Source organism: Hesperophylax consimilis, chromosome 9 (assembly GCF_061612785.1).
Source record: "Hesperophylax consimilis isolate HC1 chromosome 9, BYU_Hcon_1.0, whole genome shotgun sequence".
NCBI lineage: Eukaryota > Metazoa > Arthropoda > Insecta > Trichoptera > Limnephilidae > Hesperophylax > Hesperophylax consimilis.
In genome coordinates this window covers 27,464,591-27,589,899 of record NC_142844.1, presented here as the reverse complement: position 1 = coordinate 27,589,899, position 125,309 = coordinate 27,464,591, and the positions used below count along the sequence as shown (strand labels likewise).

At 33.8% G+C, this 125,309-nt stretch overlaps 3 protein-coding genes and 3 non-coding genes across 6 annotated transcripts; 3 read left to right on the top strand and 3 right to left on the bottom strand.

Annotated features, from left to right (window-relative positions):
* Nucleotides 1-18,132: 18,132 nt before the first annotated feature.
* On the bottom strand, nucleotides 18,133-25,620 carry LOC149421185 (trypsin-like). Its single transcript, XM_089635172.1, has 5 exons — nucleotides 25,539-25,620; nucleotides 24,509-24,689; nucleotides 21,088-21,334; nucleotides 19,594-19,893; nucleotides 18,133-18,258 (listed from the first exon to the last, which is right to left on the bottom strand). Exons 1-5 carry the CDS (start codon nucleotides 25,585-25,587, stop codon nucleotides 18,133-18,135), a joined length of 903 nt encoding a protein of 300 aa, XP_089491298.1. The 5' UTR covers nucleotides 25,588-25,620.
* On the bottom strand, nucleotides 23,722-23,883 carry LOC149421186 (U1 spliceosomal RNA). Its single transcript, XR_016302673.1, has one exon. It is a non-coding gene; the product is annotated as a U1 spliceosomal RNA (small nuclear RNA).
* Nucleotides 25,621-30,515: 4,895 nt separating the features above from the next.
* Nucleotides 30,516-37,668, bottom strand: LOC149421183 (trypsin 5G1-like). The gene is made up of 4 exons (XM_089635171.1): nucleotides 37,647-37,668; nucleotides 35,504-35,684; nucleotides 33,458-33,647; nucleotides 30,516-30,824 (listed from the first exon to the last, which is right to left on the bottom strand). The coding sequence occupies exons 1-4, from the start codon at nucleotides 37,666-37,668 to the stop codon at nucleotides 30,516-30,518; spliced, it is 702 nt and encodes a 233-aa protein (XP_089491297.1).
* Nucleotides 31,709-31,870, top strand: LOC149421184 (U1 spliceosomal RNA). The gene has a single exon (XR_016302662.1). It is a non-coding gene; the product is annotated as a U1 spliceosomal RNA (small nuclear RNA).
* A 15,300-nt stretch (nucleotides 37,669-52,968) lies between the features above and the next one.
* On the top strand, nucleotides 52,969-88,304 carry LOC149421181 (trypsin-like). The gene is made up of 4 exons (XM_089635396.1): nucleotides 52,969-53,054; nucleotides 53,902-54,082; nucleotides 86,919-87,165; nucleotides 87,738-88,304. The coding sequence occupies exons 1-4, from the start codon at nucleotides 53,006-53,008 to the stop codon at nucleotides 88,044-88,046; spliced, it is 786 nt and encodes a 261-aa protein (XP_089491522.1). The 5' UTR covers nucleotides 52,969-53,005; the 3' UTR covers nucleotides 88,047-88,304.
* On the top strand, nucleotides 61,652-61,813 carry LOC149421182 (U1 spliceosomal RNA). Its single transcript, XR_016302644.1, has one exon. It is a non-coding gene; the product is annotated as a U1 spliceosomal RNA (small nuclear RNA).
* Nucleotides 88,305-125,309: the final 37,005 nt, after the last annotated feature.

Sequence of the window (125,309 nt, the reverse complement as noted above, 5' to 3'; positions counted from 1 at the left end):
GGACGTTTGGATTCAAATTGCCTCCGCTTTAGCCTCTTAAGGGTTGTAGAAGTAGCAATAGGCTGTTGAGTAGAGTTGAGTGTGGAGCGAGGCGGTGTTCTCTCCTCCCTCTGCTTTCACTTCCCCAATAACCAAACATCGGAAATGATAAATTAATCATGGGCTTTATTCTAAAGCCTCGGGCCACGAAGCTTTCGCGACGATGACAATAAAGCTTATATTTTTCTCTTCATTTGCCGCCTAAGGGTTTTGCATATTTTCTTACGTCTCGGATTTAAAGTATGCTAATGTTTCAAGTTAGCATTATGGAATGCTAACCGAAATCCTCTTAATTATAAGATTGGATATTATTAATACATTACCGACTAATAAATTTGGTTAAATTAATATGATTACAGTTGGGATTATAAAGCGACGCGCGACGACTGCCAAATTTATTATTTGTTATTAATGGAGATGTATTTTTTTAAATAGATTCATTAACGAGACGTTTTAAAGCGCAAATCTAAATATATTTTTTTTCATTTATGCTTATGTATTTTTTGAAGTACATTAAACGCGACGTTTTAAAGCCTATAAATTTGATAGAAAACGTATCATTCTTTTAAAGCGTCAAAACATTGTTGTTTTAATAATAAAACGCTTAAGCTAGAGTCTAAATATGATAGTTAAAAAAATTTAAACAGTGTTCTAACTTATTTGGTGACTTAGCGGAGATGCCTGGGTTTATGGGGTGAGGTTTGTCTAGGTCTTACGGGCAGAGACCTGGGACTGGCCTTTTTTCTTTCCAGCTGGACCCATCGCCTTGCACTGCAGTAGGAGAATTTGATTAATATGTCCGTCATAATCCCAGATTCTTACTCACCCCTCACACATTTTTCCTTTCGTGAACTACCTCTCCTTTCTTTCCTTAACAGGACCCTCCACACAGCATCCCGGAAGATGATATAGGCCCTTAGGCAAATTATTTTGAAGTACCTGTGTGAAGTAAATGTAAAAACAGGGTTGGGTTTACAAATTACCTGATAAAAATTATAATGGAAAGGCAACCGATTTTTTAGCTGAATAAATTAAATGAACTTAAAGCGATGCACTACGTCGTGTAATATTTTGAATCGAGCCGATATCAATAACACACCTTACTTAGATGGCGATAAGGCTTAAATTCCCGCTTAACACCATCCACCTGTTTTGATTTATGCAAGAAAAGAACATGGCCAAAAAGTGCCTTTTATTTTATTTTGGGCATGTTCACGTTCAGGCACAAATATTTAAATGTTTTTCGATCATTTTATAAATAACTTAATTTTCCACATTATACACTAAAACCATTACCGAAAATGGGTTCGTAAGTAGGAGATTTTGAACTTTAAAGCATGTTTCATAAGCCTTATACATTTTTTTTCTGGGCTTATAAAAAGACTCGATTGTTTCAAAAGCCAAGATATATTCTACTCGTAGTATTTAATTAAAGCATCTGAAACATTTGTAGGCGACCAAATTTTCAAACCAAAAACACATGATTTTGCATTACTACATACTGTTTTTTTATTTGTTCATAATCTTTTGTTTTTGGTTCATCCATACGAATGCACGCTAAACATGTTAGTATATATTTTTCAACTTTTGATATAGCTAACCAATAATGTGTCTGTTCCTACAATCAATTATCATTAGTATGAATGGGAGCGCGTCTTTCTCCTATATTCTCTTTCAAAATGTATTCTTTAAATAACCCGCAATGAGAGTGGATTATTATTAATCATTCTTTGTAGCCAAGATAGCTAGCAAGATAGCAGTATAGCAGGATAACAGGAGAGCAGAATAACGGAGAGGATCCAAATAGGGTGAGACAGTAGCAGACACGGAGAACGTGCATATTTATGTGAAGTGACTCCTTATCAAAGGTTTCCGTGAAGCAACTCTCAGGAGATAAAGGCTTAATAATTTGTGGTTTATTGTCTGCCGTTTATAAGTGGAATATTCTGAGTTTTGTGTTGAAAGATTTAGATGGTTCCTGATTCCCATTTATACCAAACACATAACAAAGCTACGAAGAGAGAAAACTCAATCCAAATGTAGCCGATTTCAATAATTCTAAGGTAATTTAAATATATTTATTAAAGGACTGCTAGTTCACAGCTTTATACTGCTTTTATTTTCATCCAACATATTCACGTAAGCCTCGATTTTTCAATTTAAAACAACAAACTTACCCGGACGCCAGAAGAGTAAAGTGGACAGTGAAAAACACAGAGGGTTTTCTGAGACGGGGCTACAAAAATATTAGGCAAATTTTAAACAAATAGACGAGAGGCCGAACCGTAGCCTATCCGGTAATCCGACATACATTTGTGTGTCAAATGTTTCAAATCCTTTTCGGACCTTTTTATATTCGGAAACATGTGCGAAATTCTCACAGAGTTATCGCGAGACCCTTCGTCTCTTCATCTCGCCAAATCTGATAAATCGCGTCATGTCTACAGAATGACGGCTGAGGCTTTTTATTTTGGAAAATAAAATATTTCGGCTTAGGTCTGACTATTGGTCTAGCTCACCGCGTGAAACGTTACCCGTCAATAGAAATCAAGGTATCACGAATATGGATTTACACGATTTGATAGTTGTTGTGTGATCAATTGATTCAATCTGAACGCAATATTCCGAGTGTTTTCTTTTTGCCAGTTTTACAAACATTGCTTTCGTCACTTAAGATTTTGATTTATTTTACATATAACAAGCGCAGACCCGTACAAATTGACGGGACGTAAAATAAAAAAATAAAAAAATTGATTAAAAATTATTCTTAGAAAAAAATTCGAAAGGCCAGAATCGAACCCCGACCAACTGCTTGGAAAGCAACGATTTATTTATTCAACTAACTAACTAACTAACCATCACGCCGTTTCCCCGCAGGGGTAGAGAGAGAGGACGGACCGCCAAATAACTCGGTCTTGATACACACTTCTTGCCTCATTCACTTTCATCATACATACTCTTCTATTATTCTGACTCTTGACATGGCCCAACTCAATTATCTGATTCACTTGGTCGTGCCATGTCTTCCTCGGGCGTCCCCGACTTCGGTTACCATTTGGTATATTGCAATAAAAACTTTAGCCGCTCATCTCACTAAGGAATTTCTATGTGAAAATGTGCAGCCTCGCACTTAACTCAATATAATATAAAGAACACACCTATGAAATTATCACATAATTAAACACTACATTTACTAAATTCTTAGAAATTCTCAGAATTCTTGCCTGAACAGACTATGCAATAATTACAATAGCGTATTATCCAAGGTTGATATTTTCAGTTGCGAACTTACCAAATACAAGAGGTCCATAAAAAAATATTTATTTATCTCTATTACGATTTCATGTGTATCTACAACCTCTCTCCATAGCTATAAATGTATTTTTTTGTAAATTTTCGTATATAATTTACAAAAAACATCTTTTGTTTTGTATAAATTTTTTAATTCATATTTCTTTATCACAAATTTAATTTACGTCACAAGGAGGAAATCCGTAATTGGTTTTATTTTACAATATAATGCTTATGTACAAACTGATTAAATGTAAACTGTCGATTTCACGAAAATGAATAAATAAATAAACAAAGATAATAACAGCTGAATTAATGAATTCATTGATAGGTATCCTGATAAACTTTAAGTAAAATACCAACGTCTTTTCATGATGTCCGAACACGTGTTTATACTTAGCATACATAGAGCTGCAATTAGAGGGGCTACTGCGTACCATTCGGTAGTTTTAATAAGAACGTTGGAAGAGTTGTAGGTAAAAAAAGCGAAACCTATTTTTTCGCTTCATGTCTCATTTAAATATAATAAATACATCAATGGTGTCATAACAATTTTTGCATTTCTTCATGATATAAAGGTCGGTCCATCGGGTACACCGGATTTAAATTTCCCTTCATTGACTTGACTTGATGCGATTTATACCTGTGCGGTTTTTTAAGTCAAGGGTCTATGCTATAAAACCACAAACAATTCCTGAACTGAAAACAGAGATCCAACGCCTTATTTCTAAAATTGTATTTCTTTCTCGCTAAAACTCTTCGCAAACTTTATCAAGAGGGCCAAGGTATGCCATCACAGCCGTGGCGGCCATTTGGCCAACATCGTATTTCATAATTAATGTGAACATGTCTACGTTTTAAATCAATAAAAATTCCCAGTTAAATAATAATTAACGGTGTTTAATTTAAAAATTAAATGTGACGTAACCCATGGACCACCCTTTATTATTAAGTCAAACTCATGTGGATGAACACGTGTTCCGATATTATTATGAATCTAACACTTTATCAGGAAGCTGCTTGCAGTCCCGTTTTCAACAGGATTACCAATTGTAATGTATGGGTATTTATTGTGGCGTGTGAGGGTAGTAACTCAGTAAAGTAATACGTGATCTAATACTGGTATTTATTGGGGAGCTGTTTGTGACAAAAGAGACACTATCCTTACATGCATCGCCTTTTATAGAATCTCACAAGCATACTGTCGCTTGTACCTATGCAAATTAACACAAACACCACACCAATAATAAAGAGAGGTTTTGTAATATATTAGCACTAAATGTATATAGGAGAAAATTAAATCAAATTATTAATTAAGTACCTTTTTCCTGCTGTGTGTAAGATATCTAAGATATCTCAGTTATTTTGATTCAGTTTTTTTAGGTTTTTCTGTTAATTTATGTTTTTTTATTTCATGAATTTTATGTGGAAACTTAACATGTTAATGGAAACATGTAAAATGTAATTATTTATATAAAATTTTAAAACTTTTTGTTTACACAATAAACTTTATAAAAAAATAATTATTTTCTCCGTTTATTACAAGTAAAAATAACAATAAATAAATGATTATTACTCCACCAACTATTGTAAGAACGGCGGCATAAATTCATCGTATGTGCAGAAAATATAAAAATCATGTATTTTTAACTTCTACAGGGTTTTCCAATAAGAGGTGTTATTTTGAATAGCCCGCTATTTCGGTAGATGTTACTTTTGAAACTGTCATTTTTTGACATTTGACAAGTAAAAACTACGTCATTAATAAAAATGGAACGATACGCGCTTCAACAACGCATTGAAATTATTAAAATTCACTTGAGTGAATCAAATGCAAATCATCTTGAGTGATGAGGCCCATTTCCACCTCGGTGGCTTCGTCAACAAGCAAAATTGTCGCATCTGGGGCTCGGAAAACCCAAAATGTATTGTTGAAAAGCATCTCTATCCTCAACGTGTGACTATTTGGTGCGGTTTATGGTCGGCGGAGTCATTGGACCTTACTTTTTCAATAATGAGGCTGGAGCAACAGTTACGGTGAATGGATTGCGCTATTGAGAGATGATTAATGATTTTTTTATGGCCGGAATTGGATGGTATTAATTTGGACAACGTTTACTTTCAATAAAACGGCGCTACATGCCACACAAGCAACGAAACCATTGATCTTTTACGATTGAATATCAAAATAACACCTCTTATTGGAAAATCATGTATAAGTACATCCGGTATTATTGTTTAACTACCGAAATTCCGTGAAATATCAATAAATATTATATTTTCAACTACTTAAATAATAAAATAATTTTCTTTTTAAGTATTATATTAGAAGCAGGTACCTACTTGTTAGAATTATATATTTCACACAAGCAGTTTTAATTTTTAAAATTATATTTAAATTCACAGCTAATTTGAGTTAATTAAACTTGAATAATTTCACGCACCGACAATCGAAATTAGTATGTATAATTAATTAATGTGAATTTCAGAATGTTAAATAACTTCTGAAATTATATTGTTTAACTTGCGCAGTAATAGAGGCGCTATTGCGTACTAATATATCGTCGAAACATGTTCCACTATTATCAAGCGAATAGTAGTGCGCGGGAACTAACGTTTTCGGTCATTCAGCGTTACAACGTTGAGGGTCAGATTGGACTAATTGGAGGTTAAAAATAGTGGAACCAATTTTTTCGCTTCGTGTCTCATCTAAATATATCAATGGGAATAGTCTGAATTCTCGACAAATCTCTTGGGTTTTAAATGCTTTGTGATACAGTCCTGCTACTGAGGGATCAGTTTTTTTTTTTATGTGACACCTCACAAGAGTGTCCCTACCTGTGATTACAGACAGGGGAACTATGTCACCATCCGGTTGGGCGGCGTTGTGAGGCGGAATAAGGTAGGGGTTGTAGGAAGGGATTTGTTAATGCGGGCCTTGAAGAGACTCGAATTATAGGAGGGAGGAAAAACAGATGCCGGTAGCTCGTTCCACATACGAGCCGACTTACACAAAAACGAGTCGTAAAAACGGCCCGTTCTCATGAAACCAACGTCAACCGTTGTAACTGTTTTTCAACGGATCTCTCAGCGGTAAGTATGTAAAAAGGGTTATTTTCTAAAGCAGTCAAAATACTCAAAGGGTGATTTCTGATGAAATGAAATTTGCTGTTTTTTTGCCTGGAATGTCTACGCTTTAAAGCTTGACACGTATTTTTCATCCTGAGCTACTGACCTTTATGATAAGGTAAATTCTTACATCTGTTTCTAAGGAAAAACAATTTTAGAAGCGTGACCTAACCTCATATTTAAAACAAATAAAATAACATTAATACAAAGTGTTTTAAAAAAATAAAATTTCCCAAGGGATCATATGGGTAAATAATTTAATTTTCTTCTTGATAATATACATAGTGTCAATTTTTGACAAATTTGAAAAAAAACGCATTTCAAATACAGAATTATGAATTCATAAAATAATTTTTTACCTACTTTATCGCTTGTCTGATATGATGAAAAGTAATTCCATTTTTGTTTATATTGCGCAACACGCAAGAATATTTCAATGGGAAAAGGAATGTTTAATAACACGTGATGCTGTAGAAATAGTAAACCTCGTAATTGTACAACTGCACACGTGCAGGAAAACTTAACTTTTTAAAACAACCTGCAAATATTGTATCTTTTTGAGATTTTAATGTGAAGTTCCCAAAGCTTTGATAATTATTATTTATCATATCTCCGTACGTTTTTAAGATGTACAAAAATATTCCAATTTTTGTTCTATGCAGCAATAAGCGAGGCTTGCCTATATTTAAAGAACAATACAGGTAAATTGGATAAAGTAAAATTAAAAACTGTCTTTTTTTCCTTAAACCAATCACTACTTTCTTACAACATATGTAGAGCCACTAAATATTGCGCATAAATTAATTCTTAATGTTAAAGTTCAAAAAAATTCCGTTATTCTTCCAACCTACTTTATAAGGATTTTTTTAATTGAATATACAAACACATTACAATAATTTACAAATGAAGATATTTCGAGGCTGATGGCGAAAAACTTATAATTTTTTAATGAAACTGCCCAACTCAATTGAGAAATTATCTCAATTGAGTTGGGCAGGAATGTATAGTTATGTGAATAAAATAATAGGCGTATGTACAATAATAATCATAATATCTTTATTTAGGAAAGTTTACACATTACAACTATAAATACATATTATGGTGTACATTGATTTGTAAATTTTATTTTTAAGGTTATAAAATTAACAGAAAAATAAAAAACATAATTTGATGAAGGTAAAAAGAAAATAAAAGTACAGTTGATGTTTCTCAAATACCGCCTCACTAGGCTAGCCTGTGTTGAGGCAGAATTTTTCGTGTTAGTTAGTTTTGTATCTGTTGTGAAATGGCTTTGGCCGTGTTTGGTGACCATATCTGAATAGCCAGATACTTGCCAACCTTCCTCTTCTGCATCTTCTCCCCACTACCTTCAGCCTCACAACATACCTCAATTGAGGATGCCATAGTTTCACTGGCTCTATACGGTTGGAAGCAGTTGGGACACTTGTGCGATTTATCACATAAAATAAACTTTAAGGCTATCAATAACAACCTTTACGTAGATGGCAATAAGGTTTAAATTCCGATTTTTTTTCTTGCATAAATCCAGATTTATGCAAGAAAAAAACATGGCCAAAAAGTGCCTTTTATTTTATTTTGTGGATGTTCAGGCATAAATATTTAATTTTTATAAATAACTTCATTTTCCACATTACACAATAAAATCATAACCGAAAATGGGTTCGTAAGTAGGAGATTTTGAACTTTAAAGCAGTTTTCATAGGCCTTTACATTATTTTTTTCTGGCCTTATAAAAAGACTTATCTAAAAAATACTAGAATGTTTCAAATGCCAAGATGTATTCTACTCGCAGTATTTAATTAAAGCATCTGAAACATTTCTAGGCGACCAAATTTTCAAACCAAAAACACATGATTTTGCATTACTACGTATGGGATCGCCTTAATTGATTATTTTTATCTTTTTTTGGATTTTCTTGTATCTCGTTCATTGTATTAACATAATTGCTGTCTATTTTTATCTCTTGTATTTCTTAAAAATTGATTTATTTAAATAATCATTTTTTATTTTAATTAATTTACAGATTTAATTGTATTCCAAAAAAAATAAGAATGGTTATATTCACATATCTATTTTGCAAACAATGTGTATATTTTTATTTTTACTTACAGATTTTTTATCAACATTAAATTTGCAGAAAGAACACAACAAATCCATACCACTAGAATTGGCTCTACATTGAACTTTGTGACGGTACATACTAAAACATATTTTGTTCAAAAAAAATATTTGTATCAGACGCGACTTATATTTAATATTGTTTCAGATTATATTAAGCCTTCCACTTCCTTAGTTAAATTTTAAAAGATTGTTAAGATTTTGTGTTGACGGAAGGTTTCCAAAATATTTCTTATCCTTGTCCTTCTTTAAATAACAAAATTTTGTTCAAGTTTTATGTGCTAAACACTAATGTCACCCTATTTGTGTTTATTTTTTTGACCGGTCGGTGGCTGAGTTGATATGGCGTTTGGTAGTAGGCGTAGTGTATTCAATTCCTTTGGATTTCCAGTTGGATCACAACACAAGCAACATTTTCCCCTTACTGTGGTGGTAGTAGGAGAATTTCAAATATTGTCAGGTTTTTCGTAACCCGGGAATGTTAATCTTTATTTTTTATTAAAAAAAGGGTAACTAGCTGACGTGTACCCGGCGTTGCTGGGGTTATCCTTAGGAGATAGACATATACCATCGCGGACTTTTCTGTAGGCTTAGGAGATAGACATATACCATCGCGGACTTTTCTGTAGGCTTAGGAGATAGACATATACCATCGCGGACTTTTCTGTAGGCTTAGGAGATAGACATATACCATCGTGGACTTTTCTGTGGGCTTAGGAGATAGACATATACCATCGCGGACTTTTCTGTAGGCTTAGGAGATAGACATATACCATCGCGGACTTTTCTGTGGGCTTAGGAGATAGACATATACCATCGCGGACTTTTCTGTAGGCTTAGGAGATAGACATATGCCATCGCGGACTTTTCTGTAGGCTTAGGAGATAGACATATACCATCGCGGACTTTTCTGTAGGCTTAGGAGATAGACATATACCATCGCGGACTTTTCTGTAGGCTTAGGAGATAGACATATACCATCGCGGACTTTTCTGTAGGCTTAGGAGATAGACATATACCATCGCGGACTTTTCTGTGGGCTTAGGAGATAGACATATACCATCGCGGACTTTTCTGTAGGCTTAGGAGATAGACATATACCATCGCGGACTTTTCTGTAGGCTTAGGAGATAGACATATACCATCGCGGACTTTTCTGTAGGCTTAGGAGATAGACATATACCATCGCGGACTTTTCTGTAGGCTTAGGAGATAGACATATACCATCGCGGACTTTTCTGTAGGCTTAGGAGATAGACATATACCATCGCGGACTTTTCTGTAGGCTTAGGAGATAGACATATACCATCGCGGACTTTTCTGTAGGCTTAGGAGATAGACATATACCATCGCGGACTTTTCTGTAGGCTTAGGAGATAGACATATACCATCGCGGACTTTTCTGTAGGCTTAGGAGATAGACATATACCATCGCGGACTTTTCTGTAGGCTTAGGAGATAGACATATACCATCGCGGACTTTTCTGTGGGCTTAGGAGATAGACATATACCATCGCGGACTTTTCTGTGGGCTTAGGAGATAGACATATACCATCGCGGACTTTTCTGTAGGCTTAGGAGATAGACATTTACCATCGCGGACTTTTCTGTGGGCTTAGGAGATAGACATATACCATCGTGGACTTTTCTGTGGGCTTAGGAGATAGACATATACCATCGCGGACTTTTCTGTTGGCTTAGGAGATAGACATATACCATCGCGGACTTTTCTGTAGGCTTAGGAGATAGACATATACCATCGCGGACTTTTCTGTAGGCTTAGGAGATAGACATATACCATCGCGGACTTTTCTGTAGGCTTAGGAGATAGACATATACCATCGCGGACTTTTCTGTGGGCTTAGGAGATAGACATATACCATCGCTGACTTTTCTGTGGGCTTAGGAGATAGACATATACCATCGCGGACTTTTCTGTAGGCTTAGGAGAGAGACATATACCATCGCGGACTTTTCTGTAGGCTTAGGAGATAGACATATACCATCGCGGACTTTTCTGTAGGCTTAGGAGATAGACATATACCATCGCGGACTTTTCTGTAGGCTTAGGAGATAGACATATACCATCGCGGACTTTTCTGTAGGCTTAGGAGATAGACATATACCATCGCGGACTTTTCTGTAGGCTTAGGAGATAGACATATACCATCGCGGACTTTTCTGTAGGCTTAGGAGATAGACATATACCATCGCGGACTTTTCTGTGGGCTTAGGAGATAGACATATACCATCGCTGACTTTTCTGTGGGCTAAGGAGATAGACATATACCATCGCGGACTTTTCTGTGGGCTTAGGAGATAGACATATACCATCGCGGACTTTTCTGTGGGCTTAGGAGATAGACATATACCATCGCGGACTTTTCTGTGGGCTTAGGAGATAGACATATACCATCGTGGACTTTTCTGTGGGCTTAGGAGATAGACATATACCATCGCGGACTTTTCTGTAGGCATTTTTAAGATAGTAAAATTCCGTGGTACATTATTTTGATGTTTCTCGTGTGGTTTAGCCAGAGTTGTTGCCCGAAAATATATTTTTACGACTTGATTATAAAACATCGACTTTTCTCTACTTTCTGTAAATATAATATGTGTCTATCATACTTGTAAACCTTTCGGATAAAAAATCTCTAAAAGATAATAAAATCTCTATCAAAATCCGTTGCGTAATTTAGAAGAACTAAGCTCACAAACAGACAGACGCTGATAGCGACTTTATTTTATACTATTTGAAGATTTGTTTTCTTCTTAGAATAATGATTTATTTATGGTTCAAATATTATTACATTTCATTCTCAAAGTACCCAACTGCACTCATGAAACATGTTCTCTTTTCTTCTTTACTCTTTTAATATTTTGTGTTTATGTATGAAGTGATTTGTATATATTGCTTACCTCAAATGTTTAAAGTTTTAACTCCAATATAGTCTATTAGTCCTAGTGAGGTAAATTATAGTATGAAAAATTTGGTTTCGTATTCTGTGAGAAGCAATAAATAAATAAACAAAATGAACAATTTTACAGTCACTATTCCCTTAATTACTACGAAAAAAAACTAACCCTTGTACGGGCTGAATTATACAAATTGTAATACTTTTCCTCGCCAAGAGTTTAACTCGTAAAGCAGGTCACCCCGAAATCTTTTGTTCACACATGTATAAAGTATTAAATGAAAAAAAATCATATTCCGGGTGTAATTTAGCACTTCTAACAACCCCCGACCGGATGGAATATGCGCAGATGTAAAATGTTCTGCTCAGTGAAATGTTCTGTTGGGCGAAATGTTATTTTCTGAGTAAAATCAACCCTTACAGAAATAGAGGATAATCACGCGGACCTAACCTTTTCAGTCGAGGCTTAAATCAGAAAGAGAGACAAAGGGAATTCCACCAGAGAATGTTATTGAGTTTGTAAAATATTTATTCTTATTAGAAACTGTGGCATTAGAATTTTTTTACTTCATTATTGTAATGTTTAGTTTTGTTTTGTTGATTACTGATAAAATAATAAAACTCCGGTACAAAGTATAATATATTCAAGGTTAAACTTCAATAGCAGTTCAAACGGTAGAAAAATTTTTAAAAAAAAGAAGAATATAGTTTGACAGGGAGATATTTAAATACGAATGATAGAGGGAGCGCGCTAATATTAAAAAAAACGACAATAATTAAGTGAAAATTATTATTTATTTTTCGGAATAACTTTATTGAGTAAAACCTCAAATTGTAATATTTAAATATTGAAGACAATATTAGTGATTTCTAAACGAAAATCTGAAACAGAAAAATCAGAAAAGGAAACGGTCACATCTGGGACTCGAACCCAGGACCCTTGTCTTTCCGGGACAGTGCTCTACCGACTGAGCTAATGGGACCCTATTCCCCTCGGTCACTTTTAACTGTATCATACTTCCAATAAGAACCACTAACATTGTCTTCATTTTTTCACCGCACATTTTTATTGGCAACTATCTTTATGTATGATCACAAATAAATATTCATTCTAGACTTGCAGAAAAGTCAACAGATGTCGCACATTAAAAATAAAAAAAATAAGATAGGTTTATCTAAAAAGACGGTGTCTGGATTGCATTTAGTTCGGGTTGAATCTTGCGATCATACATAAAGATAGTTGCCAATAAAAATGTGCGGTGAAAAATGAAGACAATGTTAGTGGTTCTTATTCGAAGTATGATACAGTTAAAAGTGACCGAGGGGAATAGGGTCCCATTAGCTCAGTCGGTAGAGCACCGTCCCGGAAAGACAAGGGTCCTGGGTTCGAGTCCCAGATGTGACCGTTTCCTTTTCTGATTTTTCTGTTTCAGATTTTCGTTTAGAAATCACTAATATTGTCTTCAATATTTGAAAATTATTAATAAAACACGACTCGTTTGAAATAGAGCAAAAATTTTGGACAAATTTTTTAGTTGCATTTAAAGATACACCGTGATTTTTCATGCCTATAACATATTATGTAACAGAAAAAAACGTGTTTTTAATGAATTTCATATACTTAACGTTCCGGTATAACAAATGTACAGATATATTATCATCAAAAATAAATAAAAACTTAAAAACTTAAAGAATTACCGAGAAACTTGCTATAAATCGGTTAACATTCGGTATGCGCGGCATAAAGTGCGTAAGCGAAAATATTTAATGAAGCATGACTTATTTAAAATAGCTGTCTAAAATAGCGTTTAAAGAAACACTCTTGTAACATATGAAATAACAGAACAAAACGTGTTTATAATAATTTTTAGAGCATACTTTGTGATTTTTTCCATCGAGGAATCTCTAACAATCTCTGAAAAATTAACTATTAATAAGAGCTTACAAACTTGAGGTTTTCAAGCGAAATACGTTATTTATAATTTGGTAGATATTCAGAATGCGGGGGCTCAATCAGTGATCAGAGACTTACGTTCACGTTCATTATACACTCTCCGACTTACTTTCACTACAAATAAAATTTCAGAATAAGAAATAATCTTCATTTAACCATCGAAAACAATATTAACCACTCTCAAGCTAAAAATGTGAAACAGAAAAAAAAGATGAAAAAAATCGGTCGCATCTGGGAATTGAACCCTGGACCAGACCAGAGTGAATAATTAAATATCACAATTTGAGGTTTTACTCAGTAAGATATCTTACTTAGGTACTCAGCAAGTCAATCAGGAACTTTTACCTTTCAGAAATTAATATTTTTCGCTTATTAAATTCCATAGAGAGACCTTATAGTGAAATAAAATATTATTTGGCTTCAAAATAACTCTGAAGAAATTATATAATAAATAGCTGTACCCCGCAACGCATTTCTGTGGCTCAGTCTGTCTGTTCAGATAGAGAAACAATCGCGCGTGTTGCTTTTACGTCCAAAAAATGGCGATGTTTTAAAAAAATCGTGTTTTTACCTGTCACAGGTGACATGTACATAATGCATTGTTGTGTCAAAATTACAAAGCAATCGGTTTTGAAATTTCAAAGTAATCTGTAAACATTTGGAGATTTAAGATTTTTACATGTATAGTACATACAATAATAGAATAAATGAAAATAGTGAAGGACAGAATAATGCATGAGGAAAGTCTTATAAATATTATTAAATATCTCGTGGGAAATGCAGTAAAATTGACACTCGATCTTTTAATAAATCACCACCAAAATAAAGTTTTTTAAAAGCTTATAAAAGCCTTCTCGTTAAGTTAATGGAATGGAATTTAAGTAATAAATTATTAAACACTGTGTTTTCAAGGCAGAAAAGTGTGTAGGCAGTATCACAGTGAGTATTTGGTAATAGGTTGGTACTTCGGTATCATATACCAATTTCAGTAAGTTTTTTCATCAAGTTTTCAGTAGACAGTTCATAGAGCGCTTAAAATATAAATTTATGAGCGAAAATACCTCCTCAAAGTTACAGCTTCCAATACCTATAGCCATTGATATTGGCTTGTGAGATAGGACCATGCAGCACCAAAGTTAAACTAAATAAAAAATCAAAACTGCCTTGATATTACAAATAATCACATTAAGCCCAAAGAATCAAAAAAATTGTAAATTTTAGACTTTAACGACACCGTTACAACATAGCATAATTATATTTTTTTAAATAGTTAGGATAAAATATCTTTATTCGGACACAACTTTATTGAGTACTTATAAAAATATATATTATCCAACCGTTTTCGGTCCAGCCTGAACATTCCTCAGGGTTTCGTAAAAAACATAAATTAAACTAAAATGATTATAGAATTACAGTGCATAGATTATATCAATGTATCCATAGAAATATTACGTTTTAGTGTATCTCGTAAAAACGTGTTCCACTATTAGAATGCAATAAGCGGTGCGTGTAGACCGGATTCGGTAGTTTTAGTTAGAGCGTTGAAGGTAAAAATTGACTGGTTTGGGGAGACCCTTTGACCTCTTCAACTGGTCTCTCGCCCTAACGCCTTGCGCAGCAGTGGGAGGGATATATTCACATTTCCATCGCTCCTGGATACACCGATCCCTAGATTCCTAAGCAACTCTCATACTTCTCGGCACTGACTCCATCCTACGGTTAAGGTTGTTGGTCGATGGCAGATCTAACCCTTACAACTACCCTGAAAATGTCCATGTCCATGGTGTGTACAATCAGGATAGATAATAATAAAAACAGAGAAATATTTGATATAATTATACACATATGTAGTAAGTTGTTTTGATATTTTAATTTAGCAAAATACACCCTTCACTACCGCAAGTTACACAGGTTAAATAATTCCCATATTTTTTTCCAATAAGTGACGTATAATAAAGAATGACAAACGTTTTCGATCTGACAAGTACGTGGAAGAAAGTCAAATAATTATCAAGCATTACTTATTAGAGGTAGGTACCAACATATGTCACTGATTGCTATTGAAGTTGGTCCCACAAGCACTACCTAAACATTAACGAGAAAGCTAACAAAACGCGTCATCACTTGAATGCACACACAGCTCACTCTAGTTCATGCTTATGCCGCGTTTTAGTAGGGCGGTCGGTGGGGCGCGCCTGTAGTTGCAATTCGCAGCGGAACTTCGCGCGTATTTTTGAAAGCATATATTTTTTGCATTATTTTCCGGGATTAATTTAATGAATTTGAAGATTATTTATATTTTTCTGCTACTCCAATACGGTGGAGTACGCAGTAAGCACTGGGCATAAGCATGTGCTTGCATGAAATTCACGCCCCTGGTTTTATCATAAAACTAACCCAGACGTGTGAAATCACGTGATATTATAATTCCAATAATTTAAATTACTCTCTAATAAAATTTTATATTACAGATAATTTAGCACTTGTCTGTATTTGTTCAAAAAAAAAGTTGAATACAAAATTTCAAAATGACAAAAAAAAAAAAAAAACCGAGTCCTAAACCTAATTGAATAGTTACAGACACAAAACAAAAATATATATTTTTTATTTTTAGTGGCGTACAATTTGTCTCCTTTTGATTCTCTAATACTTGGCCATGCATGCTCGTCAGCAGTCTTCTGAGCTTGTCAGTTTCTATTCGTTCCAAGAAATATATTTGTTTTTGTCTTTGTGTTGATAGTTTTCCAGGAAGCCATAATGCTTAAGGCAAAGATTTCAATTAACATACATTATTAGTCGGAAGAAGCCTTTGGACCCTGACAAAGTAGATCAAGACTGACACTCACAGAAAGGAGTAAGGCAGGCCTTCAAGTGGGAAGCTATTATTATCATTATATTTACATGAGTTTATTTCTGTTATTAACAAGTAATTATCAAGATTTAACAATAAGGTTATTTTGAGAATGACACTTAAATTCAAGACAAATCCGAGTTTTAGAATTCATTGAACCAGAGTTACAGACAGACACTTTTTATACACTAGTATCTTAATGATTGTATTTTCGTTTGTGTCAATGAACTCGGAAAATTATTACAATAATGCAGACAAGCGATAAATTAGGTAATTATCTACGTATAATATAATATTTGAAGACACAATTATTTTAATCCTATATTGAAACGTTTAATTCTTATAAATAATTGTTTAGCGTTAATCTTGACAATTACAGTCAGAATTTGTAATTTCTGAATTTCAATATCTCTTCAGTGGTTCGTTGGTCAATTTTTGTTTTGGCAGCCTGCACAGTTAATAATAATAATGTTTATTTCAGCTGAACAGAGCGGTGTGTGCAACGCTCTGCCTGCCATAAAAGTTTACATTTAAGTTAATACATAAAAAATCAATTTAGAAATAAATAAATAAAAAATTAATAAATTGATGAACACATCAGGACTTTATGGTAGCTTGAGTGAACTTCTTCATCTCTGGTGCTACTGGGCAACGGCCTGGACAAGAGTGTTGTCCGATCTCTGGTAGCGCTGACTCGTCCCGGAATTAAGAATTTCAATTTGTAAGAACGACTGTCTCACAACATCACAAGTGGGGGTATCTCTAGTGTAACCATATATCGGTGGCTACACCATATACCTGTTCGCTTCACCGTGAAGCCCTTGTGAAGCCTCAGCCCGGTTTCCACAAAAATTTCCAGTAGTGTGACGGCGTGCCATAAATTCAGGCTATTGCCACTTCTCCGCGCCGGTTGTCGGCCTTAAACACAAATAAATTCTCGCAGCTCCAATTTTCCACACACTGTTAGCGATGATACCTTTTTCATAACGCCATTAGAGCCCGAACCATTTATCATACCAATATGCTAAAAGAAACGTTCCAAATATGCATATCAGGAAAGGGAGAAAAAAACTGCCCCAGTTTAGCGAAAGAAAATCGCGCGCTGGGACATTTTTGTGTGCCCTAAAGCTGTGAGAATGGAGGTTTATTAGAGGACTTGAGGTTTGAATTAAATTAATAATTAATGAATTTCATTTCTTACTAATGATTACTACCCGTCTATGACCTAGATTCAACCCTCTCTTTAACTCACTAATAGAGTTACAGTTAAATAATTTATTATATATTTTCAATCATCTGCAGAGCCAATCACGGAAATGCTTTTACTAATTGAAAATAATTACGTTGAACAAGAAATTCGAATACAAAAATCATACACTGAGTACAAATATTGGGCTTATCTGGATTTGCAATGGCGTACTGCAATTACACAAGTACCATGTCTTTGGCTAGAACGGTTATCGTTTTATGTGAAATTGTATGTATGCTTTAAAATGCATCACTTCCAAATAAATTTTAATACATTTTGTCTTAAAAACGTCAATATCTTGTGAAATTTTTTCTTTCAAATTTTCTTTGAGTTGGTATGTACCATAACATTGATTATTCCCGTTTAACAGCTCGTGGAAGGATCCACACTCATGCGAACTCTGGCGGGATTAAAAGACAGTATACAACACGGCCACCATCCTAAAATGGAAACGTAATAGTTTTACAGACAATCGAAATGCAAAACGTTCGAGTTAAAACAGGACTTCTTGCTTAATACATAATTTAGTGCACATCTTAATGTAGCACAATAACCGTCCACAAGTTTAGAAATATCCAAACGTTGAGAAGTGTGACAACCTGGAGACTCTAGAATGGATGACATGCCTCTTGTTTCTTCCAGACCACGACATGAGCTGGGTCACATCAAGTCTCAAGGAGCTGAAGATCTCCTGCGGAATCAAGTTTCCGCTTATTTAACATAAATCTTCATCATCCAAAAGAAAACTCCGAATCTACTAGAATACCTGTTCCATATTATTCCATTAGGTACAAATTGTAATTTCGTCTGTCTATGATGTACATTAAAATGAACGGTTTCGTGGCTTTTTATCAAAATACCCTACCAAATTGAAATACTCGTATTATCGTTTAATTCCAAAAGGATAGCAAATACCTAGTACGGATTAGTACAACTATATTTGTGTGTTTTAAATTATAAAACACTGGCAATGAAAAAATAATTTCATGATTTTAGAAGCAACCTGGCATTATTTGAGTTAATAATGATTACTTTAAAAAAATAATTTTACTCTATTTACTACCAAATATGATAAAATATATAATAATAAAAAAATAAGTATTTTGAAGTGAAATGTCGTTAATAAATTTAAATTTCCACCCAAAAACACGCCTTTTTGGAATTTATATTTTTATGTTCCATTAAATGAACACATTAGGCCGGGTAAGCATTTTTGTTTTAATTACATTTCAATTATAACAATTTTGTAATTACAACTCACCAAAAACGCAAAATTGCCTCAAAAATCATGCATAATTGAATTCTTTGACGGCTTATATAAGAAAAATACATATAAATAAAATATCCCACATCCTTACTAGATATTTGCTGTACCTTGTGATTATAACAAATCCCAATTTAGTTTTGTATGCAAAGGTCCGCGCCAACCGTTTCCAATACTAATTAATTAATAATTCTTATTTCATTTAATTAGTTAATAATGCTTTAATCAAGTAGATCGTATTAACGAAACATTTGAAACAGGCAAGATTCAGTCGCATCTACGAATTGAACCCAAGACCTCTTCCTTGGCGGGGAAATGCTCTGACCACTGAGCTAATCCTTCCATATCGACTAATATAATTTTTAACTGTATTTCTTCTGTTTTTTTTTTTGTGTAACTGAATATATGTGTTTACCGGTTCACATTTCTTTATTGTATCAATAATTAATGACTAGAATTTGAGTTTAAAAAAATAATGTATCATTTATTTTAAATGTGTGTGTTATTTAAAAAAAAAATCTAACGTTATTTATTAGAAAGGCAATTTTCTGATCGTCTCTCTAATTTTTCTACAGCAAACATAATTATATTACGTTAAAAAAATTACAATATTTGATCGCAATGAAAATATTTTATAAATACATTCATATGCACATCTCCTGCAACATTATAATTTTCCTTGATTTTTCACGGGTAGACGCTAGGGTTTATAAAAAATACAAGCATTGCTTCAATTAATAAATCATTAATAATTTACTGCACATTATCAATTTTATCTTGCAACCAATCTCTGAAAGCTGCGATGTCCACGTAGATAGTTGGATCTCCGCTTAGACCACAATTCCAGTGGTTGCTGAATAGTCCAACCAGCTCTTGGTTGATCACGAGTGGTCCACCTCCGTCCAGGTAGCAAGGAGTATCGTAAGGGTTGTTCAAGTCACCAGCACAAAGTTCTCTGTCGTTTACGGTGATGTTGTATTTGAGGTAGGCTTCGATACAAAGATCGTGGTTGACTAACGGAATTGCAACCTTTTTTAGCCACCATATTGGGTTCCCAGGAAGCTGAAAGTAGAAAAAAATATGTTTAGGTCCACTGAAACAGGTTTTGTGTTTAATGACAAATGATTTGTGCCATTTACAAGACTGTTGAAGCAACAACAAATTTGCAAACAATCTATTATTTCGCCCGCTCAGCTTATGATATATCTATTTATTATCCACACGGAGAAAATACGATTTATGCCTTCACGATAAATTAACAGGCCTTATTAATAAAAAATCGTTTGATAATATATATGAAATTTTTTTCAGAAAGTTGACAGCAAATCATTAAAATTAACCTACACATAATAATAAGAATATAAACTATGCCAATTATGAACTTTCTGCTGATATTTAAGGACGGGTTGTTTCGGAGAATTTGACCAATTCTTCAAATTTCAAAGTTAATTTTCAATTTCTGTGAAAGATTTTTTCAAGTTCTTTTATTGTTTCAGTTTTGTCAAGCAACTAGCCTATAGTGACATAATAACAAAACTTTAATAGGACTTTCACAGAACCCGAAAATGAACCTTGAAATTTGATGATTTTTTTCAAATTCTCCGAAAAAACCCGTCCTGAGTTTTATAAGTGTGACAATATGTTATTTTATCACAAGATATGTTGAGGGGGGTAACCGGATAAATCATCACAATGATAATTCATCACATCTTTAAAAAGTTATATAAAGTCATGGAAAGTGATGAAACAAAAACTTTATTAACCGCGTTATGTAGGTTAGGTTAGGTTAGGTAAGGTTAGGTTAGGTTAGAATTAATAGTTTCTAATGACTTTATATCACTTTTTAAAAGTGTGTTGAATTGTCACTGTGTTGAGTTATCATGGAACCGTTGAGGGGGTGGGAGGGTTGGGGGAATTTAGGTTAAGGATAAGTAGACGAAGAACGGGAGATAGATTGGGTGGTCTAGTATGGCGCGATTGTGTGATTAATTTTCGTCTTAAGTCCCGTAGATTCTAGTTAAAAATGTCTAAGTAATTTAAGTTAATTGAATGAATAGATCTGTAGATAAAGGAATTCTGTTTAGAGTTTAACAAAGAGGAACATTAAAGGTACAAGTAATAGCGATATTTGCAAAAAATTAATCGTTCCGACAGTCAGTTCTAAAATTAAAGCACATACCAGATCTAAAGGTTATTGAACAGTTTTTACACAGAGACACCACCGAAATTATTATTTTGAATTATAATTAGACTTACGGATTGAGTTCCATAACCGGTAATGGTAGCCCAGGTTGCTTCTGGGTAGTTGACACCATTGCTTATGAGCGGAATTGGTGCAATGAGCTCCGTCAGCTTGTAAGGCGCTTGGAGCAACACCACTGCGATGTTATAGTCCTTTCCATCAAACTGTTCGTGGAAGATGATCTGTTTGATGTCAGCAATCTCTCCTAGTACCAATGCTCCGTTGCTTCCAGCCCTTACTTTTCTAAATCTGTTCTCCTGGCTATATGTGATTAAAATACAGCATAAATGAATCAATTATTCAAGTACAAGAATTAACAAAAAAAGAACTATAAAATATTATGAATTATGAAAATAGAAGTGTGGCATTGCCTTTAATTTTCTATCGTATTTAACCTTCAAGACGCCTGAATCATATATTATTTTATTTTTTAGGAACGGTTAATTTTTCCTACCCCATATTCGACGTCTGTCTCCCGTAACTAGAACCTCAGTGACAACCCATTTATTTTTTCAGATATTAACCATCTTTATTCTTTACCCCATACGCGGTTCTCACAGAGCCGGTCTTGTGCAGGTGCAATTAGAGCAGTCCACTCCAGGCTATTCTAACACATTGCCCTCGAGATTTTTTACTAGCGCCATGTGCTTTTTGACTTAGATCTGGCCACGGGAGATAGGCATGAGGTTTCGTAATCCAAATTGAATGTTGAATATTGAAGAAGAGATGATACTATAAGATTCGATACTTGTATCCTGGTACTTTCGTAATTTGAAAAGTTTGCTGACTCTGAAACATTCGATTGTATCGTTTCAAGTTGTTGATGGGATATTGGTTAAACAAGAAAATAAGTATCACGTATTGGTTAGAGGAGAGGCGTATTTATTGTACGTAGTAAAAGTACCAGGTATTTTCATGCCGTACTTTGTACTTGCGACAAATTTCAAAATACCTGGTTCCTAAGTATTTGTAAATATCACAGGCCTTGAAGTACTTCGTACATGAAAATACGACTGATTTCTCTCTCTGGTCTGTTAGAAAGTTGTATTGGAACGGAAGTATTCTGACACTCCGGATTTACTCTTCACTCCACGAAAGAGGTAAAGAGATAGGTATATTTTTTCGGTTTCTGTGATACGCCGCGATGTAAAATACTGATGCCTTTTCGCTCGGTCCTATTAGAAAGGTGTACGAAGAAAAAGGACAGTAATGAGTATTCAGCCTACGGTAGTACGCGTAATTTACGATGAAGTTTCAGTTGCGATTGCATATCTGTTGAATACGTTTAACTAGCTACAGGCTGTTTCGAAAACTTTATTAATTATTTTTTCCAACTAAAAATAAATGACACTTTTTTTTTAAATATCTGCGAGAAAAACTAGTCCCGTATTCCCCAATTGTACCATACATTTATGTACAATATAAATTTCCAACACCCTTGATGTGATTTCTCACGAAAACGGCGCTGTATAAATTAGCAAAATGTTATTATTTTATTTTATGTATTTACTTAAAATTCTCGCAAAAGTGGTGTCTATTACCTACTTTATTATATTACATTATGTAACTGTAGTATTTGGTGATTAAAAGGTTCGGGTAAGTTCGGGTTCTACCGAACTTAACCGAACGCGACCAACCGTCTTCTGTTACATTTTCGGGTTCGCGAAGAGAGCTCCATTCTTTCGCTAGACGGCAGACGGCCTTTGGGCAACTTCTTACTCGTATTGTCATATAATTATATTCCGAATAAAACAGCGTCCGTGTATTAAGAATCTACGTGTATTCAATATTCGTACCAGATCCTTTCATCATAGAATACTGGAGATAAAGGGCCCAGTATTCTATCCGAATAAGATATCAACAACAACGATAAGTTACAGTAACCTACCTTACACTACAATAGTACAAAAAAATAAATCGTGGAAACGTTATTTATTTTGAACACCTCTAAGTAATGATACTCCTACTTTTTACTCCCATTCCTCAACTTCCCCGCTCAGTGCTCAGAACTTCTCAGGTCCCCGTCCCCCGTCCCCAGATACTCAAACTAGGTATAAAATACTTGGAAAGTATTTTGTCCCCAGTATTTTTTTGTACCTGTACTCACTGTACCCAGTAACGGAAACTACTGTCAGGACCCATCTCTAGTAGAGGTGAGGCGTATTTATCGTACCCAGTAAAAGTACCGGGTATTTTCATGCGATACTTTGTACTTGTGACAAAATCTCCAAAATACCTGGTTCCGAAATACTCACAAGTATTTTATACTGGGACTAAATATTTTTAATAGGTACTGTTACTAGGTATTTTTGTGTGGAATGTTGAACTGGCATTTTGAGTAGGAAAAGTAAAGGGATTTTTCGACAGGAAATTTCGTAGCCACCGTCCCCCCCCCATGGATTTCGAATAATTATTGGGGGAATCAATTTTTTGTAGAAAATTTGTGGGGAATCTGTGGGTTGAAATTATGTGAGATTGTGAGTACAGTTTACAATTACTTATTTGTGATCAATCCTAAGGTCGGTATAAAATACTTTTGAGTATTTTGTCACCGGTTCGGTATTTTTACCAGGTATTTCTTTGTACCTGTACTCATTGTCCCCAGTAATGAAAAATACTCATAGGACCCACCTTCTATATATTTAAGGACGGGACAGCGCGTACGCAGTCCCGACTACCAAAAATTACGCGCCCGAGTTATCCGCATAAGGGATAATCGCAAGGGTCAGCCCAACCGAAGTGCAATGGAAGAGCCTCGCCCTGGGGGTACCGCCTTAGTGATCACGGTGTCCCCTACGCCAGGTAAGTATACTGAAATGGGGGGACCCTGTCAATCTATACAACTGCGGGTAGCATAAGTTTACGAACTGTGTGCTAAAGTGGTGACATCTCTGTACATTCACACTAACGAAGGTCATACTTAAATGCCCTAGCCACAAAACATATCTGGAGCCGTGTTCAGCATTATTTTGATTCTGAATGATTATCTCTCAACGCTAATGAGAACACTGAATAGATGATAAATACCAAAAATAATAGCTTCCATGTGAAATCAATATTGCTACTGACTTAGTTTCACATGGATCTAGCCCATTTGCACGCGCATATAACACACTCTTTCACTTAAATTCGTATTTCGCCATCCTATTTGAATTTCATAATTGTTGAATTTATTTCACGTTGCATTTCTTGTGTTATTCTGTATTCTATGATTGAAAGTAACCACTCTTAAACGAGATTATATTATAATATCAAAATATACATTATATTATTGAGTTAAAACTGCATTAAAATCTACACATATGAATTAAATTAAGCTTAACTGATCGCGAAACTTCTTGGGTCTTATTCGCAACAGCTTCGACCTCCTGTATCATATATGAGACAGCTGCATCCGGCAGATTAATATGAAAACATTATATAACTTCATTTTACCTAATATACCAGGCGGGGACTGCTACGAGATCGTCCCTTATAAGTGCTCCAGAAGTCTCATAGTAATAATTTTTTACGTCATCCCCTCCGACATCATTGTACAGAATAATTGCATGCCATGGAGCTTCGTCTATGGTCGCGAAATCTCCTCCCAATATCTTCTGCGTACGTCCTTCTGCGCCTTCAAAATCATTGATAAAAACTAAAATAATTAATCGGTACATCATTTTCATACTTGCGGGAAACATTCACTGGAAATGAGACATTAACCTTTTAACCATTTCTGAACACACCATACCATAAATTTTTTAATCTTTCTTTCACATTTCACTTGAGAATATAACTGCAGAATTTGTGAAGCTGGAAGTATTTATAAAAATCAACATTTTTACAGTGGAATAATTTGTAAAACCTCAAATTATTATATAATTTTTCAGTCTTCAATGACTAAAAAATATGTCGATAATTTACCGTACAGTTATAAATGACCGAAAGGGATAGAGTTGGATTAAACGAAAACCCCGGCAACGCTAAGGTTCAGGGTTCAATTCCAAGATGCGAACGAATTTTACATTTCAAATTAACACGAAAAAACATGTAATCTGTCAATAATTTAAACAAAATATGACCATACACACATATATAATACATATCAGTTCAATAAATATTAGTCGATTTAAAAACATAATACATACACATATCAGTTATGGAGAGGTTTTAAATATATCGAAAAGTCTGTATATGTATTGGCAGTTCGTTGAAATCGCGAATTGAATAGTTAATTAATAAATTATTTTCTGCTACATAACCGGTAGGTACCTACTTTATCGCTTGCCTGAATTATTCTTCAACAATCAGTTCCAATTTTGAAAATTATTTGAATAATTCACGCAGAAATAACTAACTCACATCATCGCAGACAACCGAAATTAGAATGATTGATGATTGATAGCAGAAAAAACTATAATATAAAGAAATCGACGGAGACCTACACCATTTTAATGACAGTGTATTTATAAAGTCAACTTACCCAAGCCAGAAATGGCAACACAGACACAAAATATTAATTTGAAAATCATTTTTAAATGATTTATTGTTCAGGTCGAACTGTAAATCTCACTGAATTATAAAATAGTATGACAAGTATTATATTGTCTCTAAATCAGAAAATGTGTTAGATAGCTTATCTGTAACCTTTATGCAATATTTTTCATTTAAATCAATTAATCCGTACTGTTATCAATTAATTAAAATTAATCCTGGTGATTAGAGATGTTACTATAGACTCGTAAAAAATTACTGGATATTATGATATCAACTTTTAAAAACATAATTAAACTAATTTTTATGTTAAAATATTACGTTATAGTAGGTACCTTCTTTATCGTTAATTATTCTTCGCACAAGCAGTTCCAATTTTTAAAATAACTCTTAAATTCAAAGCAAATTCGGGTTCATTCAAAGGAAAAATTTCACGCAGGCATAATTTCCAATTTTTTTAATAATAAAATATTATTTCATAATTAGGTATTTTATCGCTGGTCTGAATTCTTCACGGTGACCGGATCAATCATCACAATGATAATTCATCACATCTTTAAAAAATTATATAAAGTCATGGAAAGTGATGAAACTAAAACTTTATTAACTGGGTTAATTAAGTTAGGTTAACAATTATTTTACAAGCAATAATTATTAGCCTGAAACACTCATCCACATTTAAAAATTTACTGATAAAAGATACATGACGCTAACGGGACTTGAACCCGTGTCCTTTCGATTTCCGGTCGACAGCTCTGACCACTGAGCTATGGCGGCTTATCTCTTATCCGCGAAATAATTCAATATATACTATTGTTTCATTCAACAATTACTGCTTGTTACATTTTTTCACCTGAAAACAACCAACTTTATTTTATATGGAGAAAGGCATTGTAAGTGCCAACTCTCTCACTAGATGGCGTCGAGACAAATTGTCTACATTTTTTGGTGAAGATACTAGAACTTGTCAAATATTAATTATTATTTTTTTAGTAAACTTATGTTTAAGACAAGATTTTTTTATGCATAGTTACCCTTTGTGCAACAATTATTGTTACCCTTTGTGCTATGCAAAAAAAAAATTGTGTTGAACATTAGTTTACCAAAAAAATAATACGTTAGGTTAGGTTAGGATTAAAAAAATTTTCATCGTTTCCAATGACTTTATATCACTTTTTAAAAGTGTGTTGAATTGTCACTGTGTTGAGTAATCATTTTTTTTTTTTTTTTTTTTTTTTATATTTACTCCACACAGGAGGCCCAGAAGAAAATAATTTCCCTCGGGGCCTATGTCATCTTTGGGGATGCTGTGTGGAGGGTTTTTTTTTGGAGAGGAAGGAGTGAACATGGGTCTTGAAGAGTCCCATGTTATAGGAGGGAGGAAACACAGAGGCCGGCAGTTCGTTCCACAGCCGAGCTGTTGAACTTAAGAACGAATCGTAGAAGCGACCCGTTCTCATGTGACAAGTGTCAACTGTGTACAAATGTTGGGCGCGCGTTTGGCGTGTATCCCGACTACGCACCGGTGCCGAAGGGATCAATGACGCTAGTTCCTCAGAGCATCTTCCATTGTAATACCGATAGAACAAGGACAGCATACCTACCTGACGCCTGTGCTCTAAAGATTGCAGTCCGTTTGTTAAGATTGGGGAATCTATCAAACGGACCGCCCGTTTCTGCACAGAGTCAAGGGTTTTTTTCAGGTATTTTGGGGCTCCAGACCAGAGATGGCTGCCAAATTCGACAGTAGGGCGCACTTGCGATTTGTACAGGGTGAGCAGTTGTGTACTATTAAAGTATCTGCGGGCCCTGTACAGTACGCCCAGCTTCTGAGAGGCCAACTTTACTCTGGCTTCGATGGAGCCCCCGTACCTGAGCTGGTCACTTATAGTTACACCAAGCATATCAATGGAAGGCCTGTTCGGAAGATTGCTTCCGTTGAAGGAGACTAGATTATCATTTGGATCCCTTTTAGACGTAATCAGACAGGATTGGGTCTTTGAAACATTAAATTCGACGAGATTATTTTTACCCCAAGAGGAAATACTCTCGAGATAACCGTCCATTCTCTGTTTCAAAGCCCTCCGAGCCGTTGGAGTTTGTGTGCCCTTTGGGGGCTTGTCAAACAAAAAACTATCATGAACTGTACTGTCATCCGCGTAACAATGAATCGGTGCACATGTCAAAAGGTCATTGATGTGCAACAAAAACAAAGTCGGAGACAGAACCGATCCCTGTGGGACGCCAGCATTTATGGAGTGCGAGGAAGAGGTGAAACCGTCAGCAACCGCCTGAATCGACCTATCCCTTAAAAAGTCAGCAATCCACGTACACAGGGATGCGGGAAGTCCGTAAGAATGCAATTTGTTGACAAGTCCTCGGTGCCAGACCCGGTCAAAGGCCTTGGATATGTCTAGTGCGACCGTTTGGGTCTCACCGTGACGTTCCAGGCACCGCCCCCAAATACGCGAGAAGATCACCGCACGAGCGGTTCCGCCGGAATCCGTATTGACGGTCGTTGATAATTTTGTTCTTCTCGAGGTATGTGAGCAGTTTGTCGTTGATCACACGTTCCATCACTTTGGACAGAACTGATGTGATCGCTATGGGGCGGTAGTTGGCCGGGTTGGAGCGGTCACCTTTCTTGGGAATAGGGTGAATTACCGCTTTTTTCCAACCAGAGGGCACAGTGCCACACTTCAGGGACATTTTGAAGAGCTTTGTCAAAACTGGAACTATTTCCGCAGCACACCTCTGCAATACCAGGGCAGGTATTCCATCAGGTCCACTAGCTTTGTTAACATCGAGCCCCCGTACGACGTGGAGTACATCCCGATGCCGGATCCTCAGCTTTTTCATATAGAAGCCGCAGTGAGGAACCGACGGCGGAACAGCACCCCCGTCGTCGAGGGTCGAGTTTTCCGCAAACATTTTCCCTAATAAGTTAGCCTTTTCGGTGGCGGTGTTTGCTAGTGAGCCGTCAGGTCTGGTAAGAGGTGGCAAACTGGGTTTGCAAAAATTTCGACCTATTGAGCCCGCAAGCGACCAGAATGCTCTGCTGCCATGCGGGCAGGCAGCCAGCTTTTTGCTGATCTGCAGGTCGTGTTCGAATTTTGACCTATTGATGATTCTCTTGCATTCCTTTGCCGATTTGTTGTATGCTGATCTGCTTTCGGGCGTTCGAGATGTGTTGTAGGCTCGGTAAGCCGCGTTTTTTCGTCGGACTGCTTCGGAGCATTGTCGACTGAACCACGGCTTTGAGCCCACACCAGTTTCTTTAGTAGTCGATTGTATGAAGCCATCCATCGCCGATTTGATGACTTCACCAATCTCCTGGGCACATCTTGAAGGGTCCGAAGTCCGAAAACAAACAGCTGACCACGGAAAAGCGTTGAAATGGGCCCGCATACCGAACCAATCTGCTGACCTATAGTGCCACACTTTTCTCCTCAGCCTCTCATTGGTTGGTCTGAGGCTAACGGGGATTGATGTCGTCACTAGGCAGTGGTCAGATGATCCCAGAGGCGCTGTGACGTCAATCTTATAACCGTGTGGCACAGTAGTTAAGAATAGGTCTAACAGATTGGAGCGGTGAGTCTGGACATCAGGAACCCTTGTAGGCTCCTGAACCAATTGCTCTAATCCGTAGCAAATGGCAAAGGATTCCGCCTGTCGGCCAGCCAAGTCCGTTGGGCCTGAGAACTTCAACCATGGTTCGTTATGAACGTTGAAGTCCCCCAGAACAACAAACTCGGCCGAAGGGTAGCGGGGCAAGAGATCATCAATAGTATCGCTCAAATGTTTGAAGAGCTCGGAAGTGTCTGATTCGCTATGGTTCGGTGAGCGGTATAGACATGCGTAGAATCTTGCCGTACTGGCAAGATTGACGCGCACCCACATTACGTCAAATCTGGAGTTTTCCAGACTCAATAGTCGCACACAGTTGACGTCAGCTCGACTATAGAGGCAGACTCCTCCTTTGAGTCGGAATTTGCTTGCGAGGGTAAAGCCCGGGCAGTCCAGATAGGAGGAGTCTGGCGGCTCGGCTATCTGAGTTTCGGATAGGAAAAGAAGGTTGGGACGTTGGGACAAAAGATGGTGATGGACGGAATTTAAATTTGTGTGCAGGCCGCGAATGTTGGCAAAATTTACCAACAGTTTTGGCCCGCACCGGGGACGCCTGCTACTCGCCGCTGTAACGATGTTAAAATTGTTGTGTTGTATGTTCATGAATTTTTTTTTTTTTTTTTTTTATAAGGGTAGGAGGTGAAAGGAAAGGTCTGGAAAGGAAAGGTATGAGGGGTGGGTAGGAATCTGGGGTTCAGGCTGTCCAGGAGTGATGAGCGTTTGGTTCCAGCCCACCCACTGCGGTGCTAGGCGATAGGCTGGGAGAGTCCGGCTGGAGAGGGCATCCAATGCGCCCCAAACGCTGCTGCTGGGTCCCCTCCGGTCACGAACCGGCACAACAGCAGTGGCGGGGTTTTTTCACTCGCTGATGGGGCAGCCCACCCTTAGTCGTGAGCCTGAGGGTCGGGCCCCTGTACTATCGAGCGGCCCGGACAGCGGTAACCGGTTGTAAAGGGTCTCCCTCAACCAGCATCTCCCAACCGGCCCGCCACGCAGAAGGTGGGCCGACGCACCCGCCACCAAGGCCTGGGCAAACCTTAACCCATGAACCCGGGCACCCCTGCTAAGTCACCAAACGTAGCGAACCACTTGGGGTGACCTGTGGCAGAGGTGTTGGTAATCCAATAAATGGTTCCCAGGGCAATCATGGAACCGAATCAAGGCTTCCTTAGGTTTTCCCCACTTTTTCTACTATTCAAACTACTCTAAACACTCATAAGAACAAACTTTCACAAACAAATGGTAAAAACAAAGAAACATAAATTTGGATGATGATACATAATGTTTTTATTTTTTTAATTACGTTTTTTATGAATTGAGATAGTTAATTATAATCAATTTAATGCACATTATAAATTTTATCTTGCAACCAATCTCTGAGCACCGAGATATCCACATAGACAGTGGGATCTCCGTTCAGCCCGCAATTCCAGTGCATGTGAAATAGTCCAACCAGTTCTTTATTGATGACCATAGGTCCCCCTCCATCCGAATTGCAAGGACTATTCCCCGGTGCTGCCAAGTTACCGGCACATAGGTCCCTGTCAGTGATGTTCTGATTATATCCTTGGAAGATCTGATGACATAGATCGTGGTTGACCAGTGGAACTGATACCATTTTCAGCCACCATTTAGGGTTCCCGGGTACCTGAAATTTAAAGAAATTTACAGCTATTGACTGACCTTTGATTTGAGATAAATGGCAAAAATGGGTGCTTGTATCCTAGATCATCTACAGGAAGTTGGAAAACGTATTCAGTTCTCTAATAAAGAAAATTTTGTTTAATATGGTCTTTGGTTGTTTTACCAGATGGACGCTGTTGTATAGTAATTGAGATTTGGACCGATGTCGCGACGGTCACAATAATGAAACATTAGGTTTCACGATCGGTAAAGTTTAATTTTATTTACAAGAGTAGACTAAAATACTAGTAGTTCTGTGAACAGTATGAGAGCTAATTTTCTCTCATTTGAGAAATGAAAACCAAAATTTCCTTCTCAATCAAATGTTTTTTTAAGTAAGTGCTTAAATACTTATCTACTTAAATCCACAAATTAAAGGGACCTTTTTTAATTCAAATAATGAATTATACAATTTGTCCAAACCATGACAATTATTTTTTTAAACTTTCTTCAGGCTGGTAAGAACTACAAAATTGCAAATAAGAAAGTGCAAATCAATAAGACAGAGAAGAATGTGAAATCTCACATTTGAAAAATTAATCATCACTGAACCATTAAAACGCCACCATTTTGAAACGGAAACGGAACGTATAAACAAATTTACAAACTGCTAAAATTCAAAACGTTTTCGTTTCAAAATCTTTGGTACGCTCAGTCAAGAATTCAAATAAATAATACAATGCATATTTGACTGTTCCAGAGTTGAAGACAACCATTCAGAATCGAAACAGCAACAGTGTAGGCTCGTCATTAGTTTAACTGCGTAGAGATGTCACTACTTTAGCTCACTGCTCGTGGACTTGCGCTACCCGCAGTTGTATAGAAAGCCCGGGCCGCTCTCATTTCAGTATACTTACCTGGCGTAGGGGACACCGTGATCACTAAGGCGGTACCCCCAGGGCGAGGCTCTTCCATTGCACTTCGGTTGGGCTGACCCTTGCGATTATCCCTAATGCGGATAACTCGGGCGCGTAATTTTTGGTAGTCGGGACTGCGTACGCGCTGTCCCGTCCTTATATATACTAGAGGGGGGGTCCTATGAGTTCTTTACGTTACTGGTAACAGTTAACAGTGAGGTCAGTAAGTAGAGGTACAAAAAAATACGTTTACAAAATACTCAAAAGTATTTTACACCGACCGAGGATTGATTAAGAATAAGTAATTTGTAAACTATACTCACCTCACATAATTTCTACCCATAAATTTTCTACGAAAAATTGATTCCTCACAATTGTACAAGGTTAATCTTTTTAAAATCTTATCTGCACTTAACCGAAGGTTTCCAGAGCCGAATTAGTTAAAAATAGCATTCAATAAATTTAAAACTTTACAATTATAAAGTTCCCAATTATGAATACAAACTGTACACATATGTAATGCATTAATAATAGTTATTTTGCATTTGTGTAATATCATATTGATCTGTTTTTTAAAAATAAATTAACTTTCTTTCACCTATTATAAAAACTTGTAAAATCGTCATGCATCTTCTATTATAAATGAATTTGTTTATTTCTAACCTATCTCAGATACTTATGTCAACATTTTTTTATTATTTTATCAGGTTCTCGAGAGATTTGGAGCGACTATAAAGACCACCTTGTTATTTGTTCTGCACATTTCACTGTTTTTTTTTGGAGGAAAAATAATGTTTTTTTAGTTCAAGTACTAGGTAAGTATATAAATAATAATTGATAGAATAACAATTAATATTTGATTATGGACGTACTACTGAGGCTGAATAAATATTATATAAGTGATGTATTTGCTAATTAAAAAAATTACAGTGTTGCCAAAGAGTATTTAACATGATGAACCGCAATGCGGCCCTGTACCTACTTTCCACAATACCGTTACAGGTAGTTGAGGGCGGAGCCTAATTATTAGGTGCATCAAAAATATTATTCATTCATTCATTTTGCAATATAGAATATGGGTTCAATTGTCTTTCAATTGCGTTCTCTGTGCACTGCGGTTCTTCCGATTACCGGAACCGTAATATTAATGATTGATTCTAATATCGATGGTTTCAGTGACAGCAAAGTAAAAAATAACCGCGACAGGAGTATCGATCCTGAAATTCCTAAAAAAATAAACTGGTTCCTCAAAAAGTCGGGGTCTTCAATACATGTTTATGTTTTTAATTTTGTTAACTCTCTCTAATATTGACCATCTCTACTCTGAAAAATATCTGTGCACGCGGCCAATAAAGGAACTGTAGACACCATATTTTAATCATTTCGCTTTCATTATTTTCAATCGAGGTCCTTCAATATTTTGTTATTTTTTTAATCAAGATCAAACTGAGCTGCCATCAGTAATTACAAAATTATTACAGTAATTAGAATACGAGGTTTTGCTGGAATTTCGAAACGCAAAAGACTTAAATGTTTTAACAAAAATAGGGTTCTACCAATATCCAGCTAAATATTATGATTGTTAAATCCTTTGTATCATATTTGCGACAGCCGCATGTGAGACACACAACCGAAATCTCAAATATGTGATACAACCAGGTTAAGGTAATACTATACTTCTTACTGATTGAGTTCCATAACCAGTTACGGTAGCCCAGGTTCATTCTGGATGGATTACAACCTTGCTAACGAGAGCAATTGGTGCTATAAGATTGGTGATCTTGTAAGGCGCTTGGAGCAACACCACAGCAATGTTATAGTCCCTGTCTTCAAACTGTTCGTGATAGATGATATCTTTAATTTTTGCAATCTCTCCTCCCTCCAACGCTTCGCTGCTTCCAGCTCTTACTTTCCTGAATGTGTGCGTCCCACTAGATCAAAAAAATCATCTGAATATTTACAAAAAAAGGAAACTGTCATGAATGTTTTCACTTTTTAATAATAAGTAAATCGGTATTCACTTGTACTGATGAAAACCGTTCGTGCACCAGTGACAAACCGTTTATGCGCTGCTGGCATTGGAATTTCGCTCTAACTGGATTTTTTCGATATGCGATTTAAACCTGTATGCCATGAGAAAGTGCATAAAATCTTTTAACACAATCGTTTGTACTTAAAATACTTTAGGGTAAATTTTTTATTCCTTTTTTGATTTCCATCAAAAAGGGTCTGGTGTTCTAAAGGTTAAAGCAAAATGAGTAAAAACGTACTTTAATAAAAACATTACATTTCTTATGTATTTTTTTAAAATGTTATCCTATTATTTTGAATCTAAGGCAACCCGCTCGTGTGCGCACCTCCATATACCGTAATGAATTTTGATGTATGCAACTGTTGCAACAACTAAAGTCTCTCGTGTGCGGCGTACCTTACTTTTAATAAAAAACAAAAACCTAATTGACATCCTTTTTTTTTTAAACACCAACAGATATTTCAGTTCAATTTTCAATACTGACAACGTTAGTCGTATCGTAAAGATGCTACTAAATATTACTCTAAATTGTGTCGGAACGGTGACTGAAACGACGTAAGTAAAGAAGGCGTCTACAAAAATTATGTGGTGTATTGAACGGACCAACAGTTGAATTTGCTAAAGCAGACCTGACATGATATGGACATTTTAGAGAGATATATTTTAATTAATTCTGATGAATATATAACTAAAATCTCACACGGTTTCAGAGGAATATCTCGGGTAATCACTAATTCTCTGTCTAGAATAATAAAATCTAGTCCTTATCTCGATGATGTCATTAATGTCGTTGAAAAAAGATTAACATTTTTTTAATAACGTTTTACCTAAAAAAATAATGGTAAGATCTTGTTTTAATTAATCAAGAAAAAAATATATTATACGTAAGAATTCATCTGTATTAATTAAAATGTAAGCCTTAATCAAAACCCCGTCACATGTAGTGATGTTTCCACTTAAGGCGATGCACTACATCGTGTAATATTTTAAATTGAACCGCTATCAATAACAACCCTTACGTAGATGGCGATTAGGTTTAAATTACCGCTTAACACCATCCGCCTGTTTTGATTTATGCAAGAAAAAAACATGGCCAAAAAGTGCCTTTTATTTTATTTTGTGGATGTTCAGGCATAAATATTTTTTTTTTTTTCGATCATTTTATAAATAACTTAATTTTCCACATTATACCATAAAATCATAACCGAAAATGGGTTCGTAAGTAGGAGATTTTGAACTTTAAAACAGTTTTCATAGGCCTTATACATTATTTTTTTCTGGGCTTATAAAAATACTTATCTAAAAAATTCTCGACAATTTCAAAGGCCAAGGTGTATTCTACTCGCAGTATTTAATTAAAGTATCTGAAACATTTCTAGGTGACCAAATTTTCAAACCAAAAACACATGACTTTGCATTACTACGTATGGCATCGCCTTAATTTGTAATAAACCAAAAAAAATACGGTATGTAATAATAAGTACTAGTATCTCGTCATAACGTATTCCACAATTAGAACGCGATAAGCGGTTCACGTAGGCCGGATACAATAGTGTAGTTAGAACGTTGGGGGTTAATTGGAAGTAAAAAATGGAAAGCATTTTTTTCGCTTCATGTCTCATCTAATTATAATATTGCAATATGTTAATGTTGCAGTGAGTGGAAAATCTATTTAAATCTTTTAATGCGTTTTTCTCGAAACGGTTTTTTTGAACCACACGACAATACGATTGGGGTGGCGATATGTATTTTTACCTGAGAAGCCTGGCGGGAACTGCTATGAGGTCGTCTCTAATAAGTGCTCCAGAAGTCTCGAAGTGATAGTTGTTTACATCGTCTCCTTCAACGTTGGAGTGCAGAATGATGGCATGCCATGGCGCTTGGTCTATTGCCACACCATCTCCTCCCAGTATTCTTTGCTGAACGTCTTCTGCTCCTACAAAATTATTAATAAATACTTCATTAACTTTAAAACTAAAAATAAAACAAGTTGCGGTGTTGTAATATGCACCTGTGTATTTAAGCTTTGTTTATTGGAATATGCTTCTGTTAGTTATTTAAAAAAAAAAAAAAAAATCACATTTTTTCAATATTGTGGTTTCATTGCCTACCTGAAGAAAGATTGAAAAAAGAATTATCATTGATATAGTAACGTTTGTTTGAAGAAATTGTATAATTCCTTATTTGAAATAAATAAATAAAATGTTAAAATTAAATGAGTAGGTATTTAAGTACCTTTTTACAAATCTTTTAATTTCTGGGAAAAATTTGATTTATTAAATGAGAGACTATTAGAAACATACCTTTTGCACGCGAGGTTGATTGTTCACAGAACTAGTAGTTCATGTTTTTCTTTTAAAAATCTATCTACAAACAACAACAAAAAAACATTAAAAATAAATAATGATTCTAATAAAAAGAGTAAAAAGAGGTTTTTAAAAAAATACAACTATTTTGATACTTGTTTTCAATTATAAATAATAATTCAAATAATAAAATAGAATAACTAACGTGTATTGAAAGTGTCAACAAACCCAAGGTAGAAACAGCAACACAGATACAAAATATAATATTGAAAATCATTTTGAAAGTGATTTAATATCCCCTTGGTACGGTAGATCTCACTGAATTATAGAATAATATGTGACCATTATACTCGCAATGTAGTATTAGTGTGTCAGTTCTCGGGGACATATTATTAAGACAACTTATCTTTGATTTTGCAGTACGTAATTCCGATATAAACCGTTATCATTTAATTTATATTATGTGCTGTCGAATTATGCACTGAGATGATATTCTGATTTGTTGGTTTTTTCTTCTCGTATAGAAAAATAAAATTTAACATGTTTGCATGGCAACGGATGTTTTTCTGGGAATGGGAAAAACCATAAAAAATACATATTGTTATGTTGTGTATTGCTTTATTTATTTTAGAAATAAGGTAAGTACACATAAAATATTATTTACATTGGGTTTGTACATATTTTGAAAATCGAATAATACTCTTCCATGGAGGCGTTAGCTTATGTCATAAATCAACTTCTGCTTGTGATTGGAAGAGAAGTGTACTGTACATTTATGTAGTTATTTATATTTTTTATTGTTTTTTTTGTTTAATTCGTAGAACTAAATTTAATTAAAATCAAATTTAATATTATAATTATTAAGTTCTGGAAGTATTTTTTTGGTTTTTGTTATTATTTCTGTTTCGGCTTTCAAGGCCATTTTCAAACTGTGGTTTTAACCACCTTTAGACGACTTATTTATATGATTCTATTTTAAAATTGAAAAATAATATATTAATATTTATAAGTAATAAAATAATATTTTTTAATTTAATATTTCACAGTATTCAATGTATTATTTTTGTACAGCTTGGCTATCAAAATATAAGGGTACTTCTCTTTAACTCTTCATGTTTTTAAGCTCTTAAAAGTATGTGTTATTTTTAAGAAAATCTGTATAAATTTGGCGGGTTATGAAAAAAAAATTATAAAATTATCAAAAATATGCAGTGTTTCTTTAAATGCTACCCAGGACTATGCTTTTTTTAAGAGATTTGTGCTATATTTTAAATAAATCTTTTTTTGTACATTTTCGCTAACGCCTATAAATGAATATATTTTTTTAAAATTTGTATTATTTACATGTCTCCCTTCCTAAAAATCTTCTTCTTCCTTTTTAAACCATACAACGGAGCCTTAAACAGAGGAAGGAAGATTTTTCTAGCCAACCAAACTAACACCACGTGTTGAAAATAACAACCCCAAGGATTAAAACCGGTTAAAAGCATCGATAATTCCAGTTTTAGGATGAGATACATCCAATACAACTTCGTTTAACTAAACTAACTTCGCGGTAAATAATTAGGTAGGTACGCATACGCCCAGTTTACTGTTTGCATATCCAACATTCATGGTCGGTTTTGTGATTCACTTAATTTAACGTTTCCATCATCGGAGCAGATGATTACACATTTTGGAATTAAAAATCTCAACTCATATCAATCGCGGGACAGCCTGAATTCTTGACAAATCAGTTCCAATTTTGAAAATGACTGTAAAAAATATTATATTTTAGGTAGGTACTTTATCGCTTGTCTGAATTCTTCACACAATCTGATCGAATTTTGAAAATAGCACTTAAATTCAAATCAAAATTGAGTTGTTTGAACCAGAGTTTTAGAAAACCGGAATTAGAATTTTTGATGATTTTTAGTGTTGTGCAATGTACAAACTTATGCATTTTAAACTAACTAAGAGGGCTACGCAGAGAGGACGGACTGCCAAACAAATCGGTCTTTCACACACTCCTTGCCTCATTCACATTCATACATCGTCTCATGCATGTCTTTTGTTAATAAAATAAAACAATTATTTGGTTTAAAACCACGATTTTTTTATTAATTTATTGACCGACAGGTTATCATTATGCTTATACATCAGCCATGCATTATTTTCGAATCTCCACATTATGGAGATTATCGTTATATTATTTATCTGCCTACTCGCATGGATAGGCAGAGAGGACAGACCACCACAAAACTCTATCTTGGCACACACTCCTTGTTGTATTCACATTCATGCATCGTTTTGTTTAATATCTAACATTACATTTTTATATCTAACATAAACCTTCAGAAGTACTTCCATATACAAATTATTTCAATGACATTTAGGTACATTTTACAGTACATCTAAAACTTATTCTTTGTAGCATTTAGGAATAATCCACGAAAATCTGTAAGGCTTTTAGATTCTTTAACATCCGTCGGTAGTTCATTAAATATCTGGAATCCTTTTTGATAGTCTAAAATCTCTGCAGCTTCTCATAAGGTAGCCAAATCGAAATTGTAATGTATATTCTTAAACATGTATTTCGAGAGCATCTTATTTTTGAGTTAATAAGTTATTGTAAATTATACGCTGTCTCACACTTAACGTACCAAGTTATTATGTACACTAATTATCTTAGAATACCTACAACAATTTAATATGGCTCGTGTGCCTCTATTTTGAAATATTTGCATTTTTTTACCTGTGTTTGATTGCATAAGAAAAGGACACCATAGATTGATTGATTGATTGATCCAGAGATATATTTTCTCTTTTCTAATATCAACACACTATTTCACTCATACCAACAGCGACGCCACCATCAAATTTAGATCCTTCGAATTCAACTCTTGACAGTCCAAGATGCCAAACAAAACGTCTGTAACCAAGTGGATCTTCCGACGACCCCATGTGTTTTTTTCTGTCTTATGGGCTTTTAAACTAAAGAAATCCCTATTATAACTAACAAACTAACTAACAATCACTCCGTTTCCCCGCAGGGGTAAGTAGAGAGGACGGACCGCCAAACTACTCGGTCTTGGCTCACGCTTCTTGCCTCATTCACATTCATACATCGTCTCATACATACTCTTCTATTATTCTGATTCTTGACATGGCCCGACTGGAGTATCTGATTCACTTGATCGTGCCAAATTATTCAATCAATTATTAATGGTAACTTATGTATTTGCGCAGAAATACGTAAAATACTAAAATGATATGTCAAGTATTTAAGCTAATATAAGGAGGATAGTAATTTTGGGTACTACCACAGACATAGGAATTAATAGACGAGAAGATAATGGCGAGGGGTAAAATCAAGTGTTGAAGAACGAAGGGAGTGAAGCTGACTGTGATTCGTCAATAAATCAATCTGACAGTAAATAGGCATCTCGCATTATAATATCACCATTTACTTCTTAAAAGTAAAATCTGCTTTTGGATGAATAGACATTTTTACATGGGAGCGCAAATTACTCGCCACGTTATGAACAAATTTGCGAAGTCCAAATTCGGCAAAAAAAATCGGTTGTATTTTCAGAGTCGAATATTTCGTTTAAGTATTTAGTTAAGACACTTTTATAAATGTCCATAATTTACTTCCCAACCAACCAGCTTTGTGTTTCGCGTCCAGACGTTTCTCGATGTGATAGTAACAACTGATTCATATTATACGATGTGAATATGCTTAAAATAAAGTAAAATAATGCTTATATATGGAATGTAATACGACAATTGGGTTTATTCTCTTTTTCACATCTATTTTTACAAGTTTTCATAGTACAAGTCAACATTTTGCCGTGTTATTTCGTAAAATGAACCGATGATGCCTCGACCATAGTTCGCACAAGAATGATGACGTCACGTTTTCAAATTTCACTTGAGGCCATACGCGAGCACAGCCGGCTCCAATGGAACCGGTATGGGGAGTGGGGATAATACGCTTTTAATCACTTAGGGCAGGTCTACTAATATTCATATGTCTATGGGTACTACATACTCCACCACTTGGCTGCGGGATTGTTAGAACGATACGAAGATGACGACGCTGTTTTTTTTATGTTTTTCAGTTTTAGTTATTGAAGTTTGAAATTACTCCTGTATAAAATGTCGCTCATTAAGGCGTGATTGCCTCCCTGCCAGAAATTGTATTTGTTTATGTTTTTGTGCATAGTTTGTATAAGTTTTCACGTTGATTTATTTTACTGAAGGTTGCGAAAACCGAGAGTTATGATCAATATCGACCGAAGTATGCCTCATTGAAATTCTTGAAAGAAACCACCGTCATTTGTGAGCAGACAGGGACCGGGTGGTTACCGACCATTAGACCACGGGAACATTAGGCCACCAGACCAGAAGGTATCTACAATTCGGGTCGCTTAACTGTTTTACAGCTTAACTCACCCTTGGCATTGACCTTTCATGATATATAATTATAATACTTTATATTTTTAAATCGAAAATACCTAGCTCTCTCATAAAAAAATTAGGCGTATTAGATCTCTCAAAAAAATTATGTACAAAAATGCAAAAATCAGTAATTTTAAATACATGTAGGATTACGGAAGATTTTTTAAATATTTATGTTGAGGGATCAGTAGCATTTATAGGCCCTGTTGATCCTGTTGAACCTTCTGATATGAAAATATCTGGAGTCGGTGAATTATTTTCCCATTTGATCTCTGGTGAGTAGACGTGTTTTTCTTGTTTTGTTTTGTATTTATTTTGCTTATATAATTCACTTGCATAATGTTGATTGACTAGATGATCATTTGTGGAAAAGTGTGTGGAAGGGTTTAGTTTTTCCTATGGGGAAGATTTAACCCGGACATAAAGTCAGAAATTTAAAAAATATATATTCTGTGAAACTTTTTTCCACTTTAATTTTATTGACCGTAACCGGTTTCAGCTCGTAAAGCCATCTTCAGACTGGTGGTACAAGAGTATTTTAATTATTTATTTTTTTTAATATTTTTCGTAGTTTTCTTCCGATCGTATATCAAGGGGTAATTTATTAAATAATTTTATACCCTTGAATATATAGTGATTCTGTGGTTCGTGCTAGTGGCACGGTTAATTTATTCTTTTTCCACGGTTTAAATGCATAACATATGGGGGAGGGAGAGGGGTTGTCTACAAAGGTTTTTAATCAATTATATTAATTTATAAATTATTAAAGTAAAAATTTAAAGTATTAAAGGTTAAAGGTTGATTGTATTATTCATTATTATTGATAGAACATTCAAATAATGTGGAATATAAGAAGTAACAAAATATTAAAATTTTAAATTGTTACCATCTCATATTATATTAATATACTGTAGCCAACAACCAACAAAGTCGACAGGGCGTGTTTTTTTTATTACCTGAAATTTTTTATTTAAATTTAATTATTGTAAATTAAATTATTGTACAATTATTGACTCGAACAACAGCATTTTCAATCATTTAGGGCATTGCTGGGGTGGTGAGCTTAATGCATTTATTAAACCTTTACTCAAAAGCAAATTATCGACTGACCTATTATACAAATTTTTATTTTTTTTTATTTTTTTACACCCGCTAAACTGCCAAAGCAATTTGTCAGCAAAAAGATGTTAAAAATGACACCAAATTTATTGGTTCCAAAAGTTGGGTCACGAAAACATTGATCGAAAAGAAATTGCATTACTTCGCCGACAATACTCGTATATATGACGTTAAGATAGTAGTTATAGGCCTTAGTCGTAAGTCACTAGATATAAGTCTTAGAGATAAGTCAGTAGTTCTAGTATTAACTATTTAAGAAATAAATTTGTACAGCGCCCTTGAGGTGATTTCTCACGAAAACGGCGCTATATAAATTAGCCAAATATTATTATTATATTATTAAAGATCGAAAGAAAAATTACTTTTTCCCTTTTGTGTTCTGCAAGGACCAAATTTGTCTACCAAGATAGTATGCTTTCGAAGCTTGCAACTGAATCAGATAGAGACTTTACTTATGAAATTATCCATTACTAGGCCTAATTATTTGACCGATGTATCGGTGACTGTAACCACTACTGTCTACATAAAATATTATACAACTAGCGCAGACCCGTGAAAAATCACGGTATGTTATAATTGTAGTGTAAGTAATTGCATGTTAGTTAAAAGCGCAGGCAGTTGAAGATTCACGAAATCCGATTTTGTATGTAACATTTTTTTAAATTAAATAATTTTCTGGTAAACAAAAAAATAAGCATAAAAACATACAATTCATAACAATGAAACAAAGCAATAAAGAAATTTATGCAAAAAAAATCTGGTAAATTTATTACGTGTAAGTAGGTACTTTATAGGTTTATCGCTATCATCAGTTCCAATTTTGTAGATACTTCTTAGATTTTATACAACAGTTCCAATTTTGAAAATGACATTTAAATTCAAAGCGAGTTCATTAAACAAGAGTTACAGAACGATACACAGTCGGAAATGGTATTTTTGAAATTTAATAATTAAGATTAAGGCTGAACGATGCTCAAGTTAGCAAACAAGGTGAAGAGATGTGGTCCGGCTTTGTTGAGAATGGCGAATGACTCTTCTTCTTGTATCACAGCATCTTGAACGTTTTCCGCTAATGGCGCAAGTGGTTTTGTAAGTTGTTAGAGGTTTTTTCCGCTTAATTCTTTAAAAAGTTATTTGTATTTTATCTTAATCTAAGACTTCAAGTTGACAACAAACAAAGTCAAAGATAGACGAACAATATTTCAAATATGCGTTAATTCTCTCAAAGAACAACAATAATTGTTTTGCAATGTGCTGAAAGGTGGTAGCATTTAAATTCAATCAATACTAATAAAACATGTATATGTAGGTAATAGGTACCCCTGGGAACCGTGTTAACTGAATTCTTCGAATTGAACACAAGAGAATAAATTATTAATTAGCATTTATTGATAACACTATAATATTCAATGGTTTGTTATAACTTTTAAGCTACTAAAATGTAGATAAATGTAGATAATATAGTAAACCTACATTTAAAAATTTTTTGAATGCATAATTTAATTATAAGCAAACATTAACGTGGTTCATGAATTTGCATGATCCTTAGCTAATTGAAAAAAAATACTAATTAACTCACCCTGAAAGATAGATATCACCCTTTGACCGATCTTTCCTCCAGTTATCGGGTTAGCAAAATAAACTTATCAAATATAGGAATAGAACCCTCCGACTACTTGCCGTTAGTTCGCAGACGGTTTATAACGAACCAGATTTTTTTTTAATTTACACTACTTTTGATGCCAATAATCTACAGTGGTACTCGATTCCTTATGCAATTCAGTCATAGATTTCTTTAATAGTTGGTATAGGTTAGTAACAGGGATTGGTACCAATCCCTGCTAAACCTAATGCAAAAGTCCGAAAACAGGTATCTTTCTTTCAGTTCAGTTTCAACAGCATTTGCAACCAGTATAAAAGTCCGAAAATAGATATTTTTCTGTCAGTTCTGTTTCTACAGCATGTGCAACAAGTATAAAAGTCCAAAAACAGATCTCTTTCGGTAAGTTCAGTTTCTACAGCATGTGCAACCAGTAAAAAATCCGAAAACAAGTCTCTTTTTGTCAGTTCTTTTCTACAGCACGTCCTGTATTAATAAAGATGGAGGTGGTGTGTGAGTTCCCCACAATTGTAGTATCTACCAACCTCGAACAAGTAAGTATCTATATACCGGGAGAATTGAAGTAGGTACCTGATCACTTCATAATCGATGTAGGTAGATACCTACCTCAATGATCGAACTCCTGCATCATTGAGCACAATCACGTGTCTACATATGGCTTCATCTACGGTCTCCAATTCGTACAAAACTAAATGTGTTTTCGCGCCGTCACCCATCAAGGGCCGCCCCGGCAAATGAGTCGGCAACAATTTGCCACTCGTGGTCGATTTTTCTTCCTGCCTAGAGATGTGCTGGAACCATTAAATAATGCAATATCGATTCATCCCCTCGCTCCGAGGGGTATTTCACGGAGGATTGATTTACGATGCTCCGGCATTTATTGCAAGTTGCACTTAACTGCGGGGAGGGGGGGCTCGGTGGAATAATGGATAACATGTCAAATCTCCGGTTTACTTACACAATTAATAGCCTAGAAATCTTATTGATATGTTGTGATAGTGTTTTACAATATGTCATTTGTATTTGACTTAGGACGGGTTGTTTCGGAGAATTTGAACAATTCATCAAATTTCAACGTTCATTTCTGGGTTCTGTGAAAGTCCTATTCAAGTTCTGTTATTATATCATTATAGGCTAGTTGCTTGACAAAACTAAAATTAAAACAGAACTTGAAAAAATCTTTCACAGAACTGGAAAATGAACGTTGAAATTTGATGAATTGTTCAAATTCTCCGAAACAACCCGTCCCTAGTCTAAAGAAGATGCCTACAAGACGGTGGAATGTTGGTTATGAAAATATGGATAGCTGGTCGCTTTAGAGGTCAATTTGAATCCTTAAGTATATTATGTTGAGAATCTGGACCCAAGCGTACCATTACTGAGAACCCTGAGCCCCTGTGCTATTGCTGAGAACCTCCTAGAATCGAAATCCCTGCGTGCTAAGACCCTACGTGCTCATGCTTAGAATCAAATTCCTTGTGTAACAATACTTAGAATCAAGTTCCTTGTGTAACAATACTTAGAATCAAGTTCCTTGTGTAACAATACTTAGAATCAAGTTCCTTGTGTAACAATACTTAGAATCAAGTTCCTTGTGTAACAATACTTAGAATCAAGATTCTTGTATAACAATACTTAGAATCAAGATCCTTGGTGCCTATGCTTCAAATCAAGACCTCACGTTCCAATGCTGAGGATTGATACCCCTTTAAAATTATTCAGGAGGTCTATCATACGATATTATACATAAAAATAACTAAATACGTCATCTATGGTCAGTTGTCGATATTTGCGAACCCTGTCAACGATTGTATTAGATAATCTTCGGTTAACTGTCAATATACATCTTTTCGTTATGCAAAATAACTGGCTTATTAATGAATGGAGTTGAACTAATTAAGCTCTTAGAATTGAGAGAAGTCGTATATGCGGCGAGTTGAATCCGTTCGTTCGCTACATTGGTTCGGGCTTGGATATAGGAAATTTGTTCGCATAACAAGTTGTGAATAAAGACCTCGTTCACTGGTTAACTCCATTTTTAATGTAATGAGGAGTGCTATTGCATATTAAGGTTGGTATTTCAATTCAAAATAGTTTAATTATTAATATTTTTACACAACTGCCATTTGGACGTTTTGGAATGTCAAATTATAGACAATACCTCCAGGGTTGCCATGCGTATATCGATTTTTTTATTTATTGCCTTATCAATATCCTCTGCTTCCCCTTATTTACATTTCGCATGACCTTAACCCTTCCTACACAAAATAAGAACACGTGTATTCACTTAAATGTTTACCCTAATATTCTTACTACTTAAGTGAAAATATAATATCTTGATTTGAAGTCAAACAAAATAATCCATCTATTATTCCCGTCCCAAACAATAAACTTATAAGTATAGCAGCTTCAGTTAGCTGGGGTAGGTCTCCTATATAAGCAGTATAAATACGGGATTAACCGAAGAGGGTTCAAGGGTATATAACAAAAATAAATAGTACAAATATAAGTACACTATTTCAAGTCAGGGCCGGCCCTGAGCCAAACGGCGCCTGGCGCAAGTAAAATATTGGCGCCTCTTTTTAAAACCAGTAGACGCATAGTTCACTGTAATCAATAATATTCTATATATTATATAATATACGAATTAAATCAAGTTCTGCAAGAATCTCACAGCTTAACCATAGTAGGAACCTTTAGTAGGTTTCTTTTTAGTTCAGTTTTATGATATTTTAAAGTTAATTACCAGTAGTTCTGTCAACAGTAGACTTCGAGTCCAAAAAATGTTAATTACCAGTAGTTCTGTGAACAGTAGACTTCGAGTCCAACAAAGTTAATTACCAGAAATTTTGTGAACAGTATACAGTAATACAAAGTAAATTCCTATTTTACGCTTATTTAATCATTAAAAAAGAACAAATCCCTCTGAAATCATGTAAGTACTCAAATATATACCTTATTATTTATAAAACATATATTTTATATAACATGTATTTTTTAAGGAATTATTCAATTTGTCCAAATGAACAAAACTTTTCATAACAATCTCAAGGACAATTATTTTCTCAAACTTTCTTCAGGCAGGTCCAAGTAAACGCGGCTATTTTGCATTTGAAAAAAAATTAACAAAACCGTAGTCAAAGTAAGCCATCTCTAGTTGAAGTACGGCTTACTTGAATAATATAGGAGATGCAGCAGATTTTCGAAAACGGGAACGGTACTTCTCCTTTTCTTTCTCCCGGTCTGATTCGGACTCATAAAAGTCTTGCTATCTCATTTTGTATTGAGGTGAGATATATAATTTAAATAGTGTTAGAAAGAGAGAACAACACGCTTTGTATTTTCATTTACAGTGAACACTACTAAAATATTTTAAATAATTCTGTGAAACAATATTTAGCATTTAAAAGTTTTTCTTTTATGTATCCGATTATATTATTATTCGAATTATAAAACAGTTTATTTACGAGACGACAATTTACTACCCACTATTATTGTACATAAGTTCCTATTTTTATAATTTTTTAACTCCCTACTCTTACCAGCCTTGTACCTTTTATGATATGTTATGTTATGTTTATGCTAGGTTTCTTTATGTTATTTTTATGTTATATAATTATATATTTTCTCATTTTCTGTATTTGTTTATAAGAAAATAATTTAAATTGTGTATGACCAAGATCACCCTTAATAACAATTTATTTACTAACGGACATCGTCCAAATTACAAAATAATAACACAAATAAAGTAAAAAGAAAAATACAGGAGTAGACAAAGGTACATGAAAGCAAAGACATATGGTAGATATAATATAAGAAAATAAAGTGACAAGTCGAATCAAGTCAAGAATACGCCGTGGGTCAGGACCACAGGACACTTATAATATTTAGCGACTGGCAAAAATCATTCAGACTTATCCCAAAAAAGTTAAGGTTTTGACTTGAGTTGACCAGTCTACACATTCTGGACAATGGTGAATAATATCCATAATTTGACGAATGATGGTTGAGGAAGAGCAGTTCATTATTTCTGAGTCTTTGCGAGGGGATATTGAAGGGAATGAGTTGCAGTAGAGTAGGTGAATCAATAATACCATTTATAATTTTGAAGAAGCAAATGAGGTCATTTCTTTCCAGACGGACTTCCAAAGGAGAGAGGTTTAGAGTTAGTTCAATTTCATCATATGAGTATTTGCCTTTTTCTAAACCTAGCCTCCTAGCAATCCCTCTTAAGAACCGATGTTGAACAGATTCAATGCGTCGAATGTGGACAGCATAAAAAGGAGACCAAATAACACAAGCATATTCAAGATGGGGGCGAACCAAGGAGCAGTAAAGAGTTCTAAGGGTGTTTACGTTTTTGAAGTCCGAAGTGATTCTAGTGATGAATCCAAGTAGTTTGAGGGATTTATTAACGATTGCCGTTATGTGATTCCGAAAAGAAAGCTTGCTATCAAGAGAGACACCAAGGTCTTTAATAGATGTAACAGTTGTTAAGCAAATATTATTAAGTTTGTATTCGAAGACAATCGGTTTTTTTTGATCTATAGAAGGAAATAATTTTGCATTTATCGACATTTAGTTTCAAACAATTAATTTTACACGAATCATTGAAAGAGTCGATATTCGATTGGAAAAGAAGGCAGTCATCGTGATTTTTTATTATCTTTAGAATCTTATTATCGTCCGCAAAAATCCAAAAGCGTGTATGAAAAAAAATACTAATAATGTCGTTTATAAACAAGTTAAAAAGAAGCGGTGCTAGATGTGCTCCTTGAGGTACGCCGGACGTTACTTCAATAATAGTAGATACAAAGTTGTTTAATTTAACTCTTTGTTTTCTATTGCTTAAATAAGAATTAAAGAATGATAGCAAGGGGTTTCTAATACCGATAGCATATAGTTTGGCCATAAGGATTGAGTGGTTTACTTTGTCAAAAGCTTTAGAGAAGTCGGTATATAGAACATCGATTTGTGAGTTATCTTCTAGGCCATTGACGATGGAATTGGTAAAGTATAGTAAGTTAGTAGTAGTAGATTTAGCAGATCTAAATCCATGCTGTTCCTCGATCAGTACATTTTTAAAGATAGGTGTGATTTTCTTCGTGATTATTGACTCAAATATTTTAGGAATATGGGATACTTACTTATTGCCTGATTTGAAAATAGGTCTGATATAAGAAATTTTCTAGGAGTCTGGAAAAGTGGCAGATGATATTGACAAGTTATATAACAAACAAATTGGCTTAGATATAGTAAATTTACATTCCTTCAGTAATATTTCTGGAATATCATCAGGACCAGTGCTTGTTTTGTTGGGGAGATTTTTTAAGGAGTTAAAGTTTAAAGTTTTTTTTTATAATAACTTTTTCTAGTTAAGTATGTTTCTTTTAGTTTTGTATAAAGCGATAATAACAGTTGTCACTATAAAAACATCGGTAAGCGACTTTATCATTATCAACTTTTAATAAAATTTTGCGTTCAAAATTAAAATATTTTAAATTGTACATGTCGATTAGTAATAATAAAATGTAAAAAAGTCTTTCATTTGTTTTCAAAAACAGTATTTTATTTTTAAATATGAGTTGTTTGGTATCAAAACTGGTCAGATCCAAAATTTAAAAAAAATAAACTAAGTATTGAACTGTGTTCATTATTAACAAAAGAACAGTTCTTATTTTTCAAAAGCAGTCATATCCGCATATTTTGTAAGAGAAACCGGTTTAAAAAGCTGCTGTTGTATGAAAAATAGTCAAATCCAGCACTTGTTTTGGTGTTTCCTGAAAATTCACCTAAAGTGGAGTTGACCAGTTTTGATACCAATTGACACATATGTTCAAAACAGCGAATTTATCTGGAAACGAATGTAATGCGAACATATTTCCCGCGAGATACGAATTTTTTGACAGCAGAAATATATGTTGCAAAATATAGAGGCTTTGGTGGTTAAATGATGACTATATCACTATAAAGCATATTTTGGCTAGAGGGGTTAAATGATGCCTATATCACCATAAAATATATTTCGAATGCTTTTGAATGACAAAGCTTTTTGTCGTGCTTTCCAATGCTTACCTTCGTCGATCACACTATTTCTTTTTTAAACGCTTTAAGGCTTTAACATACTTGATGATGCGATCCGATTCCTTAAAGCCTAATACAAAGTATCTACACTTCTTGGCAAAGTAAATAAAATTATTTTAATTTAAAATATGCGCACGTTTTCTTAACTAGTTGTCTAAATTAGAACAAACGATGGATCATTTAAACATTGGTCTAGCTTTTATAAATTTAAAAGTACCATCTTACTTCGGTACTTGCACCCTTCTCAATTCATTGTCCTCAATTGTTGGTTTTAGAGTTTACCTCTTTTATTGCACTGGGATTACGAGGGAGGAAGAATAGATTCCTGGAATAATAGAAATCATATTTATGGAACAGCGTTTTACCTGTTCCACTCAAATAATGAATCGGCAGCATTAAAATAAGTGTTTCCCGGAGAGCTGAATCAAAAGCCAGCAGGATTATTGCGGACTATTAATACTCATCGTTTGGGCACAGGATTGCCTTTTATGTTTTATTAGCGCAGACCCATGGGATATTATAATAGAAGGATTTGTGAAGGTGAAAGTATTTATAAAATATTTCATAATAAGGTCATGTCTGAGAGTCGAAAATTACATAAGAGGTGCAATTGAAAAATGTGATTTATCTTTTAAAAGCACGGTTCAGGATCGACCGTTGAAAATCGCTTGGCGAAAATAATTTATTAATCTTTAGAAGATGAGATATAGGAGAGTACTTCAAAGTAGTCATTTTCCTAAAACCACTTTAAAAATTTGGAGTCAAAATTAAACTTTAGAATTTGTGGGTTAAGAGCATCAGAAATTTATCCATTCAATCCTGAAAAAGTTCTTCATAAAATTCCTCCCAGAGAAGAAGATATCTTTAAAGCGAGTGGCATCAACCAATCTTGAACATCTCTACTGAAAGATGCTAAATCAAAGTCTAGTAAAAATCATGGCATCCTTCAAAAATTTAAACAAAGTAAATACACATTTAAAATAAAAAATTATTATTTTCAAATTTTAGATAGGTACTAGTCAGTCAGACATGTAAAAATCATTTTCAATTTCGAAAATGACACTTTTAAAGTTCTAGAGTTCATTGAACCGGAGTTACCAAGAGTCAGAAAGACCAACAAGCGAAGCTTGTATTGTTTGTATTTAAAAAAAAACTTTGTTTACATATATAAATAATATTAAAATGATGTAAGCGAAGTTATTTGTGTTTTAATATAATAAATAATGCCATCACAAAGTGATAAGCTTTCAGAAGAAATTGTCTTCGAAAAATTACAAAAAATACTTGTATTTTTGAAGATTATTATTATGTTTACATATATAAATAATATTAAAATGATGTAAACAAAGTTATTTGTGTTTTAATATAATAAATAATGCCATCACAAAGTGATAAGCTTTCAGAAGAAATTGTCTTCGAAAAATTACAAAAAATACTTGTATTTTTGAAGATAAATGTCGTACAAAGTACCTAAGTCTGGAATTGTGGTCAGCTGTACAATTTTATTTTATTTTTTGGGAATACAATTCTAGAGGTCTGTTGGAGTTAGTGCATCTGTCGCACCATGGATTGGGGCAATTTGTGATTTCGGTCTGATTACTTTCTGAATTTATTTAAAGCCAAAAACATACAATTAGAAACCAGGTAAATTCCGAGAATTCTTATTTTTGTAGGTACTTAAGTACACTATGTATATGTAATTATATATTTTTCGCACATACAATTTAAGTATTTTTGAATAGCCTCCGTTAGAGATTATCATTCAGGATCGAAACTATAGAGTTAAAGGATAGAGTATTGAATTAATGAATAGTCTTCTGTAAACGACAAATTTATTTAACTATACGGTACAAATAAGAATGGATATTTCCAGAGCTAACGTCTGTTCCGGGTTCGAACAGGGCCGGTCCTAATTCAAACAACGCCTGGCGCGAATAAAATTTTGTCTCTTGTCTTGTCAAAGCTAATAGACGCATAGGTAGATGATCACTGTAATCAATAATATACGGATGATTTGTATTTTTGTGTAACACCGTTTTATTAAAAATAGTTTCAACGGCGATGTGTTGGGACTGTTAGGTGTCACGTATGCCATGGCAATTCGGCGCCAATTTGGCTAATTGACCAATTTCGCCCGCGTAGGGCCGGCCCAGGTTTCGAAATAGATCGAGCGATCACGATACTGTTTATAACTTTTTGACTGTTGCCTTCTCACTCTAATACTGCTGAAGTCAAGCTGGCATTTTTTTTATCCCACAGAAACGTTCTTTGAATAGCTGTTCTCACAATATAGATCTTAATGGCCAGGTACTTCTTAACACCTCCTCTTCCGTATCTTATTTTCCATTCCTCATTCTGTCACACAAATAAATAAAATAAACTCCGGAAAACGTTCATGCATTTAATCAAAAATGACTATTGTAATGATAAAAAATGTTGATTGATTAAGTTGAATGATTATTTAATATCAATTTTACCTAGATTATTAATACGTGTACCGCTTTATCTATATTATTGAGGCATTATTTTTCATGTCTGACAGGAAATCTTGAGATATAAACAACGCATACCTATTATCAATGTGTAAATTTGAAACAATTTTTGTGGGACGCTAATTCTATAAGTCATATTCGATTTTAAACGAGTTCTGTGGTACGTTAATTCTATCAGTCATATTCGATTTTAAACGAGTTCTGTGGCACGTTAATTCTATGAGTCGTATTCGATTTTAAACGAGTTCTGTGGCACGTTAATTCTATGAGTCGTATTCGATTTTAAACGAGTTCTGTGGCACGTTAATTCTATGAGTCGTATTCGATTTTAAACGAGTTCTGTGGCACGTTAATTCTATGAGTCGTATTCGATTTTAAACGAGTTCTGTGGCACGTTAATTCTATCAGTCGTATTCGATTTTAAACGAGTTCTGTGGCACGTTAATTCTATGAGTCGCATTCGATTTTTTTGCCATCTCTATTCAGATCAAAACTTCAGACTCGAACAATTTTATTATATTCTTATAGGGAATATTGTTACCTGATATTCAAAATATAAATTTAAATTTAATCCCTATACTACACAAACACGTTCACAAAATATTTAAGATTTATACGATGTTAAAAAATTTGTATAAAATTATATAAAATATTAAAGTCAATTTATTTTAATGATTAAACAATCGATCAAGGACATATTTGAACACAAATTTTTCAAGCTTACCGCATTAACTTTTCTGCTGAACGTATTACTAAAATCTCAAATGATTCTAGGGAAATCCCTCGGAAAATTTCTAATTCATCTTCTAAAAAAATAAAATCAGGTGCTTGCGACTGATTTTGTAGATGAAAAACGTTTTATAAATTTTTAAAACCATTTTACATAAAATGTTTTAATGCTAAGGTCTAGTTTTTATTAATCTTAAATATAAATAACTTTCATCCGTAGGGATCCTTTTACAAAAATGTGTGATTTTAGTAACACGTTCATCATAAATAATTAAAATGTTAGCGTCAAGCAAGCACCCGTTATTAGAGTCTTAGTATGTCGCCTTAAATGACAAAGATTGCATAAAATTACAGATAAGCTATCTTCGATATTTCCTGATTTAGCTACTATATAATACTTGTCTTACAATTTTATAATTCAGTGAGATTTACAGTACTACCTGAATAATAAAATATAATCAAAATGTTTTTTAAATTAATATTTTGTGCGTGTGTTGCCATTTCTGGCTTGGGTAAGTTGACTTACACTGTCATTAAAATGGTGTAGGTCTCCGTCGATTTCTTTATATTATTGTTTTTTCTGCTCAATCATTAATCCATCATCAATCATAATAATTTGGGTTGTCTGTGATGACGTGCGTTAGTTATTCCTGCGTGAATTATTCAAAATTAGAACTGATTGTTGAAGAATAATTCAGTCAAATATTACCTGTAATATACTAGAAAATAATTGTATTTGAAAATATATTAATTAATAATTCTAAATATGATATGTGTGTTTATTTTGTTTAAATTTTTGAATAATTTCATGATTTTATTAATAATATAAAGGTGAAGATACATTTTTTTAATTTTAATTTTTTGAAATAGTTTTTTGAAAGACTTTAGAAATTCTTTAAAGAATTCTCGCCCCTTTGAAATTCGCCAGCGTTGAACACCTATAGTAAGAAGGGATATCTAATTAGTTGATTTTGTATCTGTGCTCAATGCGTTGTATATTTTAGGGGCGATGAAACAGAATTGTCGTTGAGCGAATGTGGTTCTAGTTTTTGGGACCTCGCATCTCAGGTTTGCTGAAAAGTGGGTGTGTACTTGATGTTGTGGAGCCACCAGCTGGTTATTTTTACGTATGTAGGATAAGCTTATCTTAGTGAATAGTTGGCGAATATCTAAGACTCTGATTTTAGCAAATAGCACATTGGGAGAGGGGTGGGTAGGTTGGCTTATAAATATAATTCTAAAAAAGTGTTAAGAATTAGTTAAAATGTTAATGTCCTATGCCCAGTGAATGTTTCTCGCAAGCATGAAAATGATGTACCTATTAATAATTTATAAGAGTTTTTATTAATGATTTTGAAGGTGCAGAAGGACGTACGCAGAAGATATTGGGAGGAGATTACGTGACGATAGACGAAGCTCCTTGGCATGCTATCATTCTGTACAACAATGTTGGAGGGGATGACGTGAAAAACTATTACTATGAGACTTCTGGAGCACTTATAAGGGACGATCTCGTAGCAGTCCCCGCCTGGTATATTAGGTAAAAAGACGTTATATTATGATTTCATACTAACCTGCTGGATGCTGCTGTATCATTTATGATACACGGTAACGTAGCTGTCACGAATATGATACAAGATGTTTAACTATCGGTAAAGCTTAATTAGTTAATGTGGGTACATTTAAATACAGAATAATGTTTACATTTTAATTATTAACCTCACTTAACATAAAATACCAAAAATATCACAAATAGAACAATATTAATGCATGAATAGTGGGTACCTACTAAGCTGAAGGAACCTTTTTCAACAAAGTAGTAAATATGTAGGGTGACCATGCGAAATAAAATATTTTGCTATTAATTTAAAAGAACATAGATGAAATATAGAAGAATAAAAATGCTTTATATTTTGAAATTAATTTAGGAGAAGGATGAGAAAAAAAACTATATCGCATATTTTTTTACAATTTAAAAAATTGTTTTATCAGCTGAATTAATATTTTGTGACGACAGGACTGAGTTTAATGATTCCTCATTTAATTTTACCTTGATTGTTATCTGTTACGGTTTTTATTTTTTCATTATCATTGGCTTTTTTATTTAATCTAAAGTTCATAAATCTCAGCAATATTGCGCCATGATCTGTTATATTACTAGTGAAGACAGTTCCCTATAGTTCAAATTTAGATTTTCATAATATTATCGATTCAGCTTGAAATGGTACTCGTTTAGGTGAAATTACGATTGGCTTAACCATGAAAAGCCAAAAGTGAGATGTATTTTATACTATATTACTTAAATCCAAAGTATTAATATTTATGTCCCCACATAAAAAGACTTCTTAATTTTGTATGTATGTAGAGTCAAGCAGTGCGTTCAGTGATTCAAGGAAATTATCTGTGTTAGCCTGAGACGGACGTTTTACACAATTTTTTTTTTTTATTTTAACTTCTAAGTAAAGAAATATTTCCAAGTTAACGAATCTTTAATAATTAAATTAGGTTCTGTATTTTCATTTAATTCTTTTTTTGTTATAAATCAATATCCATTTTTATTTTGTAAATATTTTCGGTGCCTTTTACTATTCGACTTCTATAATATTCTACTGAGGTCATGCTTTTTTGCCATCATCTGTTTTCATCAGAATGGATCGGATAGGTTTTTAAAATAAATATATTAATATTTTAATTCTTTTCCCATTATTTTGGTTTTCAAAAGTAGTTCCTTAAAAAAGGGAGATAATGATTCTCCTAGGAATATCGTTGTCACGGTTTGAAATAAACTTCTTGTTTGCTAATAATGTTACTCTTTTTATCTTCGGATCTACCGGATCTGCCCTGATGATGGACACTGCAACGCTGTCCGAAACGTCGGCTAAAGAAGGAGTTAGCGCAACACGGCATAACACCCCAAAAACAAACAACAAAAATGTTACTCTTGTTTCTGGATTTCCAATTTTATAGGAGATTTTTTTTTCGGATTACCTGGTATTCTGTCATATTGTCTTATTGCCGAGGTAATATCTTCTGAACTTATTAATAAAATAATACAATGAATATTACGAGTATAATACAACCTCATTCAATATTCGTTGTTAGTAGTAACTTTCAGTCATAGAATAAAGAAGAACCCAAGAAATGCAACGAGAAATAAAGAATTGTGTATTGTTGGGCATCAAAGGTTATTTATTGATTTGGGTTGTTAGTAACCTAAGTAATAGGGTGCTTAGCGAAAAGACTAAATCTGCGCAATCAATATTTGAGGGCACAAGTGGAGTTCCTCAAGGTTCCCACCTAGGCCTAATATTTTTCATTATATTCATCAATGACCATATGGTTGACCACCAATTGTCACCAATTGACCAATCAAAAGATGTATTACCTACTATTTGCTGCCGACATAAAAATATGGAATGTAATACGAAATGTATACTATTGCCAAATTTGCCAGACTAACTTAGATCAACCAAAAAGCTTTATTTTTGAAATGTCAATTCATACGATTTTCCAAAACTTATTATTATGTCGTATATGTACATAAATAAGATAATTTTAAATTAATACCAGGGTCACAAATTCGTGAGTTGGGTGTAATATTCTATGAAAACTTTACATTCATTGCGCACATTAACGATATAACTTTTTTTATTTTTTTATTTTTTTTTTATTGAATAAATAGTTAATACATAATATCAAAAAACAAGTCCTGCTAAGCCGATTGAATTGGCTTGTCAACAGGTGCTTAAAGTTAGTTTCAAATACATTTTTTAAAGTTATAATTTACATCTTATATCTACAGAATTAACAATTTTTTCATACAATATTTCATACATATTAAAATAAATATTTTTTTTCCGATAGCCAATTTTTCACCATATATTTAACCTTATTCATAGATTTACATTGCTTTATAGTGTCAGGTAATAAATTAAATATCTTCGGTATGTTGTATTCAAACGTTCTCTGTCCGTATTTATTATTAAATTTCGGAACTATTAACCCGTCATTTCGCGTGAATCTAGTACTGTATTTATGTTCTAATTTTTCTTTATGCTGCGGGGTAAATATATACTGAATTATGATTTTTTGCCATAGTATAGCCTTAACAGGTAAAATTTTGGCACTCTGAAACAGCAACGGTGTATTATGTCTCTGTTTAAAAATATTAGGGACGACTAGTAATTTTACAATTGCGTTTTGTACAACTTGGACTTGTTTCAGATTGGTTATACTAGTATTTCCCCATATGGTTAATCCATATCTTATAATAGATTCTGCCATTGACATATAAATTATTTTAAGTGTTTCAATTGATAGGAAAAAATTTAATGTGTACATTCTGCCAGCAATTGATCTGAGTCTTTTACAGGTTTTTTTAATATGTTTGTCCCATTTGAAAAAGCAATCTACTGTAACACCAAGATAGACATATTCTGTAACTAATTCTAAGCTTTCACATTTACAATTAGTCGGGATATTTTTATGGATGCAATTAAAACTATGAGAAATAATATTAGGATTAAATTGAAATCTGGCATTAGGTGATCTTATATGCATAACTTTGGTTTTTTTAGCATTTATTAATAGTCCTGCATCATGTGACCATTTACAAAGTTGATTAAAGTCAATTTGCATGAGTTCAATTGCAATTTTTAGATCTTTATGTGATATGACCAATGCCGTATCATCTGCAAATACAAAATGTTTAACAGAAGAGAAAAGTTTTTTCATTATAGTTACATAAATTATATATAGTGCAGGTCCCAATATGGAACCTTGTGGAACTCCTGCAGATACATTCTTTGTTTTACTAAAAGTATTATTTATTTTGGTACATATTTTTCTATTTCTAAGATAATCTTTAAATAAATTTAACACATTTCCTCTTATTCCAATTTTTTCTAAGGTTTCTAGCAGTTTTTTAGAGTTAATTGTGTCAAAAGCTTTAGAGTTATCGATAAATAACACAATAACATGTAATTTATTATTTAATTGATTATTTATGTAATTGGAAAAATCTTGCAGTAATTTTTCAGTATTTTTTTTTCTTTGAAAGCCATATTGATTTGGATATATGATAGCGAATTTTTCAATGTAATTATTTAATTTATTTGATAAAAATTTTTCGAGAATTTTTTCTAACGCAGGTAGTATACTAATAGGCCTATAATTTCCCAGTTCAATGTGTTTTCCACCTTTAAATATTGGTCTAGTAATGCTACATTTAAATTCTTGTGGAATTTTTGCTTGCTTTATTATCATATTGATTAAATGAGTAATTATTGGCCCAAGAGTTTTTATATTTATTTTTAAATCAAACATTCTTATATTGTCAATACCTGTGCTTTTAGAGTTTTTCATTTTTTTAACAATGTTTTCAATATCAGTTATAGTAGCTCTTGGTATAAATAAACTGTGAGGCAGTTCTTCCAGTACAATATTAGTAGCTTTGTGATGCATTTATGTAACATGTTGCTGATGCTATCCGAGAAGTAATTCACAAAATCATTTGACACAGAATCCTCAGTTCTATCTTTTAACATATATCGTGTTATTGTTTCATCACAATCGTTTTTGGGTTTACGTCCTAAAATATTATTTATCACATCCCAGGTTTTTTTTGTATCATTAAAACAGTTTTTAAATTTATTATTATAGTAGTTAGTTTTATCTTTATTTATAAGTTTATTGACAAGGTTTCGTGATTTTTTGTATTCTGTTTCATATGTTTTGTTTGTTGGTGTACTTTTCCATTTTTTTATATTGTTTATCCCTTTTATTTATTTGACATAATAATTCACTGCTTACCCATTCATTTATTGCATAAGGTCGTGTTTTCGGGTTTTGCACTATCGTTTTAGAACTACTCTTGTAAAATTTATTAAATAAAGATTTTATTTTTTCATATAATGAAATACAATCCTTATCCTCTATAAGTTTACTCCAGTTATAATCTCTGATATGTCTATCAATATCCTTTTGTGAGATGATTTGAATATACTTATTTGCAAAGTCTACCTGACGTTTATGACATTTTATATTAATAGCAGTGATAAAATGATCGGCAATATTATTTTCACTGACGCAAGCTGTTATTTTCTTGCCTCTAAATTTGGCAAATATATGGTCAATACACGTGCGAGTAATTTGTCCATTTGATACAGCTTCTCTGGTTACTACATTGATGCATTTAGTTAAATAATGGTTAGTAAGTAAGTTTTCATACGAAGTTACAATATTATCTTGTTCATCAAGCAAATTAAGATTTATATCTCCAAGTAAGATAATATTTTCCTTACTATTAATTGTCTCAAGATATGATGATAATTCCGTCAGAAATGAAGATTTACTGAAATTAGGAGGTCTATAGATAGCTATTATATTGACTTTAGTTTTGTCCTGGAGTATGAGCTTTCCTGATATATTTTCAAAATGTATTGATTTTAATGTTTTTAGTCTAAATTCAAATTTGTTTCTTATATACAATATAATTCCTCCTCCTGACTTATCAGTTCTGCAGTAGTTATATGCATTATATCCAGGCATATTGTAAATACACATACTTTCATTTTGTACAGATGTTTCACATAGCATCAGAATGTCAATATGCTTCAAACAATTAATTAAATATATATGCAATACATCCCAATATTTTTGTATAGATCTAATATTTAATTGAATACAAACAAGATCATCAGACGAATCTATGTTTTGTTTTTTTATCCAATCTTCTAAATTATTTACTGTACTACTTTCTATTTCATTATCATTATCTATATAAGAAAAATTATTCTGCGCCATTTAATTCGTGATGGTAATTAATTGTTTTCTTGTTTTGTTTAACAGACATATTTTGAGTATAAATTGAAGAATTTAATGTTAAATATTTAACAAAATAAAAGTGATTGTATTTGAAGCTAATTGGTACAAGTAATTTTTGATAAAGGCTTAATAAATATAAAATAAACTGTATGTTCACATCTAGTGTTATTTCAGAATATTTTTCATATTTAAAAAAAAATTTAAAAGCTGTTTTTATAATTATGAATGTGAAATATAGTACACAGTGAAAAAATGCATGTTTAAGTAAACAAAAAAATGTTTTTGAAGGTGACGTTATGATATTACTATTAAAAAAATAATGTAATATAATAATGTTATTTTTGTTAGTTAATTTGTGATTTTTTATAATTTTTATAACGATATTTATGTAATAAAATGTAATAACACTAAATCTATTTTGAGACAGGTTTAATCTTATTTCTAGTCAATATTCTATTTTTTCTTTTGCTAAAAAGCTCATTTTTTTATACACAACACATTTCGTTTTATCGTTTGCAGAATGCCTGATGTCAATATTCCAGTTCATTTTTTTATTTTTTTATCACAATTTTTACATTTAGGTTCTTTATCTTTGTTAGCACAATCTTTGTAGGAATGATCACCAGCACAGTGTGTACACAATGGTTTGTCCTTTTCTTTATGAAGACACCTGACAGAAGTATGTCCAAAGCCCAGGCAGTGATAGCATTGCACTAGAGGATGGGCATCCTCTACTTGTATTCTCTGGTATCCCACATAGATTTTACCGGTATATACTAGCCTTCTTCTTATTTCAGTACTAACTTCTATTATGTAATTAGATGTGTCATTATATTTGTTTTTCAAGATCTTTTTTAACGTCATCTCAATTTCTGGTTTATCTATCATCACATCCTTGATATCTTCATTCTGTTCGATTATATCTTGTATTATATCATCCTTATTATAGTCATTAGCAATGCCCTTAAGTATTATAGTTGGTCTTTTCTTTTTAATTTCTGTAGCGCTGATGTCTTTGAACTCGTCTCCAATAGCTTTACTCATTTTTTCCGCATCGTACTTTGTCGAACATTTTATAAGTATTCTATTTTTAGATATCGCATTAACACCAATCACTTTTGCACCAATCTTACTTAAGTTAATTTTCTTCCTGATTTTATTTTGTATATTTTCTGAAGATTCGTCAGCATTGTTCGATGAAACTATTAATTTGTAATCACTTTCCAATGTTTTATTTTGGTTTTCAGCTACTTTGCCGTATCCAAATGTTGGTTCGACTATTTTTCCCTTTGCTTCAGATAACTGAAGAGTTAGATGTCCCATCCAGTTAAATATAGCACTTGTTTTTGTTGTAATTAAGTTAACTGATATGGCTTTTAAGATGCTTGGCTTCCTTTGCAGAACTCAATTTGATTTGAAGTCCTTATATTATACGTGAACCCTCTAATGCATATTTTAAGCTTAAAATTCCAATTAAATACATTTATTAGTAGATTTTGACGAATTAATTGCACCTAATAACGCTGTCTAGCAGGAGAATTATGTCAGACCTGGTTGTGATACACTGACTGAATTGACAGACCTGCTATCGTCGCCACTATTAAATTCCATGTGCCGACTAAGAACACAAGATAAAATGTAACATTCTTCTGCAATTCATACACACTCACTAACCAATAGGATTCATGAAGTGGGCAACAAGTTTGGGGGAACTATTGATGCTATATTTACTGACTCCATTTATATAAATAAGCGTAATCTATACCAGCACTTTGTTGAATCCTACAAATTATAGTAGCGTTGATAATGTAGTTTTAGTGATTTGTCTAATATGTAGCATTTTTCTGGTTTTTGTATTATTTTATGTTACTTTTACATATTTGATTGTATATATAAAGTTGTTTCGTATTCTGTTTATCAGTTTAACGTTATGACATGCTTTAAAAACTTTGTATATATAATTTTATATATCTCACTATTAGTTTAAAAACCATGTAAAAGCCCAGCTGGATGTAAAACTAAATAAAATAAAATAACGAAATTCAAACAGGATGGCGATACAGAGCGCGTACTTATTGGGCTAGACCCATAAATTATTAAGTGAGATACAATCATTTAGAAATAATGCTGAACACGGCTCCAGCTATGTTTTGGGACTAGATCTCTACATTTAAGTATGCCCTTCGTTAGTGTGAATGTACAGAGATGTCACCACTTTAGCACACGGTTCGTAGACTTATGCTACCCGCAATTGTATAGAATGACAGGGTCCCCCCATTTCAGTATACTTACCTGGCGTAGGGGACACCGTGATCACTAAGGCGGTACCCCCAGGGCGAGGCTCTTCCATTGCACTCCGGTTGGGCTGACCCTTGCGATTATCCCTAATGCGGATAACTCGGGCGCATAATTTTTGGTAGTCGGGACTGCGTACGCGCTGTCCCGTCCTTAAATATACAGAAGGTGGGTCCTATGAGTATTTTTCATTACTGCTTACTGGGGACAATGAGTACAGCTACAAAGAAATACCTGGTAAAAATACCGGTGACAAAATACTCAAAAGTATTTAATACCGACCTTAGGATTGATCACAAATAAGTAATTGTAAACTGTAGGGGAAGGGAGGGCAGGATGGAAGGCTTAACTTTAAGATGTAAAAAAAATTAGAACAACATAATATTAATCCTTTATTTTAATAAGTCTTCATAGAGATCTTACATGCTTATAAAATTGCGTTATTAAAAATAATTAAAACTGAGTATAAAATCTGTTAAGACTCTTGAAAAACAGGAATAATTCCATCTTGCCCTAACCCTGAGGGCAGGATGGAAAGCTTATAAGGGCAAGGTGGAATGAATAGGATATCCTTGCATTTTACAATTGACACATAAAAGACAACCGTTTTCTATGTCTGAACATAGTTCATGTGCCTAACCACAACACTCTGGACACTGTACCCAGTCCTCTGTGGGCGGTTCCACATATGCTTCTCCACATAATACACACAACACATCGTCTTGTGTTGACTGCTGCGGATGTTGTAGTATGTTCTCATCTTTTCCTGTCCTTTTCTCCTTTCCTTTACCCTTTCCTTTGCCCTTTCCTTTGTTTTTCTTGCCATTGATGACCGGATTAAGGACTAATTTTGGTTTCGCTTTCAGCTCCGTATTTTTTTCAATAGTTTCTTTGAATGGAGAACTAGTTAGGATTTCTGATTTTTGACATATCAATTTTCGTTTCTTTATTGTAGGAGTAACTTTTGGTGATAGAAGTATTTTAATTGGAGAAACTAAGTACGAGGTGGATGGTTGTTCCAAACTCTTATCAATAACACCTGAACTCGTTTCTTCTGACATCGTATTCTGTGTATTATCAAAATTAAGTTGCACTTCTTCATCCTGTATTTTTTCATAACCATCATGGAAAGTAGATGTTTCATTGGTAATATTGTCTGCAATATTGACGTTGACGTGAGATTGGCTATCAATTGCTGAATCATTTGTGTCGGTATTTTTGTTTCCCTCATCAGTCACAATGGAATTTTGTTCGCCTTCAATTACTGGAGCGTTTTCATAAACAGTGGCCGGTGCAAAATCTAAATCTATAAACAAATGTCTATTATATGGGAAGATGCCAGCCTTTCTGAACCCACTAGTGGCATTTTGCACAGTAGCACTTTTTTCATAGGCGATGCATACTAGCCTAGCTATATCAAACTGATTTACTCTTCTTCCAGGATGATTATTTTGAAAAGTGTCAGGTCTTGCTCAAAAGCCACTTTGAATGAACGGTAAACCGAGACGTCCAATGGTTGCAGATTGTGGCTTGTGTGGGGGGGAATACTGACCATGATTATATGTTTTTCTCGAGCAAAATTTAAAGTTTCTAGGTTTTGATGAGTAACATGATTATCTGAAATTAATTAAACTGCTCTATCTGCTGTTGGTCTTGTTTTCTCAATAAATATTTGAAGCCAGTTGTTAAAGGTAGAAGTGAGTCGTTCGCGAACGAGTCGGCTCAGTGAACCGGATCTTTACACGGATCCGTAAGATCCGGTTCCCAAATCAGCCGCTCACTCGTTCGCGGATCAGTAGTGACTCACCCGTTCGGGAACGGTGAGCCGGTGACCCGCTTTACTCGTTCGCGAACGATGAGCCGGTGAGCCGGTGAGCAGGTGACCCGGTGACCCGCTTCACTCGTTCGCGAACGGTGAGCCGGTGAGCAGGTGACCCGCCAGACCCGAAGAGCCGACTCACCCGTTCGCAAACGAAGATCGCATACATCGTTCAACGGATCTCACGGCTCGCGGGTCACTACTGACGTACTGACCGGATTGATACGACATAATAATATTGGTATTCCCGCTTGCATTACATTTTAGTTGTTGTGTCGGCACTTATTTAGTTTATTATAACAGGAACAAGGACGAGTTATATTATGTTTATGGTTTATTTTCAGCTAATCATTGATATCTAAATAATGTTGGTAATGAGCACTTAGAACGACCTTTAACTATTATTCTCACACCGAAGTATTTTGTTTCACAACACATTTTTTTATATTATTATTACATTCATTTAGGACACAATTAATTTTAAATGGATTAAAGTTCGAAGATGCCCGAAGCGAAGCGAAGTTCGTGCCCACACTATCGTATTCGGTCAACTTCGATCAACTTCGCGAGTAGTGTAGCTGGGCTATTAGATCGATGTTCCTAGGCAAAAATATTTTCTTCGAAATATACCAGTCACCAAATACCATTTTTTGCGATTTCTCAAGGTTGTGAAAATACATGCGACCATAAACAATATAATTGCACTCAGCCTACTTAATTCGTTCAATCGCCTAAAGAAGCAAAAATGTCGGAATGTTTCCTCACGATAACAAGGTCCGATCTGATAAAGCGCTGTCCTGAGAAATGAGCTTTAAAGCATTTATCTTTACAGCTCATTTTTCCGGAGGGATCTTTGTCAGACGCAACCTTTTACACTGAGATGAAAAATCGTAAAAACCTAAAAATATTTTAAATACAACTTCTATAAAAGAAAAATGAAAAATGGGGGGGGGGGGGACCGGCTCAATCGAGCCGGTTCACTGAAGCGGATCTTTTAAGTGAACGGGACCTAGTGAAGCGGCTCCTTCAACTGAGCCGCTTCGCCCATCTCTAGTTAAAGGTGTCATTAGTTATCCAGCCCGAATCAGAACACCAAGCTTGAGAGCCATTGAGAGCTCCATCCAAAAGACGTTTATTCATTCTCTTCTTGTGTCCAAATATAAAGAAAGGTGGAATGAAGCGACCAGTTGCACTGCAAGCACAATTCATTGTGGTAAGTAGCCCCTTTTCTGCTGTTGCTACAACGCCTACTTGTGTTTTGCCTTTTGTAGAAATTACTCGAGGAGGTTTAGAGGCACTAGTCTTAACACCAGTCTCATCCATATTATAGATGTCACCTGCGTGCGATTAAAAGCAGAACAACGATCTAAAGCTGTGGGTTCCGGTGTCCTGTAAGTTAGTTGGTGATGCCTTTTCATAAATTCGTTAAGCCATGATCCCCCAGCCTTCTCACATGTAAATGGATGCGGTCTTTGTTTTGTACCGCCACCTCATAAGCAAATTGCTGTAGACTTTCTTTTGTTAAGCCGTAAAAAAGGGAGTCCCGTTCAATGGCAAGGTCACAAATTTTTCTACCAAGTTCTTTCGAAAAAACAGTTTGAAATCTTGTAATGTTTCACCTTTTTGGGTGTGAGAGTAATTTTAAATATTTCTTTTTTTTTTTTTTGTTTAAAACAATATAAAATTTTCTTCTCTCTTGGCTATGACCGATATTTAATTTTTTCTCTAAGGCTTTGCATATGTGTTCGCAGGGATGGAAAATTCCTCCCCTACAACACATAAGCCTCCATGAAAATTGGACCCTTTTCTTTGATATCTACAGAAAGCTACTTAAAGCTCTCTTGTACTATATATCTTCATAGACATATGTACTCAACTAATTAATACGTTATTTACGAACTTGAACGCAAATAATTTTCGTATTTATATTGTAATTAAATTCCATCAAACGTTGTGTAATTTTTTGATTTATGATATAGGATTTTAATTACCTTCATTTTGTGGTAACCCCCTTGGTTCTGATCGAGGTGTTGAGTTTCACAATTTAATTGGTTTTTCCTTTGCAAACCTAGACTTAAATGAATTCCCTGAATGAGCTAACTTTCCTATTGTAATTATTCTGATTCCCTGCACCCTAACAAAATCGTAGTTAAACGCTGCTAAAAGATATTATACATGTTTATTTGGACAGGTAATTTGATATAACTCAAATGGTTAATTGTTAGTAAATTTGATTTTGGTAAACTCTTGTGTCTGTGGGGCGCCACTCCTTTATGATTCTGCTGCTATAAGGTACATGTAAAGATTGATTTAGTAGGTTAATGTAATTAGTTAATTGCATATTTGACGAACTCGGAATAGCCCATTTGCTGGCATAATTTGGCTCCAAATCCTCCTGCAAGTAAACGAGATGATCGTGAGTCAACAAGAAATTTGCACAATCCTTTGACACGGCTCTTTGATTGATACCTAAGTTATCTCGTCCCAAAAAGCCTTCCACGTCATCATGTGCAGCCTTCAAGTTTCCCCTCGGGTCTCGATACCCCCAAATTCCGACCCCTCCTTGGACTACAATTTACTTAGGGCGAACCGGTTTCGTCCTATATACAATCATATACTCACGGTTGGTGTGGACTTACGGGTCGTGAATCCTCATTCCACGTTTAAGAGAAAATGCGATAGTGGCCTATAAGACCTAAAATGCAAGCTGTATGCAGGTCCGCATTCTCCAGTAAACAGTACATACGAATAAATATATGTATACATACAGTTTGGGAAAGGTTTATAACTCGCAATACGAGGCTATCTACCTCGCATCCCGAGCTCGGATCTCGCGCCGAGAACTCTGCGAAGCTCTAGGTCTGGTAACCGAATATATACGTACTAATAAGGTGATACTAATAAATACTAGTAGAATAAGGTCATATTTGATAGTTTGTTTTGGAGAGCTATCGAACTCCAAGCTTTTGTTTGTTTGGTTTTGACGTTTTTATTTAAGAGAATCGTCATCTCTATTTGGTTTGGTTAATGGTCTTGTTGTAGGAGCGACCACTGCCTCCTATTGATGAACTGTATTTGTTTTAAATTTTACCTCCAGGGTTCAACATTAATTTTTGTTCATCCTATCCCGTGATTTTCCAATTGTTTCAAGTGGTTGATTGCCACATTAGAGAGTACTCGACCCTCAAATATCTCAGGCAACTGATGGGGTTTTGTATGAGCACCCAATCAATAAAATTCAAATGTTTCGTATAATTATTCGATATAAATCTGGCTAACCCGTGATTTTTCAATTGTCGATTGTGAATGATAAGTATTTGTAAGCACGCAGCTTCCAGCTGTTTCAGGTAATTAATAAAAATCTATGCGACTAACTAATTATGGTATTCAAATGTTTCATGTAATTTTTTGATATAAATCTGGCTAATCCGTGATTTTCCAATTGTCGTTTGTGATTGATAAGTATTTGAGAACACGCATCTTCCAGCTGTTTCGGGTAATTAATAAAATCCTTTGTGACTAACTAATTATGGCCAAGGTCGTTTTCAAACTATGCGGTTGACCCAATTCTCCAGTGATCCTTTGTTTTGTAAACAAATAATATAAACATCTCCTGACACACTAACCTAAATGTGAGATTTGTTTATTTTAAAATTCCTTAGAAGTCATTTGTGCCTCTTTACTTTTATTGCGCACTATTTATTTAAATATTTTTAAATCTTTTATTGAAGTTAAACTATTTATTTCATTTTCCGAATTTAGTAAATTTACTAGGTTAAATGAAGAATAAATAATATAAATATATATTTAAGTACACATATCTCTATTGTCAAAATATGTTAAAAAAAGAGTACATATATTAATAAATAAATATAAAATATATGATTCTACATAGTCTGGAATATTAATAAATACATATTTTCTTTTTCAATAATATAGATATGTCCATGAGTAGGTATTAAAATCACTACCATTTCGATGCTTCGATTAATAAATAAAATACATATATATAATTACATTACTCATATATATATTCTTTATATACAATATTTTATTTTATATTTATAAATATATATACAAATATACAATATACATATATTAATGTGTAATTCTTTGTTTTGTTGTTTTAATTTAATATTCAATTGATATACTTCCACTTCACAGCCCTTCTGTGTCTCCTGGGACCTGAAAATTATTTATAAAAGGAAAACTCACCCACGTCAAGGTATTTCCGGTCGGGTGTACACAACAACCTTGGTGAAGAAATCCTACCTAATTAATTGTATTTTTCAACTAATTTCAAAATAAATCTTTTCGACGATTTATTCCTATTTAATATTTTATTCTCGCTTGAATCGTATAAATTAGCTGATATTTAATTTTTCTTCCGAACGAAATCCTAATTCAGAAAACCCGTTGATTTAATAACACTTTTCTAGTTTAGGCCTTTGAATGATAGCTGCTTCAAATTCTTTTTTCGAAATGATAGACTGATGATTAAAATTCCGGTTAAAACGACAAACACTTTTAACACTGTCGCTATACGCACGATGGATTTTAATTGAACAATTTATTAATTCTAAATTTCTTTTTATCTAAATTGATAAGAAAATTTATTCCAAATTGTGCAAACTTTTAATTTACTCGACTATTAATAAATTAAATTTTTTTCTAACTGTTAATTTTAGAACAAAGATTTAAACGTTTATTATTATCGAATCCTTTTTTTTTGTTTTTGTGTTTCTTTTAACCTAAGATGAAGTATTTATTACTATTATTATTATTTTTTAACCAAATTGACGTTAAATTATAATCTATTTTTAAATATCAATACGCGATCACGTTCACTTTAGATTAACGATAACAAACTCTTAAATTTAATTTGAATGTTTTCACTTTGAATGAAATAATTATTTTTAAATTTTTAATTAATTCACAATTCACTTTTTGCACTTCACTTAACACTTTTAAGCACTGAGTTTAAATTATATTTATTTTCACTGTTTAACCAAATTAAACTGATTTAACAAAACTTCACTGGTGGGGTTTTCAGAATTTAGAAACTGAATTTAAGACTTTTTACAAAACTTTCTAAGTCTAGGGACTTGTTCAGAATTTAACACTTAGATTATTTCACTAGAATTTTACCAATAGACGTAGTACTGCCATGTAACGACTTTTCAAACCCTCGGCGCGACTGCCCTCCTGACTGATGAGTTCCATCTTTTATACCCCTCTCAGGTTCCAAAAGACGTATCTGAATGTCTCTTGATGCTTAATTCTATCTCCTATCAACTCGTAAATCCAAACACTCCTTCCATCAATATCGAATGTGCTCCCATAAGATGTTCTGCTTTCCGGCTCTGGGCGGTAGTTAGTTTTTATCTCACAAATCTAAGTCGATAGGGTCCGAATCGGGTAAGTCTGTGTTAATCGCCCAAGCTTCCTTTGTCCTGTGTTCATACAAAATGTAGTTAAATTCTCATGATTTTGTGTTCCTTTTTTTTCTCAATTTGCGATAGGTCCGTCCTCAATAATATATATATACATCTCAATTTTACGCATCTCGTGTGAAAAATACCTAAATCCATGTTGAAATCCCTACTATGCAGTTTAGAATTTCGATTTATCTAAATTCTACTCAATTTTATTGTCACCTATATGAGCTTTTCCATTTTCACCAGTACTTTCTCTCTTAATGCCGCAGATTTGAATTTTTCCTTATCTTTTGGATTTTCTTTTATCCGCGACGTTTTCTTGCACAATTTTCTTCTTTATTCTTATGTCATTTCTCATAACTCTTTAACTAGTTATTTTCCAAGTCGTATTTATTTATTTCACGGATAAATTTGAATTGTATCACTTTTCTCCACTTTGATTATTCTTTATCTCCGTTCTTTACCCTTTCTTTCATCTTTTCTCCACTTTTCCCGATGTGTGTGGTCTCCAGGAAAATTTCATACTTCATCTATTATTAATTAATATATAATTTTCCACACTTCTATGGGAGATATACCTAATTAGACTCTGGGATATCTGTCATTTTTATTGCCTGACCCAATCTCCGCCCCATCCTCCATCCCTCACTTACAAGATTTCACATAAATTATATGTCTGGACACCTGTTTACGTTTAAAATTTTGGTACCAGACTCGTAAATTTAGTTTAATTTCAAACCTATTAATTTTTATCTCTTTTGACTAATCTAAATACTTCATAAGACCAACGTTAAAGTTAATCGCTTTTCCAATCGTTTATTACCTTAACGTAAATAAAAATCATGTTCGGATTTCGATTGTTTATTCTTCAAAATATACATGAGACCGCCAACCTTTTATCTTGGTTCGATCCCTCCGTAATATTGGGTAACTCTAATATATATCTAACCTAATAATCATGAAAATGTCTACTTTTCCTGAATCTAATCTATCGATATATGTTTAATTTTACTGTCTTCTTCTAATACTCAATTTTCATTTTCCTAGAACCTTCGTAGCAGCTAAAATCTCTGTATTATCCTTCCATTCGGTCGCCGCAATTTTCTAAAATGTCTATTTTTTTTGCGAGATTTTCATTCAAAATTGATTTATCAATATGTCCGTTTCATCTTAAATTGATAACGATTAATTTCCATTGTTTCCAACACTCACTCCTCTCTTTAGTACGATTTTTATCGAACATGACACCCTCCTTCTATCATAAATAATTGCACTACAGTTGAAATTCCGCCAGTAACTTTCCTTCGCTTTTCCCGTCCCTTTTTTATACTATCACGTTTATAAATTTTCCATTGCATTTTCGTGCGTGTGTTTTTCAATTTGTAAAATCTTCAAAGCACTCGATTTCAACGGTTCGCCATCACCTAAATGTCTCGGTTATTGTAAACATTTCCTAGAGTTTGTCGCCTTGAACGTCAGTGTTTATGCCATAGTGCGTTCACCTCTAATTTTTGTGGGAACGGAAATGCAATTAATTATCTTTTTTAATGTCGGGTCCAAGGTTCAATCCTTTGTCTTTCGTAGACACACCCCCCTTCGTTCACTGATTGGTTACTCAAAATTTTTATAGCTCTTTGTTTAGATCTATTGGTTGACAACCTTCATTGTTTATTTTTAGGCCTAGAAAAGGGGAAGCCCTGTCTAGTCCTAGACGATTTTACGACCTCTCTGCTTTCGTCTTAGAACCTCGATATAATTTCAACTATTACAGGAGCCTACCGCAAGCAAGCTGGATCAATTCTTTCTCCGCCAGATGTCGTTAGCATGTCCGTTTTCATAAATAATTTGCATATTTTCTTGCAGCTATGGTTTATCTGTTTTTCTTCACTGTGATTTAAAGCCTTTCATCACAGTTCCCCCCTCTGAACTCAATTTGCTGTGGCTAACGTTGTATACTACTTTAGACATCGAAATTGTGTTCAAAATGTAGTCTAGCTTTTCTCCCCCCTTCGTTCTGTTATTCCCTATCTCTCTTTCCATTCTGTTATTTCCTTTCTCTACCTCACTCTATCATTCCCTATCTCTCTCTCCATTCTGTTATTTCCTTTCTCCCCCCCCCTCATTCTGTTATTCCCTATCTCTCTTTCCATTCTGTTATTTCCTTTCTCCCCCCCCTCATTCTGTTATTCCCTATCTCTCCTTCCATTCTGTCATTCCCTATCTCTCTTTTCATTCTGTTTGGATTGTTAACAACCTTGAACTTTGAATCACATTGTATTTTCTATTTTTTTTTTCGCGTAGATTTTATTTTATGGAATTTTCTCTAATTTTGATAAACTCAAAATTAATCTCTTTTTTTTTCTGGGAAAAAAAACACGCCCCTCGACTCGCGTGTTTAGGTGGTCCTCAACCTGGTTGGACTAAGACCTCCCTCACAATGATTCAGGTAAAGATTGTTTGCAATCTCGCGGTCCATTGACCAACTGAAGGGCGGGTGGTCTCTTGGTGTGCAAATAATTGTTTGTTTTGGTTTTGTAAGTATTATATTTTTGTGAAATGTATATCTTTGCACGACCTCACCCAATCCGACAATCAGTGGTATACATGTTTCATTTAAACTTTTCCAGCATTTTGTTTTTTTTTTTTTTTCTTTCTTATTCGCTAAAAATTTTTTGTGTAATTTCTAATTGTCTTTTCATAGATCATTCAAACAAGTTGTTCTAGCCTAGGTGTTGTCCATCCTAATTTTTTAATTTCATAACTGTTCTTAACTAACCTCCAATTTTCTCATCGTTCCTGTTTCCCTTTAAAATTTTTTTTTTTTTTGAAAATTTAACCTATCGATATCGTAATTTCTAATGTTCCCTTTTTATCTTTACCTAATGTCTACTCTAAATCTATAGATAACCTTATTTCAAGTTTTCAAAAAAAATTCTAACTCTATGCATTGTCAATTTAAAATCTTGTTTTATAAAACGTACCCTATCCTATTTATAATATATATTTTTTTAAAGTTCCTTTTGTAGGTATATAGCTCCTATACGTTTTCCTTCTGTGTTCTTACTTTTCTAACAAAATTTTCCTACACACTAACACACAATTTTTTTTTTTTTCTAAACTAGAAAATCAATATTATCGAAAAATTTTTCTCTTACTCTATTAGTAAATTAGAATATGATTGTCGCTTATTAAGAAATTTGTTCACTCAACCTTAAAGACTTAAGGACGACCCGCCCCTCGCAAACAAACTGATAGTCTAATATTTTAGTAATTTTCTTTCTCCCTCCCTCCTTAAATTATATCGTATTCTAACATATTCTTATTTGTATTTCTCAATCGTTTGTTTATTTAAAGTTTCAAATATTTGTAAATTTCGCATTTTATTCGTTGATTTCCACTATCTCTAAACTCGGTTTTCGTTCCTTATTACATGTATAATATTTCGCTAGATGAATTGCGCTATAATCTCCTTTTATTTCCCGAGTTACCGGATCAATTAGCGTATACGTGTTACTATAAACTTCTGACCCTATTACATAAGGTCCATCGTAAAGCAGATTGAATTTTTTTATTTCTTTTTTGAGTAGGTTTGATTGTGTAAATTTTTTCAACTTGACCAGGGTCCCAATCTCATAAGTTATTAATCTTTTGTTGAGATTATAGTATTTCTGTCGATTTGCAGCGCTTTTCTCTAAATTTTTCCGTGCTGCTAATCTTATTTCATTTATTGTTTTCGTAGATTTTCCGCAGCCTTGAGTATACCTGTCTAAACTATAAGTTGGTGATTTCCCAAAAGCTATTTCATTAGGTGAGAATCCTGTTGAACAGTGTATCGAATTATTGTAGGTTTGTTCTATTTCTTTAAGGAAAGCCGCCCACTTGGTATGTTTTTCGTGACAATAAATACGGAAAATTCTACCTAATTCTTTATTCACGCGCTCTGTTATGTTCGGTCCGGGATTTCGTATTGAAGTATGTACGATTCGTATGCCCATCCTATTTAAATTGTTTTCCCATTTCTTCGACGTAAATTGAGATCCGTTGTCAGTTAACAAAGCATCTATTTGTATTGTTTTATTAAAATCCTCTACACAATTTAACACGGTCTTAGTACTTGCTATCCTCAATTTATATAATTTTACAAATCTACTGAATGAATCTTGGATCACGAAAATGAATTTAACCCCTCCTATTCCTCTCGGTAAAGGTCCGTATAAATCTGCCATAGCTAATTGTCCTACTTCTTTGGTAATTATGGATCTACTCGGCCCTACAGTTGGTCGAATTTCGCGCTTCGCCAGCTGACATAGGTGACACCCTCTCACTATGCGTTTTATATCTCGGTGCATGCCTGGCCAATAATACCTATCTCCCAAAGCTGTCCCTGTTTTAAAAACTCCTCCGTGTCCAATTTCTAAATGTATCATTTTTATTAGTTCTTCAGTCAACTCTTGTGGTACTGCTAACACCGTTTTGTTTAGTCCTGTTGTGTAATATAAAGTCTTGCCTATTTTTTTGTAATTTTTCAAATACCTATTAACATCTTTTGTCGGCGGCCCAAATTTTCCCTTGCGCAAATATCCGGAAATTTCTCCCAAAAATGTGTCTTGTTTTTGTAGTTCAGTTATATTTTCTAAGTGTTTTCGAATCTGTTGTCTACCTTTCACTGCAAAAGCTGCTATCTCTGGGCACGTGTTTTTCTCCTCCTGTACATTTTTTGCATCACAAGAATAACGAGATAAAATATCAGGCCCTATATTTTCCTTCCCTTTGACGTACTCTACAGTGAAGTTAAATTGATTTAAATACAAAATCCACCGTGTTAGTCGGCCACTGTACATCTTCCAGCTCTTTAAAAATGTCAATGCTTGATGATCCGTTCTAATTATTAAGTGTACTCCTCTTAAATATGTCTCAAATTTATGTAAAGCATATATTATCGCCCATAACTCTTGTTCTGACGTGGTCCATTTCAACTCCGGTCCTCTTAAAGCTTTGCTAATAAATCCAATAACGTGGTGATTCCCTTCCTCATCCAACTGATATAATTCTCCTCCTATGGCGAACCCCGAACTATCTGTCTGTAAATAATAAGTACTATTTGGGTCATGATGATGTAAAATAACTGTCTCTAAAAATAATGTTTTCACCCTCTCAAATGCGCGCTGTTCTGAGTCACCCCATCGCCAGGTTCTATTTTTCTGAAGTAAATCGCACAAAACCCGTGTTGTTTCCCCATATTTATTCGCGAATCTACGGTAATAATTACAAAGTCCAAGAAAGGCTCTAACTTGTTTTATTTTCTTGGGTACCGGAAAATTTTTTATGGCGTCAATCTTTTCCGGATCCATTTGAACTCCCAACGGCGTTATAATATGTCCTAACATACGTACTTCTGTGAATAAAAATTGACATTTTTCGAGTTTACAAGTCATGTTTGCTTCCTTTAACCTCTCAAGCACTGCGTTTACATGTTCAAAATGATCTTCTTGACTACCACACGTATATATTATTAAATCATCTAAGTAATTAGCGCAGAATTCCCTCACCCCTGGTCCTAGAATTTTGTCCATTCCTCTTGAAAAACTCCCTACTGATGTTTTTAACCCCTGCGGTAATACCTTGTATACGTAAGATTTTCCATTGTATACAAACCCAGTATACTTGCGACTTTCTGGACTGATAGGTATTTGAAAGTAAGCTGAATTTAGATCTATTGTGGTTATGAATTTTACACCATGAAAACGCTGTATAATTTCTGAAGTTAATGGTGGTTTTTCTACTTCCGCCTGCATTCTGGTGTTTAAGAATCTAGCATCTAAGAGTATCCTAACCGTCCCATCTTTTTTCAAGGTAAATGTTAGAGGACTAGAAAACTGCGTGGCCTCTCTACTGATGATTCCTAATGACTCCAATTCTCTAATTTTTTCATCAATCTTATCTCTGTAAGCAAATGGTACTGGGTAGGATCGCTTAACGAAAGGCGTCTCGTCCGTCATTCTTATTTCGTGAGTGTACAAAGTAGTTAGACCCGGTTTGTCTATAAATACATTCTTATGTTTAATTAAAATCTTTTCTAACCCTTCTTTTCCTTTTGAATCTAAATTTAACTCGGACACAAAGGTCGTTATTCTACGCTCGAGGCACGCCGTATTATTTATTTCAGGGTTTAATTCAATACTAATTATTTTTCCACTTGTGAAATTTTGATTTCTAACCTCCTGTTTAGGTTTCCTATGAATTACGGATGAATTTACTAACTCTATTTCCTTCTTCCCATTTCCTGTTTTTATTTTTAACTTTCTGTTCTCTCCACATTTAAATTCAGCTGTATATTCGTCTAACCAGTTGATACCCAATATAATTGGCCTAATTAACTTTGGTATTATTAAACACGGCGTATTTATTATAACATCTCCAAATCGCAACGGTACTAGAACCAACCTAGATATTCTCTGACTTTTGTGTCCTATCGCTACTTTAATCTGTATAGTCGTTACAGGCATAATAGGATAAATTGTTTGATCATTTAAATAATTTTCATAAAACTCTTGAGAAACGCACGTGATTTGACTTCCGGTATCTATTAAACAGTGAACTTCCGTGTTATCTATCTGTGCTTTGGCTTCCGGTAATAACGGTAAAGTGCTACCCTTTTCTACTTCCTCATAATCTCTGTCTTCGAAAATGTTGTTGAACCCACTAATTTCCCTTCTTGTTTTCTCTTCGTTCATTTTCAATTGATTCCATTCATCCGTTATTTGTTGTAAAGAATTGACACATACTTCCACATCTATTTCCGCTTCCGTTCTCGTTTCTTCCGCTCCATCCTTTCGTCTTCTCACATTCCTTTCTGCTTTTATTGGAACAGTCATCCCTTGTTCATTTCTTCCCAGTCCTTTCATTGGATTCCACCCCCATTTCATCATAATCTTCAATGCAGTGTTGTGTTTTGGTGCCGGCGTCCCTCTCCCTGTGTGAGTCGTATTCATGAGGGCTAATGAATCAACCCTCGGCCGTTTCCCGAATTGTTTGCGATGACTAGCTCCTTGCCGCTTGTAGTTATTGTAGAACCTCCCTTTGAAGATGTCGTAGTTTCGGCACACTTGCTGCAGCTAGCGCCTCCTTCCACACTCTCTATTGCGTGAATTCTCTTCTTTATAGCGTGGTAACGGTCACGGTATTTGTCCTTCTTGGCGAACTCCTCCCCACTCCTTTTCTTTGTATTCCGTTCTTCCGGTGTGCAAACCATTGTATCTAGTTTTCGAAGAAACTCAGCAGCGACAATCTCATCTCCTGACTGCCCTGAAAACCATAGCGATTGAACTTCTTTAGGGTAATGTCTCATAATTTCGTCAACTACGCTTAACGGTGCCTCTGTGATTTTTAATGCTTTCGCTAAATCCCAATAATTCGCGAAATGAGTGAGCATGGATATATCTCTCTTGGCATCATATACCCCTTCTGCAAGACGACGGCGAACCTCATTCTTCTTTATGTCTCCCCAATAGGTAGCTAAAAAATCTCTTTCGAAATCCAACATTGTTTCCCATCGCTTGTTGTATAGTTTGGCCCACGTTTTTGCTTCCCCTTTCAAATTCTCCCGCACGACAATTAATGGATCTGTACGTTTCACTTTTCTAGTGTATTCTTTTATATCTTCTAAGAAACTTATGGGGTTTTGATTTCCACCGGAAAATGAAGGTCGTTCTTGCTGCGGTAGCATTTCCACTACTTGGAGAACGTTTTTCGGCGCACTATCCTCTCCTGTCACCGCCACTGTTGTTGGTCTTCCTAATTGTTTCTCAAGTTCCTGCATTTTATCAACAAGCGGTGCTAAAGCTGCTTGAATTATTGTAGTAATATCTCCGATGTTCACTGCTGACGTCCCAGCTGTAGCATTTTCCTCGATTGCCGTCACTAAAGCTTCTGTTTGCCTCCCCATTCCACGTTTTCCCACCATTTTCTTAGCTCTTCCGAGTGTTACCGGCTTATGTATCTATATTTTTTTCTTACTAAGCGACAACCTTAATATTCCTATTTTAATTTTCTTAATTATTTATATATATGTTGCCTTTCTTATTCTATATTTTTTTTCAAATTTTCTCGTTTTTCTTATTTTTTTTGTTTTTTTTTGTTTTTCTAGACTTTTTTCTGTGTTTTGTCACCTGGCTGTTCCTGTAAAATTTCAAGTTCGTTTATGATTTTCACATCACTCTCTTGTATACCCTCGTCTTGTTTGATATCCGAATATGTTCTAGCCTCCCCCTCTGACTGCCTCATATTTTCAGGTGCCTTAAGATTTTCAACTTGTAACGAACTTTTTCGCGATCGTTTGAATATTTCTCTCAGTTCATCACCTAAAGGAACTGTTTCGGTGCTTACCTTCGCGTCATCGATTTTTCTTTTCTCTGCCATATTTATTTATTGTTGAGTTCAAATCTATATTCAATTTGCAAAATTTGCAAATTCTATTATGATTTTTTTTTAAATACCTAACATGATTTTTATAATACCTATTTCAGATGTTTCCTCTAAATAGGTATATATATACACATATATATATCTCATCATAAACATTCGTCAACGACATTAAAATCTCGAGCCAACTCTGAATTGTTTTTTTTTTCTTTGAAATTGAAACTCGAATTCTCAACTAACACTTTGTCTTTTCAAAACAACGTTTATTTATTTGGCCTATACTTGAATTCTTTATCGAATCCATTGACTGAGTTCTCTGTGTCTTAAAATATGTTTTAATAGTCAACAACCTGATCCGAATGTCAACAAAATTATCATGAGTAAATCTTACGTTATTTCAACTTACCCGTTTAGATGGTAAATTATATTATGTAAGATTAATCTTACCTCACAAAACAAAACATCAAATGTTTCACCCTCATTAATGTCTCTGCCGATTATCGAGATTTGTGATCCTGACAACAAGTATCTACATTGGCGGCACGTAGCGCGACCATTTGAATCTAACACGTGGTCCTAATGATTAACTATGATGTAATACAATTACACTTTTCTATTTTGATATTATTGTTATTATAGATCTATCTATCACATGATATGGGTGTAATATTTCCGCTATTTATTATGTTACAACATGATCATAATAGATTACACCCCAACATATCAAAATAATTGTTTTTCTTTTGTTTTATAATGATATTGATGTTAATCAAAAAAATATATATATATTTTTTTTTGTTAATCAATTGATATTAATCAATTTTATATTTTCCGTAATCATTATTTTTGCAAAACCAATGATATCTAGTAAGGTACATTGGGTGTTGTAAAACATTAATCAATTTAATTTCTCTAAACCTTTCTATCCTCCTCATAATTCTGTCGAATGTCTAGCGATGAAATAATAATTTCTTTTCCTGACTTTGTGAATAATTTGTTAAGTACCACGGCCCGCCGCTGGTCGGATATAAGATAAACAATAATTGTTTACGTTAATACTTCACGATATCCAAATGCAATGTTTATGTTATATTTGTTCCAGCTATCTCGTTTTGTGTCATTGTTTATTTAATCTCGACGTTTGTTATTTAATTTTTTGTTCCTCGGAGTGATACGTATTATTCAACGATGTTTCCGACTTTTTAAAATCTCGATGTTTATCTTATCAATTTTTAGATGTTCTTTGATGTCCCAATAAGTTCGATGTTTTTCGGGTTTGTCTGTTTATTAAACTTGCTTTATATCAACATTCCGATTTGTTCGATGAACCCAAAACATAAACAATGTTTTTGTTTACGGAACGCATTCCTCTCGAGTGAATGACATCATTAACCTACTTCTTTCATATTGTTTATACTATCGTATGAAAGGTATTTTTATTGACTCTAAAGTTCACGGTCATTTGAATTAACACATTTTTATTTATAAGGACACTTTTTGTATTATAAGATTTATTCGTTAACACTTTCTTTTTGGATTTATTGTTTGTTTACGTTAATCTATTTATTTTTAAATTTCACTGTATATTTATGTAATGTCGCACTTTTCTGATAATTTTTTTTTTTTTGTTTTGTTAACTCTTTAATTAATTTCGTTCTATTTATTATTATTATTTTCTCCGTTTTTGCAATAGGTTGACCAATAACTTTGTTTTTTTTTCTCTCAAAACTTATAAAACCTGAACCTCCTGGACACGGCTGTCAGTTGTAATGTTTCACCTTTTTGGGTGTGAGAGTAATTTTAAATATTTCTTTTTTTTTTTTTTGTTTAAAACAATATAAAATTTTCTTCTCTCTTGGCTATGACCGATATTTAATTTTTTCTCTAAGGCTTTGCATATGTGTTCGCAGGGATGGAAAATTCCTCCCCTACAACACATAAGCCTCCATGAAAATTGGACCCTTTTCTTTGATATCTACAGAAAGCTACTTAAAGCTCTCTTGTACTATATATCTTCATAGACATATGTACTCAACTAATTAATACGTTATTTACGAACTTGAACGCAAATAATTTTCGTATTTATATTGTAATTAAATTCCATCAAACGTTGTGTAATTTTTTGATTTATGATATAGGATTTTAATTACCTTCATTTTGTGGTAACCCCCTTGGTTCTGATCGAGGTGTTGAGTTTCACAATTTAATTGGTTTTTCCTTTGCAAACCTAGACTTAAATGAATTCCCTGAATGAGCTAACTTTCCTATTGTAATTATTCTGATTCCCTGCACCCTAACAAAATCGTAGTTAAACGCTGCTAAAAGATATTATACATGTTTATTTGGACAGGTAATTTGATATAACTCAAATGGTTAATTGTTAGTAAATTTGATTTTGGTAAACTCTTGTGTCTGTGGGGCGCCACTCCTTTATGATTCTGCTGCTATAAGGTACATGTAAAGATTGATTTAGTAGGTTAATGTAATTAGTTAATTGCATATTTGACGAACTCGGAATAGCCCATTTGCTGGCATAATTTGGCTCCAAATCCTCCTGCAAGTAAACGAGATGATCGTGAGTCAACAAGAAATTTGCACAATCCTTTGACACGGCTCTTTGATTGATACCTAAGTTATCTCGTCCCAAAAAGCCTTCCACGTCATCATGTGCAGCCTTCAAGTTTCCCCTCGGGTCTCGATACCCCCAAATTCCGACCCCTCCTTGGACTACAATTTACTTAGGGCGAACCGGTTTCGTCCTATATACAATCATATACTCACGGTTGGTGTGGACTTACGGGTCGTGAATCCTCATTCCACGTTTAAGAGAAAATGCGATAGTGGCCTATAAGACCTAAAATGCAAGCTGTATGCAGGTCCGCATTCTCCAGTAAACAGTACATACGAATAAATATATGTATACATACAGTTTGGGAAAGGTTTATAACTCGCAATACGAGGCTATCTACCTCGCATCCCGAGCTCGGATCTCGCGCCGAGAACTCTGCGAAGCTCTAGGTCTGGTAACCGAATATATACGTACTAATAAGGTGATACTAATAAATACTAGTAGAATAAGGTCATATTTGATAGTTTGTTTTGGAGAGCTATCGAACTCCAAGCTTTTGTTTGTTTGGTTTTGACGTTTTTATTTAAGAGAATCGTCATCTCTATTTGGTTTGGTTAATGGTCTTGTTGTAGGAGCGACCACTGCCTCCTATTGATGAACTGTATTTGTTTTAAATTTTACCTCCAGGGTTCAACATTAATTTTTGTTCATCCTATCCCGTGATTTTCCAATTGTTTCAAGTGGTTGATTGCCACATTAGAGAGTACTCGACCCTCAAATATCTCAGGCAACTGATGGGGTTTTGTATGAGCACCCAATCAATAAAATTCAAATGTTTCGTATAATTATTCGATATAAATCTGGCTAACCCGTGATTTTTCAATTGTCGATTGTGAATGATAAGTATTTGTAAGCACGCAGCTTCCAGCTGTTTCAGGTAATTAATAAAAATCTATGCGACTAACTAATTATGGTATTCAAATGTTTCATGTAATTTTTTGATATAAATCTGGCTAATCCGTGATTTTCCAATTGTCGTTTGTGATTGATAAGTATTTGAGAACACGCATCTTCCAGCTGTTTCGGGTAATTAATAAAATCCTTTGTGACTAACTAATTATGGCCAAGGTCGTTTTCAAACTATGCGGTTGACCCAATTCTCCAGTGATCCTTTGTTTTGTAAACAAATAATATAAACATCTCCTGACACACTAACCTAAATGTGAGATTTGTTTATTTTAAAATTCCTTAGAAGTCATTTGTGCCTCTTTACTTTTATTGCGCACTATTTATTTAAATATTTTTAAATCTTTTATTGAAGTTAAACTATTTATTTCATTTTCCGAATTTAGTAAATTTACTAGGTTAAATGAAGAATAAATAATATAAATATATATTTAAGTACACATATCTCTATTGTCAAAATATGTTAAAAAAAGAGTACATATATTAATAAATAAATATAAAATATATGATTCTACATAGTCTGGAATATTAATAAATACATATTTTCTTTTTCAATAATATAGATATGTCCATGAGTAGGTATTAAAATCACTACCATTTCGATGCTTCGATTAATAAATAAAATACATATATATAATTACATTACTCATATATATATTCTTTATATACAATATTTTATTTTATATTTATAAATATATATACAAATATACAATATACATATATTAATGTGTAATTCTTTGTTTTGTTGTTTTAATTTAATATTCAATTGATATACTTCCACTTCACAGCCCTTCTGTGTCTCCTGGGACCTGAAAATTATTTATAAAAGGAAAACTCACCCACGTCAAGGTATTTCCGGTCGGGTGTACACAACAACCTTGGTGAAGAAATCCTACCTAATTAATTGTATTTTTCAACTAATTTCAAAATAAATCTTTTCGACGATTTATTCCTATTTAATATTTTATTCTCGCTTGAATCGTATAAATTAGCTGATATTTAATTTTTCTTCCGAACGAAATCCTAATTCAGAAAACCCGTTGATTTAATAACACTTTTCTAGTTTAGGCCTTTGAATGATAGCTGCTTCAAATTCTTTTTTCGAAATGATAGACTGATGATTAAAATTCCGGTTAAAACGACAAACACTTTTAACACTGTCGCTATACGCACGATGGATTTTAATTGAACAATTTATTAATTCTAAATTTCTTTTTATCTAAATTGATAAGAAAATTTATTCCAAATTGTGCAAACTTTTAATTTACTCGACTATTAATAAATTAAATTTTTTTCTAACTGTTAATTTTAGAACAAAGATTTAAACGTTTATTATTATCGAATCCTTTTTTTTGTTTTTGTGTTTCTTTTAACCTAAGATGAAGTATTTATTACTATTATTATTATTTTTTAACCAAATTGACGTTAAATTATAATCTATTTTTAAATATCAATACGCGATCACGTTCACTTTAGATTAACGATAACAAACTCTTAAATTTAATTTGAATGTTTTCACTTTGAATGAAATAATTATTTTTAAATTTTTAATTAATTCACAATTCACTTTTTGCACTTCACTTAACACTTTTAAGCACTGAGTTTAAATTATATTTATTTTCACTGTTTAACCAAATTAAACTGATTTAACAAAACTTCACTGGTGGGGTTTTCAGAATTTAGAAACTGAATTTAAGACTTTTTACAAAACTTTCTAAGTCTAGGGACTTGTTCAGAATTTAACACTTAGATTATTTCACTAGAATTTTACCAATAGACGTAGTACTGCCATGTAACGACTTTTCAAACCCTCGGCGCGACTGCCCTCCTGACTGATGAGTTCCATCTTTTATACCCCTCTCAGGTTCCAAAAGACGTATCTGAATGTCTCTTGATGCTTAATTCTATCTCCTATCAACTCGTAAATCCAAACACTCCTTCCATCAATATCGAATGTGCTCCCATAAGATGTTCTGCTTTCCGGCTCTGGGCGGTAGTTAGTTTTTATCTCACAAATCTAAGTCGATAGGGTCCGAATCGGGTAAGTCTGTGTTAATCGCCCAAGCTTCCTTTGTCCTGTGTTCATACAAAATGTAGTTAAATTCTCATGATTTTGTGTTCCTTTTTTTTCTCAATTTGCGATAGGTCCGTCCTCAATAATATATATATACATCTCAATTTTACGCATCTCGTGTGAAAAATACCTAAATCCATGTTGAAATCCCTACTATGCAGTTTAGAATTTCGATTTATCTAAATTCTACTCAATTTTATTGTCACCTATATGAGCTTTTCCATTTTCACCAGTACTTTCTCTCTTAATGCCGCAGATTTGAATTTTTCCTTATCTTTTGGATTTTCTTTTATCCGCGACGTTTTCTTGCACAATTTTCTTCTTTATTCTTATGTCATTTCTCATAACTCTTTAACTAGTTATTTTCCAAGTCGTATTTATTTATTTCACGGATAAATTTGAATTGTATCACTTTTCTCCACTTTGATTATTCTTTATCTCCGTTCTTTACCCTTTCTTTCATCTTTTCTCCACTTTTCCCGATGTGTGTGGTCTCCAGGAAAATTTCATACTTCATCTATTATTAATTAATATATAATTTTCCACACTTCTATGGGAGATATACCTAATTAGACTCTGGGATATCTGTCATTTTTATTGCCTGACCCAATCTCCGCCCCATCCTCCATCCCTCACTTACAAGATTTCACATAAATTATATGTCTGGACACCTGTTTACGTTTAAAATTTTGGTACCAGACTCGTAAATTTAGTTTAATTTCAAACCTATTAATTTTTATCTCTTTTGACTAATCTAAATACTTCATAAGACCAACGTTAAAGTTAATCGCTTTTCCAATCGTTTATTACCTTAACGTAAATAAAAATCATGTTCGGATTTCGATTGTTTATTCTTCAAAATATACATGAGACCGCCAACCTTTTATCTTGGTTCGATCCCTCCGTAATATTGGGTAACTCTAATATATATCTAACCTAATAATCATGAAAATGTCTACTTTTCCTGAATCTAATCTATCGATATATGTTTAATTTTACTGTCTTCTTCTAATACTCAATTTTCATTTTCCTAGAACCTTCGTAGCAGCTAAAATCTCTGTATTATCCTTCCATTCGGTCGCCGCAATTTTCTAAAATGTCTATTTTTTTTGCGAGATTTTCATTCAAAATTGATTTATCAATATGTCCGTTTCATCTTAAATTGATAACGATTAATTTCCATTGTTTCCAACACTCACTCCTCTCTTTAGTACGATTTTTATCGAACATGACACCCTCCTTCTATCATAAATAATTGCACTACAGTTGAAATTCCGCCAGTAACTTTCCTTCGCTTTTCCCGTCCCTTTTTTATACTATCACGTTTATAAATTTTCCATTGCATTTTCGTGCGTGTGTTTTTCAATTTGTAAAATCTTCAAAGCACTCGATTTCAACGGTTCGCCATCACCTAAATGTCTCGGTTATTGTAAACATTTCCTAGAGTTTGTCGCCTTGAACGTCAGTGTTTATGCCATAGTGCGTTCACCTCTAATTTTTGTGGGAACGGAAATGCAATTAATTATCTTTTTTAATGTCGGGTCCAAGGTTCAATCCTTTGTCTTTCGTAGACACACCCCCCTTCGTTCACTGATTGGTTACTCAAAATTTTTATAGCTCTTTGTTTAGATCTATTGGTTGACAACCTTCATTGTTTATTTTTAGGCCTAGAAAAGGGGAAGCCCTGTCTAGTCCTAGACGATTTTACGACCTCTCTGCTTTCGTCTTAGAACCTCGATATAATTTCAACTATTACAGGAGCCTACCGCAAGCAAGCTGGATCAATTCTTTCTCCGCCAGATGTCGTTAGCATGTCCGTTTTCATAAATAATTTGCATATTTTCTTGCAGCTATGGTTTATCTGTTTTTCTTCACTGTGATTTAAAGCCTTTCATCACAATCTACGTAGGTTTTTGGACGCGATACCTTTTTTGATATAGCGGTGTAAGTTCCGATCGCAATTCCATATTTCTATGAAGCTGCGCGTATTGTAGTAGTTACAGCTTCGTCCATCGCTATCTGCCAAGTCAAGATCCAAGATCCTATGTTGCTCTTTCTAATATACTTGAACACCATCTATAAAGAGAATCATTCTCAATTAGTTGAAAAAATTAAAACAGAAATCAAAATAATTGCACGCGGGCAAAATGGAAACTATTCCATCTTGCCCTAAAATGCAATTTTCCATCTTGCCCATAAGCTAACTGCCAATAATAATATCAATATCTGAGAAAATCCTTTAATTTTTTTCCTCTTTAAATATCAATTCATACAATCTATCCTTTATAGTTAGTGTTTATAAATACAAAATGGTAGTATTACTTACTTTGTATGAGTAATCACACTTTAAAAGTCAACTGATTTTGTAATAATTCGTCGCGAAAATACAAAACACGCGTGTAAGTCGCTTGGTGGCGCGAGCCGAACCGAGTCACCGGACATAAATACAACATGGGCGCTTATATCTGTGTGCATAGAGACACGGGCACTTTGTCGCGCGGTTTGCGATAGGTTGATAGTTTCCATCTTGCCCGCTCCTTCCATCTTACCCTCCCTTCCCCTACTCACATTCTCACATAATTTCAACCTACAGATTCCCAACATTTTTTAAATAGATTCCCCAATAATTATTCGAAATCCGTGGTTTACGAAATTCCCTGTCAAAAAATTCCCCACATTTTTCCTATTCAAAATGCCAGTTCAACATTCCACACAAAAATACCTATTAAAAGTACCTATTTAAAGTACCTATTTAAAGTCCCTATTAAAAGTACCTGTTAAAATTACTTGTAAGTAATAAATACTTAGTGTCAGTATAAAATACTTAAATACTTGGAGGAATTTTGGAACCAGGTATTTTGGAGATTTATCATAAGTACAAAGTATCTAATGAAAATACCCAGTACTTTTACTGGGTACGATTAATTCGCCTCACCTCTAGTTGATAATGATACAATATTATCGAAACTCGGGCCTGAGTAGGCGCTGTCCCGTACTTAAAAAACATTCTTACCGACAATGATGTCAATTGAAAAGTCATGATAGGTGATACTGATTTTCTTATAAAAATAAATCCTGGAGATACAATATTATCGAATATCGATAGGTCCAGCCACAGCAAGGGACGGTAACAACAAATATACCCAATTTAAATATTTAGCAAGATTTCCAAAATCTTCAATTTTTTCAAATAATTTGTATACCGCAGTGGTGAACCATTGCTAGTTGTGAATTTACTCAGCGCAACTTGGCATAAAATTGTCCGCATTCCAACTCCTGAGATAGCGTTATAAGTTCTGTTAGAATCCGCCGACCAATCACAATTATCTTACTTAGTCTTATGGTTTTAATCATTTTGAAATTACGATTTATGGGTTTATTTATTTAACCTAAAATTGTATTTAATAAAACATACGATTCAGAATCAGATGCATATTTTTTTATGAATATATGTTTTTTAAGCCATATTTTTTTCTTTAACGTTCCTTACTCCAATTTACGCAGCTTCATATGGTCATAATTCATAATATTTTATAGTTCGTTATTTATTGTTAATTATTGCACCTTCCTAATTTATATTTTTTTGTAAAACGATAAATATTACTAGAATTTTAATAATAACAACAACAAAAATTATTTTGATGGTAAATTTTGGTTAAATTTAATTGTACGACACTGTCTACCTGGAATGTACTGGTCCCTTCTTCTGATTATAGCTGCTTGTTTTAAACCATTCCTCCCCTGGATTATCATTTGGGTAAATTTTGAATATATTTTCAAATTCAAACACTTGGGCGAGTCCATTTTTATCCATTTTTGAATTCCTGCGAGTATGAGTTTGGTAAAATTTAAATCTAGAATTCAAATTAAATAATTGGTTACCTTTAATTAATGTCCGAGTAAATTCCAACTTATGCTTGATTACATTGTATACTTGATTCATTTATTGTGTATATAAATAATATATAGCCAGGACAAAAGATTCCGAAAAGTAAGGGCTGGAAGCAACGCAGCATTGATGCTAGGAGAGATTGCTGACATCAAACAGATCATCTTCCACGAACAGTTTGATGGCAAGGACTATAACATCGCAGTGGTGTTGCTCCAAACGCCTTACAAGCTGACGGAGCTCATTGCACCAATTCCGCTCATAAGCAATGGTGTCAACTACCCAGAAGCAACCTGGGCTACCATTACTGGATATGGAACTGAAACCGTAAGTCTATGATTCAAAATAATAATTTCGGTGGTGTCTCTGTATAAAACTGGACCTCTAAAACTGGTATGTGCTTTAATTTTAGAACTGACTTTCGGAACGATTCAGTAAGTGTTTCATCCAAAAATAATTCCATTAGCCCACTCTATGAAAGAACAAATTGGGAATTATTTTAAGCATAACCATAAATAAGGGCATACCTTCTACAGTAAAGTTATAATACAATGGATACATTATAAATCAGGGCCTACCTTATATAGTAAAGTTAAAATACAATGGATATATTATAAATCAGGGCCTACCTTCTATAGTAAAGTTATAATACAATCGATATATTATAAATCAGGGGCTACCTTATATAGTAAAGTTATAATACAATGGATATATTATAAAGCAGGGACTACCTTGTGTAGTAAAGTAATAATACAATGGATATATTATATTACAAGCCGAGCGGGCGAAATATTAGATTGTTTGCAATTTCGTTGTTGCTTCAATAGCCTTGTAAATAACACATCTCTTTCCTCATTAGCACAAACCCAGTTTTAGCGTAGCTTTTTTTCTACTTTCAGCTTCCTGGGAACCCAGTATGGTGGCTGAAAAAGGTAGCAGTTCCGTTGGTCAACCACGATCTTTGTGTCGAGGACTACTTCAAATACAACATCACCATCACCGACAGAGAACTTTGTGCTGGTGACTTGAACAACCCATACATTACTCCTTGCTACCTGGACGAAGGTGGACCACTGGTGATCAACCAGGAGCTGGTTGGACTATTCAGCAACCACTGGAATTGTGGTCTAAGCGGAGATCCAACTATCTACGTGGACATCGCAGTGTTCAGAGATTGGCTGCAAGATAAAATTGATAATGTGCAATAAATTATTGATAATTTGGAGCAATAATTATATTCTTATAATCTCTAGCGCAGACCAGTGAGAAATCACGGAATTTTTTAATGTTGCAGAAGTTGTGAAGTTGGAAGTATTTCTAAAATATGTGCCCCACGATCATTATTTAAAAAACAAATATTGTTTTTTTTTTTTATAAAGTGACATAAGTAGTTATATTTTTGTCGAAAAATTAGAGAGACGATCAGAAAATTGCTTTTCGAATGCACACCGTTCGAAAAGTAAAAAAAAATTACTCATCATAAATACACACTTCAAATAAATATATATTTTTGTTTTTGTTTGTGTATACTGTATTCTAGTATTTAATCATTGAAGATAATATTTATTTATTTATACGCCCATTGGGCTTTTACATACATGGTATAATATTCTGAAGATTATAAGTTCACAATTGTAACAGTAAAAATACATGTAACCATATTCATTTGACATATTATAACAACAAGTAAATAGTAAATGCATACAATAATTATTTGTAGGTATAAACGTGTTGTACAAAAATAAGAATATGCCTACTCCTAAGGTATACAAACTTAAATTAGTTAAAAAGAAATGTAAAGTTTATATGTACATACTAGGTAGTTGCAGCAGTAACATGATATCATACGACACATAGTGTGTGAGGCCTTTGAATTAGAAATTTAACGAAATAATTATTGGCGGTATTGTTAACAAAATATAGAGCGTTTGACAGGTTGTCGTGGCCTGTTCAATCGAGGTCTTTCAGTCTGCCATTTTACATACATATTTTACATAGTTTAAATAAAAAATATTGTGAAGTTTATAAATATAGAATAGTAAAGCAATAATATAACCTTCACCATTTGACATATAAAAGCAAGCAAAAAGCAAATTTAAACATGTTAGTTTGTAGGTATAAGCTTGTTGTAAGTAAATAAGAAGATGCCGACTTCTTAGGTATGAAGACGACAATTGTTTATAAAAATGATAAATGTACATACTAGGTAGTAATTGTATTAACATAATATCTATGCCACACATAAAAGCTAGTGTATATATTTATTCATTCATTCAATCATCTATTCACGAACTAGCGGGCTCCATACGCCAGCCAGTTTGTAAATTGATAAATTAATTTAAATAAAGTATCATTTTTGCTAAATACAGTAATTACATGTGAAATAATAATGCAGTTGTAGTAATTGCAAGAAGACTACACCTATTATTGTGTCAAGCTTGAGGAAATAATTCAATAAGAGGTGCAATAGCTAGATGTTTATTGTTTTACTATAAAAGTTCTAATATATTGGTTTTAAATTAGGAAACCGATTGGAAACGATAGATATCGATTGAACTATATTTGTTTTCAATTATATGAAGCCTTTGAATTGGAGAGTTTACGAAGTAATTACTGGCAGATTTGGTTACAAAATATTGAGCATTAAAACGGGTATCGCGAGTAAGTATACGCAAATTAATTAAGCTCGTTAAATCGAGGGCGTCCAGGTGGCCCTTTGATATATTGAAAAGGCAAACTAAGTCACTCACTGTGCGTCTTGAAGTTAAATTGCTTAGGTTTAGTAATTCCATTAGACATGTATAATTAAGTTCTTCGATTGGTATTCCAAGTTTGTAATTAATAAACCTTAGAAACTTATGTTGTACTCTTTCGATTTTTTGCTGAAGAGTCTTTTAAAATGGAGCCCAGGTTGTTGAGTTGTAATCCAAATTACTTCTTACCAACCCACTATAAGGTAATTTGAAGGAATTAATTGTTTTTAATTCTTTTATCGTCCTCAGAATGAACACCAAGCAATAATAAAAAATAAAAACAAACACCAAATAATCATGGGCTTGTTGGTTATTTCATTTATATGAGGAACAAAGGTTAATTTAATGTCAAATATTATACCAAGGTACTTAATTTGTTGTACTCTTTTTAGGAAATTGTTGTTGATGCTATATTGATATTTAATGGGATTTTTGATTCGGGTAAAAGTTATTGATTGACATTTTTCAATATTGAGAAACAGTTAATCAAGGGTTCACCACTTTTGTAGCCTCACAAGATTTGATTGTAATTCGCTACAGTCATTATGATTAGTTGTTTTGTAAATTTTTAAATCGTCCGCAAATAAAAGTATCATAACTCCATCAAAGATGGTAGTTATGTCGTGATAAACTAGGAAAATAACAATGGGCCCAGATGTGACCCCTGTGGGACTCCGGTGAAGATTTCAAACTGATGTGAAAAGTTTGAATCGATTTTTACTGATATTTTTATTTTGTGGAGGTAGCTTTCGAACCATCTTAAAATATGCCCAGTTATACCTAGGGATCTTAGTTTGTTTATAAGAATTTTATTTGAGACATTGTCGAAAGCTTTACTAAAGTCTGTATACAGTTCGTCTGTTTGAAGACGATTGTTCATGGAATTAGTTATATATTCCTGATATATCATTAAGTTTGTAAGAGTAGATCTTTTTGCTATGAAGCCATGTTGTCGATGTGAAATTACTTTATTGATTTCAGACGAGAGTTTAGAGAGCAGGGCAGATTCGAGTATTTTCGGGATTAACGACTGGATATATAGGTCTATAGTTGGATATATCAGATTTATCACCTTTCTTGAATATTGGAGAAAGCTTGTTTTCCATTTTTTCGGAAAAATGCCAGTTTTTATGGACAAATTAAAAAGTTTAGTTAGAGGATAAGTCAAGACTGATGAGCATTTCGATAAGAAGATTGGTGGAATGTTATCAGGACCAGCCGATTTTTTAAGGTCAAGGAATTTTAATTTAGTTCTTATATCACGTTCTTCAAATATGCATTGCTTGAAATCGATGTTTTGAAAATTTAAAGATGTTATGGGTGTTGGCAAGAGCCAATTTTTCACAGTTGTCGATGCACTTTTTGTAACATAACTTGGACATTTTTTTGGTAGACTTTCTGAGTTCGTTAAATTTAGCTTAATCAATAGGATCGCGTGTTGATTTGTAAATTTTATGAGCTATTTTTTTACTCTAATTATTTTAATGAGATCGTTACTGAACCACTTTGGATATTTTTATACAAATACATTTATGAAACGGGTACAAGCGAATCAATAGATTTATTTAGAATTGAGTAAAATTTATCTACCATTTCATAAATGTTTTTTATTCATAATCGGCTTTGAAGAAGTTCAATTTTGTTGATGCCGATGGATTTTTTTTTAATTGAACTGTTGCATTCGATCAGTAGAGAGAGGTGATATTTTTCTATTGGGAGGATATATTTAATATATGCGGATACTTTAACAAATAAAGAATTTGAAAAAACTAGGTCAATAAGACGAGAATTAATATTGAGTACATAGTTTAACTGTCGTAGATTTAGAAAATTTGACATCTTGATTATCTCACGAGAACAATGGTTGATGTTGTCCGTGGTAGAAGTTTTATTGTTATCTATGTCCTATATGACATTCGGCAGATTGTAGTCTCCTGTCATAATCATGGTGGCGCCAGGAAATTTTCTTCTGATTGTGTCGATTTCGAAGTAGTGGTCCTTTTATAATTGGGCATCGGAAGATGGGGGAATGTAGGTACAGCCAATGATGTTTTTTCACTTTTGGTGGACACCATGATGAATAATTGTTCAAAATGTGTATGTATGCACTTGAGTTTTATTGATTTGAGTCTATTGTTAATGGATAACAATACACCTTCTCCTCTGGTTTTAATGCTTTCGTTTCTGTCTTTTCTGTATACTGTGTGATTGAAGAAGCCCAATTCGGAAGTTTCAATGTTTTCACCGAGCCATGTCTCTCATGTTCTGTTTTTTGGGATCGTTTTAACGATTGTAGGATTGTTATTAATATATTTTATTGTGATATCCGTTTCAAATATTTTCTTCCTTTTTTTCTAGTTCTTCTCTTAAATCTATTAAATGTCAACATTGTAGAAAAGACTGATCTTGATAAATTCGGATATGATTTTTAAGAGTGTCTTTCTTTTTTAGTAGAATTTTCGGCCATTTAGCTTCCTGAAATTCAGCTTTTATACTTCTCGGTTTGTCAGTTTTCCAAATACCTAATCTGTAGATTTTTATGTCAAAGTTTGTTGTCGAGGCTTCCATATTGGAGATAATATTCTTGACTGCTGCGATATCGCTATTTATTGATTCAGTCTGAGATGAGTATTCTCCGGAATGTTGCGAATAATTAGATTTTTGTCTCTGTAGCTTTGTTCTTTCATTTCAACGGGAATATCGCACGCGGTTTGGGATTGGGCTTGTGGGGAGCACACATTTGGAATTGAACTTTTTAGAGCCGTTAACTCGCCCTCATGGTTTGCCATTTTTACTACCATTTGAGCGATGGTTCCTAATATATCGTTAGTTATAGGTATTATTTTAGCGATCTGCTATTTTGTAAATCTATTGTTAGGCTCCATTATCACATTGGTCAATAATTTGACTGCGTCTTTCGCCAGTGAAATATAAGCCTGAGCATCCATATTAATTAAAAATTTGTAAAATAATACTTTAAGTTATGGCTGGTGGGACTGCCTTGTTTCCGCTGCGCTTGTAGTAACCGCTATGAATGATAGCGAGTAGGTACCTCTGGCCAATATACTGCAATACACTTGTTTTTGCGGAGAGCGAGTGGTACCCGCTACCCACACAGTTCGCAGAGAATAATGTCACAAATATATTTGGGGCACTTGAATTTTTTGTATTATTATATTAACGACACTTAACGTTATAAATATCTAGTACGTATGTGTGCTATTTTATTTATTTGTGTTTTAAGTTATATATGTATATTATTTCAAAATATGGAATGTATTGCATTGCACTACCCCTGCATACATTCTGGAATAAATTCTTATAAACTACCGGGTTAAATCTTCCCCATAGGAAAAACTAAACCCTTCCATACACTTTTCCACAAATGATCATCTAGTGAATCTAGTCAATCAACATTATGCAAGTGCATTATATAAGCAAAATAAATACAAAACAATTCAGTTTCAGTGCCAGCAACCCGGGCGTTTATTTAAGGTTGGTTCTGTACAGATGTTTTTTTTTCATTACCCTCCTCACTAGACAAAGTCTGTTCTGAGGCTGGTAATTAACAATTTATATATAAACCAAATGTTTAGTAAAAAATAGTAAAATAAAAATAACAAGAAAAATAGTAGTAAAAAAATGAGTAATATAAAAATAGAAAAATAAGTGTAGTAAAAATTATGTATAAAGATATGAAATGAGTATTTCGTATTATAATTAATTGTAAAATTTTGTAATTTTGTTAGAATTTGTGTGCAGTATGGTTTTTAAAATGCATTAGATGTTTAGAATATTTTTAATATCTGTTCTTTCTTTTACAATCAACCAGTTTACAAATCTTTTGAACACCCAATTCAAATTATTTGGTAAGACGTAAGTTTTAGTTTGGGTTAGGAACATGTTGAATATGTGAGGAGCCAGGTAAGATTCATGTCTTTTAGCGAAATATGATTTGATATACGGTACTTGTAATTGTTTGTGTGTGATTGCTCTCGTGTTTTGCGAGTGAGTTATGGGATGTGGTAATTTTTTTATGCAGTTTTTGTAGATGATCTTCTTTATGAACAGTTTATTTATGTCTAATAAGTTATTATTATTATTAATACAAGAACAATACGTCAAATCACCAGAGATCAAATGGGAAAATAATTCACCGACTCCAGATATTTTCATATCAGAGGGTTCGGCTCGGTAGAACTCCTAACAGGGCCTATAAATCCTACTGATTCCTCAACATAAATATTTAAAAAATCAATTGTTATCCTACATGTATTCAAAATGACCGACTTTTGCGTCTTTATATATAAATTTTTTGATAGATCTAATACGCCAAAATTTTTAATGAGAGAGCTAGGTATAATGCCAGTAGCCGAAATAACAAATGGTAATATTTTTATAGTTTGAGAATGCCAAATTCTTTTTATCTCATTTCCTAGATCTGTGTATTTTCTTATTTTTTCATTAACAGATTTTTGAATATTACAGGAATTTAGAATAGCGACACCAATGATATAAGTTATTTTTATTATAATTATTATTGTATAGGCAATTTAGCTATGCATGATTTTAGAGGCAACTTCTACATTTTTTCTGTTTGGTAGGGTATTTTGGCCTCAAAGCCAAATTTAAGATTTATATAGAAAAAGACCGCGTAGCCGTTTCTTTTAATGCACATCATAGACAGCCGAATTTAGTATGTTTAATGATAAAATATGGAGCAAGTATTCTAGTGGATTCCCAGTTTTCTTTTGGATGATGAAGATATATTATGTTGAATAAGCGGAAACTTGATTCCACAGGAGACCTACAGCCCCTTGAGAATTGATGTGACCCAGCTCATGTCGTGGTCTGAAAGAAACAAGGGGCATGTCATCTATTCTCAGTCTCCAGGTTGCCATCACACTTCTCAACGTTTGGATATTTTTAAACATGTGGACGGTTATAGTACTACAAACACACTTATAAACATGTGGACGGTTATTATAGTGCTACAAAGGTATTAATTTATGTAGTGGGCAAGAGGTCGTTTCCGTTTTAAGATGGTGGCCGTGTTGGATACTGCCTTTTAATACCGCCAGAGTTTGCATGAGCATGGATCCTTTCAAAAGCTGCCAAACGGAAATAATCAATATTATGGTACTAACCAACCCGAAGAAAGTTTGAAAAAAAAATTCTCATTGAGATTACTTTGGAAAAAATGTAAAATAATTCATTTGAAACTAATTTTGACCTAAAACAAACCTACAGCGTGCATACAATTTCATATTTATTTATTTATTTAACGCCCAGAGGGCTTTTACATGGTTGGTAGTATAATTTTAATTTGACAGATACTTTGAAACATAAAAAATAAGAATAAAATTAAATTTGATAAAAGTTATGCAACAAGTCATACAAACACAAGAAACAAAAACAGAAAATTACAGCTATTTGTAGGATTACATGATGTGTTTAGGAGTATGGTTGAAATAAATGTTTTAAATGATCCACAAAACTTGCCAAGTTTGTATTGAATATGTCAACATCACCCAAGTAATGATTTCCCATGATAAAATGATGACACATTATGGCACTTGTGTATTTGCAGTGCGTCATTGCAAATCCAGATTAGACCAATCTTTGTATTCAAAGTATGATTTTTCTATTCGATTTCTTGTTCAACGCAATTATTTTCATTTAGCAAAAGCATTTCCAGCAATGACTGTGCGGATGATTGAAAATTTATTTAACTGTAACTCCATTAGTGATTTAAAGAATGAGTTGAATCTATTTTTGTTATTTGTTTTTGGGGTGTTATGCCGTGTTGCGCTAACTCCTTATTTAGCAAACGTTTCGGACAGCATTGCAGTGTCCATCATCAGGGTAGATGTGTTATTGAAGGAGTTAGCGAATCACGGCATAACACCCCAAAAAAAAATAACAAAAATACTTTTGGCCGTGAAAATCTTAAATCATATTTGAGTTGAATCTAGATTCGAACAGACCTAGGACGAAGACGGGTAATAACCATTAGTAAAAAATAAAACTAACTAATTAACCATCACGCCGTTTACACATAGGGGTAGGCAAATAGGATGAACCACCAAACAACTGGGTCTTGGCACATTCTTCTTTCCTCATTCACATTCATACATCGTCTCATACATACTCTTCTATTATTCTGACACTTGACATGGCCCGACTCAAGTATCTGATTCACTTGGTCGTGCCATATCTTCTTCGGGCATCCCCGACTTCTGCTGACATTCACATTTGCGTTATATATTCTCCAAGAATTAAAATGTCGCCGGGAAATGTTAATATACACTAAATTCAAAAAATTACAGCTTTAACAAAAATAGGGCATAAAGTGACATATTTGACTAGAAAATAAAGACTATAATTATTATTTTGAATGTATTTAAGGCGAAGAATTGATTTTTTTCATCGTTCTATTAATAATAGTCTTAAAATTACGTTTGGTGTCCGATAATTGAATTTGCAGATCTGGAGCGAAATCCTGTCTAGTTCTAAACTTGTGTTTTGCGTAGGCGTAAGCAGAAAAGCCAGGGTCGCATCGGTAAGTCAAAACAAAGGAAAGCGGAGTCATGTTTGATCATTTTTAGAATAAATCGAATACCTACTGAAGATATAACCTGTCAAAATGTTGATTTTTGCGACCGGCCGAAAAGCGTGCGAGGTCACGTGACATGTGCGGCAATACTGCAGCACTGCCATTCGAATTATGAATTGAACTGCACGTGACTTCATTGCATACATTTTACCAATATTTTATTTGAATGTTGCTCATAGATTCGTCATTTTTTGGAAATATCGAACAACCAACTTTACTGGCGTTAATAACATTAAATCGAATTAATTTTCATAAAAATTAAAACTTAGGAGACGACCTTATTTTAAAAATCTTAATAAAATAATTAATTACATCTTCGTAAATAGTAATTCCACTATGGCTTGTAATCAATAGATATAATTACACAAATTCTTTGTTTTAACCACAAATTCATCCTGTCCACCGGTTTCGCAGAAACCCTTCTTTCTCCGGGACAAAAGTTTAAATTAGTTTTGCTCTTATCCTGACGAAGGGAGGGTTTTTCGAAATTGGTCGAGAGATTTAACAGATTTAGGTGTTAAATCCAAGTAGATGTATTTGCTTAATTAATCTTAAATATTAATCACAATTTTATACGAGCGATGTTTTAGCTCAAAATTGTTGTATTTTTTCGTTAGATACCTGTGTATAAAGATAAAAAGAGGCAATTAGGTCAATCTTCTCTTACTTCTGGTGAAATTGATAAAACATTTTCAAGTAGGTATCGAACTTCATTATTGTATTAATAATAATCAATATCATCGGCCTACTGGGGCAGAGAATTTAAATGGTCTTACATATGTATATATGTCAAATCTGCATAAATAATGATCGTGAGTCCACTGCCAGTTAATTCAGCGAGGTAAAAATATTACAACATCGATTTTGTGCGGGAAAAAATGTATGGAAAAAGAGCCATAAATATTAACAAACCTTTGATAAGCTATTGCCTGAACTTAGCAAGGTCCTGTTTTAATTTTGACAAAATAGTCGCCATATTGGATTCCTATTTTTACCGCCAGAGTTTTTACGTATATGGTTCCTACTTTGAGCTGTGAAATCGGAATAAACAATATTATGGTACCTACACCGGTATGAAGAAAGTTTGAAAAAAGAATTGAGATGGTGACACTTCTTTGAACAAATTTTACAATTCTTAATTTGAAATGCAAAAAAATATTTATAATTAAGTAGGTAGGTATTTACATACTTGCTTAAAAATCTTGTTTTCAGGTTAAATTTTAGTTTTGATTTATTAAATAAAAGATATTAGTTAAATGTTTTTATTTGAAATATAAAAGTGTTAGATCACCGTCGATCTCCCCATCAGTATGGAGATGAGATTAGTTACCTGATTAGGCAATAAGGCTTTTCCGCTCACTTGTGTAACTATTTCCGAGACACCTGCTCCCCCCTGTCCCCTCCTTAGATACCGAGGTGATCGGGGGAGGGGGTGTTGGGTCTACCCCGACTCCTCCCCATCTCCCCCAACTAACCTGAGACGGACTGGAAATCAAATTCATCTTTTGAAAACAGAATTTCTCTTCACAAAAAATATGATTCAGCAATGATTTTTGAAAGATTTTCTTACTTAGGACGGGTTGTTTTACAGATTTTGAATAATTCATTAAATTCTATTGTATCGAAGTTATGTTATTTTTTCAGTTTTTTGAAGCAACTGGCCAATAATTTTATAATAATAGAACATGAATTGAACCTTCAAAAAACTTGATTATCAACTTAAAAAAATTGTCAAATTGTTCAAATTCTGTGGAACAACGCGCCCTTAGAGTGATTGAAAAACTTCAGAAGACAGGTTAAATTAACATATTTTGTTTAACTGTCGGCATAAACAATATTCAGGATAGGTCACATGATAGTGTGTTCAAAAGTGCGTATTTAACACAAGTTTATACTTACATATAAAACTGCAATGAATTTGGTACCTACCTGCGGAACTTATTATATAAAATTTTTTTAGTGCGTCATAGTGAACCATAATTGACCTGTTTTCAAAATATTCATTCATATAAATTTACTATTTAAATTATATAGAACCCATGCAGAAGAATAGTATTATGTTTATTTTATTGCAGCCATCTTGTAACTATATTCTCTGCAGTTTAACACACTTATAATTTCAGCGAAAGTTTTGCCAACTGCATGCAATCTAGGTACAAGTATGTATCTAAATGACCCAGTCCTTATAATGTTTGTGCAATTAAAAAGAATTTTCGATCAGGAAATCGGGGCTGTCTATAATTCCATTAAAAATTTCAAAAATAAAAGTGAAGAAACAAGTCTTCTATCTAAGAGTTTTAATAATTTTCATTATTTTATCAAGTGGTTGTAATTTATGGTTTCTAGACTGATTAGACCGAGTTTAAATATATTAAGGCGATGCCATACGTAGTAATTTAAAATAATGTGTTTTTGGTTTGAAAATTTGGTCGCCTAGAAATGTTACAGATGCTTTAATTAAATACTGCGCGTAAAATACATTTCGGCCTTTGAAATAATCGAGTATTTTTTAGATAAGTCTTTTTATAAGCCCAGAAAAAAATAATGTATAAGGCATATGAAAACTGCTTTTAAGTTCAAAATCTCCTACTTACGAACCCATTTTCGGTTGTGATTTTATTGTATAGTGTGGCAAATTAATTTATTTATAAAATGATCGAAAAAAGATTAAATATTTATGCCTGAACATCCACAAAATAAAACAAAAGGCACTTTTTGGCCAAGTTTTTTTTTGCATAAATCAAAACAGGCGGATGGTGTTAAACAGGAATTTAAACCTTATCGTCATCATCGTAAGGGTTGTTATTGATAGCAGCTCAATTTAAAATATTACACGACGTAGTGCATCGCCTTAAGTATGATGTGTGCCTATGGTTAGCTCGAAGGTATTTGGAAATTCACAGAAAAATTACACCTCTACGTTATAAATGGAATAAATTTATTGTTCCCCAATTCGGTATAGAGATCTTCCAATTTTAATTTTAAACGCGCGTGGTTTCAGTGAACTGCGTCCAGTGGACTAACTTTTAGTATGGCACAAGTCCATCGGTAAGAAAAGCTGTACAGGCTGCCACAAACACGCCGCTCTAGACTCCTTTTGTGAAAAAAAGTAACTTCCTGTGCTTTTGAGATGTGCACAAATATTTCTCGAGCAAAAACCAAATCTGATTTTTTCAATTCACATGTACTCAAAATTCAATTATAATTTCAATAAATACAATTATTCAAAACGCTTTTCGAATTAAACAAAGTGAGATGGCGAACGCAGAAAAACATAAGCGAATGAAGGACCACCTAGTGATAGTACGTCGTATTCTACTACTCTGCTCGCTCGTTTGTTCGTAGAGAATAGGGATCAGGGGTAAGCGGTCCACTAGCAGGCGAGCATGTCCGCGGCAAGCAGTGTGAGCATGACGTCAAGCGATTTATCAGGATGACATCCATATGAAATGCTCGTCGCTTGCCTGTGACGTCATGCTTGTTGCAGACATGCTCGCCCGTCAGTGAGCCGCGAACTTACGTTGCGAGGAACAAATACAGAAAAGAGGGGCGTTCATAATAATATAGCCGTTTCACCCGTACATATGTATTTGTATGGCTATCTCTTTCTAATGCTTTCCGCTGTGTTAAGCTGTAAATGATGTTATTTGTAGCCATTTCATTAATTTCAGTCAATGGGTAGCGTCCTCTACAACCTCCCTATCTACATAGATTAATTTTTAGACCGATGGTTTTTTTTTTGTGAATACCGCACAACTGCGAATAGTCCCATCTGCTTCCAATCTTCTGGAACCATTGAGATTATGATATCGTACATTTGGGTTTTTGTGAAGCTGAAGATAGTAGTGAGAAGAAGATGGAGAATTTATATATAGGGAAGAACCTGGCTATTCAGATCTAGTCACAAAACACGGCTAAAATCATTTTGTTTTTTGGTTTCCTTCCACCAGGGCGATACTGAATATATTTACCACCTAGACACAGGAACATGCCGCAAAAACCTATCATACTATAATTTTTAAATTAATTTATTAATTTGCAATCAATACAAATTTATTAAATAAAATTTGCTTGCGCATGCCGTGATTTGAACCTGGCCACAATTTCTTCCCGTCAGATTTCTGTAAATCCCTGTTCGGTCCGCCCCTGTTGCCACCCACCGATACGAACGGCATTAAATTCGAACATCCATAAATAGTTAAACCTCGGAGACATTATGTCCCGCGGAGGAATGATGGCGGAAATGATAAAACTAAGATGGCGCTCTCGTATCGTGATCAAATATTTAAATTCGCAGGAGCGTTTTCACGGGCGGGAGATTTTATCGCCTGCGATCGGAGGCAAATTCTGGCCTCCATTATTTTTATTGTTTATTTACCTGCATCTTTTACCGTCACGATTTACTTTTGGTGCAGAAGTAAAAGAAAACTTATCACTCGACCACTTTGATTTTTGTTTGTCTTTAAATTTGTTTGTTTGTTCTTGGTTCGTTCAATGGTAGCCGTGTTTGATAGTTCTTTTTTTATCCCACCAGAGCGCTCTCGAGCTGACAAATCTGAGTAATCAACATTACGCGAAGTCTTACTGTTCGCAGGACTAGTTCATGGTATCTGACTTCTTTTTTGAGTTTCGTGGCAGAAATATAAGATTCTTGACTTGAGCCCGTATAGGGATAATCCCGCAATGTCAATTTTTTGTTAGTTTTTTTTTTAATTTAAAAAAAAATCACTTTTTTTGAGTACATAAATATCTACATTTTGTGTATGAAGGGTTTAACTTATATTTCAAATGTCTTACTGCTAATATAGATTTTTTTAAACCTTGAAAAACACCCACAAAACATTTAAAAAAATACAATATGTTACTTACCATGTCCAATTACAACACATGACATATAACACAAAGTTGCATGGATAAATGTTACAATACAGGATAATTGAAAAAAAATACTGCCATCAATGACAAAAATGAGGCAAATAAACAATAAAGATAATTTCAAGTCAAGACAGGAATAAAGTTTTGTAAATATATAATATATATATTATAACATTTTTAAATATTTTTAAAACAACTCAAACGAAATTTTGCTTTAAAAATAAATATACAATTATGTTCAGTGTCGATGAATCGCCGTTTATCCAAATATAGTTTTAATATGTTTGATCGTGTGAGGAATGTGGAGATCCGCAAAGAGTACAAGGATGATGTAAGCGTAATGAGTAAGATTAAGAAGGGGACGCTTAGATGGTTTTGGCATGTAGAGCGAATGAGCGAAGAAAGGAGGGTAAGAAGGATATATGATGCAAATGCGAATGGTAGCAGAAGTCGGGGACGCCCGAGGAAGACATGGCACGATCAAGTGAATCAGATACTTGAGTCGGGCCATGCGAAGAGTCAGAATAATAGAAGAGTATGTATGAGACGATGTATGAATGTGAATGAGGCAAGGAGTGTGTTCCAAAACCGAGTTGTTTGGCGGTCCGTCCTCTCTGCCTACTCCTGCGGGGAAACGGCGTGATGGTTAGTTAGTTAGTTAGTTTTAACATTTTCATAAAAAAAACTAAAATATTAGTAGACGTACCCATTTTCTATGTATAATTTAATTGTATGCTTTACGTTACCTACCTCAATAGGCGTAATCTATTGTGATGTAAGTTACACGAATTTACAGTAAAAATATTTGTATGCAATGTTATTAACAGATTGAAGTGTTAAATCTAGATAAATATGTGAAGGTGAAGAATTAATATAATATAAGTATGCAGTGTGTAAAAGAATTCTATTTAAGAAATATTTGGGTTAAAAACACGACGGTGCATGAAGAAATAAAATAATTTAGTACGTATAAAAATACACATACTATGGAAAGGAAAAAGATGAGACCTCGATAAAAAAATTATGTTGGTTTCAAATGACTTTAGATTACATTTTCTGTTTTCCAATTTTTCTTTTCTCCGTTCCTCTCCTTAGAAATGGCATCTTAACCTAAAAATAATTCATTAATTAACTAATTATTATTAATTGCGTTAATTTTCCTTCCAGTCTCGCGAATTTCCGCACAGTTGGGGATCGACAGTTATATTGGGTCCGGGCATTAATTCAATAAAAAGTCCTGAAATGTAAAGGTTTCCTGTACTGCTTTTTTTCTATTTTTGTACAGTTATTCTTATAAATGGTCATATAATTATACAATAAGGCTAGTGAATTGTATTTTCGGACAGACCAATAAATAACTCACCCACATTTTCAGAATTATTAGAAATTCACGTTATTCTATGGCAGGTTTCTATTATTGGCATAAAGGGGTTTATTATATTTATATCATAAGAGTGATGGATATATAATATGTTCATTTGTAGATAAAGGTATCCTCTAACTGTTGGTGATTGCTGCACTTCTCATTACAGAGTCCTCTTGGTTACTAGATTTATCATAATTTTTTTCTGTATGACACTAATCTCATTCGATTATATATAGGTACATGATTTTCCAATAAGAGGTGTTATTTTTATATTCAATCGTAAAAGATCAATGGTTTCGTTGCTTGTGTGGCACGTAGCGCGACCTTGTTGATAGTAAACGTTGTCCAGATCAATACCATCCAATTCCGGCCATAAAAAATCATTAATCATCTCTCGATAGCGCAATCCATTCACCGTAACTGTTGCTCCAGACTCATTTTCGAAAAAGTAAGGTACAATCACTCCGCCGGACCATAAACCGCACCAAACAGTCACACGTTAAGAATAGAGAGGCTTTTCAACAATAATTCTTGGGTTTTCCGGCCCCAGATGCGACAATTTTGCTTGTTGAAGAAGTCACCGAGGTGAAAATGGGCCTCATTACCTAAGGTGATTTGCATTCGATTCATTCATGTGAGTTTTAATAATTTTATGTATCGTTCCATTTTTATAAATGGCGTAGTTTCTACTTGTCAATTGTCAAAAAATGACAGCTTCAAAAGTAACATCTATCGAAATAACGGGCTATTCAAAATAACACCTCTTATTGGAAAACCCTGTATACATACACACAATACAATATTATTAGATTCTTCTTAATCTGGGTACCTAGATATATAATGTAAAATATAATTTATTATTATCATATTTTAATGCATCTGAGTAAACCCCCCAGTTGTTGAAAAAATAAACTTTACGTTATGTTATTCCCTGTATTTTATTTTCATAGGTATTACTTTTGCATTTTTTGTAAGGGTAGCTACCCACGATGCTTAAATTTTATAAATATTTTTTAAGTTAAGGTAGGTACATAGAAAGATAGTGAAAACACTTTTATAATTAAATGTGAGGGAAAAGCTAAATAGCTTTTTAAAAACTTTTTTTATTCAAATATTATGTAGATATTTCACTTTTGTCAAAATTCGCCATTTTCGACGTCCTTTTAAATAAAGACGACTTTTCATGAAAGAATTGAGTTTTTTTTTTCATTATTCATCATGTCTAACAGATTATTGAATTTCAATCTAAAGATTATCATAAAATATTGACGCAGAGAGATTATTCCCTTAAAACTGTCCCACGAGAAGATAAGTTTTTGTAGATATTTCTCTTTGTGAAAACGCTCCTTAATTTTACTAACGCCCTTGAGGTGATTATACTCAACGGAGCTGTAATAATTATCCGAATCGATTCTTCATAATAGTCAACAATACGCAGATTGTTATTGCTTAAAAATAATGAATGTCTCCTCTTTGACATCACTTGTATATCTGAATGAAACTACAAACCCAAATGATTATTCAGTTTCTAATCTCTAAATAGTTTAAAATAAAGTCGCTATCCGTGTCTGTCTGTTTGTGCGCTCAGTTCTTCTTAACCACGCAACTGATTTTGATAAGGTTTTCTCTATCATTTCGAGAATTTCTTTCGAAAGGTTTATTTATATAATCCATGCATATTATTTTTATAAAAAGTGGAGAAAATTCGATGTTTTGTTATCAAGTCGTAAAAAAAATTGTCGAAGGCTTTCATTGTTAACGGTGGCTAAACCTTATTATATCTTAAAATAATGTACTACGTAATTGAATATCTTAAAAAGTTCTACAAAAAATTCCAGAGTGGTATATATCTATCTCCTGAGGATAAACCCCAGCAATGCCGAGTAAACATCAGCTAGTGCAAGGCTGCCCAACCCCAGGCCCGCGGGCCATAATGTGGCCCGCGAACGAATTATAAGTGGCCCGCGTGAACCATTTTCAAAAAACCCGCCAATCCGCCAATTTGAAAAAGTGTCGCAGGCCTAACAATGCCGCTTGCGCGCGGTCACCAGTGTTGCCAAGGAAGGCGATTTATCGCTATTTGGGCTACTCAGACCGAGAATCAGCGACGAAAAAATCTAACCTGTTGAACTTACTTTTTAAACAAAAATACACCGGTTTTGATATAGTATCTTTTGCGTCCGAAATGGAATCTTGTAGCCACCCCCCCCCCCCCCATGGAATTCGAAAAATTGTTGTGGGGAATCACATATTTATGATGTTTTTGGGTGCGCGGAATTTTTTCTCAGCGAAGTTCCGTAACAACCCCAACCCCCCCCCATGGATTTCAAATATTTGGTGGGGAGCACTCATTTTGAATTTTTTTTGTGAGGAATTATGTTTTATAGAAATTCTCTAACAACCCCCCCCCCCATGGAAATAGGAACCGTCAGGTATTCAGTGGCCCGGCCAGTGATTCAAAATCGTCAATTTGGCCCAACTGTTAAAAAGGTTGGGCAGCCTTGAGCTAGTGTATCATAATATACAGTAATATCTGCTTCAGTACCTACTGAAGAACCCACCGTCAATGCTCTTCCGCAGCGATACCGATTTGTATATTATTTTCATATTTTGGAATCTTAGCAATGACCCTTCATTTCGAAACTTCTACTGACGTATAACATACTTATACTTCCATTGAACAGTTTTTAAGCTGTTAAATAAGATAATCTCTATTAAAAACATAGTCGAGTTAAAAAGTAATTAAGTAAATGATATTGAAAAAAAAACACGTCTGGTTCTGTTATTTAAGATAATACAGGTATGAAAAAAAATCAAAATATTTTTTTAAATGCTACTTGAAACTTGTCGAGAGATTTTCGATCTATTTTAAATAAGTTATGTTCTCAATATTTTCACAAGTCTCTTACGCCTGTTAATTATAGTTCATCGTTTTACATATAAACAAAATTTAATCAATTTAGAAAAAAAAAATAAAATGCATTTCTTACAAATGCACAATAGATTTAATAATTATCTGGATGCAACTGAATTTTTAGAAATTGATGCATTGAGTGTGCGAATGCAATATTCACACGCGATGTTGCTATACAAAATCGTATGCAACATTTTATACTGACTGTTCGGATTTATTAAACAAAATTGATTTGAAAGCACCCACACGTCATGTACGCTCGTACAATGTAATATTAATTAAAACCAAAATGCTTACCTTAAGAGAATTAAGTTTTAGTTCAACATGTTATAATAAGAAGCGCTCTGATGTAGATATTTTCAATTGCAATAAAAATTAATACACAAACTCTATTAAAAATGTATTCACTTGTACACCAACTAAACCAAACTACATAAAATGTAATTATATATTACGCAATGACGTATATTATGGAGTATCTCCTAATAATTATTTATTTTATTTGTAATGTCTATTAATTGTACAAATTTATTGTTAAATTGTATAAATTTCCTGTTTAATTGTATAAATTTCCTGTTTAATTGTATAAATTTACTGTTAATGGTATAAATTTAATTTTTAATGGTATAAATTTACTGTTAAATTGTTTAATACATTCATATATATATATATATATATATATATATATATATATATATATAAAGAGGAAATCCATAATTGGTTTCTCAGTTAAGTAAATTGTATGGGTAAAAACCAACCATATTGTAACAGTTGGTTTCCATAAAATAAAAATAAAATATTAATAAATTATCGTTGTTTACCTATCGAATCGTCTCAGTAATCGTCTTCTTCTTTTTGGAAGCTTACTATAGAGCCTTAATAATTGACACAATGTGCATATATATAAATAATATATCATTTATTACGTAGGTGCTAACCTAACCCTTCTACATAGTGTCAACTGATATTAACTGCGATGTGAAACGGAATATTGGGTTCCTTAAAATCATTATATTTAGTTAAATATGCTTTATTCTTAAGTCATCAATATTTAAAAAGCAGGCCTCTTTTTCTATTTCAAGACATTCCAGAACATTTGAAGAGGGCGCAGGATCAGAACACGGTAAGCAAATAGGTAAATTATTCATTCATTTAAATTTATGATAAATTTTCCGTTCTCAATCTGGCTTACGTAGAATTTACGACGTTTTTAAAGTAATTTTGATGGGCATTGTGACAGGAGATCACGGCTTTTATGCCCCGGGATTCGTGACTCGCGCTCCGAGGATGTTGTAACTGTCTGGGACACGGGATGCAGCACACTAATGTAAGCACGATGTTAACAAAAATTCAAAAATATTACTAACTAATTTTACATCAAAATTCAAAGCATGGCTGAGAGAATTGAACGAAGATCAACTTGTAATATTAAGAAAAATCTAAATATATCTAGAATAGTGGTTTATTTTTGGGGTATTATTCCGTGTTGCGGCACCTCCTTTAGCCAACGTTTCGGACGGCATTACAGTATCCATCATCAATATATCTAAAGTATTTATTATAGATAATTACACTAAAAAATTCTAAAAAAAGGAAAAAAGATATAGCTAAATAAAATATGCAATAAAAACAACAACATAAAAACTACTAAACGCTGCGTTCTTATACATATTCTTAACAATATTATACTTTACACTTACTATTTTTACCAGTCATAATCAGGTACTAACTTATTAAATAAAAGTATAATTATTGAATAAAAATAACTCAAATCGTAACTTCATTAAAAAAAAATTCAGTAAAACAACGCTCTCCAAGGGTTAACATTTATGTAGATTTTTCCCTTTCCTTTTTTGTGCATTGTATTATTTTATTTTTTCACGTGTAGCAATCACTTTGTGGGTACCCATAATTATACAGAGAATAGAATAACTTAGTTAAATACAACATTATTTGAGTATGATATTTAAACCTACCGGTTTCGATTCGACCTGAACCTTCATCGGGGTTATATTAAACATACTACATTAATTACAGAGTTACAGGTAACAGAAGAGGGAGAGGGAACTTCAACTTTGGGGGAGAGGCTTGAGGGAGGTGGTTAAGAATGATGGGTATAAAGTGGGCCTAGAGAAGGGGTAAATGTTTCAAATTGGGCTATTTGATAAATCTAATTGATTATTTGATAAATTGGTTTGATTTGTTTTTAAGGATTTATTAGTAGCTTAATTAGATAGCTTCTAGGTTATTCAAACCCAGCCCAGTCCCATTTCTATGCGGTATATCGATAACTACGATTACTTGATAATAACGGTAGTAACAATAATAACCATAGTAACGATAATAACGATAGTAACGATACTAGTGATAATAACGAAACTAACGAAAATAACTATAGTAACGACAATGACGATGATAATGAAATTAACTATTGTAACGATAATAACGAAAAAAATCCATAAATATTTGGGTACAACCCGAAGATTTAGGAAATAAAAATTTTAAAAAAAATATATTTTTATTACCATTTTATCTTGCCAACACGTTATTGATGAAAGCGACCTGGTAAGCGAAGATGTAGTAAAAAAATTGCAAATTACATTAAAGCAGGTTATGGTTTTATTTTATTTTATTTTAATAAACATATTTTCGAGTGACCAATGTAACATATCCTGACAACTTAAACATTTAAAGACTTTCTCCATTCGTGAGTGGCATTCGGTTCTTGCCGAAAGAAAATATTTGCTCAGGCTGAAACGAGAGACAAATTATTCTATACGTTAATTTTATAGCAAAATGTCTGTTTTTTTCTTACGGACTGGTGAAATAAAATGGACTTTAATGACCATTTCGTATACGGGATTTTATATCGCGACGCAAGCCCTATATAATATTAAAATAAGACATAATTTTTCTTGCTGCCAATGCAATGTTATAAAAAAATTATGTTTTTTCTCAATGTTTGCATACCTACAGGTTTTTTAGGGTTTGAGTGATTTCCCGGTTGTTCCGAACTCTTTTCAAAAATTTCTTTTGGTAATACGCATTTCGTTTCGCAGATAAGCTTTTCACTTAATTCAAATTTTTGTTTTTGTTTGAATGAGTCAAGAGTTTAGAGACTAATTTGCATATTATTGAGCTCTGTGAAATAAATGCAAAGCATTAAAACTAAGCGATTTTAGTTGATTTTAAATTCAATTCTATATTTAAACCAAAAAATCTAAAGATGACGTATAATATTAGTCCCAGCGAAAGATCGTAATTGACGTCATCGTTCTAGTATCTTCTGTCTTTTTTGTTGATACAAGACGCATGAGAACGTCCCGACAAACGTTATCCCGTTCAACAATCACCAGGAACAGTATTACATGGAGATGAATGATGGACTTGCCGAACGTCACAGCAGTGCTGCCAGGGTCTCTTATCTATGTGAGGTGTCAGCGCTTTATTAGCATCAGACACATACCTGGACGGATGACGAACCTCGTGCTGGCACTGTTGGTGGCTGCGGTGGATTTTCTCTCTGCAGCAGCTAGTCCAGTTTTTTCACCACCAAAGATTCTTGCTGCAGAGTCTCCATTTTCTATCTTCGTCGAATATTGGGTCAGCGCTTTGTTAGTAGCAGACACATAGCTGGACGGATGACGAACCTCGTGCTGGCACTGTTGGTGGACGCGGTGGACTCTTTTGCAGCAACAGCTGGACCAGTTTCCTCACCACCAAGGATTCTTGCTGCAGAGTTTCCATCTTCTATCTTCGTGTCACCTGTTCCTGTACTTCATTTTACCAAACTTAACTTCACTTTATTTTTGTAATATTTATATTTTTTGTAATACCTGCATCAACTGTAAAGCGCCCCTGAGGTGATATCTCACAAAAGCGGCGCTATACAAATTTTCCAATAAATAAACGTCGCTGACTTCTGTACGAGCTCTCTCTGGGACTTGTATAAATCCCAATGCAATTAATTATGTTTACCCGAATTTCTACCCATCTTGGCTCGTGATGTGTGTTGGGAAAAATTGTTTTTACTGCTTACTTTTGCTGAAAATAATGTTATCGTACCAGTTTAGATCCACTATTTTCTGGTATGCACTGTCTGCAGATTGAAGAGTGAAGACTCTCTAAATGATAGCCAACCTCCAATATAATAGACACCAGAGAAATATGATAAGTTGGCGCCCAATTTAATGTCAGAACCCACAACCCTGATATTCAGAGTTTCTTTATTTGCCTAATTATTTATTTATTTTTATATGGGTGCATCCTCAAATTAACTTAAATTTTTTTCATCGAATAGCCGAAAATTGTGATTGCTTCTATAATTGCATCTAATAACACTGTCTGACATGAGAATTATTTCAGACCTGGTTATGTCACACAGAGTCATTAACAACTTAATTGACAGTCCTGCAATCGTTGCCACTATTAAATTCCATGTGCCGACTTGCAATACAAGACAAAATATAACATTTTTATGTAATACATACCTACACAACAATACAAAGACTCCATTTATAGAACGAAGCATAATCTATACCAGCACTTTGTTGAATCCTACAAATTAGAGTTCCGTTGGCAATGTAGTTTCAGTGTTTTGTTTTATATGTAGTGTTGTTCTAATTTCTATTTTATTTTATGTTACTCTTATGTTTTACTAATATTTTTTCATATTTAGTTGTTTTTTATTATTTTTTAATTTATTTTCACTATACTTGTAATCAAAATATTACATTTGTGTATTCATAGATCTATTTTGTACCTACTTTATAATGGATTACATCTACATACTGTTAGTATTTCCTATATAATACAGATATTCTCCTTTGCACACTGCATCATGTATCACTTTTATGTAAAAGCCTTTTTATTCGTAATAAATAAATATATAACTTATTATAAATTTTCTAGAAAAGAAAAAACCTCCTGGTCACATTATGATGAGCGACAAATAGCCAAATACATAATTTTAAGGTACTCGTTTAAGTTCTAAAAGTCGCTTAATTTTCTGGGCCTTGGGAAAAGCGACGGTATTTTGCAAAAAACGTGATGTAATGTTGAATATTTTGTATTTTGCAACAAAAAGTGGCGAAAAGCAGTTTTCAATTGAATACGTGTATTAATTAAGGCGCTAAGTGCCCGAAAAATCGAAAACGATGTTTTTACAGAAATGTATTCTATGTACCGATGCCAATAACCCTAAATAGGATCCAAGTGCCTCAGGCAGTTCAAAAAAATACAATAAATTGATGAAGTCTGGCATCGCTGTAACTCCATTGGTATGTTATCTTTTAAAATGGTTTAAGTGCCACAACAGTGTTCATTGATATTCCATATAAAATGGCCGGCGATGGTGTGTTGACAGTCGCGAGCTTGCTTGTAAAACGCCATCAAAAAGGTAAAGGAAGTGTGCAAAATGCGAAAAAAAACTAAAAACCAGTGGCCAAGAGTATTCCACACTAAATAATAAAGTCATTCCTGCCAAAAAACCACCAAATTCTGAGGTATGTGTATAATATTATTTTTCTGTACATTTTGTTAGTTTTGGTACTGACGCGCTAGTGATGTGCATGCCGGTCGTAATAATATTATTCATTCATATTGTAAATATTAATTTCGAATCCAATCATTTTGTAAACAGATAATTCTTTTAATTCCACTGTTTTTCTTATGTACTCGTAACTTTTAATTTATCATACCTACTCATTTCATAGAAAATAATAATTAAGTTTTTTAGTGTCGTTATGTTTCATAAAGCCGTTTCCAATGATATATTGGTCTTTCGTGATGTTGATAACAATAATATTAATAAAATAATGCATTTAATGATATGACCTCCGAACTTTTATTAATCAAAATATATGCTTTCACAATACATAATGGGGTTGGTCACGCAAAGCTAATTGTAGATGTCGCCATCGGTGAAGAGCAAAGATATTAGAAGAACGTGAAGAGTGTCAACCAAATGTCAAATACAAAATTATCTATGCTTTTTCCATACATTTTGGTAGGTAGGTATTGTATTATTTTCTTAAACTGTTTATTATTTGCATTTTGTTTGGTAGAGCGGTACCTACTTTTGAAACACTGTATTCTTTTTAAAATATGTTTATAGGTTTTATGAAAAGTTATATTCCTTTGTTTAATTTTCACACACCGACACTTTTTATTATGTTTGAATCATTTAAATAAATATGTACTTGTACATCAGAATAATTTTTTATTAAATTAAACAAATAAGTGATTTGTTTTATTTATATGCACATCCCTATTCCCCATGTGAAGGTTGTGTACTTAGATCTGCCAGAGCCCCTGAGTTGGCACTTAGAGCATTAAATAAAATTCTTATTGTGGAGTTTCACCGTAACCGTCGTTGTCCGTTTTAAACTTTTATTTTGAAGAAATGCAAAATTAATTTATGCTTTTAAATTATGGAAGCCGTCGAGATTGTTCTATACTACTAAGTAACATTTTTACAAAGGGTAGGCCACATATAATTTTATTAGACAAATCAGTATTTTGTTACAGCAAGCAGTTCTAGTTTTTGGCACTTAGAGCTTTAATTAATACATGTATTCAATTTATATTTCAATATAAATACACAATTGAAAAACGAAATGAATGACAGCACTCGATATTTTCCACGAGAAGTTAAATGCGTTCCATTGTATGGCTATTCAAGCTTATGAAAACTTAGACAAAGAAATATTTTGAATCATGTTAAAAAAGCGAAAATCAGCGTTACTGCCTGAAAATTGCGAATTTCGGAAATGGAAAAATTCCTCAAAAAATACATTTAAAAATTAAATTATGTTTTTACTATTTAAACATTGTACTCGTACATACAAAATATGATATTCGATATACGTATAGTAAATTGTATTTCTTAGTCCTCCTCACTAGGGTGACCTAGTATTTTATTTATCACTTGTTTTATTAGTTTTCTATGTCGTTTTTAATGTTTTTATACCTAAAATTTATGAGTGTGGGTATCTTACCTATTTAATCTGTGTATGGGTATCTATCAATTCTGCGACCCGTTTATTATATACTCCACATTTATTATTACGTCAATAATTTTAAAAGATTATTTTAATTATATGAAGAGATGATTATAATTATATAAGAATATAGATACCAGAGCATTTTACATAACAGATCTGATAATAACACAATAATAAACATATGTTTTACTTTGCGTCACGGGTTTTTACTGATCTTACGAGCTTCAGTATGAAGTATGCAATAAGTGACAAAAAACGCACATAAATATAAGGTTACTTTTTAAGGCGAAGCTTAGTGCCAAATCACTATTTTGAATTGGTGTACATTATGAAGATTATCTGTGACAGTTTCACTTGATTAACTTTTTTGTTTTCTTATAAAATTATTAAAAAAATAAATAAAAACCAGTTTTGTGCTTGAAATCGAACGTTTCTAGACTCCGTTTGTCAAGCGATTTTAATGCCTATAACCTACAATATAAAGTATACCAAGAATATACACATTTTTGGCTTGTAGTTTCCTCTTTACTGAAAAACAAACAAAAACTAATAATATCAATTTCACATAGGTTCCCTAACCCAATGGCTGTATTACAAGATAATATTACACGAGACGCATAGCTGACCCGTTGACTCATGATTGCATTTTACAAGAGAAATATTATTACTATCTTGTTGAAACCGTAGGTCAAGAATAATTACTTCGCTGCAGCCCTTTCTTCGGAAATCTTCGGATACTTTCAATTCTCTTCGTGTCATCTTCACGCAGTACACTGCCCGTTCAGCGACAATTTTTTCGAAACATTTTGTGTGATATAAAATTGGTAATCCAGTGATAAATTCATAGTAGACATAGCAGAGGAAGATATTTTGTCGTTTCGAAACAAACGTGACTGGTCAAGTGCACTCCCGAGCTGCAGAGTGTAGATGATACCAACATCAAACCAAGAATAAGACACCAGAAAAATAAAATAATAAAAATAAGATCAGTTCATTAGAGATCATAAGAGGAGCAGGGCCGACCCCATGCAGTTCCGCTCCGCTCCGGCGCTGACACTTAATACCTTACAGTCCTAACACATAGCCATTGAGATTTTTTTCATAAAAACGGCGCTACAAAAAAATACAAATCATCCGAATATTATTACTTACAGTGCTCACCTACCTAGACGTCTACTGGTTTTGACAAGGAGCGCCAAAATTTACTCGCGCAAGGCACGCCCGCCGTTTGGCTCAGGGCCGGGCCTGCTGAGGAGGGTCTAGTATTGTATGATTGCCACTATCCTCCATGGACGATGGGTTAGGATCTCGACTAGCAATCCTGAGGTCGTGGATACAAATCCCGGCGTGCGCAAATAAATTTTATTTTATTAAGTCCTCTTCCCTACCTCGTTCCTGTCCGCACTACCTTCAGCCTCATAAATTCGTCAATAATTGTGTATGCTGTAGTCTCACTGGCTCTAGACGATAAGGAGCAATCGGGGAATCTTGTAGGCTATTGATATAAATAGGAGACCCAAATTCCCACAGCCATTGAAACTACGGCATCCTCAATTTGTGGTATGTTACGTTTAGAAGTGTCACCACAATGATCACTGGACCTGCCAACGAGAAGCTGAAAGAAATCTGCAGATAAACGACATTAATAATAAGGTCTAGCAAGCTCGGGCACATTGCTCATTTTTCTCTCATATTGTCGGGAATTTCCCGCGTGTTATCCCGTTTCCGGTTGATTTCCCGCCTTTTCCCTAACACCGCCGCCCCTTCCTTCACTAACCATCCAGTGTGTACCTATATAATGTGTAGGTGAGTAGGTACTTTAGATTATAAAATATTATATTTCAGTGGTCACTGGGGATATGTACATTGTAAAAGCATCTCATATATTAATTGCCTTGAAAGAAACATCATAAAGGTGAAGGTACAGGTATTCACAGATATATAGGTATAATCCTAAGTCTGGAAATAGTGCCACGTGTGCGTCGGTCACGTAGACGTCGCTTGCGATAGTATTATGTAGGTGAATTAATGAAGAGCTGTAGTGCCACGCATGGCCGGCCCTTCACAGGCAAAATTGGGGCAGTCCGCTCCGAGTGCTGACTTGTCTTCCTTATCCATCGGGAAGTTACTAATTCACCGTCTGGAAAAATAAAATTTAGCGCTTAACGCTAATTTTATAGTTGAAAAACGCTTTATAAAGCTTTCAAACCGTTTTACATAGAATATTTTAATGGTAAGGTCCGGTTTTAATAAATCTTAAATATAATAATATAGAGTAGCAGTTTAAGTGATATTAACAACAGTTACATTTAATATTTAGATATTATTAAGTCAACGAGAAGATATATTATATAAAAACATTATGTAGTAGTCAAAGTGCGGACAATGAGAGAAACACACTTCACCCTAACATAAATCTCGTCAATGAAAAAAATGTTTCCTCTCCCATACCACCAAAATGATTTGAAAAGTATATATATATATGTAATTCGGAAATAAATAAAATATCCACAATATTACATATAACTTTGCTGACATAATATGATACTCTTACCAAAAGATTGTCAAAGTAATTACATTCATTTTTAAACATATTAAGAATTATTTTATTGGGATAAGTCCTAAAAAATCTACATATGTGAGTGAGATAATATTACGCTCTTGCCAAAAGATTCTCGAAGTAAATACATTAAAAAAAATATGTTATAAATTATTTTATTGGGATAAGTCCTAATATTTGTCGTGTCCGACAGGACATTTGCATTGTCCGACCGGATATTTCTTCTGTCTGACAGGACATTTTCCGTGTCCGACCGGACTTTTCCTCTGTCCGACAGGACATTTGCAGTGTCTGACCGGACAGTTCCTCTGTCTGACAGGACATTTGCAGTATCCGACCGGATATTTCCTCTGTCTGACAGGACATTTGCAGTATCCGATCCGACTTTTCCTCTGTCCGACAGGACTTTTGCGGACTGGACATTTCCTATGTCCCATCGGACATTCCCAATGTCCTGATGCCCTGCTGTGATAATGATAATTTTTATTGTAATGTAATTAATCCAATGGGTTATTAACTTTCTAAAACACATTTTCTTCAATATTATCCAAAAATTATATGAGCTAAAACAATTTTTATGAAGATATCTCGTATTACATGAGGCGATCCAAAAAAGAGAGGCAAAAAAAATATTTTAAATGTGTTTTTGGCACGAAAGTTTTCTTGTCAAAACTTACTTTTTTTTAACTACGGCGGAATTTTTTCAGTGAGTTATGAGAAGTTCCAGTTTTGGTCGCTGTGGGTCGCAGGTAAATTTTGTAACGGTATTTCAGTATGAAATAGGGTCTTAATTTCGAAGTCTTAATTTTTTGGGTCCGGTCGCCTGCAAACCAAAATGAACCTTACGGTCGGTTAAAATTGAGGGGCATAATAGTCGTTTTTTGCCTGCAGACCCCTGATTTAATTTTTTTTGACCGAAGACTATGCGGAATTTACCCGAAATATACGATTTAAACTCGACCAATCAGAGGGCCGAAAACGTCCAGACGATAGCATAATAATACTATCAGATCCTACGCGCTGCGTACTAGAACCATCGGTCCAGCTCGTCAGCGCTACGTCGTTGGTCAACCGACATTATTTTAGAATGATCTTCGATGACATCACGTACGATATATTTCTGTGACATCTTTTTATAGGGTGTTGAGATGAACCTTACTTACTTTAACCTGTTATTACTCAGCTTATTTGAAGAAAGAATGATCATTTTTGATCTCAAAAAACATTAAAAAATAGTAGATTTTTGACAGTTAGGATTGGGATGAGAGGTTGGGTTAGGTTAGTGTGACTTTTGTTTGCATTTGAGAAAAAAAAAACGAAAAATTACAAGATACCAAAAATCAATTTACATTTTTTTACTCCCGAAAAGGTCAGGAATTGAACTTCCCTGAACACTTATAACTAACAATATTAAATTCTGTAGTGATACGTGAAGAATTCAGATTAAAAATCTGCATTGTCTTTCGTATAATTTCATCATCATGCTGCATCCACAATAAATAAATGTAATAACTCTCTCCACCACCCCTTTCATCTCGGCCCACCCCACTCCCCCAGCACAATCTGCCACGGGTCCCGGAAACAAAACCTCCATTATGTTCCAGCAACTATATTTTCTACCCGACGTGTGATGAGAATAAATTGGTAAATGCTGCGTCCACTGGCCGGAATATTTTTTAAAGTACCTACGCAAACCTACCTTCGTGTGCGTTGGGGAACATTTTTTTCGATTTTTGAAAATTTCCTGAAGAAAAAGCAGATTTATTGACCGATAAATACAATATCACGAATTATGAGTCCGTATTAATTTCTGTACTAATTACATACTCATTTCTTCAATTAATTTCTTGCGAACAATTTTAACGTAATAAGCAAGGTTAAATCACTTCAGCTAAATCACTCGAAGATATACTAACTAACCATTTATCCAGTAAGACTTTTTGCAATTTCTTTCTAATTAGACAAGTATATTATTATTATACAATTACAAGTTTATTATTATATTATTACAAGTGTCTAGTACAAACAAACAAAATTCCTATATAAAAATAAAAACAAAAAAAGTACTTTGTTTATAATATACACTTTTATTGAAGTTGAAGTTATTTTGTTTTACAATTTTTTATTGTTCATTACATAATTTTAAAGTTTGGTGCGAACTGTAATTTTCCTTTTTTCCTGTCCCACTAAAAACATCTTACGAATAGAACACTAAAACGAAAATAATTTTATGAATGAAGCGTAAATTTTGCGGTCAATGCAACTATTTTCAACAAATGCCGCGTACTCACCTGCGAGATGTAACCGTGACCATATACGGTTAACAAAAACGTGGTTCGCGTGCGACTCGCGGTGAAAGTATATAAATTTCTTTGGAATTTTTAAACGATGACGTCATGGGGTTATTACCAGAAATACAGTGTTACAAATGTATTCTTAATTGGGGTGATTAATGCACGGGTCAGGTTATACTAGAATCTGACAGTGTGATTATTAGTTTATGAAATGTTCTGATCATAAATAAACCACTCACTAGATCGATGTCTTCGGGCTTTTTGTACGAAACACATTGGACCTAAAAAACCATAGATATGCCAATATATAGATAGTTAAATTCTCATTCGGAGACCTACTTATAAAAAATATAAATAATACTATATAAAAACTTAGAAAATTTATTCCATAGACTTTCAGAGTTTTTCATTGGTGGATATAGTCAATCATGTGAAGTAACAATATTTCGGTTCAAATTTTCGATCGTAGTTATACCTCCCTGGTTCTAATGCATTTATTCGCTTTTGCGGCGCGACGTTTCAACTTAGTTATTCAGTTTGAGGTATTCTATTTCCGGTTCTGAGAAAAAAGGAGCCTCCTTTAAATGGTCTGTAGATTATTTTATTTTTTTTAATGTGAACCATTTAAGATTTTTTTACACTTATCCAGAATTTATTACTGAGAGCATATCAAAATTTATATATATATATATATTTTATTTTTTTTTAAACTGAGCAAATTATATTTATTTTCCCGCACGAACCTGCGTTTAGTTAAGTTTATAGTGTTATTTTACAGCCACCACATACGAACTTTCTAGGCCGGAATTGTTTGTGACATGGAGGAGTTTGCAGTAAAAAGTAAGGCTTTAGGTAATGTTTAATAATATTTTCAGGACACTTGACTCTGAAAAGCTCAATGTAAGTGATGGAAATCAGATGAAGTTCATACGTGGATTTATTTTAATCTCAAATAATAGTAATATTTGGATGATTTGTATAGCGCCGTTATTGTGCAAAATCACGTCAAGGGCGCTGTACAAATATATAATAATAATGATTTACTGTCTTCTTTTCTTGGTAACATATAGAGATAATGATATCCTCACTGGGATCTCCCATGCTGAGGATTTCATTAACATATTATAATTTAATTATAAGAAATTAATATTCCAACAAAATAATATATGAATTTAATTATAAACATATATCATGTGGTATAGTTATTATTATTTTTAAATAATTTTAAAATAAGTAAGGTAGTGTTTTTTTATAGTTCAGTTTAGTAGATTCGGTTTTATTCTGTGTTTGACATCAGTATATTTTTTATTTCAGATCTCCCTATATTAAGTATTCAGCTTTTTATTTGAGGTTTAAATGTTATAATGTTGAGGTTTTTGAGTGAGAGTGGTATTTTACTGTAGTGGTTAATACTATGATATAATAAGCTTTTTTGCCCAAATGTTGAATTAGTAGTTATTTGTTGGATAAGTTTTTGACCATGAGATCTAGTGTTTCTACTGTACGTGTTTGTTGTTATTTTTTGGGTTTTGTACTTATGAATGTAAATGAGTATAATTTTAGAATATAGTTGTTTAATTGACATGATGTTAAGATTAGTGAAGATTTCGTCAGTGCTAGTTCTTACAGGAATAATACATTTCTACAAGGTCATTTGAGATTAACATCATTGTTTACTAGTCAAATTTAGATACGGTTCGCACGCATAGGAAATAATTGAACTTTCCGATATTTTTTTTAATAATATTGTAATGTTTTTAAAGTCTTTGCTATAATTATATAGGAGTATTTTTTTCTACCGTAGGCTCCTGACCCCGTCAGCCACTGAAATTATTTTAATGTTTTACTCGGGTATATATTTTGGTAACTACCCCTCTCCCGCGCAAAACGAATCGCTGATTCTACCTTTTCACTTCGTGAAAAGTAATGATTTCTCCCGTCTGATTTGCAACTTCTCGAGGTACATCAACCCTTCAATCTTATCGAATTAATATGTCACGTTGTGTCAATTTTTTGTTTCGTAAGTGATTAATTCATTGAAGGATCTTTTTAATTGGTTGTGGTAACTTTGGTCCTTTTTAGATGAGGCGTGTTACATTCTGTATGGTTTGAAAATAAGACAATGACCGGCTACCCTGATTTAACTACATTTTCCCTACCTTTTTGCTGGCCAAATCGTTTCTGGCTACTGCAGTCGATGATGTGCTAATATGATGGGACAATTAAATACAAGTAGGTACATGAAATTCTCTATAGACAATTCGATTCAAGGTGCACAAGATTCTAGGTTAATGATTTGGCTATGAATTGTTAATTTTGTGAGTTATTTCTACGAGTAGGTACCGATCTCCGTCACCTCAAACGGTTTCAGTCAGAGTCAATTCCCAACCTAATTCTAGATGACTTCTCCTCCTTTAGTGGGGTAAATATTTATTGAATGTGATAGAAAGGCTGTCGGAAGATCGTCGAAACAACTTCATATTCGTCACGATCCCTTCGTTCTGCCAACGAGTAAACCTCCCCATACGTCAAAAAAGGATAGCATAGCCATTATCCGCTTTGTTCCTTCGTCTACCAAGCTAACTCAAGTAGGAAAGCCCATTGGCAATCTTCGTTCCCTTCGATTGGAACTCCGTGAATGCGTCCTCTCACCAGCTGAAAATACTCGAAACAGGGGTCCATCCGGGGTAACCATCTTAGGCTGGTCCTCCAACACCTTCGAATAACTCAACCACATCAAGAGCACGGGAAAGGCCGGCGCTGCTCTACTGGAATAGGCGCTACCTCGGTATTCAGGGTTCCGATTTTGCTAACACAAAAAAGTCCCTATTAGGCAAGCCAATTACCAATTTTGATTCCTTCGCTTTTTTCGCTTTGATAAGATAGGACAGCCTACGGAAAATTCGTACACTTCGTCCCAAACCAAACTTATGTGAATGAAAATCTCACTTGATAGAATAGGGAAGCTAGACAGATGTGTTCTTTCGTTTGCTACCTTCAATCCGCTGTGTTAATTCCGTGAAATATGAATGAAAATTATACGCTGACAGAGAACTCCCTGTAATAAATACAATACACCGTAGCCTTCACAAAGTTCGTAAAACGAAGTCGGAAGTAGGTATAAGCAGTACGTAGATATACGCACGTAGCTCTAATAGTTGGAATAATGTTGCACTCGCGGTACATGGCTAAGTGAGAGTGATGGTTGAATAAGTTATATTTAATAAAATATATTTTATGAATTCCGTATAACCTAGTCGTTAAGTATTACTACTAGAGAATTATTAAATCATTTTAAATTGCGAAAAATAGTCTAACTCGTAACACAACTAATGTCTATTGTTCAATTTTGTTCCCTTTTGCAATGGCCGAGACCCGGTCGGCTCCAACACAATATGTGATTTATGACCCCTTATTGTAGAAGGGTCCGGACTTAAAATTCTTCTGTTGAAGATTTTAACATAATTACCTATAGTATTCAAGTTAAATACTCTTACTTCAAAATACAATTGAATTATTTGGTTTACATAAGGGAAATAAGGGTTAATAATTAGATTATAATAAGACTTACCAATTCATCTTAGTGCAATCTAAATAATTATAAGAAACAACCACACTCACATGCAGTAAAATACCCATGCTGTTAGAAAAACCACACTTTCTACACTAAATGACTTTAACCGTGTTCGTGTTCCGACGATGAATTCTTGTTGACGCGTTTCCTAGCTTTTACTGACTCGACTCTCTTCCAACGCTTTCAAAACCTGACTATCTTGCCCGTCTTCCCGCGCCTTCCAATCTAGACCATCTTGACTCTATCCGACCGTCTCTCAACGCTTTTAAAACTGACTATCTTGCCCGTCTTCCCGCGCTTCCAAACCCTGACTATCTGCCCCCGCTCTTCCACGCTGACTGTCTCCTTGCGCTACCGAATCTAGACTCTTGTCCAACCCTCGCGCTCCCCCCACCCCCAAATCAACTCCGCCTTTCTCCATATGGCGATATCTAATTTATCTTTTTCAAAATCTGAAACTTTTCGTGTGTTTAAGGACAGAATTGCACTAAAAAGACCACACATACATTATAAGCACTAGAATCCGTCACATTTATTTCCATCGTTTCAAAACCAATAAATTGTTGCTTCCTAAAGAACCTGTCAAATTCTTTGTTCAAAGGAATGAAACTAGACTCTTCCAGTCTAGTGGCGTGTCCTACCAGTTTGTTCGCCTTCCAAATTACCAACCTAATTCTAGGAGGTATTAAATATTTACGATATAATGATTTTATTTTTAAATCTTCTTGCGAGATTTTAATTTAATCAGGCAACTTCCAAACTCGTCCTGTTAAAGTGTTATTTACCTCGCTAGTCATAATTATAATTCGTCTAAATCCTTAGAAAAATTACGTTACTATATTTAACGGCGTATTTCCTACTCAAAAGTCACTTAGTAGCATTGCTTAACAGAGTTGAATTGTTGCTTATTGCCTTTATTAGGGTTTTTTTTCTATCCGCCCCAACCTGCCAAATTTGCTACTACTGCACTGAACTAAATCGGAGAATTCAAAACACCATCCCGGAGGTCTCTGCTAAACGCAGGGCATGTTCCAAGTTTTTTTCTCTTCCATCATAAATTTAAGCACTTGTTTTTTAAAACAGCTATCCAACATCTGGTAAATCCCTATTTCGTGAAATCAACTGAAAAATTCTTTCTCACCATAATAAATCAATAATAAAAAAATTTATCCCAGGGCAAGTTCATCACAATATATATTTTTGTTTTTTAATGATCGTGTTTAGGAAAGGAAAAGCAAACTGTACTACATTACAAGGTTTTGATCAGCACTTTTCTAAATGTGATTCGTCGTATAAAACAGTTTCGAAAACCATACCTTCGACTACCATAATACGGGCGTGTGTCTAGTGTGGTAGTCGAAAAGCATGTAAAAACTGTACACATTAATATTTCATGAATAAAAAATAAAAAATAAAAAAAATAAATAAAAAGAAAAAAAATAAATCCAATAAGAAAAGAGAACTTAATTAAGATTATTATAGGCAAATAATATATTTTACTGATAACATGTAAATACTGTACATTTATAAATGAATAATAACAAATAATTTTTAATTTTGCGTATTATATTTAAAAAAATATATTTTTTTACAAATTTTCATCATACTGGGGTTAAATACACGCCACAAGTAGGTAACAAGTACGTGATTGATGTTTTAGAGTTTTTACCGTCTAGCTCATATGAAACGAAACAATGTGCGACCCATGTGTAAGGCTACGTATACATTTGCGAATCGAAACGAATCCGTACCACGAATTACGGGAAAGGAACGAATCAAGTATTATTAGTGCAAGCGGCGCGCCTCGCGCGTTTCGCGCCATTTGCGATTGCTTCGTTTCTTTCCCATAAGTTGAGGTTAAGTTCGGCAGTTCGGCTCGCGTATGTATACGTACATAACAGCCCTAGCGTGCACGCTAGAACCTCGTTGCTGTGTCTGCAACGGTAACAATTACAGCTCGCAGATGAGCTTTGTGCCTTTAGTTAGTAGGCACACAAACATATGCAGAATGGCCGCCAATAACGGCGTTAACATCCAAATTCGAGGCAATCTATTTCTTGGAATGTAATCCCTTAAGGCCAGCTCCGCCAGTCGGAGAAGGGGGGCGGTTTGGGGGGAATGCTGGGGAACCGAAGTTAAGCAGGTAGTCTCACCGGTAAAGTGTGGAATACGCTGATGAGATAAACATGTTTTATGCGGTGATACATCACACGTTTCCGCGGAGTATATGATTAAAATGTTGCAATATTTTTATCTAAAATAGAGGCGCGCAATCTGGGGGTTGCTAACTGACAGATGGATGTGAAATGTTTTTTGTTTGTTGTATCCATATTCATTATTCATTTATTTAACGCCCAGAGGACTTTTACATGTAGGTGGTACAATTTTAATGACAGTTTTGAAACATGAGAAAGAAATATTAAAAATAAAAGAACATAAATTAAAAAATACAGCGATTTGAATGGCTTACAAAAATATAACTTCCATTTAGGAATAGTGTTTAAATAAGTCTTTTACGTAATCCACAAAATTCGCAAAGTTATTATTAAATATATCGACATCACCTAAGTATTGGTTTCCCATAGTGTGAAACCGTTGTATTGGGGAGTTCGCAATGTAATTGCGCTTATGTGTGTTGCATTGGAATAGTGTATTTTGTCGTGTTGTTATTTTAGGTATTCGTAAGTTTATGAGTTGCAGAAGATTGCAACAGTCGAATTTAGAGTTTAGAATCTTGAATAAAAAAGTTAAGTCGTTTATTTTACGCCTGTCTTCCAATGTGTGTATTTTAAAAGTATTTAATGAAAAATGATCTTGTAAGTCTTCTAGTGGGATATTTAATTTAAAACGTAGAAATTTTTTTGTATACTTCAATGTCATTAATGTGAATTTTGTAAGAGGGAGACCAAACTACTGAGTTGTATTCAATTATGCTTCTAACTAGAGATATGTATAACAGTTTAATGGCTTGTATGGAGTTAAAGTTTTTAGTTGTTCTACGAAGCCTAGTGTTTTCATGCTTTTACAATTTGGTGGATATGATTGGCGAAACTTAGTTTTTCATCCAAAATAATTCCGAGATCCCTCATTTCAGTGACTCTTTCTAAAGCTGTATTGTTAATGGAATATTCAAATAAAACAGGATTTTATTTTCTGCAGAAATAATGATTTCATTAATCACTGTTAATATACCAAGCACAGAGTTCATATTTTAGGTGTTCCTCAGAAATACATTTATGTATTGGATAAAATAATTAAATGTTATAGTAGGTATTTATCAAACACCACAGAATTTGTCGAAAAATTCGGAAAAAAATCAAAACGTACGTATCTTGGGTTATGCGTAGACCATGTTTTTTCCTTCTTTTCACCAATAATACATAATGTTTTAAGTATATTCTTGTGTCCATATGTACCTAATTTTAATAAAATTCTTTACTTTTTTTATGTGAATTCCGCACAAGAGTCCCAACTGCTCTCAACCGTCTGGAGCTAGTAAGACTACGGCATACCCAATTAGGATTTGTTGTAAGGCTGAAGGCAGTGGGGAACGGAAGTAGACAGAGAAGAGGAAGATGGGGGAGTATCTGACTATTCAGATCTGGCCACCAAACACGGCTATTTCAAGAAAAATTTCAATTAAAAATGGTGGTATCACTCCAGGGCAATACTGAGAGCGTCTTCCAATCTGGAAGATGCCGAAAATATTATATGTACAGGGTTTTCCAATAAGAGGTGTTATTTTGATATTCAATCGTAAAAGATCAATGGTTTCGTTGCTTATGCGTTGAAATTAAACGATTTCCAGACCAATACCATTCAATTCCGGTCATAAAAAATCATTAATCATCTCTCGATAGCCTAATCCATTCACCGTAACTGTTGCTCCAGCTTCATTTTCGAAAAAGTAAGGTCCAATGACGCCGGACCATAAACCACACCAAACAGTCAGACGTTGAGGATAGAGAGGCTTTTCAACAATAACTCTTGGGTTTTTCGAGCCCCAGATGCGGCAATTTTGCTTGTTGACAAAGCCACCGAGATGGAAATGGGCCTCATCACTCAAGATGATTTGCGTTTGATTCACTCAAGTGAATTTTAATAATTTCAATGCGTTGTTGAAGCGTGCATCGTTCCATTTTTATTAACAACGTAGTTTTTACTTAACAAATGTCAAAAAATGACCGCTTCGAAAGTAACATCTACCTAGTAACATATACCCGCGACCTTCGGATTGCTAGTCGAGATCCTTACCCCTCGACCAAGGAGGATTTTAGTAAAAAATGCAAACGATTAATTTTTGTCAAACTTAAAAATACCAAAATTCTAAAAGTGTATCCTTAGTACTCACAAGTAACTTCTAAACGTAAATCTTCTCAATCAGCTCCTCATTTTCATTGAAGTTTGGAGAGTCGCGACATTTAATTAATCTAAAAAAGCGGTCGCTTTATTATAAAGTTTGAAAATCACTGGTCTAAATCTAGGTACTTTAAAAGATGATAAATAATGTTGAAA

Excerpts from the sequence above, each read along its gene's own strand:
- LOC149421185 (XM_089635172.1), bottom strand. The coding sequence starts at position 25,587 with ATGATTTTCAAATTAATATTTTGTGTCTGTGTTGCCATTTCTGGCTTG. Across the intron at positions 21,335-24,508 it reads GTCCCCGCCTGGTATATTAG|CCAGGAGAACAGATTTAGAA; the intron begins GTAAAATGAAGT and ends AATCACATATAG. Across the intron at positions 19,894-21,087 it reads CCGGTTATGGAACTCAATCC|CTTCCTGGGAACCCAATATG; the intron begins GTAAGTCTAATT and ends TTCTACTTTCAG.
- LOC149421181 (XM_089635396.1), top strand. The coding sequence starts at position 53,006 with ATGTTTTTTAAATTAATATTTTGTGCGTGTGTTGCCATTTCTGGCTTG. Across the intron at positions 53,055-53,901 it reads TGTTGCCATTTCTGGCTTGG|GTGCAGAAGGACGTACGCAG; the intron begins GTAAGTTGACTT and ends ATGATTTTGAAG. Across the intron at positions 87,166-87,737 it reads CTGGATATGGAACTGAAACC|CTTCCTGGGAACCCAGTATG; the intron begins GTAAGTCTATGA and ends TTCTACTTTCAG.
- LOC149421183 (XM_089635171.1), bottom strand. The coding sequence starts at position 37,668 with ATGAATGTTGGATATGCAAACA. Across the intron at positions 33,648-35,503 it reads GTTCCCGCCAGGCTTCTCAG|TGGGACGCACACATTCAGGA; the intron begins GTAAAAATACAT and ends TTTTTGATCTAG. Across the intron at positions 30,825-33,457 it reads CAATTGCTCTCGTTAGCAAG|GTACCCGGGAACCCTAAATG; the intron begins GTTGTAATCCAT and ends TTTAAATTTCAG.